Source organism: Palaemon carinicauda, chromosome 30 (assembly GCF_036898095.1).
Source record: "Palaemon carinicauda isolate YSFRI2023 chromosome 30, ASM3689809v2, whole genome shotgun sequence".
Lineage (NCBI taxonomy): Eukaryota > Metazoa > Arthropoda > Malacostraca > Decapoda > Palaemonidae > Palaemon > Palaemon carinicauda.
Window position 1 is genome coordinate 18,400,209 of NC_090754.1, and position 144,179 is coordinate 18,544,387.

The 144,179-nt window shown below is 43.4% G+C and overlaps 2 protein-coding genes across 4 annotated transcripts in view; one reads left to right on the top strand and one right to left on the bottom strand.

Annotated features, from left to right (window-relative positions):
• The window catches only part of cbc (crowded by cid), a 66,347-nt gene extending 56,514 nt beyond the window's left edge, over positions 1–9,833 (bottom strand). For 2 of the 3 annotated variants that reach the window (XM_068354506.1, XM_068354504.1), the window contains exon 1: positions 9,683–9,826. The gene's annotated coding sequence lies outside the window, so the exon portion shown is untranslated. Of the gene's footprint in view, positions 1–9,682 lie in introns of all 3 variants that reach the window. The other variant, XM_068354505.1, reaches the window with a different exon arrangement.
• A 9,543-nt stretch (positions 9,834–19,376) lies between these two features.
• Positions 19,377–102,406, top strand: LOC137623678 (mitochondrial inner membrane protease ATP23 homolog). The gene is made up of 7 exons (XM_068354507.1): positions 19,377–19,528; positions 30,516–30,620; positions 34,050–34,189; positions 56,508–56,553; positions 57,437–57,518; positions 57,956–58,180; positions 101,742–102,406. Exons 2-7 carry the CDS (start codon positions 30,526–30,528, stop codon positions 101,934–101,936), a joined length of 783 nt encoding a protein of 260 aa, XP_068210608.1. The 5' UTR covers positions 19,377–19,528; positions 30,516–30,525; the 3' UTR covers positions 101,937–102,406.
• The last annotated feature ends 41,773 nt before the right edge of the window (positions 102,407–144,179 follow it).

Sequence of the window (144,179 nt, forward strand, 5' to 3'; positions counted from 1 at the left end):
GCCTGGGAACAAGAATAAAACCCTAGAAACGTTTTACCTTCTTCCCCTACAGCGACTAGGGAGGAGAGTAAAACGAGAACAACGTTACCCGCTTGAACGAAACGTTTTTTCTCCTCTCTCTCCCTCCGTCTCTATCTCTCTAGATTTCGCACCTGAGAGAAGAGCCCAATTATATATCGTCAAAACATGATATATGCTAAAGGAAAAAACTGAAAGGTTTTCCAAATAAAAAGTTCCTTTAATTTAGAATTTAAACCATTAAAGCTAAGAAAGAATGAACGAAACGCTAGAATCGGTTTACTCTTACTGCAAAGTGAAACCGTGATACACTCTCTCTCTATCGTAACGATAGAGCGCATGTTGAACGTCCTGAACGTCAACAACTGCGTAGACTAAAAAACTAAACGTTAGTTCATCTTTGAAAACAGTACGAGACTATCAAAGAAATTCTTTCATAAAACATTAAATTTAAAAAGTTATAAATTCTTTAAAGGTTAAATACGATATAACGGGCTCAACGTTGATTAACTTCGGTTCCAAGTTAGGACCGCCTACTATCAGGAAAGGTCGCATATAAACAAAACATAAAAATTTATTTTTTATATGTTTATAATAAAAGGAAAGTTAATCGAAGAGGCCTAATAAAGGCGGAGAGATATAAAATATAGATCTATAACGTGTTAAGCAAAATTACTAAAAACCTAAACACACTTCCGTCTAAGGGAAGGGTCGGCCATTTAAAAGTGAAAGAGAGTCCATACTCTCTTTGTCACCCTAATTAAATCTATCCAAAACGAGTTCAAGTTTTGAAATGAAGATAAAACCCCTGCATAGCGAAAGCTCAAAACTAAAATAGTGTACTTCACCAAATAGTTGTGAAAACAAATCCAGTTAGTAACAGCGTATTTAGTAGGTCTTGCCAGTGGCACGACAGAGAGAAAATTGGTTCTGTGTTGACATCGAGTACTTGAGTACCTACTTGACAGATGGCGCTGTTGATGTACACTCCCACCTGTATAGCGATCGCTGGCGTATTCCGCCCGTAGGTTTTTCTGTCGGGCAGCAGAGCTGACAGCTATATGATCATCGGGTAAGTTTAATATTGAAAACTAACCTTTGGTTGTATATAAAACAAATTAGTATTCGGCATAATTTCAGGACGTGTCCCAACGAAATAACAATCTTAACAAGAGGTTAAAAATGAAGATTGTTGGACTAGCGAAAACATAAGTCCGAATATCGAGAACTGTTCAAGCTTGCGCCACCAGCTGATAGGCGAACCGAGCGCCGCCAAACGGGTGTTATTATAGTCAGGGAGGAAACAATGCTTGCAGGAAATTTTACGATCAAGTAAGTTGGCCGTGGCTTCAGCGGACGACGCATTGCAACGACCTTTCCCTAACCTAACATTTCATGATAATTATCCAAGCAGTATCAAATGTCACTATAAATGACGTGTCCCTAAAAACTACAAACTTAACAAAGGGGTAAATATGTAGATTGACGAGACAGTACAGTATTAAATTGTAAAACCGAACGTTTCTTAGACTGGGATGACACGGGCTCTATCTATCGGGAAAGTTGGAAACAAAGCAGGAGCTACCTGTGACTTGAGTTCGGACTGTGCTGAACTTAGAAAATATTGCCGTGGTAAATGTAAATTATGATATTATTCAAAATGATAAAATGATATTTTAATTATAAAATAAATTTTTGAATATACTTACCCGGTGAATATATAGCTGCAACTCTGTTGCTCGACAGACAAAAAACTGTACAAAAAAACTCGCCAGCGATCGCTATACAGGTTGCGGGTGTGCCCATCAGCGCCAGCTGTCGGCCAGATACCAAGCTCCATGTAAACAAAGACTCAATTTTCTCCTCGTCCCACTGCGTCTCTATTGGGGAGGAAGGGAGGGTCATTTAATTTATATATTCACCGGGTAAGTATATTCAAAAATTTATTTTATAATTAAAATACCATTTTTAAATATTTAACTTAGCCGGTGAATATATAGCTGATTCACACCCAGGATGGTTAGTAGAGACCAGTAAAATATGTTTACATTTTATGAGCTAAGAGTTTTTATTTCATTTTAGAAGTTATCAAAATAACAAAAACAAAATAAATAGGTACCTGGTAAGGAAGTCGACTTGTACGATTACTCTGCCTTATAAGTACGTCTTCCTTACGGAGCCTCGCGATCCTCTTAGGATGCTGATAGACCCCTGGGAGCTGAAGTATCAAGGGCTGCAACCCATACAACAGGACCTCATCAAACCCCTAATCTGGGCGCTCTCAAGAAATGACTTTGACCACCCGCCAAATCAACCAGGATGCGAAAGACTTCTTAGCCTTCCGGACAACCCATAAAAACAACATTAAAAACATTTCAAGAGACAGATTAAAAGGATATGGAATTAGGGAATTGTAGTGGTTGAGCCCTCACCCACTACTGCACTCGCTGCTACGAATGGTCCCAGTGTGTAGCAGTTCTCGTAGAGACTGGACATCCTTTAGATAAAAAGACGCGAACACTGACTTGCTTCTCCAATAGGTTGCGTCCATTATACTTCGCAGAGATCTATTTTGCTTAAAGGCCACGGAAGTTGCTACAGCTCTAACTTCGTGCGTCTTCACCTTAAGCAAAGCTTGGTTTTCCTCACTCAGATGTGAATGAGCTTCTCGTATTAACAATCTGATAAAGTATGATAAAGCATTCTTTGACATAGGCAAAGATGGTTTCTTAACTGAACACCATAAAGCTTCAGATTGGCCTCGTAAAGGTTTGGTACGCTTTAAATAGAACTTAAGAGCTCTAACAGGGCATAAGACTCTTTCTAGTTCATTGCCTACGATCTCCGATAAGCTGGGAATATCGAAAGATTTAGGCCAAGGCCGAGAAGGCAGCTCATTTTTGGCTAGAAAACCAAGTTGCAACGAACAGGTGGCTTTTTCTGACGAAAATCCGATGTTCTTGCTGAAGGCATGAATCTCACTGACTCTTTTAGCCGAGGCTAAGCATACCAGGAAAAGAGTCTTTAGAGTGAGATCTTTCAGGGAGGCTGATTGTAACGGCTCAAACCTGTCTGACATGAGGAATCTTAGCACCACGTCTAAATTCCAACCAGGGGTAGCCAAACGACGCTCCTTGGTGGTCTCAAAAGACTTAAGGAGGTCTTGAAGATCTTTACTGTTGGAAAGATCTAAGCCTCTATGCCGGAAGACTGATGCCAACATGCTTCTGTAGCCCTTGATAGTGGGAGCTGAAAGGGATCGTCCTTTTCTCAGGTATAAGAGAAAATCAGCTATTTGAGCTACTGAGGTACTGGTCGAGGATACAGAAACTGACTTGCACCAGTCTCGGAAGACTTCCCACTTCGACTGGTAGACTCTAATGGTGGACGCTCTCCTTGCTCTAGCAATCGCACTGGCTGCCTCCTTCGAAAAGCCTCTAGCTCTCGAGAGTCTTTCGATAGTCTGAAGGCAGTCAGACGAAGAGCGAGGAGGCTTTGGTGTACCTTCTTTACGTGAGGCTGACGTAGAAGGTCCACCCTTAGAGGAAGACTTCTGGGAACGTCTACTAGCCATCGAAGTACCTCGGTGAACCATTCTCTCGCGGGCCAGAGGGGAGCAACTAACGTCAACCTTGTCCCTTCGTGAGAGGCGAACTTCTGCAGTACCTTGTTGACAATCTTGAACGGTGGGAATGCGTAGAGATCCAGATGTGACCAATCTAGGAGGAAGGCATCTATATGTATTGCTGCTGGGTCCGGGACTGGGGAGCAATAGATTGGAAGCCTCTTGGTCAGCGAGGTTGCAAAGAGATCTATGGTTGGTTGGCCCCAAGTGGCCCAAAGTCTCTTGCACACATCCTTGTGGAGGGTCCATTCTGTTGGAATTACTTGCCCTTTCCGACTGAGACAATCTGCAATGACATTCAAGTTGCCTTGGATGAACCTCGTTACTAGGGAGATGTCTTGACCTTTTGACCAGATGAGCAGGTCCCTTGCGATCTCGTACAACGTCAGTGAGTGGGTACCTCCTTGTTAGGAGATGTACGCCAAGGCCGTGGTGTTGTCCGAGTTTACTTCCACCACTTTGCCTCGAAGGAGATACTCGAAGCTTTTCAAGGCCAGATGAACTGCAAACAGCTCCTTGCAGTTGATATGCATGCTCCTCTGACTCGAGTTCCACAGACCTGAGCATTCCCGACCGTCCAGTGTTGCGCCCCAGCCCAAGTCCGATGCGTCCGAGAAGAGAACGTGGTGGGGAGTCTGAACAGCCAGGGGAAGACCCTCTCTTAGGTTGATATTGTCCTTCCACCAAGACAGACAAGACTTTATCTTTCCGGAAATCGGGATCGAGACCGCTTCTAGCGTCTTGTCCTTTTTCCAGTGAAAAGCCAGATGGTATTGAAGAGGACGGAGGTGTAGTCTTCCTAGTGATACAAACTGTTCCAGGGATGACAGCGTCCTCACCAGACTCATCCACAGCCTGACTGAGCAGCGTTCCTTCTTCAGCATCTTCTGGATGGATAGCAGGGCTTGATCTATTCTGGGGGCTGATCGTCTTGTTGTTCAGCAACGTCCTCATCAGATAGTTCCTCATCCGAAAACTGATGAGGAAACGGCAACGGAGTGGGCAACGTCTGACTCGCTGAGTACGGTCGCACTGGTGCATGCATGACGGAGCCGGACGCAACGTCATGGAACTGCTGCACAGTCTGTGAACTGTCAACAACCATGGGTGCGCAAGGAAGCACAGCGTCCACCCGAGACTGTCTAGACCGTCTGGGTTGTGCAGTCAACACCATACCAGGTTGCTGAGGTTGACGCACCGCGTCACAACAAGTCACCTCTGCTGGTTGTTGAACGTCCTGAACGTCAACAACCACCTCCGAGCGTCGCTTAACGTCAACGTGCGGCTGGCAACCCACACTGGGTCGCATCGGTGGAGGAACCACCTCAACTGGTAGACGCGAGAAGGTTACCTCAGCGTCAACAGGACGCACAACCGACCGGTTGGAAGGTTGTTGGCCAGAAGGTTCGGCAGCAACCTTCTCCGCATTAAAGTCCTCTATCAAGGACGCAAGCTTGGACTGCATGTCTTGCAGCAAAGCCCATTTAGGGTCTACAGGAGCAGGTGCGGCAACAGACGGGGTTAGCGACTGAGGCGGTACCGCTTTCCATCCCTGAAAGCCTGGTTTATGCATGACATAATTGTACAGCAAAACTTCAAAGGCTCGAAAACAGCTGTGAAGTTGACCTGTAAACAACTTGGAGCGTCTCCTGGCCAGGCGCCAGGGAGAGTCTACGAGATTTGAGAAGTCTATCTGGGCAGAGGCATGAACTCCCAAGCTGAGAACTTCTCTCGTGTCATATCAGACTCTCGCTCTATAAGCCAGTTTAAAAGAAGGGAAAGCAAAGGCTGTATCCCCCAAACTCCTCCTGGTGATAAACCAGTCGCCTAGCAAACGTAAAGCTCTCTAGGAGAGCGAGAGAGCACTAGCTTATAAACAACGGCTTCGAAGTAGCTAGGCCTAGTGTAAGCTCTGACGTCTAGGCGAACGAGGAGCAGCAGTTACAAAAAGATCCGGACAAAGATCCTTAAAAAAATCATCATGATTTAATTAAAGTCCATAGAGGGCTAAGCAGCTTTAGGCTCCTCTCCGTCTGACAGAGTCCTCAAGGGAATATCAGTAGGAGGGGGAACAGCAACTTCCTCATCTACAGGAACCTTGTCCGATAAAAGCTGAGTCTCAAGCAAGGGAGAGACCTACCGTGGTGGCAATGCTTTACAAGCAGAGTCCACACGCACTGGTGCATTAGTAGCGGACCAGGACGCAACGTCATGTAACTGCTTGACAGTCTGTGAACTGTCAACAACTGAACTGTCAACAACAACAACAGGTGCGTGAGGACGCACAGCGTCCACTCGAGACTGCTTTGACTGCCTAGACTGAGCAGTTAAAACAACTCTAGAATGCGGAGGTTGACGCACAGCGTCAAAACAAGTCAACTCCGATTGTTAGCGAACGTCCTGAACGTAAACAGGAGCATCAGCAAGTGGCCTAACGTCCAAATGTGGCTGAAAATCCACACGAGACCGCATCGAGTGTGGTTCTAAACAACCTGACTGACGTGACTTAGCTACGCCAACGTCAACAGGAAGCACAAAGGAACGTTAGGTTGGCTGAAAGCCAGGATATCGATGAGATAAACGGCTAGACTCAACGGACTAATCGGCAGAATAGTCTTCCATAAGGGAGGCAAGCATATTCTGCATGTCTTGCCGTACAACCCATTAAGGATCAACGGAAATGGTTGTGGTAAGAGACGAGGGTAACGTCTGTGACCGCAACACTTTGCCAACAAAAAAGACTCTCGGAGTCTGTGTTACGCTTTTGTTAGGCGGCGAGCAGTTTTCCGAGACTGCATAGGGTCAGAGCTGTCCTAAAGGCTGCAAGCAGGACGCTGGACCTGTCCTGAAAGGACTGACTTTCGCTTAAGGGCTTCGAAACCTTATTACAGGTTTCTTATGCGAAAAGCCTTCGGATGACGAGGAGAAAAAACGTCTCTCTCGCCTTATGGTAGGGGAGATCTTGGTAAGATACACCCGATACCATAGAGGGAAACGTCTGTTCGTTGATCAAGGCCTCTCGAACCCATAAGTCGTTTGACATTACTTCTCCCCTGACTTGGGAGCTTGCAAGAGGTCCCGGACTAGGTGAACGACAGGCACGAACAGACGAACCCTCGGACGCAACACTGTAACACTTAGCGCAATATCACTTTATCACTTCGATTTTCTGTTTTGCACTTATTTCACTGAAATCGAAACTTTTACTGATTTCTACCTGAAGCACGCAATTCTACCCTCATCAAAAGGTAGTAATTGCGAAATCAGTCGTATAATGCAAGCTCATTAATACCAGCAAAAAACAGAAAACATATTTTAAGATAAAAAATTCAGTGACTGGGGAAGAGACTAAACACTAGTTCAAATAAACTACGTTTTCAATCTCTAACCGCACAAATCCTGGGGACGAGAATAAAAAACTAAAACGTTTTATCCTTTCTCCCCGTACCGAGACTAGGGACGAGAGCAACTCGAGAACAACGTTACCCGCTTGAACGGAACGTTTTCTCTCCTCTCTCTCTCTCTCTCTCTCTCTCTCTTTCTCTCTTGATTTCACACCTAAGAGAAGAGCCCAATTACATTTCGTCAAAAAAAAACATGTTATTTGACCAAAGGAAAAAACTGAAAGGTTTTTCAATTAAAAAGTTCCTTTAAAATAGAATTTAAAACATTTAAGCTTTGAAAGAAGAATGAACAAAACGTCAGAATCGATTTACTCTTTCTGCAAAGTGAAACCGTGATACTCTCTCTCTCTATCGTAACGATAGAGCGCAAACTGCGTAGTATAAATAAACTAAACGTTAGTTCATCTTTGAAAATAGTACGAAGACTATTCAAAGAAATTCTTTCATAAAATATTTATTAAAAATATTCATTTAAAAGGTTTTAAATCATTAGCTCTTTAAAAGCTATTTACGATTGCAAAGGGCTCAACGTTGTTTAACTTCGGTTTCCAAGATAGGACCGCCTACTCTCAGGAAAGGTCGCATATAAACAAAACATTAAAATTTATTTTTTATGTTTATTATAAATGGAAAGTTAACCGAAGAGGCCTAATAAAGGCGGAGAGATATAAAATATATAGAGGAAAATCTATAATTAATTTATAACGTGATAAGATAATTACTAAAAGCCTAAAACACACTTCCGTCTAAGGGAAGGGTCGGCCATTTAAGAGTCAAAGAAAGTCCATGCTCTCTTTGTCACCAAAAATTAAATCTATCCAAAACGAGTTCAAGATTTAAGATGAAGAAAAAACACCTGCACTGCGAAAGCTCAAACCAGAATATAGTACTTCACCAAAGATGATGGGAAAAACTCCAGGTTTCAACAGCGAGTAAAGTACGTCTTGTCGACACATCGACAGAGAGAAAATTGAGTCTTTGTTTACATGGAGCTTGGTATCTGGCCGACAGCTGGCGCTGATGGGCACACCCGCAACCTGTATAGCGATCGCTGGCGAGTTTTTTTGTACAGTTTTTTGTCTGTCGAGCAACAGAGTTGCAGCTATATATTCACCGGCTAAGTTAAATATCTAAAAATAACATCATATTGTATGTTGGATCATTGTAAAGAACATCTTCCCCATAATGAAAAACGATTTGGCTAGTAATAAGAAAGATATCGCCCTGTCCCCAAAAACTACAGACACCCCTAATTGGGTAATTTAGGTTAATTTGTACCTGTTTTTATCTCCCTGGTGAAATACGGTTTTCCAGGCACAACTTCTTGCAAATCAGTTAGCCTCATTATTTGAAAAATCAAAGTTTCCTACAGTGACTGACAACAAAGCATTCAAAAAGATATAAAAATACACCAGAAACACCTGGGTGTATGTAGTTGTTTGGGACAAAGGTAAACTTTCTTATCACTTGTCAAATTGATTTTCTTTATAGGGAATATTATATCTGAAATATATTATGAAGCCAGTTTTAAGATTAACGAAATATTATGATTTACTGTTACCATGCCAGGAGTGAAACCATTAAGTAGACAGGTAATGATATGGCTCCTAGGTTAGGTGGGAACTTTACGTTAGGTAGTATTGTGTTTACTTTCCTTTAAAAATTTGCTTGTTTCAGTCATAACTTTTGGAATCTCAAAATGTCTAAACTTGAAAAATATGAGTTTCCCCAATAATGTGTATCAGAACAATTCAAACCACCTATAAATACACCAGGAACAATTATTAATTTCTTCGCTATTTGTTTACAAGACCAAGCTCTCCATTTTCCCCCGAATTATGCAGTCATGCATCTCTCCTCTTCTTGTACAGCAATTAGGAGGTTCTTTAAATGCTGGGAAAGCAATTATGGCAAGATATGTTGAGCAAGGGGGGACGGGGTTATAAAAAAACTAGATTGGTTTTTTCACTAAACGACCTGGAACTGACATAGTCAAAATAGTCATTAGTCAACCTAACAGAAGTTTGTGATGTTAGTTCCAGGTCGTTTAGTGGGGAAACCAAGCTAGTTTTTTTTTTCATAACCTCTCAACCTTTGTTCAACATATCTTCCTATTTTTTTCTATCCCAGCATCTAAAGAACCTCTTAATTACTGTACAAGAAAGGAGTGCTGCAGGATTGCATAATTTTGGAGTAAACAAAGAGTGTGGCCTTGTAACCAAATATTTCTTTCTTCAGAATACTGTACAATAGTAAATATTTACCTAAATTTTAATTATTGACTGGGTCCGTTCTAACAAAGGCTCCAGTTACAGGGCTACACCATAACCCAATCTAGCCTAGGATATGGTATCTAACTTAATATCTACAATGCGATAGTGTAATGCAATAACCTGTTCTTGCCTACCGTATCCTTTTAGATGCGGAATAAAGAAAATGTGCTTAGATATGAAAACCATTAAGACAACTAATTACAATTAATAAAAGTGATGAAATATGAGCACTTACCCTATGTTAGGGAATTAAGTTTTACCTATTGGTACGGTCATTGGAGTCTCAAGATCAGTTGGTGTTCTAGCTAAAATTGATTAAAAATGAGTGTTTATCATATCAATAATATAAAAAAGGTACGTACTTACTGATTAGCAGTCTACAGTAGTTATCAAATGCCCGAAATAGACGACGCACATTGAAACAGCACACAACGAGTCAGAGAAGGATGTAAACAACCTCGTTCCACGTGTTCCTCGTTGCTCTCTCGACAACACGATGATATTCAATCATGGGCACACTACTAGAAGCGTACTTTGGTAGTAGTTTTAAAACTTTGCAATCTACAGAAGACTCATTGTTATTAGTTACCTCCTACACAGACGTACTTTTATTTCTAACTTCTAACAAGAATCAGGGTCTCTCTAATATAGCGCACAATAGCTTTAGTTAGCGTTTCTAAATTCCCTAATTCTATGCCACTTATTCTAAATTTTCTTAATTCATCACTGCAAAACATTTGCTCCGTTATATCATCTGACTCACCACACAGCACACAAAGGTTATCCTTATCATTCATGTTTTAACTTTTTTTCTTTATTATATCATATTCAACCTTGTTTTTATAATTATTACTGCTTCCTTAGTGTAAAGTCCTCCTGCGCCCTGTATAATCTCTTCTGCCATTAATATCCATAAACCTTATTTTGGTTATCTCTGCTCTCTTTTCTTCTATCTTTTAATTTAATTTCATTAGCCACTTCACTTTTTATTTCTTTTCTGTGTTCTTGCTTTTTATACTTTCTTACTTCTTCGAACTTGAGTTGGTCGAGTTTATGGTGTCAATAGTGACTTCTTTACAGCCTTTCCGATAGGCATATGGGCTATATATCGAGTTGTACTATTTTACCCTTTCTAATATAGAGAATATACACTTATAAACGACTCAATTGTTTTATTGTATTATAAGAACACCGCTCCCTTCGTCGTCCAGAAAATCAACAAACTGTTTATTTATTTGAATTCTCCTTTCGCCACACCGTGGTTTTCCATGTATATTTATTCCGCTCTATCAGAGCTACAGTTTGACATATATATTATTTCATTACATGTTTCTGTTAACTCATAATTCGTATATTTGTACACATATATTTTGGCGGGCAATTAAATCTGATTTGGCGCCAGCGCCATCCTACGGTACTTTCCGTCCGCACCTTGTAATATACTCCAAAGGGCAAAAGAAAACTGCACAATAGAAGAACTTAGAAACGCAGCAGAAGCAGCTATAACCTCTGTAGAAACAACAGGGGCACAGATCTACCATACTGATGGTACAGTAGATCCTGGAACCCAAACAGCAGGAGCGGCAGTTCACTCCTGCAAGTTCACAGCTTGCTGGAGAACATCCAATAATGTCTCCACCCTGCAGACAGAGCTTGTCGCAATACAGCAAGCATTAAAATACTCTATTGAAAATGAGGAAGGACCAGTAGTCATCCATACTGATTCACGATCCTCAGTGCAGGCCCTACAGCAGGACAAAAACAAAGAAAACAAATCCCTGATAGCGGACATTCAAATCCTCTTACATCAACATTATGAAAGAAACAGACTAGTAACTATAAACTGGATCCCCAGTCACATAGGGTTACCAGGGAATGAAAAGGCTGATGAGCTAGCCAAAAGCACCAAACACATTCACAATGTACAGGTGCACATACAGCCTGCACTGCAACAAATCAAAAGCAAAATAAAGACACAGCTCAAGGACAACCTAATCAAGGAACTACATATGAGGATAGAGAATGGCTCTCCCTCTGCAACATGGTACAAATGGGCATCAGAACTAGAACCCCCTCCCATAGACAGATACACCCCAAGAAAACTGGCAGTATGTATACACAGACTCCGGCTGGGTTACAAAGCAAACTGGGAACTCCTAGATGACATCCAGAGAAGGTGTGAACACTGTGATGTCATACCACAACAACCCCTCCTGTACTATCTACTAGAATGCAGAGAAACAGCACAGCTACGAGGTGATCTACTTGTAGACACCAACACACCACATGCCATGAAAGAGGCAGCCACACTGGCAAAAGCAATTGTCGAAAGCATAGACACACATGCACAGTTGCTTTCAACACTACCTCCACCAAGGTAAGACCTCCTCATTCCATGCACCATCTCATCCCATCATTGTAAGGCTCTATTCACATCACCCCCTTTCACTTCTCAACTAATCTACCACTAAAAATCTCTCTGCAGGGACCCTAGGGAGTAAAGGGTTGGACAACCCCACCTGCACAATTTTTCTCTAATCTTCAAAAGCCTTACACCCCCACTTTTCAAACTACCACTATCCGAGAAATGATGGCCCTCTACCACTACCACCATCATCCTTACCCTATCCACATCTTTTTCTACTACTAAAAACCTTTCAAATTTCCATTAATGCAACTACCTTAAAAATTTTACAGATCACCTACGGGCCAACCAAGGGAAAGGCCCGTGCCAACAACAAGTGTTGGCTTTAATACCCTAACAACAACATGAATAAAGTATCAGTTGATCTTGGTGACGCTTGTCTCACTGTCCTTACAGTATGTATGTATGCTTAAGTTACGACAGCTTCTTATTCCCAACTTTGGTAACTTGTAGGAAGTCCCGTAAAACCTCTCAAGCTCTATGGTCAGTCTTATGTATTCTTCAGCTTATTTGTTCTTATTTCGTTAGGTTTGTACACGTAAATAAATGTTCCATAATATTTTCTTGACAAATGTCTAAATTTTCCTCAATGCAGTAGCTTTTATGACTAAGATAGTATTGATACTATCCACTTCTTTTATATACAACTGTTAGGAATCATTTCATTCTATAAATGTTATTCTATTATTTAGTATATATTTTCTTCTATATTTGCATACTTAACTTCTTTATTTCTTTCTTAATTGTATATCCAAAATATCTTCTTTATATTTTAATCTACTATATTAAAAATTTATCACATATTTTCCTAGATATTACAGATTTAACTTCATAATTTCTCTGATGAAAGGTTAAAGTTTCCTGTTTATCATTATTAGCATTACCAGCTGGTTCCAGTTTCAGTGCCATCTGAAGAGACACGGTTAGCTTCTTTAATTCTTCGGGGTTTACAATGTTGCAAAGCAATATTATTTTCTAGTAATCTATTTCACAGGATACGTGTTTTGTTACTAGAGGAGCTGAAAGAGATAAACAGGGATAGAATAGGATTGAGTGAAATCAGAACTTGGGAATCTTTTATAGTTTTTAAAAAGATGGGACATATTTTGCTTTGGGAGAGATGGATAGAACAAAGGACATGGACTGGGTTTTCTTATTGATAAAAATCTTGCAGGTAACATAGAAAAATTTTGCAGTATTAGTGATAGAATTGCAGGAGTAATTATCAAATTAAACAAGAAGTATGAACTGAAGGTCATTCAGTCGTATGCACCAACAACATGCCATACCTAGGAAGAAATAGAAACTTTTCATGGTGATCTGGAGATAGGCTATCTATGAAAAAAACATAAGATTCAATTTACATTTTTATTGGGGAATTTTTATCCTAAAGTAGGTCAAAAGAAGAAAGGAGAATGAGAAGTTGGTAAATTTGTTGTAGGCACTAGGAATATCAGAGGAGACATGCTTGTAAAATTTGCTGAAAGAAAAAAAAATCTTAAAATCATGAACACATTGTTTTATAGAAAATGGACACGAAGAAGCCCAAATGGAAGAATAAAATTTGAAATAGATTTTATTCTTAGTAAAAATTCAATTTAGTTAAAGATTTAACAGTGAAAAACAAGCAAAAGTCAATCGGTCATAGAATGGTGAGAAGCGAAATTTTTAGATTTAAGGTAAGAGAAAGAAAATTAATTTTAAGAAAGAAAACAAACACTCTTGTAATAAAGGAAAAGTCTGATGAGTTTAGTTTAATAATACAAAATAGGTATTCTAAGCTACAGGATGAATTGGAAGCAAGTATAGAAGAAATGAACATTAGTTTAATAAAATTTGTATTAGAATCAGCACAAGAGATAGGTGGAAAAGTTCCTAAACAAGATCAAGGAAAATTATCAGAAAAAAACAATATAATAAAGAAAAGATTAAAAATGGCGGTAAAATCCAAGAGAGATGAAACAGAATTATCAGAGCCATCCAAAACAATAAACAATCTAAAACCCAAGATATTCGTCAACACAATTAAACCAAACTTGAGGAAACGCCAAAGAAAGGAATAAACTTCAAATTGACGAAAAGAAGACTTGGAACAGGGCACTAACAAATGTTTGTTTTAAAAGATGAAACTAGAAATAGTACCCACAATTGAAACGGAGTGCTAAAAACTGCAGATTTCTATACAATGCTATAAAATAGTGATAATAGAAATAACCTCCCCAATAAAACTAATGAAACACCTGAGCCGGTATAAATGTAAAAGTAGGAAAGTAAAGAAATCATTGAAGGGCATGAAAATAGGCAAAGCAGCATGATAGCCTAACAACTGATTTGATAATAGATGGAAGTGATTTCATAGTAGTAGAACTCGCTAAACTATACACCAAATGTTTGCAAGAATGCTCATTGCCTACAGCTTAGAAAAACTTTATCATTATACTAATTCACAAAAAGTGAGTCACAAAAGACATGAAAAATTACCGCCCAATAAGTTTACTCTCTGTGATATATAACATATTTACAATTATCAAATTATGCAGAATAGAAAAACAGCTAGACTTTAATCAACCAAGAGACCAGGCAGGCTTTAGACGTGGGCATTCAACTACTGACCATCTCCATGTATTTAACCAGTCAATGGAAAAATCAACAGTATGACAAACCACCATGTATGGCATTTATAGACTATAAGAAAGCTTTTGACTCTGTACAAACCTGAGCAGCAATGAAAACCCTTCAAAATCAAGGAATGGGAGAACACTTGAAGATATCTATACAGGAAGTTCAACAATCCTAAAACTACATAAAGATAGTGAGAAAATTCCGATTGAGAACCCATCTCTCCTATATTATTCACAGTATGACTAGAAGTTTTAAAGATTTTAGATTTGGAAAATGTAAGAATTAATATTAATGGGAAATTAAATTTATTAACAACTTGAGATTTGCAGATGGTATAGTTGGGTTTGGTTAATCATGGGAGGAATTACAGAATACGATAGAAGCTTTGAATAGAGAAAGCAATGTAGGACTAAAAAATCATTATGAGTAAAGCTAAGATAATAATCAATGAAAATGCAGCGTAACAACAAATATGAGCTATGGACGAACCTCTAGAGATTGTTAATTAATACACGTACTTAGGACACACAGTAAGTGTTTCCCCAGGACACGAGACCGAAATTAAAAGAAGAATAAGCGTGGGATGGAGAACGTTTGATAAACAATATAAGATTATGAAAATTAAAATGCCACTTTCTCTAAAAAGAAAAATATTCAATAACATGGTCTTACCAGTATATAGGCTACTTATGCATCAGGCACTTGGAGCCTTAGAACATAAGCTAGGTAGACCTACAACTCAAAGAGCTATGGAAAGAATAATGATGAGAATAAAAATTTATGAACTATTATTATTATTATTATTATTATTATTATTATTATTATTATTATTATTATTATTATTATTATTATTATTATTATTATTATTATTATTATTATTATTATTATTATTATTATTATTAATGGATTATGTGTTGATAACTAAAAGAATGTTTGGAAGATTGAAAGACGTGCACGTGTTTAGGGGTATGGCTAACGGCATGTCTGATCATTTTTTGGTGGAAGGAAAATTAGTTGTAGCAAAAGAGTGGGGTAATAGAGTAGGTGGATGTAAAAGGGAGCTAGTGAGGGTTGAAGAGCTAATAAAACCGGGGGTAAATAGTAAATATCAGGAAAGGTTGAAAATGGCATATGACGAGGTGAGAGTAAGAGAAACTGGTAATTTAGAGGAGGAGTGGAAGTTAGCAAAAGAAAATTTTGTTGGGATTGCAAGTGATGTATGTGGCAAGAAGGTTGTTGGAGGCAGCATGAGGAAGGGCAGTGAATGGTGGAATGAAGGAGTGAAGGTAAAAGTGGAAGAGAAAAAGAGGGCTTTTGAAGAATGGCTGCAGAGTAATAGTATAGAGAAGTATGAAAAATATAGAGAGCAAAAGGTGGAAGTAAAGCGCAAGGTACGTGACGCAAAGAGGGCAGCTGACCTGAGGTGGGGTCAGGGACTGGGTCAGTCATATGAAGAGAATAAGAAGAAGTTTTGGAAAGAAGTGAAGAGATTAAGGAAGGCCGGCGCAAGAATTGAAGAGACAGTGAAAGATGGAAATGGAAGGTTGTTAAAAGGAGAGGAGGCAAGGAAAATGTGGGCGGAATATTTGAAAGTTTGCTGAATGTTGAGGATGATAAGGAGGCAGATATAATTGCTGTTGCAGGTGTTGAGGTGCCAGTGATGGGAGATGAGAATGAGAGAGAGATTACAATAGAGGAAGTGAGGAGAGCACTAGATGAAACGAGAGTAGGAAAAGCATCTGGTATGGATGGTGTGAAAGCTGAGATGTTGAAGGAAGGGGGTGTGACTGTACTTGAATGGTTGGTGAGATTGTTTAATGTGTGTTTTGTGTTGTCAATGGTACCAGTAGATTGGGTCTGTGCATGTATTGTACCACTATATAAGGGTAAGGGAGATGTGCATGAGTGTTGTAATTCAAGAGGTATTAGTTTGTTGAGTGTAGTTGGAAAAGTGTATGGTAGAGTACTGATTAATAGGATTAAGGATAAAACAGAGAATGCAATATTGGAAGTACAGGGTGGTTTTAGAAGAGGTAGGGGTTGTATGAATCAGATTTTTACAGTTAGGCAGATATGCAAGAAATATTTAGCAAAAGGTAAGGAGGTGTATGTTGCGTTTATGGATCTGGAGAAAGCATATGATAGAGTTGATAGGGAAGCAATGTGGAATGTGATGAGGTTATATGGAGTTGGTGGAAGGTTGTTGCAAGCAGTGAAAAGTTTCTACAAAGGTAGTAAAGCATGTGTTAGAATAGGAAATGAAGTGAGCGATTGGTTTCCGGTGAGAGTGGGGCTGAGACAGGGATGTGTGATGTCGCCGTGGTTGTTTAACTTGTATGTTGATGGAGTGGTGAGAGAGGTGAATGCTCGAGTGCTTGGACGAGGATTAAAACTGGTAGGCGAGAATGATCATGAATGGGAGGTAAATCAGTTGTTGTTTGCGGATGATACTGTACTGGTAGCAGACACAGAAGAGAAGCTTGACCGACTAGTGACAGAATTTGGAAGGGTGTGTGAGAGAAGGAAGTTGAGAGTTAATGTGGGTAAGAGTAAGGTTATGAGATGTACGAGAAGGGAAGGTGGTGCAAGGTTGAATGTCATGCTGAATGGAGAGTTACTTGAGGAGGTGGATCAGTTTAAGTACTTGGGGTCTGTTGTTGCAGCAAATGGTGGAGTGGAAGCAGATGTACGTCAGAGAGTGAATGAAGGTTGCAAAGTGTTGGGGGCAGTTACGGGAGTAGTAAAAAATAGAGGGTTGGGCATGAATGTAAAGAGAGTTCTATATGAGAAAGTGATTGTACCAACTGTGATGTATGGATCTGAGTTGTGGGGAATGAAAGTGATGGAGAGACAGAAATTGAATGTGTTTGAGATGAAGTGTCTGAGGAGTATGGCTGGTGTATCTCGAGTAGATAGGGTTAGGAACGAAGTGGTGAGGGTGAGAACGGGTGTAAGAAATGAGTTAGCGGCTAGAGTGGATATGAATGTGTTGAGGTGGTTTGGCCATGTTGAGAGAATGGAAAATGGCTGTCTGCTAAAGAAGGTGATGAATGCAAGAGTTGATGGGAGAAGTACAAGAGGAAGGCCAAGGTTTGGGTGGATGGATGGTGTGAAGAAAGCTCTGGGTGATAGGAGGATAGATGTGAGAGAGGCAAGAGAGCGTGCTAGAAATAGGAATGAATGGCGAGCGATTGTGACACAGTTCTGGTAGGCCCTGCTGCTTCCTCCGGTGCCTTAGATGACCGCGGAGGTAGCAGCAGTAGGGGACTCAGCAGTATGAAGCTTCATCTGTGGTGGAAATGTGGGAGGTTGGGCTGTGGCACCCTAGCAGTACCAGCTGAACTCGGCTGAGTTCCTGGTTAGGCTGGAGGAACGTAGAGAGTAGAGGTCCCCTTTTTTGTTTTGTTTCTTGTTGTTGTCGGCTACCCCCCAAATTGGGGGAAGTGCCTTTGGTATATGTATGTATGTATGTATTATTATTATTATTATTATTATTGTTGTTGTTGTTAATAAAGCCTAAGGGCTCCAGCAGGGAAAATGGCCCAACGAGGAAAGGAAATAAGGAAATAAATGAACTATATGAGAAATAATGAACAATTAAAATAAAAAATTTTAAGAACTGTAACAAAATTATTTTTCTCAGTAGAAGATGATGCATGGAGAAGTATTGAATTAAAAGCTCAAAATAGAGACAACTGGCGAAATCTAACCGAGGCCCTTTGCGTCTATAGGCGTAGATGATGATGAACAACATTAAAACAATCTTTCATAAATAAACGATAAAAAAGACTTATGTCAGCCTGTTGAAATAAAAAGAAAACTGCTGCAAGTTTGAACTTTGGAAGTTCTATCTATTTAACAACTCGATTAGGAAGACCATTCCACAATTTCGTCACAGCTGGAATAAAACTTATAGAATACTGTGTAATATTGAGCCTCATGATGTAGAAGGGATGACTATTAGAATTAACTTCATACTTAATTTAACGAACAGGCTGGTACTGTCCGGGAAGACCTGAATATGAAGGCTAATCAAAATTATGATAAATCTGATGCAACATGCATAACGAACTATTTGAACGACAGTGCCAGTGATTAATATTCAAACAAGGAATAAGGAATTTAATAGACCTCAGGTTCCTGTCCAACAAATTAAGATGAGAATCAGCAGCTGATGACCAGACAGGAGAACACTACTCGAAACAAGGTAGAATGAAAGAATGAAAGCACCTATTCAGAATAGATTGGTCACCGAAAACCTTACCAGTCATACAGAGTTAAAGAAACATTATCAATGCTGAAATCTGAATGTCGAGGATCCACTGTCCTCGACCTCCTTACAATCATACTTTTGAGTTTTGTTAAGATTCAACTTCATGCTGTGGTTGTTGCCCAATCTATTATTTTTTTTGCTTATTTCCTCATCAAATTTTATTGCGTTAGATTATCTTTATTCCAAAAATAGCCCCATGAGAATTTCTCAAATTATCTTTTTTATGATCTGTAGCCTACATTTTCGATTAATCCCTTCATTCTTGACTGCATGCAGTTTTTGTTTCTTTTTGTCCATCCAGCTTTATCTTTAAATTTCAAAAGGCAGGTTAATTTACGCGTTTCTTTTATTGACCCCGTCTACTGCTTTTCCTACTTTATTCCCTTGTTTTATTGTATTTCTTTTATGATGTTCCGGTAACATTATCTCTTAAGCATTTCCCTATAGAAAATGGATAGAATTTAGTATATGGACATACAAAATGAATAAATATTAAAATAAAAATACTTTTAATTCTAATAAAAGGGTATACCATTCTTATTTTGATTATAGATAAAGACAGTGATTATAGATAGAAAATGCGATAGGTTAAGGCTATTAAATTTGCTGAAAACTATAACATATCGAATATAATACTAAACAGAGCCATGATTTTAAGACGAGTTGTTTCACATAACTTTAAAAAGAAGGTCTACGAAATATGTTAAAAGTATGTCCATCGACATTACACCATTTGACAAATGTAAACAGAGCAGAAGGTAAAACATTCTTCTTCTTCCAATCAGGAATTTGAGCCGGAACCTGAACCGTTTGTGTTATGTTACTTAAAGCATTATACTTTTAAAGATTACGAAAGAATAAGAAATTCCTGTGAACTGTTGAATCAAGGTTAGCGTGCTTTCCCATTTGTATTAAAGCTTCTATTTTAACTCATTACTAAGAGACTTTCCCATTTGTATTAAAAACAATTGTAACTTACCGGTAGGGTCCTGTCATTTGTCATTAGGCTACAAGGTAGATTAGATTATGTTAAGGTTAACCATTTCATAAAAAATATTATTATTTTGTGGTCTTGGTCAATATTAATAGTATTAAGTGTATGATGAAATAATAATTTTGAATGTTTTAGTAAACCTTAATAATGTACTCTATATTAGTTCTATTGCTTGAGGGTACACTCGGGCGCATTATTCTATCTTATTTCTCTTCCATTTGTTTTGTTAAAGTTTTGATAATTTTTTTGTAATAATCCCACCCAGGACTTTTATCATGGAAAAATATTTTCTTTTGTTAGTTTTCTTGTTGTTTTGTTGTTCTGATGTTATTCACTTCTGCAAATATATTGTTTTCCGAGTATCATCACCCAACGTTAATTTAGAGAACATCAGGTTGGATACTGGAAAATAAGGTAAAGTTTTAGATTCAACCAAATTGGGAAATGTATTATATTAATATATTTTCCTAGTAAAGCACGTGATAACAAAAAACTTTCTCTCAATACATTATTGACGCTGATGTCTACTTACAGAGATAATTATTTCAGTTAATGTAGGTCTGCATTTTATTTCTAAGTGTTTTGTATACCTTTACGCTGCCACGGGACCTAGCTCTTGTTCGTTTGTATGTCTGTTTTCATCTTACTTGGCTCCGCCCCATTGCGTAATGTGACAATATTTACTTGAATGCGCATTTGCTCCTCCCACTAATGTCGCTCCTCCAATCTAAATACTACTGGGTTCTTTTCAAGGGTTATTATTGGACGATTCATTGGTCTCTCAGTCTTGTTTCAAGGATCTGTTTTTCGTGCAATATAACATTGTAAACGATAGTATTTTGTTTTTTTCCCTATTTCATTATGGGAGAAACCCGTGATTGTCGTTTGTTTTCGGTTTTCAAAAGTTCCGGTTTCTATATTTTCATCACACGTCACTTAACTGTCTTGGATCCTCCGGTACGGTTGTGTGAAATATGTCGTTATTCCTATTTTGATGTGATCGGCCGATATCATGGGAATTATAATGGAACTCCTGAAGTAGTGGATCGTTTTCTAAGGGAGCATTCCGTATTACCTTTAAGTGTCCAGTGTGGTAAATGTGATTCGCCTTTACATTTTCGTGAGGATAGACATGTGTGGTATTGTACCAAATCTGAACGTATTCCAGTACTTGATGATTCAGAAGAGGGTCAACCACAACCTTCCACATCTTCATCGTCATCTTCCGTTTAAGGTAAGAAGTGATTTAACAAAATATATATATTCAAATTTACCCCTGGTTAAAGGGGGGGTCGCAGGGGGGGCGAAGCCCCCCCCGGTAGGGGTACAGGGCCCCTAGGTTAGGTTAGGTGGGTTTGTTAGGTTCTGTGGTGCCCTGAAAATTACTGTGGCCTTAAGGGGGGGTCGCAGGGGGGGGCGAAGCCCCCCCCGGTAGGGGTACAGGGCCCCTAGGTTAGGTTAGGTGGGTTTGTTAGGTTCTGTGGTGCCTTGAAAATTACTGTGGCCATAAGGGGGGGTCGCAGGGGGGGCGAAGCCCCCCCCCGGTAGGGGTACAGGGCCCCTAGGTTAGGTTAGGTGGGTTTGTTAGGTTCTGTGGTGCCCTGAAAATTACTGTGGCTTTAAGGGGGGGTCGCTGGGGGGCCCTACCCCCCTCCCCCCGGTAGGCCTAGTTAGGGGTATAGGGGAGGGGTGCTGGAACATTAATTATTCATTTATTGCAAATATCATTCAATGCCCCAACACCCTCCCCCCCCTTCCCCCACCCAAAACCCCGGTTCCCAAAGGGTGTCCCCCATAATTGGTGGGATGAACTAGGGTATACATAGTAAATCTCTAAATCGGTTGGTTTGCAGTCAAAATAAACGTTAAATTCATTGAAACCACACTATTTCTGATGCAACAAATATATTTTTATTGCATTTTTCCAAATTTGGCTGAAACTAAAAATTTACCGAAAATAATGAATTGCGGAAGAAAATAACGGTAAAAGACAACAAGACAACAAGAAAAATGATGAAAAAAATTTTTTTTCAGGAAAAAATATGAGGAACAACACAACGTAAACTACCATTGGCCCGTTTTCTTCTGAGTCCCGTTTTCTATTGAATGTAAAGTAATTTTTGCTTAGCCATATCCTTGATAAACTAATAATAATTATTCACTCACTGATCTTTGCTCAGCCGTGGCTTGCTTCGCTCGCAATTAAATATTACATCACCTCCATATGTTCTGGCAAGTGGTAATATTGCGCTATGCATGTTCGCTGCGTGAACAAGTATTTTGCCGTATCCTTTGTTCACACTGTGCCTTAAATCTATAGTGGCTTACCTTAATAGTCTGAGTCGGAGTCAGAATCCCCCAAATCAGGAGTGAAAACCAGCTCAATGGTTTGTGATGCCCCACTGGGTCCTGGTTGTGCAGTAAGGCCACTCGGTCCTTTCGGTTTTCTAAATTTAACGTGACACTGCCAATAATGACGATCAGGTCGCAAAGAACACGGTTTGTAACACTTCGGGCAAGTTATTTCTAAAGGAAGCACACCATGATTACGCAAAAATTTTAAAGTTTCTTCGTTATTTGTTAAAAATAGTCTAGTAGCCTCGTGCTGGGTAAATTCACAACTAGTACACAGAGTCGCCATCACTAAACTAATGAACTGTCAAGCGACCAAACGGTCACCAGAGGCCAAAGAATGCTTTGTAATTTGAAAATGAGCGGGCTTCACGGATATGCATGAATAACGTTTTTCATCAAGAACCAATGAAATGGTGAGATTATAATGTACCTAGATTCTGATAGGCCAATTCATATTACAGAGCCCGCAAAACGGGGAAAACAAAAAAAATTTTTTTTTTACACATGCACAGTAAGGTCAAGGATAACCACGACTTCGGCGCAATCAGGCGAAAATTATCACAGTGCGCAAAGGGATAGAGCTTAATAGAATAGGAACGAACATACAAAGTAGCAGGAGCTACTCTCCGTGTCACTGTGAAGATAAAAGAGGGACTTAGAAAAAATCTTTATTTACCGTAAGTTAATTTAATTTATTTCGCTCTTATTACGTATTTGCGAGGATAATGTATTGGCAAGAATTAATTTTTTTTCATGTGTTTTACCTGACAAAAATACATATAACAACCAAAGCGCTGGGTGGGATTATCACGAAAAATTACCAGTTTTTATAGTTTTTATAGGAAAAATTTATTTTAATGATTTTACTATTCTTAAAATATTTTATTTTTCCTTGTTTCCTTTAATCACTGGGCTATTTTCCCTTTTGGAGTCCCCGGGCTTATAGCATCCTGCTTTTCCTAGGGTTGTAGCTTAGCAGTTAATAATAATAATGATAATACAGTTTTGGTGGACTAGGCTAGGAGGAAAATCACTGGGCAAGAGGTCGTTCCTTAATGGGGGATGGCTAGTTTAGTGCCATCTCTATACCTCATGTAGTGCTCTGTAAGCATTACCTATTGGTCTTTGTAGCATTCCTTCTACCCCCAGCTGCACTTGTTTTATTCCCATGTACTGTACTTCTGTTTCCTGCTTCCTTCTTGAGTGAGTATATTTCCCTTTAATTTCTAGCCAAATACACGAACCATATAATTTTCATGCTCGGTATCTTGTGTTTTATGCATTTATAACCATGAATATTGGGGAAAACCACCCGTGTATGAGTTTTCTTATCCCTTTTATGAAAACAATTATGGGGGATCCCAGTGGAAACCAGGATTTTGGGTGGAGAAATGCTAAAAATGTGTGATTTGCATTAATAATAATGGTTAGTAATGTGTAATAAATGCAATATAACCAGCTGGAAAAATATGTGATTCATGTATCATGATTATCTATGGTATACTGTAATTCATATCACATCCCTCAGATGCTTTTTGTTCAGCCATAGGTTACTTCGCTCACAAAATAAACACAATTTGATGCTATTTTAGTAAGCAGTCTACCTGTGTTTCTACTTTAGCTGGCAGTCTGCCTATAATATTCTATTGTTCCGTAACTGGAATACAAACCACGCTATTTAATAGGGGTATTACTTTCGTGCGTTTATGCTCTTGGTGCTGAGCGGTCACACTTGCAGCTACGCTCAAGGGGCTGGGCAGCTGCAGGAGCTCCTCTTCGGAGGGTTTCTCCTTATGGTCAGCTTGTTGATCCAACGGCCCTAAGGGGCGCCTTCATCAGTTCTTCTGGTCTCTTCTACGAAGTGTTCTCCTCTCTCGTTCGCGAGTGTCTCTCGTTCGCGAGAGTGTCTCTCGTTCGCGAGAAGGACACTCATAGAGACTCCTCTTCGGAGGACTCCCCTGCTGTTGTTGCTGATGTTGCTGAAGGCTCAGTTCCCTCCTCCGAACATCCTTCAAGGGGGCAGCTGAGTCCAACGGTCTCTCCTTCGAGTGTCTCTCCCCCTCGGGGGAGTTCACTAACAGAGACTCCTCTTCGGAGGACTGATGATGGTGCTCCTGTTCGTGGTCGTCTTCATCTTCAGCCGCAGAGGATCCTCCTCGACGAGAAAACACCGTTACAGCTGCTTCGCTAGACCTTTCGGCAGATCGTTTGCGATCTCCGACACCTGCTAGACCTTCTTGTCTTCCATCTCTGTTCCTGGACGCAGATGCGCAGTGGGCGCCACTCCACCCCGTTTTCCGACAGGCACCGGTCCCTTCGGGGCTAAGGGCTTATCTCACAATGTGAGTAAGTCCCTTAGGGCCAGGTTTTTACATGTGCAACCTCGTTCTCCTGCGCGCTTGCGTGCAGTAGTTTGCAAATACTCTCCTGCTGTGGACCAGTCTTCTGCTGAATCAACACTCCAGCGATCTCCTGTAGCTGAGTCTCGCCGTAGATCTCCCGATTGCCAACGCTTCTGGTATCTTCTGTGCGGCTACGTGCCTTGTGCACCAATGGTCTCCTGAACGCCTAGGGTCGCCTGCTCGCCGGCGAACATCTGATCGCCCTTTTCTGATGTGCGCAATGCGCACCAACGTTCGCCCTCGCGCCCACGATCTCCGGATCTGGGCGCAGGCAAGGAGTTTATTCCTTCGCCTCCTCGCCGACAATCTCTCTAGTTCTGCACCCTCGCTGATATCTTCTGGCCACGCAACTACGCGCCTACGATCTACCGGTTCCTGCCTCGTCGCGCGCAGTTCAAGAAGTTCCTACTCTGGCGCACAGGCACTCACAGGTTCTTCTGGACTCGCAGCGCCCTTCTGGAGTTTCGTGCCAAGCGCGCCCACGTGCGGTTCCAGTTCCAGCGCGCCAACGCGCCAACGCGCCAGCACGCTTCCACTTCACACCGCTCCGCCCAGGAGACACCTAAGCTAGCGCACGGGTGCTCACAGGCATCCCTGGGCTCTCCTTGCGCGCCAGCGATCTCCTAAGCGCCTGCGCGCGAGCGTTTTCAACGCGCCAACGCTTCAATTGTCGTAGGTTTCCTACGCGCCCACGCGTTAACTCTCCTGTACGCGATCGGTCGCTACGCGCCACCGCTCGCCAAAGCGCCACCGCTCGCCAACGCGCCACCGCCCCATCGCTCGCTAACGCGCCTTCGCCCGCTTAAGAGCCATCGCTTCAATCGTCGTAGGTTTCCTACGCGCCCACGCGTTAACTCTCCTGTACGCGATCGGTCGCTACGCGCCACCGCTCGCCAACGCGCCACCGCCCCATCGCTCGCTAACGCGCCTTCGCCCGCTTAAGAGCCATCGCTCGCCAAGAAGCGCCATCGCTCATCAACGCGCCATCGGTCTCCCGGCCGCCTGCTCTCGCCCTTATGACTGCGCGCCCACGCACCCGCGCACATGCGCACCACTGTTCGCCCGCGCACCCGTGCACATGCGCACCCATGTTCGTCCGCGTGCCCGCGCACATGCGCACCCATGTTTGCCCGCACGCACCCATGTTCGCCAAGATGCGCTATCGCTCGTCAACGCGCCATCACTCGCTGACGCGCCATCACTCGCTGACGCGCCATCACTCGCTTACGCGCCATCGGTCTCCCGACCTCCAGCGCTTCCCCTTATGACCGCGCGCCATCACTCGCTTACGCGCCATCGGTCTCCCGACCTCCAGCGCTTCCCCTTATGACCGCGCGCCCACGCACCCGCTCGCGCCCGCGCACATGCGCACCCATGTTCGCCCACGCGTGAACCAACGGTTTTCCATCGCGCGAGCGCCAGCGCGATTTCGTCTGCGATTCCTGTCGGGTTTTGCAACACGGGCAACCTGGCGAGTCTTCTGGAGCGCGAACTTCCAGATCATTGTCGGCACGATCTCTCACCTGTAGACGCAAAGCAGCGCACATGCAGGAGCAGGAAGAAGCTTCAGAGAGGTCTGGGCAACATTCTTCTCCTTTTCACGCAGGCCCCATCATCTCTATTCCTCAGGATCGTCCGATCCCCTTCCCTCCAGCGGGAGTCACTGACACTGCGTCTGTCAGCCGTCAGCAGAGGAGGTACTGTACTTCGAGATCATGGGGGAACCTGGTTTAGCCCTTCCTCTCCACCATTTTGTGGAAGGGGCTTAGCAGGGAGTTTTTCTCTGGTGAAATTCTCCGCCCGGCAGGTGACATTCTCGACTTCGGAGATCTTAAGCCAGGAGAAAGCCGCAAAGTGTGCCATGCAGGCCACTTCGTGGCTGGTCGTCTGGCTTGGATCTCTGGGCATCCTGTTGCGATCTGAGAATTTGTCCAAGGAGAGCTCCAGGAAGGTCATGGAAACTTTCCTCCTCTCAGGCACGAGCACCATCGTTTCCCGGCTCACCAAGTTTCGAACTTGTGGGCAAACTCGATGTTGAAGCATTGAGATGCAGTGACCGAGAGGGTCCTCTCAGAAGTCCCAAGCATGGATGTCGGCAAGCTCAGACACTCTTCCATCCTTGGAAAGACCTTGTTTTGAGCCCAAGGACGGGGAACGGACAGCTGAGAGGTGGAGAAAGTCGAATCGCGATTCGCTCCTCCAAAGGCGCTTACATCCAGACCCTATAAGCCTCCAGCACCTCAACAACAACAGCCTCGTCAGCCTAGGACATCGGAACCGGCCCCGGCAACTAAGACAAGGTGTCTAAACAGCAGCCCCCTCCTGTCAGAGACAAGAAGGGCGAGAAGTCCTCCTGGGGAGGCAATAATCCTAGAGGGAGCGGCCGAGGCCGCAAACGCTAGGATTGTCAACCCCCCTGCAGGGTCCCCAGTGGGGGGATGCCTAAGGCTGCGCGTTCAGGTGGCAGCAACTCGGTGCCGATTCCTGCACGATCTCCGTGATCTGCCAAGGATATTGTGTCCCGTTCTTTACATCTCTACCTCCACTGACAGCGAATCCAGTGTCGCTGAGCTCCTATGCCATAGGATCGGCAAAGGGGCTAGCCCTTCGGGCAGAAGTCGAGACCATGCTCTAGAAGGATGCTCTCCAAAAGGTCATGTCTCCCCCCCCCCTGGCTTCTTCAGTCGACTCTTTCTTGTAAGAATGCGTCTGAAGGCTGGAGACCTGTCATCGACCTCTCAGCCCTGAACAAGTTTGTCGAACAAACTTCGTTCAGTGTTAAACAGCAGAGTCGATCAGGCTTGTAGTGAGACCACAAGAATTCATGTGCACACTGGATCTGAAGGACGGGTACTTCCAGATCCCAATCCATCCGTCTTCCAGGAACTACTTGAAATTCAGCTTAGACAATAAGATATACCAGTTCAAGGTGCTGTGTTTCGATCTCTCCACAGCACCGCAGGTGTTCACCAGAATGTTCACCCTGATATCTTCATGGCCACACAGGAGCGGCATCCGTCTCCTTCGCTTTCTGGATGACTGGCTAACCCAGGCAGTCCGGGATCGACCCTTCTTCGACACCGAGACAAGCTTCTGGGACTTTGCCAAGATCTAGGGATCATGGTAATTCTCGAGAAGTCTTCTCTGCTTCCATCTCAAGAACTGGGATATCTAGGCATGATATTAGACTCCAATCTCCAAGCCTTCCCATCAGATGACGGGATAGCAAGGCTGAGGAGAGTCGGAGAACCTTTCCTCAGACGAGGAGAGCTTCCAGCCCAATCTTGGTTACGCCTCCTAGGTCACCATTCCTCCTTGACCAGGCTAGTTCCAAACGGCCGCCTCAAGATGAGATCCCTGCATTGGCGGCCCAGGTCCCGGTGGAATCAAGACAGCGATTCTCCGGACATTCTGGTCCCTTTGTGACCTGCGGAACGAATGGACCTGCAGTGGTAGTTGACCTACGGAAACCTTTGCTAGGGAATGGATCTTCTCGTCCTTCCCCCGCATTTGATGCTGTTCTCAGACTCGTCAAAACAAGGAGGGGGGGGGGGGGCGCACGTTCTGAATCAGGACTATGGTCAGAACCAGAAGGGTACCTCCACATCAATCTGCTAGGAATGAAGCCCGTATTCTGGCCGTTCAACACTTCCAACAGACCCTGGCGAGTCACTCCGTGAACGACAACTCCACAGTAGTGGCTTTTTTCAACAAGCAGGGAGGTACCTTTATCATAACAGCTTTCTCATCTTGCAGTAGAGATACTGAGATGAACCAAAGTCCACTCAATACCCTATCGGCTTGCTTCATTCCGGGCAAAGGAATGTGCTCTCCGACAGTCTGAGCAGGGCCTCACAGATAGAGAGTACCGAGTGGTCTTCGGCCCCCCCTGTAGCCAACAAGTCCTGACCTTGTGGATCTGTTTGCGACAGCCTTGAATTTCAAGCTGTCGCTGTACTACTCCCCAGTCCCAGACCCCAAGGTACTCTGGCAAGATGCCTTCCTACAACGGTGGGACAACATCGACGTCTACGTCTTCCCACCGTTCTGTCTGTTGAAAAGGGGGCTCAACAAGACCAGACTATCTGTCAACCTGTTGATGACTCTGATAGCTCCGCTACGGCATCATGCAGAGTGGTTCCCGGAGCTTCTGCATCTCCTGACGGAACTCCTGAGAGAGCTTCCCCCATGACACGAGCTACTCAAACAACCACACTGCAACATTTACCACAAGCCGTAGCATCGCTTCGGTTTCACGCCTGGAGACCATCCAACATCTCCTCACAGAGAGAGGCGTTCCGCAACAAGTTGCGGACCGGATGTCTCGACACCTGCGAAAGTCATCCGCAGGGGTCTACCAGGCGAAGTTAAGAGTCTTCTGTGGTTGGTGTCGTGGGAGAGGTACCTCTCCCCTTGATGCCACTATTCCAGCAATAGCGTAGTTATTGTATATCGGCAGGAGGAAATGCGCCTTTCGCTCTCGGCGGTGGAAGCCTATCGCTCAGCCTTAAGCCTGGCCTTCAGGCTGAAAGGAGACATTTCCTCCTCGCTGGATCTTTCTTCGCTCATACGAAACTACGAACTTACCTGCCCCCAGTCGGAAGTGAGACCTCCTCCATGGAACATGGTTCGGGCTCTTAGGGCCTTTAAGAGATCTCCTTGCGAACCATTACGCCAGGCTTCTGATCGCCACCTGTCTTGGAAGACGGTGCTCCTGCTCGCTCTGGCCTCGGCCAAGCGTGTCAGCGAACTTCATGGTCTCTCGTACGACGTCGCCCATTCAAGAGGATAGGTGGAGTTAACGTTCAGGTTCGTCCCTGAGTTGGTTACTAGACTCAAAATCTTGGAGTCCCGGACCTTTGGTTCGACTCCTTCAGGATTTCGAGTCTCCGTTCTGTAACAGATGACCCAGACCTTCTCCTTCTATGCCCAGTAAGGAGTCAGAGGGGTTATCTTAAAGAACATCTGCAGTACGTCCTCACGTGCAAGCCCTGTTTGGGAGCACAGGGAGGACGGAGAGGAGGGTCATCAAGAATGCCTTTTCAGCCTGGATTCAAAGGGTCATCTATCACGCCCTGAATCCAGACCCTCCTCCGTCACGTCGCCTTAGAGCACACAATGTCAGAGGCATCGCAACGTCCCTGGCCTTCAAGAGGAACTACTCTGTGACGCAGGTGCTACAAGCTGGAGTCTGGAAGCGTCAAACGACCTTCACAGCCCACTACTTGCAGGACGTGACCCACAGGAGCCTCGATACGTTTTCTATCGGCCCTGTGCTGGCTACACAACAGCTGGTCTAACCTCAGGCTCCTTAATGGACAGGTAGCAGAAGGTTGAGGGCATTGTTACCCAGTTTTAGACTGCATGAATGAAAGAAGTATGTCTGGCCCTTACTTCTTTCTTCATCCTCCCCTCTCTTGGGGAAAGCAGCATCCTGGGTTCTCTGCATAGCTGACCTCAAACCTCTGCAGGTAAACCATGCTTCCTTGTGTTCCTAGTATTAAGTTAATACTGTCGCGTCCCCTATACCCTGACGAGGTGGTATTGGGAACGTCCTAGCCTAGAATTCCATCTAAAGGACTTCAGGTCGACTTCCTAGGACAAGTCACACTTCTTCCCTCCACACACAAGCTTATGTAGGCCACACGTTTCTTGCGTAGCAAGAAACTTGTGAGGTGCAGGGACTCTTTTTTTCGAGTGCTGCTCACTCGGATTCTGAGTCCCCGGGTAAGCCAAAGCCAGTAAGGCTGGGGACTTTCCACCCTACCTAAAGGTAAGTCACCCTATGTTAATAGTGTGGTTTGTATTTCCTTTTACTTTCAATTGTTTTTAGCATTTCGGTTCATAAAATATTCTGTTCATTGCCTGCCTTAGTTCAACCTTAAAGCTAGCTCTAGCATAGGTTAACATTCCAACATATTTTGTCTTTAAGTTAGGAATGACTTGAATATTGCAAGATATCTCAGCATTTTTTATACTGGTACTGTGTTCCTGGTAAGCTTTTGCTCTTAATTTTGATAAATACTGTATTGTCAAAGCACTAAAACCATTGAATTACATCATATACATAAAACTTATTACATGCAGTGGCTCTATTATTAGTTTCATTTTTGATTGTTTGCAGAAAAATAACGATGAATGCAAGTGCCGAAGAAAAACCAAGCGAGGAGCATGTTACAGAAAAAACCCCAATGAAAGCAGAAGCAGGAGAAACTTCACCAGAGGAGAAGTAATGTATATTCCTATTGTGTGATGATATTGACAAATTTCAGATTTTCATGTCATTTTAAAATGAGAATTTACTTTTTTAGCTTATTTTCTTGCTACTTCATGCTTTGCTAGGATATAGTGATGAGGATTTTACTTGGTTAATGCATTGCTTGAAGTTATTGAATGGCTTCTGAATCGAGATTTTGACTTCATTTATTAGAGTAACTGAAGAGTATCAGTGTTGAAGGTGGTGTGCTTTTTATTGACTTACTTTTCATTGAGCTGAATTTTGTTTTATGCAATTAGCAAAAGTTATTGTTAGACCAAATTTCAAATTAGGAAGCTAATGTGGAATGGGTCCTTTTGTTTCCTTCTTTAATGTTACTTGCATGATATTTTACATAATAGACTATAAGTAATCATTAAAGCTATATTACAATATTTATAATAGATGATGTACATTAAAAAAATAATATGACTACCTTTTTGCAATACACTGTAACAAAAATAAATTAAATGCTATAACACATAAAACCTGGCATGTACTTATGAAAGAACATTAAAGTCAATGTGCTCAACTTTCTTAGGCCCTATCATCACCCATTGGTAGGGCTATTTTAAGTATTCTATAACAATTGGTAGGGCTAGTTAAAGTACTCTATAACAATTGGTAGGGCTAGTTAAAGTACTCTATAACAATTGGTAGGGCTAGTTAAAGTACTCTATAACAATTGGTAGGGCTAGTTAAAGTACTCTATAACAATTGGTAGGGCTAGTTAAAGTATTCTATAATAATGGGTAGGGCTAGTTTAAGTATTCTATAATACTTGGCAGGGCTAGTTAAAGTATTCTATAACAATGGGTAGGGATAGTTAAAGTATTCTATAACAATTGTTAGGACTGTTTAAAGTATTCTATAAAAATTGTTAGGTTTAGTTAAAGTACTATATAACAATCACAATAGAAATGAAATTACAGTTTGATTTGTTCTGGCATGAATACAAACCTTCATCCTTTAATAAGAGTATGATTTTAGTGAAGCTGGAAACTTGGCTGTTAAGATTATAATGAGGTGTCTGTTGTTACTGGAAGACGGCAGCAAAGCCACTTCCCCCTTCACCTCACTGAATAGCAGCTTTGATTTCAGCTGCCAGTGCATATTGACATACTCTCAGCATCTCCTAAACTTGGCTAATTTAATTCTTTTTCCTTTTTCAGACATGTTAGTGAAGTGTATTAGCATGGAGAAACCAAAGGTAGACGTGGACTTGCCAATTATAGTTGCGAGACCTTCATAGGTAGAGGTTACTGTATAATTGTTTGCAAGCTTCTCCCTGTGTGAAATGTAGGTAGTGGTCGTCCTCCCAGTGGTAGGCGTATGGCAGTACAGTAGCTGCTTCTGGGGATTCCTCACCAGTGTGAGCCTACCATTACCCACGAGAGCTTACCTATAGCAAACAATCACAATACTTTGGTCCTTCCCCTTTTACCTCATGGCCAAGATTACGAGTATACTGTATCTCATCATAGTTCCCCTACGTGCAGTCACGCACCTGGGTTCAAAGACTCAATTGTTCCTAAGCTTCCACAAGATCTCGCTTTTAGCGAACAAGCATAAGACTTTGGTCTTTTTCATGCCAATATGTCTTTAGTACGTCAGTGAGCACAAGATTTTTACCATGCTGTGTCTCGCCAGCATGCTCAGTATGCCTAGTCCAAGCGTGCATCCAGCCTTGAATTGGCAGGTAACCATAGAGTGTTAGCTCACGATCGTGCCCATGATAAAGTCAATGCTGTGCCGAGCATGTGATCTTATAATCCTCTCTAAATTCCTCTTTGGTTCACCAAGGGTAGCGGATGCCTCGATATTGGAAGTTATTCCAGTATGCCCACTCGTCACTGAGGATGTTTGCATGTTATAGATAATAGTACACCCTTACTAGTTAATGCGTGTTAATATTGACGCAATACCTTCACAGTTAAAGACGAGACAATTGTGTCTCTTGGAAAGAAAGTTTCGTGAGGAATATCTCCTTTGGAATACTGCTGGTTTCAGGACAATCACTCCACTAATAAGAAGTGAAATATAGTTATATACAGTAGGTTCTTTCTTATTAGGCCCCGGTCCCTGGGAAGTCCTCCAGTCCACGCCCAGTATAAGTTAGCACATTCTCAAGAAGGGGAGTGGATTCAAGACACTTTTTGGGCTCAGGTCCAGGAACTCTCTCCTATATCATGCACCTTTGAAAGTTTGCATGTGTGAAGTTTCAGGCTATTGGTAACACCGGAACCACGATTCCAGGGGAGATCCTGTACTGAACAAAGTACAAATCCTCGACACTCCTTTCTCAGAAGGAGGACTGGATAGAGAGAGGAAGGATAGGAGAACACAATGAAAAAATAGGCATGAACGTTGTACAGTACTAAGGAGAGCCTTCCCTGTTACCCTTGAGTTAAGCCCTCTTATGCTCAAAAAGGCTAGAACTTAGGCTTCTTTAAGATAGTTGAAGGATGACCATGGCAGTCCTTCAGTGGCACAAGATTTGCTCCTATTGTCTAATGATAGCATGGCAACCAGGTTGGTATTCAAGATGAAGAATTATAACTCTAGGGAAGGGGAACGTTCCAAATACCAGCCAGGTTCAGTTTTTGGTCAGAAAAGAGGTTCTGCTAGACAGTAGCAGCCCTCTCCAGAGTACAGTGATTTGTCTTCAGCCACCAGACAAGAAGATTCGATTGACACTCTAGTCTCATCTACATCAGATTTAGGTCCCACATTGACCAAAGCATTTAAACAAAAAACCAAACACGGTTAAGAATAATAAGTGTCGCTACCTAGAAATCCCAAACAGACAAATATAATACTGAACTTGGGAGCAGGGATCTCTAAAATGTCGGACATCTTCCAAAAAACACAAAACAACACAGAGCAAAACAAAACACGTCTGACCAACACAAGTGCTGAGGAGAAATGAGGATAGGGGGTGGGGAGATCTAGGGGTGGAGAGGGTTAGTCGTAGTAGGAGGCACAGACGGGTGTAGGACGGCACCTCGTTGTTCCAGGGGATGTTGATGAAGGAGAAGTCCAATTAGAGAGGGACCTTTGATCATGGTTCTATCATGCCCCTGTTTTCTATACCGACACTCAAAAAGTAAGCGAGCTAGGTTTATTCCTGGAATTTCATGCATCTCTTTTTCTCTGGTATATTCAGCAGTAATTATGCCTTAGAAATGGTGCTAGAGGAGTATTTCACGGAGCGACACAGGTCGAGCCCAGAAATAGATTTTTCCTTCGTCAAGATCCCTTTTATAGTACTGTACATACCCATGTATCCTTTTTAAAATTTTAGTGGTTGAAGTCACATGGTTACAGAGTACAATAGATTGTTATGATTGTACAACTATGTAACAGTTTTTATAAATGACAAATTCACTTTTATTTCAACAGATGGGGATATGATTTATATCCTGAAAGGAGAGGAGAGAAGTACAAACCATCTTTGGCTAGAATAGCGTGGTTGGGAGAAGGAAGAGAAAATATTGACAAGATTAAATGTGAAAGAAATGTATGGAGTTGTGTCCAAAAAAGTAAGTTATTTCTTAGATATCTTTCCTCATTTTCATTTCTAAAGAAAATTTTAGATGAATATAAGGAAGAATCATTTTTTTTGTCCTGATTCTTTTGTCATAAATGATAAAGTAGGCTGGGGAATGATCAGTCTGGTAGAGATGGGGCAAGTATATTGAAGTGGCATGGTTATAACTAGTAGGAAGGCCTAGAATGTCATGGAAAAATTTTAATGATAGTGACTTGTCTCTGATAGAAGGGCATCCAGGGAAGAGTGCATGTACAGTAATAGCCCAGAGTGAAGAGACCTCCACCATGTAAAAGAAAACCTAGCTGTAAAGACTTTGAAAATGAGTAAAGAGGGTTAGCAACTCTTTTATATGGTTTTGTCTTTCATTGGACGAATTATATCTAATGACATGGTCCCTGTTTTGGGTGAGGTATACAGTAGGGTGTACTAATGGTTCCTTGCTATGTTCTTTTTGCTTCCCTTGAATTATTTGTATATATGTAAATTTATTCAGTTTTTAATGTCTTCACTCCCTTGGCTATCCAACTTTATCCTGCGCAAGTTTCCACCCATTTTCAAATAAATAGTTTAGTTTAGTCTTATGAATCTAGAGGTGTGATTTAAATATTTGATGAAACCATATAATTCTAGTAATACACTATTATTATTATTATTATTATTATTATTATTATTATTATTATTATTATTATTATTATTATTATTAATATTATTATTGTTTATTTATTTATTTAATTATTTATTTATTTATTTATTTATTTATTAATAATCATTATTTATTTATTATTATTAATTATTATATTCTATTATTATTATCATTATTATATTTTATTATTATTTTATTATCAATCTTATTATTTCATTATTTTTGTTATTATTTACTATAATTATTATTAATTTATTATTAGTATCATTATTTTTCAATATTAAACTTAGCCGGTGATCATATAGCTGCAACTCTGTTGCTCGACAGAAAAACCTACGGTCAAAATACGCCAGCGATCGCTATGCAGGTGGGGGTGTACATCAACAGCGCCATCTGTCGAGCAGGTACTTAGTACTCCAAGCAAACAAAGAACCAATTTTCTCTCTGTCGGGCTACCGGCAAGACCTACTAATACGCTGTTACTAACTGGATTTGTTTTCACAACTATTTGGTGAAGTACACTATTCTAGTTTTGAACTCGTTTTGGATAGATTTAATTATGGTGACAAAGAGAGTATGGACTCTCTTTCACTTTTCAATGGCCGACCCTTCCCTTAGACGGAAGTGTGTTTAGGTTTTTAGTAATTTTGCTTAACACGTTATAGATCTATATATTTTATATCTCTCCGCCTTTATTAGGCCTCTTCGATTAACTTTCCATTTATTATAAACATATTAAAATAAATTTTTATGCTTTGTTTATATGCGACCTTTCCTGATAGTAGGTGGTCCTAACTTGGAACCGAAGTTAATCAACGTTGAGCCCATTATATCGTACAGTGATACCTCGGTAGTCGAACGACTCTATACTCGAACAATTCGGAGTTCGACCAAAATTTTCGAGAAATTTTTGCTGCGGTGCTCGACCAAAAATTCGGTACTCGACCAGCCGAACACGTGACGACCGCATGGGCTTTGTGATGATCGCGCCATCTCGGCCACTCTCGCTTGTTCGGGAAGCATCAGTTCTCTCGAGAGCGTCACTCAGACAACGCGCGATCAGCATTCGTTGTGATTTAGTGATTTTCAGTGCTTTTAATTGCTTTTTTAGCTTTCATAATGAGTCCCAAGAAAGTAATGAGTGTTAAGGGGAAGGAGAAGAGGAAAACAGTGCGAACAACGATCGAGTTGAAGAAGGAAATTATAGCGAAATATGAGAATGGTGTACGAGTGTCCGATTTAGCGGTAGAATACGGAATGGCGAAGTCGACCATTTCTACGTTTTTAAAGCATAAAGAAATGATTAAGAAGGCGAATGTTGCAACGGGAGTTACGGCGGTAACTAAGCAAAGGCCACAAGTGATTGAGGAGATGGAAAAGTTGCTTTTAATATTTATTAAAGAAAAACAATTGGCCGGGGAAAGTGTTAGTGAAGCGTTCATTTGTGAAAAAGCGTTGCATATCTATGAAGAATTAGTGAAGAAAAGTCCGAGTACCAGTGAAAGTGATTCATTTACATTTAAAGCGAGCAGGGGTTGGTTTGAAAAGTTTCGTAATAGAACAGGTATTCATCGTGTTACTAGGCATGGGGAGGCAGCTAGTTCGGATCAAATTGCAGCCGATAAATACGTGGGGGAATTCGATCGGTACATAAATGAACAAAATTTGATCGCACAACAAGTCTTTAATTGTGATGAGACTGGGTTATTTTGGAAGAAAATGCCAGCCAATACGTACATTACCAAGGACGAGACGAAGATGCCAGGTCACAAGCCAATGAAAGATAGGCTAACATTGTTGCTGTGTGCAAATGCAAGTGGCGATTGCAAGATCAAACCCTTGTTAGTGTACCACTCGGACAACCCCCGGGTGTTCAAACGAAATAATATTTGTAAAAGTGCACTACCAGTTATGTGGCGCTCGAACACTAAATCTTGGGTCACAAGACAATTCTTTACTGAGTGGATAAACGAAGTGTTTGCCCCCCAGGTTAAGGCTTACCTCATTGAAAAGAGCTTGCCAATGAAATGTCTTCTGGTTATGGACAATGCTCCTGCACATCCTCCAGGTCTCGAGGATGACTTGAAAGAAGAATACAGCTTTATCAAAATCAAATTCTTGCCCCCCAATACTACTCCCATACTCCAGCCCATGGACCAACAGGTCATTTCAAACTTCAAAAAACTCTATACCAAGGCCCTTTTCAGAAAGTGTTTTGAAGTGACCAGTGACACGAAGTTGACCCTAAAGGAATTCTGGAAGGAACACTTCAGCATCCTCAACTCTGTTAACATGATTGACCAAGCTTGGCGAGGTGTGACCTATAGGACATTGAACTCTGCCTGGCGTAAGCTGTGGCCATCATGTGTCACAGAGAGGGAGTTTGAAGGTTTCCAACCAGAGGCGGGTCCAAGCACTGCTACCCCTGTAATTTCTGATGACACTGATGTCGTTGAGGAAATTGTTGTCATGGGCAGGAGTTTGGGGCTTGAGGTCGACAAGGATGATATTGATGAGCTTGTAGAAAGCCATTCTACCGAGTTGACTGTGGAGGAATTGTTGCACCTGCAACAACAACAGCAGCAGGATCTGATTGTGGAGCAGGAATCTTCAGAAGAGGATGAGGTAAGGGAGGATGTTCCAAGTTCTCTCATCAATGAAATTTGTTCCAAGTGGGCAGATGTGCAGGCTTTTGCTGAAAAATACCACCCAGAAATTGCAGTAGCAAACCGGGCAGTGCATATGTTTAATGATAGTGTCATGTATCATTTTCGAAAAATACTGCAGAGGAGGAAGAAACAATTAACAATAGACCAGTTTTTCACAAAAGAAAAGAAAGCTGCTACATCAAAGCCTGTTTCTCCTCCAAAGAAGAGACAAAGAAGAGAAGAAACCCCCTGAAATAGATCTGCCCACCCTTTCATTGGAGAGAGAAACAACTCCTGAAGGAGAACTACCCCGCCACATCATGGAAGGGGACTCTCCTTCCAAGCAGTAACCTCCCCCTTCCATCCTCTCCACATCCATCCCTGTATGCCATCGAACCGCTGCTCAAAGGTATGTTCACTACAGTACAGAAAATGGTTTAAAATTGTTTTATTTTAGTACAGTAAATGGTTTTAAAATTGTTTTATAGGATTTTCTGACCAATTTCATACACATTTAGATAATTATTGTTGTTTAGGTACACGTTTTATTAATATTTTGGGCCTGTTCGAGTGCTTGGGAACGGAATAGAATATATACCATTATTTCTTATGGGGAAAAAAAATTCGGTACTCGAACAAATCGGAGGTCGAACACGGATCTCGAACGGATTATGGTCGAGTACCGAGGTATCACTGTATTTAGCCTTTAAAGAATTTAAAACTTTTTAAATTTAATGTTTTATGAAAGAATTTCTTTGATAGTCTTTGTACTGTTTTCAAAGATGAACTAACGTTTAGTTTTTTAGACTACGCAGTTGTTGACGTTCAGGACGTTCAACATGCGCTCTATCGATACGATAGAGAGAGTGTATCACGATTTCACTTTGCAGTAAGAGTAAATCGATTCTGACGTTTCGTTCATTCTTTCTTAGCTTAAATGGTTTAAATTCTAAATTAAAGGAACTTTTTATTTGGAAAACCTTTCAGTTTTTTCCTTTAGCCAAGTAACATGTTTTTTTTTGACGATATATAATTGGGCTCTTCTCTCAGGTGCGAAATCAAGAGAGAAAGAGAGAGAGAGATAGAGACGGAGGGAGAGAGAGGAGAAAAAACGTTCCGTTCAAGCGGGTAACGTTGTTCTCGTGTTACTCTCCTCCCTAGTCGCTGTACGGGGAAGAAGGTAAAACGTTTCTAGGGTTTTATTCTTGTCCCCAGGCTATGTGCGGTGAGAGATTGTAAATGTAGTTTATTTGAACTAGTGTTTAGTCTCTTTCCCAGCCACTGAATTCTTTATCTTTATATATGTTTTCTGTTTTTGCTAGTATTAATGAGCTGCATTATACGACTGTTTTCGCAATTACTACCTTTTAATGAAGGGTAGAATTGCGTGTTTCAGGTAGAAATCAGTAAAAGTTTCGATTTCAGTGAAATAAGTGCAAAACAGAAAATCGAAGTGATAAAGTGATATGCGCAAAGTGTTACAGTGTTGCGTCCGAGGGTTCGTCTGTTCGTGCCTGTTGTTCACCTAGTCCGGGACCTCTTGCAAGCTCCCAAGCCCAGGGGAGAAGTAATGTCGAACGACTTATGGGTTCGTCAGGCCTTGATCAACGAACAGACGTTTCCCTCCGTGGTTTCGGGCGTATCTACCCAAGATCGCCCCACCCACACAAAGACGGGAGAGCCCATTTACTTCTCGTCTGCGGAAGAGGTTTCTCGTAAGAAACCATGGACCAAGGTCTCGCAGCTTATTAAGCGCAAGTCGGTCCCTTCCGCGCAAGTCCAACGGCCCAGTTGTAGCCACTGGGTCAGTTCGGACTCGCTGCAGTCTTCTGACGACTGCTCACCTCCTAAGAGAGGCAAAGCGGTACCGCAACAGGCAGTAACACCGTCTGTTGCCGCACCTGCTACTGTAGACCCTAAGTGGTCTTTGCTGCAGACCATGCAGACACAGTTAACATCTTTAATGCAGGACTATCGTGCGGAGAAGGTTGACGCTGCACCCGTTAGCCTACAACCAACCACGGTTGTGCGTTCAGTTGACGCTGAGGCTACCTTCTCCCGCACTCCAGCTGTGAGAGTCCCGCCACCCATGCGCAGTGTACCCTGCCAGCCGCATGTTGACGTTCAGCGACGCACGGAACCCTCCGTTGACGTTCGCGAGTTACAACAACAACCTAAGTTGTTTTGTTTTGACGTGGTGCGTCAACCTCCGCATTCTAGAGTTGTGTTGACTGCTCAGTATAGACAGTCAAAGCAGTCTCTAGTGAACACTGTATGTCCTCACGCACCTGTTGTGGTTGACAGTTCAGTTGTTGACAGTTCACAGACTGTCAAGCAGTTACATGACGTTGCCTTCTGGTCTGCTACTAATGCACCAGTGCTGTATGTCCTCACGCACCTGTTGTGGTTGACAGTTCAGTTGTTGACAGTTCACAGACTGTCAAGCAGTTACATGACATTGCCTTCTGGTCTGCTACTAATGCACCAGTGAGAGACTCACTGAGATAACCTAGCTTTTATCGGACAAGGTTCCTGTAGATGAGAAAGTGCTGTTCTGATATTCCTTTGAGGACTCTGTCATTTGGAGAGGAGCCTTAAGCTGCTTAGCCTCCTATGGACTTTAATTAAATCATGATGATTTTTTAAGGATCTTCGTCCGGATCTTGTAACTGCTGCTCCTCGTTCGCCTAAACGTCAGAACTTACACTAGGCCTAGCTACTTCGAAGCCGTTGTTGTTAAGCTAGTGCTCTCTCGCTCTCCTAGAGAGCGTTACGTTGGCTAGGCGACTGGTTTTTACACCAGGAGGAGTTTTAGGGATACAGCCTTTGATTTCCCTTCTTTTAAACTGGCTTATAGAGCGAGAGTCTGATAGGACACGAGAGAAGTTCTCGGGTTGGGAGTTCATGCCTCTGCCCAGATAGACTTCTCAATTCTGGTAGACTTGCCCTGGCGCCTAGCCAGGAGACGCTCCAAGTTGTTTACAGGTCAACTTCTCAACTTTTGTCGAGCCTTTGAAGTTTTGCTGTACTATTATGTCACACATAACAAGGCTTCCAGGGATGGTAAATGGTTCCGCCTCAGTCGCTAACCCCGTCTGTTGCCACACCTGCTCCCGTAGACCCTAAATGGGCTTTGCTGCAAGATATGCAGTCCAAGCTTGTGTCCTTGATAGAGGACTTAAATGCGGAGAAGAACCTTCTGGCCAACAACCTTCCAACTGGTTGGTTGTGCGCCCTGTTGACGCTGAGGTATCCTACTCGCGTCTGCCAGTGGAGGTGGTTCCTCCACCGATGCGACCCAGTGTGGGTTGCCAGTCGCACGTTGACGTTAAGCGACGCTCGGAGGTGGTTGTTGACGTTCAGTGTGTCACTAGGAAGACGTTCAACAACCAGCACAGGTGACTTGTTGTGACGCAGTGCGTCAACCTCAGCAACCCGGTAGGGTGTTGACTGCACAACCCAGACAGTCTAGACAGTTTCGGGTTGACGCTGTACTTCCTCGCACACCCATGGTTGTTGACAGTTCACAGACTGTGCAGCAGTGCCATGATATTGCGTCCGGCTCCGTCACGCATCCACCAGTGCGACCGGATTCAGCGAGTCAGACGTTGCCCACTCCGTTGCCGTTTCCTCATCAGTTTCGGATGAGGAACCCTCTGATGAGGACGTTGCTGAACAAGACGATCAACCCCCAGCCCTGCTATCCATCCAGAAGATGCTGAAGAAGGAACGCTGCCCAGTCAGGCTGTGGATGAGTCTGGTAGGGACACTGTCATCCGTGGATCAATTTGTGTCACTAGGAAGACTACACCTCCGTCCTCTTCTATACCATCTAGCTTTTCACTGGAAAAAGGACAAGACGCTAGAAGGGGTCTCGATCCCGGTTTCCGGAAAGATAAAGTCTTGTCTGACTTGGTGAAAGGACTATATCAACCTTAGAGAGGGTCTTCCCCTGACTGTTCAGACTCCCAACCACGTTCTCTTCTCGGACGCATCGGACGTAGGCTGGGGTGCGACATTAGATGGTAGGGAATGCTCGGGATTATGGAACTCGAGTCAAAGGACAATGCATTTCAACTGCAAGGAGCTACTGGCAGTACGTCTGACCTGGAAAAGCTTCAGGTCTCTCCTTCAAGGCAAAGTGGTGGAGGTGAACTCGGACAACACCACGGCTTTGGCGTACATCTCCAAGCAAGGAGGGACCTACTCTCTGACATTGTACGAGATCGCAGGGGACCTCCTCATCTGGTCAAAAGATCTAGACATTTCACTAGTAACGAGGTTCATCCAAGGCAACTTTAATGTCATGGCAGATTGTCTCAGTCGGAAGGGACAAATAATTCCAACAGAATGGACCCTCCACAAGGATGTATGCAAGAGATTTTGGGCCACCTGGGGCCAGCCAACCATAGATCTCTTCGCAACCTCGATGACCAAGAGGCTCCCAATAATTTGCTCACCAATCCCGGACCCAGCAGCAGTTCATATAGATGCCTTTCTACTAGATTGGTCACACCTAGATCTATATGCATTCCCTCCGTTCAAGATTGTCAACAAGGTACTGCAGAAGTTCGCCTCTCACGAAGGGACAAGGTTGACGCTAGTTGCTTCCCTCTGGCCCGCGAGAGAATGGCTCACCGAGGTACTTCGATGGCTAGTAGACGTTCCCAGAACACTTCCCCTAAGGGTGGACCTTCTACGTCAGCCACGCGTAAAGAAGGTACACCAAGGCCTCCACGCTCTTCGTCTGACTGCCTTCAGACTATCGAAAGACTCTCGAGAGCTAGAGGCTTTTCGAAGGAGGCAACCAGAGCGATTGCTAGAGCAAGGAGAACATCCACCCTTAGAGTCTACCAATCGAAGTGGGAAATCTTCCGAAACTGGTGCAAGTCAGTATCCGTATCCTCGACCAGTACCTCTGTAACTCAAATAGCTGACTTTCTCTTATATCTGAGGAAAGAACGATCTCTTTCAGCTCCCACTATCAAGGGTTACAGAAGCATGTTGGCATCAGTCTTCCGTCACAGAGGCTTAGATCTTTCTAACAATAAAGATCTACAGGACCTCCTTAAGTCTTTTGAGACCACGAAGGAGCGTCGTTTGGTTACACCTGGTTGGAATTTAGACGTGGTACTAAGATTCCTTATGTCAGACAGGTTCGAACCGCTACAATCAGCCTCCCTGAAAGATCTCACCTTTAAGACTCTTTTCCTGATATGCTTAGCCACAGCTAAAAGAGTCAGTGAGATTCATGCCTTCAGCAAGAACATCGGATTCTCATCCGAAACGGCTACATGTTCTACAACTTGGTTTTCTAGCCAAACACGAGCTGCCTTCTCGGCCTTGACCAATATCGTTCGATATTCCAAACTTATCGTATGGTTGGAAATGAACTAGAAAGAGTCTTATGTCCTGAAAGAGCTCTTAAGTTCTATTTAAAAACCTTTACGAGGCCCGTCTGAAGCTTTATGGTGTTCAGTTAAGAATCCATCTTTGCCTATGTCAAAGAATGCTTTATCCTATTTTATCAGACTGTTAATACGAGAAGCTCATTCCCATCTGAATGAGGAAGACCAAGCTTTGCTGAAGGTAAGGACACACGAAGTTAGAGCTGTCGCAACTTCCGTGGCCTTTAAACAAAATAGATCTCTGCAAAGTATAATCGACGCAACCTATTGGAAAAGCAAATCAGTGTTCGCGTCTTTTTATCTTAAGAATGTCCAGTCTCTTTACGAGAACTGCTACACTCTGGGACCATTCGTAGCAACGAGTGCAGTAGTGGGTGAGGGCTCAACCACTACAATTCCCTAATTCCATAACCTTTTTAATCTTTCTCTTGAAATGTTTTATTATTGTTTTTGGGTTGTCCTGAAGGCTAAGAAGCCTTTCGCATCCTACTTGATTTGGCGGGTGGTCAAAGTCATTTCTTGAGAAGCGCCTAGATTAGAGGTTTTGATGAGGTCCTGTTGTATGGGTTGCAACCCTTGATACTTCAGATCCTAGGGGTCGCTCAGCATCCTAAGAGGATCGCGAGGCTCCGTAAGGAAGACATACTTAAAAAGGCAGAGTAATTGTTCAAGTCGACTTCCTTACCAGGTACTTATTTATTTTATGTTTGTTATTTTGAATAACTGCTAAAATGAAATACAAAATACTTAGCTCATAATAATGTAAACATGTAATGCTGGTCTCTACCCACCCTCCTGGGTGTGAATCAGCTATATGATCACCGGCTAAGTTTAATATTGAAAAATGTTATTTTTATTAATAAAATAAATTTTTGAATATACTTACCCGGTGATCATATATTAAAGGACCCTCCCTTCCTCCCCAATAGAGACCCAGTGGACCGAGGAGAAAATTGGTTCTTTGTTTGCTTGGAGTACTAAGTACCTGCTCGACAGATGGTGCTGTTGATGTACACCCCCACCTGCATAGCGATCGCTGGCGTATTTTGACCGTAGATTTTTCTGTTGAGCAACAGAGTTGCAGCTATATGATCACCGGGTAAGTATATTAAAAAATTTATTTTATTAATAAAAATAACATTTTATTATCACTATTATTATTTTATTATTATTATTATTTCTGGGCTTGAACCTGTGCCGGCCAGTGAATAAGCTCCTATTAGCACTTATTCTTAGGTAATTTACTGCTAAATATACCAGAGAAAAAATGTAAAGGAGTGCTAGGTTAACTAGCTCGCTCACCTATTGGTGTCGGTATAGAATTGGGCGTATAATCCAGAGGTCCCGCACTATTTAGATTCATCCACGACAAAGACCCCAATAGAGGAGAGCCGTTCAACCTCACTCGGCACCACCAACTCTGCATCCGCTCAGAACCCAACTCCTTTTTAGCACGCCTGTGTTGTAACCCGCTTTTTTGTGCTCTCGTGTTTTGCCTTATTTTTCACTGGATTATGGCTTCTTCATCGGTTTCCCAGGAGACACCGTCTAAGTTAAGTACCAAGCTATGTTTTGCTGTGTTTTGAGCAATCTAGATCGTTTAATATTTAAATTATAGGAGTTTATTCTCTTCGATCATCTCGGTCTTGCTCGATTCCGCTTACAGTTGGTACTCCTGTTTTGAGAGCTTTTAGTTTCACTCGCGGTGTTACTAAGTGTATTATTTTTATTATTAGTTTAAATTTTATATGTTTTATTGTGGATATTCATTATTTAGCGTTTAGAACCCTTGTGGTTCATATTTAGGGCCGATATCAGTTACGTATCGTAGATGGCTTGCCGACCTTCGTTACTGGGCGGCAATTTTATTATATAAGCCATCAGGTTGTTGTCCTTTGGGATTTATTTATTATGTTGCATGCCTTGCCCTAATTTTTTATGTGTATATTTATATATTTTTCAACGCTATTACTTTTATAATGAATATTTGTGCTTATTACTCCGTATGATCTGTTTTGGTAGTGTTTGGGGATCGTCAGTTGGTAGCCCTGCTGCTCCGTATCACGTGATCCTCCCCCAAGCTCCCCCTCTCGCTAGGTGGGTGGCTAGGCTTCTCTCCCCCCTCCCCTAGGGGACCGTTGCCTTCCCTCCTTTTAGAGGGGGTAGTTCAGTGTTTATGGACTTTGTCCTCCGGGTGTCCCGGCGGTTTCGTCTCTGTCTAGACGGGTTGGCCACCGGTCAACAGAGTAGGATCCCGGTGCACCCTATTTTATATTCACCTATCACACTTTTATTATGTTATACGAAACCCTCCGGGTTCTGTTGGCGGTTCTTATCTACAGTTCCGCCCCCCTCTTAATTTATAACAGTTCCTATGATTATATATGATTATATATGACAGATCACTATCCCGGAGTTCCTATATGTATTGGTTTATGGATGTACTTTTATTTCCCGGCCCGGGGCTTAACCTCGCTCCGGGAAATCAGACACCATGTGTCTTAATTCTTTGTTGCATCCTTCTTTATGATCCCGGCCCGACCGGAATGGATAGCTATACTCTAGTCTTAAGTTAGACTTATGTTTAGGCCCGGGTCCTCCGGACCCGCCCCTACTTAAGAGTATTATAGTTAAGCTCTAGTCTTAAGTTAGACTTATGTTTAGTCCCGGGTCCTCCGGACCCGCCCCTACTTAAGAGAATTACAGTTTCTCATATACTATTCTTTTTATAGATGGTGCATTGTCAGACGACGGCCTGTGCGGCTGTTCTTCATCAGCCTTGTGGCCATACCGTATGTAGGTCTCACTCCCTCTGCGGAGTTCAGCTGGAGGACATTGTGGTCTGGCACCCTGATAACTGTATGGTCTGTTTTGACCTCATCACCACCCTCGGATCTGATTCGGTGAGTCCCGTTGGCTATGTTGTCTTTCTAATTATTTTACCTTTTTTGGTATACATACACTATTTAGTAAGATTTCTATGGTCTTGAAGGACCGCCGGGAATCTTCCTTTCTGTAATTCCCACTATTATTTCAGGCATCCCCGGAGCAGAAGACTGCGGCTCGGGCCACACTGAAAGTATGGGTTGGGGGATTTGCCCGAAACGTGAAATCTAAACAGCCTTACGTCCTATCTGAAGACTACTGTGCCATGATCTACCCTAATGCCAAGTCTTCAGCCGCTGTGGCTAGGCATGTTGCGGCACCCATCATTGCCGACATTGATGCCACTATAGCGGGATTCATCGACCAGGAACAAGATCCGTTGGATGCCCCCGGAGATCTGGAAGACAATGTTGCTTCCTTGAACCTGGATGTTGAACCTATGTTGTTGGATGATCCGGATGCAGGTAGGGTGGTAAGTGAGGCAGGTGTTACCGGCGCTGAGATTCCTATCCTCAGCCCCGCTCTTTCTTCTTCATCTGATCTCTCTTCTTTCCATGGTTTTTCTGGGGACCGTGATTCGTCTCATCGATCACACCCGGTTCCCCCCAAAGATAAGTCTATATCTAGAACTTTGCCAAAAGCTCGTAAGCCCCACAAGGCTTCCCATAGTTCCAAGTCAAATACAAACCCGTCATCTAAGGCTTCCGGCTCCTCCTCTAAGTCTCACGACCCGGGAGTACAATCCGCCACTTCTGCTCCTAGCCCGGGCCTTTCCGAATCAGCCATGCTTCGCATTGTGTCGGAGATGCAATCCAAGATTGTGTCGGAAATGCAGGCCAAGATGGACACGATGTTCTCTAACATTGGTCAGAGACTTGGGGCATTAGAGCAGGGTGCTCCAGAGCGAGTTCAAAACTCTCTCATCCCGGATGCCTCTAAGCTTCCGCCGTTTACCAAGAATAACCCTTGGCGCATGGCTCTTCATTCCCCATTCTCAGACGGGATGTTAACATTGGAAGGTCTTGGTACTCGTCCTCTAGAGGATTTTGAATTCTTTCCTCCTGGTCTCGCATTTCCATTTCATGGTTATGCCAGGCTTACCGAGGAAGCTCTGGTTCGGCTGGATAAGGTCCCCAAAGAGACTGTCATTTTCCCAAAAGAACAAGCCCAATCTGTTTGGGCTAGGTTTCTGAATGATATTGGTTGCACCAATACCATGTTGACGCCTCATAAAAGTTCTTTCACAATGTTCTTAATGGACAAGAACACCGTGACTCCATGCGTCAATAAGGTGGCAGAGCTTGCTTTCCAATATGCTCTGGAGGAGAAGCCCTTGCCTCCCATCCGAGAGGTGGATCCGATCTCCCTCCTTCTTCCTTCAGGTAATGAGTGTTGGGACAATGTCCATACCACCTTTACTTCTGGCAAGCTAACAGCGGACTGTGCTTCAGTTATGTTTAGTGAACGGCTTCCCCGTCTCCCGGAATCCCTTATTAAACAGGAGTATGATTCCCGCCTACGTGTTGGTCGAACTTTGAACTTGGCCACGTCTACGGAGTCGATAGCCTTAACTTATGATACTGAGAGTATCTTTAAGTCTCTCAATAAGGCTACTTTGCAGTCGTTATATTTCGATTTATATGACTTTGCTATTGCTAAACGTAGGTGCCGCAAACACGTCCTGGCCGAGGCGACTATTAGGCACGAGCCGAATAAACTTATCCGGTCCTCTTGCTGGGGTTCAAATCTTTTCCCTGAGGATCTTGTGGAGGAAGTCTTGGCAGAGGCTACTAGAGTTAATCAGAGCCTTAAAGCCCGTTGGGGTTTGACTCCTAAGCGGAAATATGATCCCGCAAATTACCAAGCCCGGGGTAGGAAGAAGCTCCGCCCGTATACCTCCACCCAGTTCCGGCAACAGCAGAGTAGTTCGTCCGTTTTCCGTCAGCCTCTTCCTCCATCTCCTGCTGCTCCTGCACAGCCTTCCACCTCTCAGGCTCCTTCATCGGACGACTATGTCACCGTTCTGCTCCCTAAGAGCCAGCTTCCCGGTGCCTCCATCACCTCTCCAGCCTTTAACCAGTCTTATGAGGCTCAAGGCTCTTCCCAGAGTTATAACAGAGGTAGAGGCTACCACCGTGGTTCAAACCAGAACAGAGGTAGAGGTAGATTCTTTCGCAAGGGAAAGAACTTCCGAGGTGGACGTGGAGGCAACTCCTCAAGCCAATACTGAGGTGCAGCGGGTAGGGGGGAGGCTTTATGCCTTCCGCAACAAATGGAGGTTCAGTCCCTGGGCTTTCAGTATCATCTCCAAGGGACTAGGGTGGAGTTGGATTCAAGGACCTCCTCCTCCGAACAGATTTCATCAACATTCCACTCCGGACCTAGTCGAATTTGTCCAGGACCTGTTACAAAAGAACGCCATACAAGAAACGAAACACCTGAAGTTTCAGGGTCGGCTGTTCAGTGTCCCGAAGAAGGATTCGGACAAGAGAAGAGTGATTCTAGACCTATCCCTTCTCAACTTGTCCATTCAATGCGACAAGTTTCGAATGCTTACCGTCTCGCAGGTGCGGACCTTACTTCCCCGTGGGGCCGTCACCACCTCTATCGATCTTACAGACGCCTATTATCACGTCCCGATAGCGAGACACTTCCGTCCGTATCTAGGCTTCCGCCTAGGAAACAAAAATTACTCCTTCAAGGTGATGCCTTTCGGGCTCAACATCGCCCCAAGGATCTTCACAAAGTTAGCAGAAGTTGCTGTTCAGGAACTCAGAAATCAAGGGATTCAAGTAGTAGCCTATCTGGACGACTGGCTCATTTGGTCAGACACCTCCCAAAATTGCCTAAAAGCCACTCACAGAGTCATCCAATACCTTCAATCTCTAGGCTTCCAGATCAACTTCAAGAAGTCCCGTCTTCTTCCGAAATCAAAGTTCCAATGGCTCGGCCTGCAATGGGATCTTATATCTCACACTCTGTGTCTTCCCAAACCCAAGAGGTTAGAGATTGCAATGAACACCAAACGCTTTCTCAAAGACAAAGTAAGTTCCAGACGACTCCAAGAGAGGATCTTAGGGTCCCTTCAATTTGCTTCAGTGACGGATCTACTTCTGAAAGCAAAATTGAAAGATATCAATCGTGTCTGGCGTTCGAGGGCGAACCGGAAGCTCCGGGACAGGAAAGTCCGCCTTCCTCCCATTCTCCGGGAAAGACTTCTACCTTGGACAAGGGCCATCAATCTGTCAAAGTCAGTTCCCCTTCGATTTCCGCCTCCGAAGTTAGTCATTCACACGGACGCATCCCTATCAGGTTGGGGAGGCTATTCTCAGCTCAGGAAAGTTCAAGGTCTTTGGTCTCCCTTATTCCGCCAATTCCACATCAATGTGCTGGAGGCCATGGCAGTTCTTCTAACCCTGAAACGTCTCGCTCCATCCAAGAGACAACACCTTCGTCTGGTTCTCGACAGCGAAGTGGTGGTCCGCTGCCTCAACAGAGGCGGATCAAAATCAGGGCCTCTGAACCATGTTCTAGTAGCCATATTCTCCCTAGCAGCCTCGAACCATTGGCATCTTTCAGCTGTCCACCTGGCGGGAGTCCGGAACGTAGTTGCAGACGCCTTGTCCCGGACCTCCCCTCTAGAATCGGAATGGTCACTCGATCTAAAGTCATTCCGGTGGATTCTCTCTCGGGTTCCGGGTCTCCAAGTGGACCTCTTCGCCACGGAGTCCAACCACAAATTGAGAGTATATGTGGCTCCCAATCTAGACCCTCAGGCCTACGCCACAGACGCCATGTCACAGAATTGGGACATCTGGGAAAGGATTTATCTCTTTTCCCCGGTGAATCTTTTACTGAAAGTCCTAGACAAACTGAGATCCTTCAAGGGACGAGTAGCCTTGGTCGCACCCAACTGGCCCAAGAGCAATTGGTACCCTCTCCTGCGAGAGTTGAGACTACATCCTCACCCGATACCCAATCCGGTTCTGTCTCAGATAGTACAAACACGCATTGTGTACGCTTTCTCAAACATTCAGAGCGCCCTAACTTTATGGACTTCATGAAGTTTGCGGCCATGCATGGTGCCAATATCGATCCTCAAAACACCCTGTTCCTAGAATCAGATAAACGGGATTCCACCATCCGCCAATATGATTCTGCGGTTAAAAAGTTGGCTAAATTTTTGATAGACTCAGACGTACACTGTATGAACTTGAACCTTACAGTCACTTTCTTTAGAACTTTATTAGAATCAGGTCTGGCAGCCAATACTATCACCACTATTAAATCTGCCTTGAAAAAGATCTTCCTAGTGGGTTTTAACATAGACTTAACCGACTCTTTGTTAGCTTCAATTCCGAAAGCCTGTGCCAGACTGAAACCGGTTACTCGTCCTACCCCGGTTACCTGGTTCCTTAATGATGTACTCAAATTGGCTTCTGATACCATTAACAGTTCTTGTGATTACATTCCCCTTCTCAGGAAAACACTTTTCCTGGTGAGTTTGGCTTCCGGGGCAAGAATTTCTGAACTGGCAGCTTTGTCAAGAGACCCGGGTCATATTGAGTTCCTTCCTTTGGGAGAGGTCCTTCTTTCACCTAACAAATTCTTTTTAGCTAAGAACGAAGACCCTCAGAACAGATGGTCCTCCTGGAAAATTGTTCCCCTCACGCAAGATCCGTCTCTGTGCCCTGTTACTACTCTTAGGTCTTATTTATCCCGGACCTCCTCTAACTCCTCGGGGCCTCTATTCGTTAGAGAACAAGGCGGTACCATTACCATTAAAGGGATCAGGCAACAAATCTTGTATTTTATTAAACAAGCTAGCCCTGACTCTTTTCCTCTTGCACATGATATCAGAGCGGTTGCTACTTCGGTGAACTTTTTCACCACATGAATTTTACGGATCTTTCCAGATATACAGGGTGGAAGTCACCCTCAGTGTTCAAGAAACACTACCTTAAACATTTGGAAGCCCTTAAATTTCCTACAGTAGCTGCAGGGAGCGTAGTTACCCCCAGGTAACTCACATGTTAATTCCTTGTCATTTTATCTCTCCCCCTTACCTGCCTCATTTATACCCTATTTGTATTCGTTGGTTTCGCACCTGATTACTATTATTATATTTGTAAATTTTTGACTCCTGAGTATCTGTATATATCATCACTCACGGCATTATTATACCTTACCTTTTTTTGTCAATTGTTCTACCAAGTGGATTTATGTTCTTTTTAAGATACCCTTATAGCTGTTTTTGGCACTCATCTCTGATTAAAGCAACTTGTATTTCCCTTATGCTTATGTTTTTTCCTTTATTTTGCAAGTTTGGTGACATTTCTCTTGTATATATTCACTGGCCGGCACAGGTTCAAGCCCAGAAAAGGGATTTTGACGTAGGAAAAATCTATTTCTGGGCGAGGGACCTGTGCCGCCCAGTGAACCCTCCCAGCTCCTCTCCCTTGGAGTCCCCAAACTTTGGGTGCTAAGGAGTTGGGTTCTGAGCGGATGCAGAGTTGGTGGTGCCGAGTGAGGTTGAACGGCTCTCCTCTATTGGGGTCTTTGTCGTGGATGAATCTAAATAGTGCGGGACCTCTGGATTATACGCCCAATTCTATACCGACACCAATAGGTGAGCGAGCTAGTTAACCTAGCACTCCTTTACATTTTTACTCTGGTATATTTAGCAGTAAATTACCTAAGAATAAGTGCTAATAGGAGCTTATTCACTGGGCGGCACAGGTCCCTCGCCCAGAAATAGATTTTTCCTACGTCAAAATCCCTTTATTATTATTAATTTTGTTTTTATTATTGATGTTGTTATTGTTGTTGTTACAAGCTATGCTATAACCCTAGTTGGAAACGCAAGATGCTCTAAAGCCCAAGGGCTCCAAGAGGGAAAAATAGCCCAATAAAGAAAGGAAACAAGGAAATAAACAAACTAAAAGACATGTAATAGACAATCAAAATAAAATATTTTAACAGTAATAACATTAGATTATATATTTCATATATACATACATACATATACCATGGCACTTCCCCCAATTTTGGGGGGTAGCCGACATCAACAAAGAAACAAAAACAAAAAGGGGACCTCTACTCTCTACGTTCCTCCCAGCCTAACAAGGGACTCAACCGAATTCAGCTGGTACTGCTAGGGTGTCACAGCCCACCCTCCCACATTATCCACCACAGATGAAGCTTCATAATGCTGAATCCCCTACTGCTGCTACCTCCGCGGTCATCTAAGGCATCGGAGGCAGCAGCAGGGCCTACCGGAACTGCGTCACAATCGCTCGCCATTCATTCCTATTTCTAGCACGCTCTCTTGCCTCTCTCACATCTATCCTCCTATCACCCAGAGCTTCCTTCACTCCATCCATCCACCCAAACCTTGGCCTTCCTCTTGTACTTCTCCCATCAACTCTTGCATTCATCACCTTCTTTAGTAGACATCCATTTTCCATTCTCTCAACATGGCCAAACCACCTCAACACATTCATATCCACTCTGGCTGCTAACTCATTTCTTACACCCGTTCTCACTCTCACCACTTCGTTCCTAACCCTATCTACTCGAGATACACCAGCCATACTCCTTAGACACTTCATCTCAAACACATTCAATTTCTGTCTCTCCATCACTTTCATTCCCCACAACTCCGATCCATACATCACAGTTGGTACAATCACTTTCTCATATAGAACTCTCTTTACATTCATGCCCAACCCTCTATTTTTTACTACTCCCTTAACTGCCCCCAACACTTTGCAACCTTCATTCACTCTCTGACGTACATCTGCTTCCACTCCACCATTTGCTGCAACAACAGACCCCAAGTACGTAACTGATCCACCTCCTCAAGTAACTCTCCATTCAACATGACATTCAACCTTGCACCACCTTCCTTCTCGTACATCTCATAACCTTACTCTTACCCCCATTAACTCTCAACTTCCTCCTCTCACACATTCTTCCAAATTCAATCACTAATCGTCCAAGCTTCTCTTCTGTGTCTGCAACCAGTACAGTATCATCCGCAAACAACAACTGATTTACCTCCCATTCATGGTCATTCTCGTCTACCAGTTTTAATCCTCGTCCAAGCACTCGAGCATTCACCTCTCTCACCACTCCATCAACATACAAGTTAAACAACCACGGCGACATTACACAGCCCTGTCTCAGCCCCACTCTCACCGGAAACCAATCACTCAATTCATTTCCTATCCTAACACATGCTTTACTACCTTTGTAGAAACTTTTCACTGCTTGCAACAACCTTCCACCAGCTCCATATAACCTCATCACATTCCACATTGCTTCCCTATCAACTCTATCATACGCTTTCTCCAGATCCATAAACGCAACATACACCTTACCTTTTGCTAAATATTTCTCGCATATCTGCCTAACTGTAAAAATCTGATTCATACAACCCTTACCTCTTCTAAAACCACCTGTATTTCCAAAATTGCATTCTCTGTTTTATCCTTGATCCTATTAATCAATACTCTACCATACACTTTTTCCAACTACGCTTAACAAACTAATACCTCTTGAATTACAACACTCATGCACATCTCCCTTACCCTTATATAGTGGTACAATACATGCACAAACCCAATCTACTGGTACCATTGACAACACAAAACACATATTAAACAATCTCACCAACCATTCAAGTACAGTCACACCCCCCTCCTTCAACATCTCAGCTCTCACACCATCATCCATACCAGACGCTTTTCCTACTCTCGTTTCATCTTGTGCTCTCCTCACTTCATCTATTGTAATCTCTCTCTCATTCTCATCTCCCATCACTGGCACCTCAACACCTGCAATAGCAATTATATCTGCCTCCCTATTATCCTCAACATTCAGTAAACTTTCAAAATATTCCGCCCATCTTTTCCTTGCCTCCTCTCCTCTTAACAACCTTCCATTTCCATCTTTTACTGTCTCTTCCATTCTTGAGCCAGCCTTCCTCACTCTCTTCACTTCTTTCCAAAACTTCTTCTTATTCTCTTCATATGAATGACCTAATCCCTGACCCCACCTCAGGTCAGCTGCCCTCTTTGCCTCACGTACCTTGCGCTTTTTTCCACATTTTTCTCTTTATATTTTTCATACTTCTCTATACTATTACTCTGCAGCCATTCTTCAAAAGCCCTCTTTTTCATTTCCACTTTTACCTTCACTCCTTCATTCCACCATTCACTGCCCTTCCTCATGCTGCCTCCAACAACCTTCTTTCCACACACATCACTTGCAATCCCAACAAAATTTTCTTTTACTAACTTCCACTCCTCCTCTAAATAGCCAGTTTCTCTTACTTTCACTTCGTCATATATCATTTTCAACCTTTCCTGATATTTACTTTTTACCCCCGGTTTTATTAGCTCTTCAACCCTCACTACCTCCCTTTTACATCCACCTACTCTATTCCCCCACTCTTTTGCTACAACCAATTTTCCTTCCACCAAAAAATGATCAGACATACCGTTAGCCATACCCCTAAACACGTGCACGTCTTTCAATCTTCCAAACATTCTTTTAGTTATCAACACATAATCCATTAATGCCCTTTCTACTACTCTTCCATTTGCCACTCTTACCCATGTACAGTATACTTATTTTTATCTTTCTTTTTGAAAAAGCTATTACTTATCACCATCTCTTGCTCAACACACACATCTACCAGTCTCTCACCACTCTCATTTTCTCCTGGTACGCCATACTTCCCAATGACACCTTCTACCTCTCCAGCGCCCACTCTAGCATTTAAGTCACTCATGACAACTACATAATTCCTTCTACCCACCTAGTTAATTCATTCCAGAACTCATTCCGCTCTTCTTCACTTTTCTCACTACCTGGCCCATATGCACTGACAAACGCCCAACATTCCCTACCCAACCTAACCCTTACCCACATTAACCTAGATGATATCTCCTTCCATTCCACTACTTTACCTGTCATCCATTCACTCAGCAATAAAGCCACACCCTCTCTCGCTCTTCCCCTTTCAATCCCAGACACTCTACCAAACATTTCACCAAACATCACTTCACCCTTTCCTTTTATCTTCGTCTCACACAAGGCTAATACATCCATCCTTCTATTCCTAAACATACTTCCAATTTCACATCTTTTACTCTCTATCGTACTACATCCACGCACATTCAAACACCCCAAAACTAGAGTGCGGGGAGCAGTCACTCTCCCCCCAGCTCCATCTCTTTGTCGATGTCTCACAGGATGTAGATACAGGAGAGGAGGTTCCCAGCCCCCTCGTCCCGTCCCTTTTAGTCGCCTCTTACGACACGCAGGGATAACGTTGGCACTATTCTTGTTTTTATGCCCCCATAAAAACAAGAGAAAGCGAAATAAGATAGAACAGCTTGCCTGAGTGTTTTATTAAGCAAGAGAACTCTAATCCAAGACAGTGGAAGGTCATAGTACAGAGGCTATGGCACTACCCAAGACTAAAGAACAATTGCTTGAAATTGATCCAATCCAATGCAGTACTGTCTTGGCCAGTCAAAGGACCCAATAATTCTCTAGCAGGAACCCTGGCCAACCTACTACAGTAATACCTTGACATACGAGCATAATGTATTCCAGGACTGAACTTGGATGTCAATTAACTCGTATCTCAAGTCAATTTTTCCCATATAAAATAACTGAAAAAAATTTAATTCATTCCCGCCCTCTTAAAACCACCCAAATCCATTATATTACAATGGAAAAACATGCTTTTAATTGCTGTAATACTTTACATGCACTCACAAAATGACATAAATGATTGGTGGACTGTGATCAATAAAATGTGGCTTTATTATGGAGTACTTACCTTCGAGACAGATAGTAGCGGCTAACAGTGGTGTGTGCGGAGATGGAGGAAAGGAGAGAGAGTTAAATGGTACCATATATACTGTTTCTTACACATAGCATAACAAACTTAAAATTAACTTAACTGAACTTTTAAAATCTTTTATTCTTATTTACTTTTTATACTGTTTTATTTGTATTTTTTCATTGTTTGAGGATTGCACATAACATCGAGGTACTAGGCTCGTAATGGCATGCTAACTCACTTACGTGGACACCACACTCATGTTTCTCGATAATTTCAAGCTTCAGCTCTATCGTCATCATGATTTTTTTCTTCTCACTGCTAACATTACCCCTCCCTTTCTTATGACCCATCACTTATTATGAAGAATGTTCACAAATAAACAGTTAAAATCACGTAAATAACACAAAGACAACATCAAAGTCGATGATTACGTGAAATGAACGAGTGATGCGGGCTTAGAGTACTCGCAGGCGCTCGGCCACCTAGCGTCAGCATCTATAAGCGAGCTCGTATCTCAAGTTTGTGCTCGTATCTCAATGCAAAAATTTGCTCGCCGGCTTGCTCGTATGGTGGGGGGGGGGCTTGTATGGTCATTGTATCACTATACCATATTTATTGTAGTTTTCTTAGATATTAACAACTGTTGGTATAAAAAAAATGAATGAAGAACATCCTGTGGCTTAAATGACAATTTCAAGTTTGCATTGATATACAATACAGTACTGATAGTTTAACTTCATAAGAAAATAATTTGGTTATTACTAGTATGTCAAGCCTTGCATTTTGCTTTTAAAGCGTATCACAAAAAAATAAGTTAAGCTTGATTTTTTTAAAATTATTATTTTGTACTGTATTTGCAGGTCCTGCTGTGAAACTCATGTTGTCAGCATTGAAATCATCTGGATGGTAAGTCAACTGCTTAGGTGGAACAGTTTTTGGCTGTGATCTTAATGAAAAAAAAGAGCTGTGATTAAATATAGTTCAGTAGGCCTACTTCCTGAGTTATTTAAGTTTGTAAAGTCACACAACATAAATTATACCATCACAAAACAGACTACATACTCTAATCAAAGGTTTATTTGGCATAAAACTGTAGTATGAATGGTTTTGAGTTTTATTTTTTTAGTTTTTTCTTCCTTATTGATCTTTAAATTAATTTTTTCTTTATCCTTTTGTTTTTACACTACAGTATTCTGAAGATTTTTTTTTTAGTATTATCAGGACACATTGTAGTTTGAATTTAGTGTACAGTATTGTATTTGTATATACTCAGTGAACTAGTGATACTCGGTGAAAAATTCATCTCTAATACAAATACTGTACTATGCTTTTATTTGCATTTTTATTTAGTTTGCCTATCCTTGTTTCATATCCTCGAGTATATAACTATTGTTTCTGCTTTTTATCTAAATTTTGAATGCTTATGCTGAGTTAGCTAACTCAGCAAAATATAGGGGCATTTCACTTCAACAATTAATAAGGAAGCACCTTTGTGCTTTTGTTTTTGTTCCATATTTTCCTCAATATTCTTCAGTCTCCTTTAGAAAATGCTGACAATATAATACTTAAAGAGATCACAATATCCAAAGATTATGAGGAAATTTGGTATATTTATAAGTGTACAGTAGAAGGTTTTTTTTTTATGTAGTCACATTCACAGTAATTTATGATTGGCATAGATAGTTATTTTTAATGTAAAAGTTTTTTGGGTTTTGCAAAATGCCTTTTAAATATGAAGGTTATCTCTTCCTGATAAATGAAAGAATAAATATGATTTTGTTATTTCTAGTGAAGTTGACCTTACCAGGCACATCTCATGTGAGGTTTGTGACGTTTCAGTGAGTGGGGGTTATGATCCAGAACTGAACCAGGTGAGGAGTTATTCTAGATCTGCAAAATGTCCAAAAGTATCAAGTTTGCCATTATATAATTATTTGTATTATGCTATTTTTGTGATGAAGAAGGGAGACAGTATGTCTTGTTGTCATGGAGCTTCTATGAAAAAATCTCGGTTCCAGTTACCGAGTTTTAAATCTTAAGAACAGTACAATACAGTATATTAGGTAATGCTGATTGGTGCTGTATGTGTACGGATGTTTTATTCAATAGTTTTATTTATGAACACATGGGTTCTGTTCTCCATCAAGTAGTTGGGAATAAATATGGCAATGACTTGTCTTTTTTGTATATAATGAAGCCATCCCTCCTCATTAGAAATTGTTTATTGGTAGAAATAAAGAATTGAAATAGTGTAATCTTTACGTTATCGCCTAATTTTGTTTAAACTGAAACAATTTCCCCATTGCAGGTGGTCATCTGTCAAAATGTGGCGAGGTCTGAAGGTCTTACCCAAGGAGTTCTTACTCATGAACTGATACACATGTTTGATTATTGTAAACATAAATTAGATTTCAAGAACTTAGACCATTTGGCGTGCACTGAAATCAGAGCGGCTAATCTAACACATTGTTCCTTCATGTCAGCAATGTTTCAGGGAGATGCCTCACCTTTCAGAATTGCTAAAACTCATCAGGTAAGATATTACTATCTAGTTCATGTTCATAGCTATTTTGGTTTTAACTCTTATCTCATGTTGCTTTATTATTATTAATATTGTTATTTTTATTGTTACAATACTGTGTAATTATTTTTACTATTAGCAGAATGTCACATAACAAAAGACCCCAATAGAGAAATCAGCCCAGTATGGAAAAAATATGGAATATATTTTCATTGAGAAAAACCAAAGCAAAATAATTAGGGTGAATAACAAGAAAAAGTAAACTTTATTAAACCAATAAACAGAAATGAGAAGTGAGTCCACTCAACAACATGATATTTTAATTATAAAATAAATTTTTGAATATACTTACCCGGTGAATATATAATAGCTGCTGCTCCAGCGGCTCGACAGAAAACACACACAAAAACTCGCGAGCGATCGCTATGAAGGTTGCGGGTGTGCCCACCAGCGCCAACTATCGGCCAGATACCGTATATACATGTAAACAGACCCAATTTTTTCTCATCCCGCTGGGTCTCTATCGGGGAGGAAGGGGGGGCCTTTAATTTATATATTCACCGGGTAAGTATATTCAAAAATTTATTTTATAATTAAAATATCATTTTTAAATATTTAACTTAGCCGGTGAATATATAATAGCTGATTCACACCCATGGTGGTGGGTAGAGACCAGAGTTAATTAAGTTTACAGCGTATATGCCTAATTAGAGTTTTTGACAGTTATATCATAACAAAACCCAAATATATAAAGGTACCTGGTAAGGAAGTTGACTTAGACGATTACTCTGCCTTATTAGTCTGTCTTCCTCACGAAGCCCAGCGATCCTCTTAGGATGCTGAAAGATTCCCAGGAGCTGAAGTATTAAGGGCTGCAACCCATAAAATAGGACCTCATCAAACCCCTAATCTGGGCGCTCTCAAGAAATGACATTTGACCACCTGCCAAATCAACCAGGATGCGAAAGGCTTCTTAGCCTTCCGTACAACCCAAAAACAAGATTAAAAACATTTCAAGAGACAGATTAAAAGGATATTGGAATTAAGGGAATGTAGTGGTAGAACCCTCACCCACTACTGCACTCGCTGCAACGAATGGACCCAGTGTGTAGCAGTCCTCGTAAAGAGTCTGGACATCTTTTAAGTAAAGTGACGCGAACACTGACTTGCTTCTCCAAAAAGTCGCGTCCATAATACTTTGCAGAGATTTATTTTGCTTGAAGGCCACGGAGGTTGCTATAGCTCTAACTTCGTGCGTCTTAACCTTAAGCAAACATTGGTCTTTCTCATTCAAGTGAGAATGAGCTTCTCGTATTAAAAATCTGATAAAATATGACAAAGCATTCTTTGACATAGGCAATGATGGTTTCTTAACTGAGCACCATAATGCCTCAGATTTACCTCGTAATGACTTAGTACGAGCTAAATAGAACTTAAGAGCTCTAACAGGACATAATACTCTTTCCAGTTCGTTGCCTACGATCTCTGATAAGCAAGGAATATCAAAAGATTTAGGCCAAGGACGAGAAGGCAGTTCATTTTTGGCCAGGAAACCAAGTTGAAGTGAACAAGTGGCTTTTTCTGTAGAAAAGCCGATGTTCTTACGAAAGGCATGAAGTTCACTGACCCTTTTAGCCGAAGCCAAGCACACTAGGAAAAGTGTCTTGAGGGTGAGATCCTTCAGGGAGGCTGAATGTAATGGCTCAAACCTGTCTGACATGAGGAACCTTAGGACCACGTCTAAGTTCCATCCAGGAGTTGACAAACGACGTTCCTTAGAGGTCTCAAAAGACTTAAGGAGATCTTGGAGATCTTTATTGTTGGAAAGATCTAAGCCTCTATGTCGAAAGACCGAAGCCAACATGCTCCTGTAGTCCTTAATCGTGGGAGCTGAAAGGGAGCGAACCTTTCTCAGATGTAAAAGAAAATCTGCGATTTGGGCTACAGAGGTACTGGACGAGGACACATATGCTGACTTGCACCAGTCTCGAAAGACTTCCCACTTCGACTGGTATACTCTAATGGTAGAAGCTCTCCTAGCTCTTGCAATCGCACTGGCTGCCTCCTTCGAAAAGCCTCGAGCTCTTGAGAGTCTTTCGATAGTCTGAAGGAAGTCAGACGAAGAGCGGGGAGGCTTTGATGGACATTCTTTACGTGGGGCTGACGTAACAGATCTACCCTTAGAGGAAGACTTCTTGGAAAGTCTACCAGCCATTGAAGTACCTCGGTGAACCACTCTCTCGCGGGCCAGAGGGTAGCAACCAACGTCAACCTTGTCCCTTCGTGAGAGGCGAACTTCTGCAGTACCTTGTTGACTATCTTGAATGGTGGGAATGCATATAAGTCCAGAAGAGACCAATCCAGTAGAAACGCGTCTATGTGGATTGCTTCTGTATCTAGGACTGGAGAGCAATAGATTGGTAACCTTTTGGTCAACGAGGAGGCAAAGAGGTCTATGGTGGGTTGACCCCAAGTAGCCCAAAGACTCTTGCCCACGTCCTTGTGGAGGGTCCATTCCGTGGGTATCACCTGACCCCTCTGACTGAGACAGTCTGCCAAGGCGTTCAAGTCCCCCTGGATGAATCTCGTCAACAGGGAGATGCCTCGATTTCTTGACCATAAGAGAAGGTCCCTTGCGATCTCGAGCAGCGTGAAGGAGAGTGTGCCTCCTTGCTTGGAGATGTACGCCAAAGCTGTGGTGTTGTCTGAGTTGACCTCTACCACTTAGTTTCGAAGAAGCTTTCGAATATCATCAAGGCCAAGTGGACTGCTAATAGCTCCTTGCCGTTGATGTGCATACTCTTCTGACTTGAGGTCCACAGACCCGAGCATTCCCGACCGTCCAGGGTCGCACCCCAACCCAAATCCGACGCGTTTGAGAACAACACGTGGTTTGGGTTCTTGACTGCTAGGGATAGTCCCTCTCGCAGACTGATATTGCTGTCCCACCATTTCAGGCATGCCTTTACTGGTTCGGAGACTGGGAATGATACCGTCTCTAACGTCTTTTCCTAGTTCCATTGAGAGGCTAGATGGAACCGGAGAGGCAGAAGGTGTAGTCTCCCTAGTGAGACAAACTGCTCCAGGGATGAGAGAGTCCCTACGAGACTGTTCCAACTCCTGACTGAACAAACGTTCTCTTTTCAGCATTAGTTGGACTTCGAGCAGGGCTTGTTCTATTCGGTGGCAGACGGAAAAGCCCGAAAAAACTGGACTGCGAATCTCCATCCCCAAATATAGAATAATCTGGGATGGTATCAGTTGGGACTTTTAGGTTGACCAAAAGTCCCAACTCCCTGGCCAGACTCAACGTCCAATGTAGATCCTGCAGACAGCGAAGACTGGACGATGCTCTGAGAGGCCAGTCGTCCAAGTACAGGGAGGCTCGGATCCCCGATAGATGGAGGGATTTTGCCACATTCCTCATGAGCCTCGTAAACACGAGAGGAGCAGGACTGAGGCCAAAGCACAGGGCTCGAAACTGGTACCCCACATTCCTGTAAACAAACCTCAGAAACGTTGGGAATCCGGGTGTATAGGAATGTGGAAGTATGCCTCCTGAAGGTCGAGAGAGACCATCCAGTCGCCTTCCATTAATGCTGTCAAGACAGCCTGGTAGACTTCATCGTGAAGTTTGTCTTGACAATGAACACATTGAGCGCACTTGCCTCTTACGTACTCCTGCAGTGAACGTGGCTGCCAGATCATTGGAGCCATCCCTGAGGGACTTGTTCCTGCATAGAACGTGGCTGTCAGATCATTGGAGCCATCCCTGAAAGCCTTGTTTATGCATGACATAATTGTACAGTAAAACTTCAAACGCTCGAAAAAACTCCTAACAGGAGATGGTCTAGCTCTGAAGTCGACCATAAAATCTTGGAGCGTCTCATGGCCAGACGCCAGGGAGAGTCTATGAGGTTTGAGAAGTCTATCTGGGCAGAGGCAGGAACTCCCAAGCCGAGAACTTCTCCCGAGTCATATCAGACTCTCGCTCTATAAGCCAGCTTAAAAGTAGGGAAAACAAAGGCTGTCTCCCCCAAACTCCTCCTGGTGATAAACCAGTCGCCTAGCAAACGTAAAGCTCTCTTAGAAGAGCGAGAGAGCACTAGCTTATAAAACAACGGCTTCGAAGTAGCTAGGCCTAGTGTAAACTCTGACGTTTAGGCGAACGAGGAGCAGCAGTTACAAAAAGATCCGGACAAAGATCCTTAAAAATCAGCATGATTTATTTAAAGTCCATAGAGGGCTGAGCAGCTTTAGGCTCCTCTCCGTCTGACAGAGTCCTCAAGGGAATATCAGTAGAAGGGGGAACAGCAACTTCCTCATCTGAAGGAACCTTGTCTGACAATAGCCGAGTCTCAAGCAAGGGAGAGACCTGCCGTGGTGGCAATGCTTGACAAGCAGAGTCCACACGCAAAGGAGCAACAGTAGCAGTCAAGGACGCTATGTCATGTAACTGCTTAAAGGACTGACCAGCAACAACCAACAGGTGCGGGAGGACGCTCGACGTCAACTCGAGACTGCCTTGACTGCCTAGACTGAGCAGTCAAAACAACTCTTGACTGCGGTGCTTGACGCTCAACGTCAAAACAAGTCAACTTCGCTGGTTGGCGAACGTCCTGAACGTCAACAAGAGCATGCGGCAGCGGCTGAACGTCCACAAGCGGCTGAAAGTCAACACTGGACTGCATCGAGTGAGGCTTTACAAAACGTGACTGACGTGACTTTGTAACGTCAACGTCAACAGGACGAGCAAAGGTTCGTTGGGGCGGCTGACGGCCAGGATCTCGATCAGCTAAGCGGCGAGGATCATCGTGAACCTGCTCAGCAGAATAGTCCTCCATAAGAGAGGCAAGCTTATTCTGCATGTCTTGCCGTACAACCCATTTAGAATCAACGGGAATGGTTGCGGTAAGAGACGAGGGTAACGTCTGTGACTGCAAAACCTTGCCTACAAAAAGACTCTCGGAGCCTGTGTTACGCTTTTGTTTAGGCGGCGAGCAGTCTTCCGTTGACTGCATAGGGTCAGAGCTGTCCTAAAGGCTGCAAGCAGGACGCTGGACCTGTCCTGAAAGGACTGACTTTCGCTTAAAGGGCCTCGAAACCTTGTTCCACGGTTTCTTATGCGAAAAGCCTTCGGATGACGAGGAGAAAATCGTCTTTCTCGTCTTATGGTAGGGGCGATCTTGGTGAGATACGCCTGATACCATAGAGGGAACGTCTGTTCGCTGATCAAGGCCTCTCAAACCCATAAGTCGTACGACATTACTTCTCCCCTGGGCTTGGGAGCTTGCAAGAGGTCTCGGACTAGGCGAACGACAGGCACGAACAGACGAACCCTCGGTCGCAACACTGATAACACTTTGTGCAATATCACTTTATCACTACGATTTTCTGTTTTGCACTTATTTCATTGAAATCGAATTTTTTAACAATTCACATTAGGTATGAATAAAACTGATTTCTACCTGAAGCACGCAATTCTACCCTCATCAAAAGGTTATACAGTGATACCTCGGTACTCGACCATAATCCGTTCGAGATCCGTGTTCGACCTCCGATTTGTTCGAGTACCGAATTTTTTTTCCCCATAAGAAATAATGGTATATATTCTATTCCGTTCCCAAGCACTCGAACAGGCCCAAAATATTAATAAAACGTGTACCTAAACAACAATAATTATCTAAATGTGTATGAAATTGGTCAGAAAATCCTATAAAACAATTTTAAACCATTTACTGTACTAAAATAAAACAATTTTAAACCATTTTCTGTACTGTAGTGAACATACCTTTGAGCAGCGGTTCGATGGCATACAGGGATGGATGTGGAGAGGATGGAAGGGGGAGGTTACTGCTTGGAAGGAGAGTCCCCTTCCATGATGTGGCGGGGTAGTTCTCCTTCAGGAGTTGTTTCTCTCTCCAATGAAAGGGTGGGCAGATCTATTTCAGGGGTTTCTTCTCTTCTTTGTCTCTTCTTTGGAGGAGAAACAGGCTTTGATGTAGCAGCTTTCTTTTCTTTTGTGAAAAACTGGTCTATTGTTAATTGTTTCTTCCTCCTCTGCAGTATTCTTCGAAAATGATACATGACACTATCATTAAACATATGCACTGCCCGGTTTGCTACTGCAATTTCTGGGTGGTATTTTTCAGCAAAAGCCTGCACATCTGCCCACTTGGAACAAATTTCATTGATGAGAGAACTTGGAACATCCTCCCTTACCTCATCCTCTTCTGAAGATTCCTGCTCCACAATCAGATCCTGCTGCTGTTGTTGTTGCAGGTGCAACAATTCCTCCACAGTCAACTCGGTAGAATGGCTTTCTACAAGCTCATCAATATCATCCTTGTCGACCTCAAGCCCCAAACTCCTGCCCATGACAACAATTTCCTCAACGACATCAGTGTCATCAGAAATTACAGGGGTAGCAGTGCTTGGACCCGCCTCTGGTTGGAAACCTTCAAACTCCCTCTCTGTGACACATGATGGCCACAGCTTACGCCAGGCAGAGTTCAATGTCCTATAGGTCACACCTCGCCAAGCTTGGTCAATCATGTTAACAGAGTTGAGGATGCTGAAGTGTTCCTTCCAGAATTCCTTTAGGGTCAACTTCGTGTCACTGGTCACTTCAAAACACTTTCTGAAAAGGGCCTTGGTATAGAGTTTTTTGAAGTTTGAAATGACCTGTTGGTCCATGGGCTGGAGTATGGGAGTAGTATTGGGGGGCAAGAATTTGATTTTGATAAAGCTGTATTCTTCTTTCAAGTCATCCTCGAGACCTGGAGGATGTGCAGGAGCATTGTCCATAACCAGAAGACATTTCATTGGCAAGCTCTTTTCAATGAGGTAAGCCTTAACCTGGGGGGCAAACACTTCGTTTATCCACTCAGTAAAGAATTGTCTTGTGACCCAAGATTTAGTGTTCGAGCGCCACATAACTGGTAGTGCACTTTTACAAATATTATTTCGTTTGAACACCCGGGGGTTGTCCGAGTGGTACACTAACAAGGGTTTGATCTTGCAATCGCCACTTGCATTTGCACACAGCAACAATGTTAGCCTATCTTTCATTGGCTTGTGACCTGGCATCTTCGTCTCGTCCTTGGTAATGTACGTATTGGCTGGCATTTTCTTCCAAAATAACCCAGTCTCATCACAATTAAAGACTTGTTGTGCGATCAAATTTTGTTCATTTATGTACCGATCGAATTCCCCCACGTATTTATCGGCTGCAATTTGATCCGAACTAGCTGCCTCCCCATGCCTAGTAACACGATGAATACCTGTTCTATTACGAAACTTTTCAAACCAACCCCTGCTCGCTTTAAATGTAAATGAATCACTTTCACTGGTACTCGGACTTTTCTTCACTAATTCTTCATAGATATGCAACGCTTTTTCACAAATGAACGCTTCACTAACACTTTCCCCGGCCAGCTGTTTTTCTTTAATAAATATTAAAAGCAACTTTTCCATCTCCTCAATCACTTGTGGCCTTTGCTTAGTTACCGCCGTAACTCCCGTTGCAACATTCGCCTTCTTAATCATTTCTTTATGCTTTAAAAACGTAGAAATGGTCGACTTCGCCATTCCGTATTCTACCGCTAAATCGGACACTCGTACACCATTCTCATATTTCGCTATAATTTCCTTCTTCAACTCGATCGTTGTTCGCACTGTTTTCCTCTTCTCCTTCCCCTTAACACTCATTACTTTCTTGGGACTCATTATGAAAGCTAAAAAAGCAATTAAAAGCACTGAAAATCACTAAATCACAACGAATGCTGATCGCGCGTTGTCTGAGTGACGCTCTCGAGAGAACTGATGCTTCCCGAACAAGCGAGAGTGGCCGAGATGGCGCGATCATCACAAAGCCCATGCGGTCGTCACGTGTTCGGCTGGTCGAGTACCGAATTTTTGGTCGAGCACCGCAGCAAAAATTTCTCGAAAATTTTGGTCGAACTCCGAATTATTCGAGTATAGAGTCGTTCGACTACCGAGGTATCACTGTAATTGCGAAATCAGTCGTATAATGTAAGCACATTAATACAAGCAAAAAACAGTAAACATATTTTAAGATAAAAAGATCAGTGGCTGGGAAGGAGACTAAACACTAGTTCATTCAAAACTACGTTTTCAATCTCTCACCGTACAGTGCCTTGGGACGAGAATAAAAACTAAAAACGTTTTATCCTTTCTCCCCGTACAGAGACTAGGGACGAGAGTAAAAAGCTGACTCGAGAACAACGTTACTCGCTTGAGACGAGAATAAAGATCGGAACGTTCTCTCTCCTCTCTCTCTCTCCGTCTCTATCTCTCTCTCTCTCTCTCTCTTGATTTCGCACCGAAGAGAAGAGCCCACTTACCTTTCGTCAATAAACAGGTTATTTGACCAAAGGAAAAAACTGAAAGGTTTTTCAATTAAAAAGTTCCTTTAAAATAGTATTTAAAACATTTAAGCTTTGAAAGAAGAATGAACAAAACGTCAGAATTGATTTACTCTTTCTGCAAAGTGAAACCGTGATACTCTCTCTCTCTATCGTAACGATAGAGCGCAAACTGCGTAGCATAAATAAACTAAACGTTAGTTCATCTTTGAAACAGTACGAAGACTATTCAAAGAAAATCTTTCATAAAATATCTACTAAAAAATATTCATTTAATAAGTTTTAAATCATTTGCTCTGTAAAAGTTATTTACGATTGAAAGGGCTCAACGTTGTTTAACTTCGGTTTCCAAGTTAGGACCGCCTACTCTCAGGAAAGGTCGCATATAAACAAATCATTAAAATTTATCTTGATGTTTATTATAAATGGAAAGCTAATCGAAGAGGCCTAATAAAGGCGGTTGAGATATAAAATATATAGAGGAAAATCTATAATTAATTTATAACGTGATAAGATAATTGCTAAAAGCCAAAAACACACTTCCGTACTAAGGGAAGGGTCGGCCATTTAAAAGTCAAAGAAAGTCCAAAAAAAAAACAATCCAAAGTCATCAAAAATTAAATCTATCCAAAAACGAGTTCAAGATTTAAGTTGAAGATAAAACACCTGCACTGCGAAAGCTCAAACCAAAAGGAAGTACTTCACCAAATATGTTGAGAAAACTCCAGGTTATACAGTGAGTATTGATACGTCTTGTCGTTAAGGCTGACAGAGAAAAAATTGGGTCTGTTTACATGTATATGCGGTATCTGGCCGATAGTTGGCGCTGGTGGGCACACCCGCAACCTTCATAGCGATCGCTCGCGAGTTTTTGTGTGTGTTTTCTGTCGAGCCGCTGGAGCAGCAGCTATTATATATTCACCGGCTAAGTTAAATATTTAAAAAAAACTTTTTGCACCATATTTATTCATACTAAGTATCCTAATGGAATTAAACTGCAAAGCAAGCCTCCAGCAAGTGGAATGCACATAATTAAAAAAGAAACTGGTAAAGTAACTACAAAGAACTTAAACTCTTTCTTACTCTTGAGATTTTTGTCATCCTTTGCTTTTGAATGAATCATGCAGGTTGGCTTACAGAACTATACATTTGACTGAGCTACGTGGTTAAACTACTGTATAATAATTTTAGTATCAAAGATCATTGATTAAACTAGTCTCTGTTGCATTTGGAGTCCATCCATCCATATAACAAGGCACTTCTCCCAATTTTGGGGGGTAGCCGACATCAACAAATGAAACAAAAACAAAAAGGGGACCTCTACTCTCTACGTTCCTCCAGCCTAACAAGGGACTCAACCAAGTTCAGATGGTACTGCTAGGGTGCCACAGCCCACCCTCCCACATTATCCACCACAGATGAAGCTTCATAATGCTGAATCCCCTACTGTTGCTACCTCCGCGGTCATCTAAGGCATCGGAGGCAGCAGCAGGGCCTACCGGAACTGCGTCACAATCGCTCGCCATTCATTCCTATTTCTAGCACGCTCTCTTGCCTCTCTCACATCTATCCTCCTATCACCCAGAGCTTCCTTCACTCCATCCATCCACCCAAACCTTGGCCTTCCTCTTGTACTTCTCCCATCAACTCTTGCATTCATCACCTTCTTTAGCAGACAGCCATTTTCCATTCTCTCCACATGGCCAAACCACCTCAACACATTCATATCCACTCTGGCTGCTAACTCATTTCTTACACCCGTTCTCACTCTCACCACTTCGTTCTTAACCCTATCTACTCGAGATACACCAGCCATACTCCTTAGACACTTCATCTCAAACACATTCAATTTCTGTCTCTCCATCACTTTCATTCCCCACAACTCCGATCCATACATCACAGTTGGTACAATCACTTTCTCATATAGAACTCTCTTTACATTCATGCCCAACCCTCTATTTTTTACTACTCCCTTAATTGCCCCCAACACTTTGCAACCTTCATTCACTCTCTGACGTACATCTGCTTCCACTCCACCATTTGCTGCAACAACAGACCCCAAGTACTTAAACTGATCCACCTCCTCAAGTAACTCTCCATTCAACATGACATTCAACCTCGCACTACCTTCCCTTCTCGTACATCTCATAACCTTACTCTTACCCACATTAACTCTCAACTTCCTTCTCTCACACACTTCCAAATTCAGTCACTAATCGTCCAAACTTCTCTTCTGTGTCTGCAGTACTATAATTTGGAGTACTATAATTAAAAGAAGCTTCTCTTCTCCATTGATCATGGGTTAAGATTTTTCCAGGCCCTTTCAGGCCTTTTACTGGTTATGGGGTCCTTTGACAGGCCTGACAGTATTACATTGGAACCTTCTCTTTGGCTACGCTTTATTTTCCCTTTGCCTACACATACATCAAATAGTCTGGTCTATTCTTTACATATTCTCCTCTGTCCTCATACAACTGACTACACTCGGATTACCAAACAATTCGTCTTCACCTAAGGGGATACTACACTGTCATTGTTCAGTGACCACTTTCCTCTATGGAAGGGTAGAAGAGACTTTAGCCATGGTAAGCAGTTCTTCTATGAGAATGACACTCCAAAATCAAACTATTGTTCTCTAGTCTTGGGTAGTGCCATAGCCTTTGTACCATGGTCTTTCACTGTGTTGGGTTAGATTTCTCTTGCTTGAGGGTACACTCGGGCACACTATTTTATCTTATTTCTTTTCCTTTTGTTTTGTTAATGTTTTTATAGTTTATATAGGAGATATTTATATTAATGTTGTTACTGTTCATAGAATATTTTATTTTTCCTTGTTTCCTTTCCTCACTTGGCTATTTTCCCTGTTGGAGCCCCTGGGCTTTTAGCATCCTGCTTTTCCAACTAGTGTTGGAGCTTAGCAAGTAATAATAATAATAATCATTCAGACAAAGAGGCAAGGTGAAAAGGAAAGGAGGCTACTGTTACAAGTTGGGCATGCCTGTAATGTCACTGGGCAATGTGGCAGTGATGGGGTAGGGGTGGTCTTTTGGGACTGTTATCGTCTTCCCTTCATAGACGGATGCCCTCTTCTTTCTCTCATACCAATCTACTGTACTATCTAATTTTTAGCTTACTCTCCCAGATCTTTAAAATTTCTTACATTGTTGATGGAGGTCTATAATTTTATGAAGAAAGGTATCCTGAAGATGACTTCTACAGTTTGCTCTTCTTGAAAGAGAAGGCTTCAGAAGACTAGAGACCAGTCATAGACCTTGCCTGTCTAAATTGGGTCCTTCACTCAGTCTTATTCAAAATGGAAACCACCCTACCTTGGCTTTTATCAGAGAAAGTGACTTCAAGCTGTTGATAGATCTGAAAGATGCGTATTTCTAGACACCTATCGCCCAGGACCCTTGGAAGTACCTGCATCTCTGCTTTTTCTGATGTGGAACAATATATCAATTTTAAGACTTGTTCTTCGGAGTTTTGAAAAATTCAGCAAGTGTTTACTGTAGTCTTCTTGGGTTGATTTGCTTGGTATCTGTCTCCTTCAGTATTTTGATGGTTGGTTTCTCTTGGCATCTTGCAAGGCACAGTTGCAGCATGACCTAGATCAATTTCTCATTTTATCATATAGGCTAACTAAGAATTGTGGTAAACTCGGAGAATTCAGAGTTCCTATCCAAGAAGCAGAAGTTCCAAGTAATGTTGAAATATGGCATGGCTTTAGTAGATTGTTCTAGGTTGCTTGACTTTCTTAGAAAAGCTACTTCCATTCAGGAAGCTCCATCACCAATTGCTTTTAGTGGCACTTGAAGAAACACTGGACACCATTAGTAGATTCCTTTCGCCAGCAAGTGAAGAAAGATCTGACTTGATGAAGGAAAGACAAGAGCCTCTTAGTTGGAGTTCTACTGAATTCTCATCCTCCAGAAATGGTCTTGTCCTCGGGTCCATCAAAGAATGGTTAGGGTGCATACCTGAATAATGTTTGTATCAGTAGTGTGGACTGAAAAGTAACTCTCATTGTGGATCAATAATTTTGAGGGGAAAGCATTGCTTCTTGTATTACATTTGCTTAAGGATTATTTACTGTCTCTTGTTAGCATAGATGAGCTACAAAGGTCCTACCAGTTATAACTTATGCATCAGAAACTTGGTGAGCCTTACTAAAGCCTTAGAACATAAACTAGTTACAACTCATAGAGCTATGGAAAGATATCAATAAGTAGAGAGGAATAATGTCTCTTTTGCAAGTTAGCAAAGCAGGTGCACAAGTGGGTGGTTTACTATGCCAGTAATCTGACAGCCAGGTTCATCTTAGGATGTCAGAATGTGCTAGGTCCATTGCAAGGGACAAGTCATAGGCTCAGAGTGGTCTCTACATCTGAAAATAGTGAGAAGCCTTTTCAAGGTTTGGGGAACTACAGTAATTGACCTGACCATCACAAAACTAAACATAAAATTTCCTGTATTATACTCTGCTGTGTCAGGTTCATGGGCTGTAATGAAAGAGTATTCCAAGAACCATGGGGGCAACCTCACTGTTTATGCCTTCTCATCATTCAGCCAGATTTATCAGAGTGATCAGTTGTGTATTATCCTCCCCATGTGTCAGGATGATCCTGTTGACCAGATACAGAGTGGTACATCCATATATTAAGCCTTCTCGTAGTTTTACCAAAAGTTATCCATGTGGCTCGCCCTTCTGCAACAATCACATCTGCTGAAGTACCACCAGTCTGAAAAGACCCTTACCCTTAATGTATTGTGACCATTGAAGGATATTGTGAGTGGTGTCAGGTACCATCAGACATTCTGCAGTAAATATATCCCCCAAAAAGTGGTAATTATGGTAATTGGTGTCATGAAAGGGGTTTTCTTTTGGTGCCACTGTTTGATTAATCATATCCATATCCATATACCAAAGGCACTTCCCCCAATTTTGGGGGGTAGCCGACATCAACAAGAACAAAACAAAAAAGGGGACCTCTACTCTCTATGTTCCTCCAGCCTAACCAGGGACTCAGCCGAGTTCAGCTGGTACTGCTAGGGTGCCACAGCCCAACCTCCCACATTTCCACCACAGATGAAGCTTCATACTGCTGAGTCCCCTACTGCTGCTACCTCCGCGGTCATCTAAGGCACCGGAGGAAGCAGCAGGGCCTACCGGAACTGCGTCACAATCGCTCGCCATTCATTCCTATTTCTAGCACGCTCTCTTGCCTCTCTCACATCTATCCTCCTATCACCCAGAGCTTTCTTCACACCATCCATCCACCCAAACCTTGGCCTTCCTCTTGTACTTCTCCCATCAACTCTTGCATTCATCACCTTCTTTAGCAGACAGCCATTCTCCATTCTCTCAACATGGCCAAACCACCTCAACACATTCATATCCACTCTAGCCGCTAACTCATTTCTTACACCCGTTCTCACCCTCACCACCTCGTTCCTGACCCTATCTACTCGAGATACACCAGCCATACTCCTCAGACACTTCATCTCAAACACATTCAATTTCTGTCTCTCCATCACTTTCATTCCCCACAACTCCGATCCATACATCACAGTTGGTACAATCACTTTCTCATATAGAACTCTCTTTACAGTCATGCCCAACCCTCTATTTTTTACTACTCCCTTAACTGCCCCCAACACTTTGCAACCTTCATTCACTCTCTGACGTACATCTGCTTCCACTCCACCATTTGCTGCAACAACAGACCCAAAGTACTTAAACTGATCCACCTCCTCAAGTAACTCTCCATTCAACATGACATTCAACCTTGCACCACCTTCCCTTCTCGTACATCTCATAACCTTACTCTTACCCACATTAACTCTCAACTTCCTCCTCTCACACACCCTTCCAAATTCTGTCACTAGTCGGTCAAGCTTCTCTTCTGTGTCTGCTACCAGTACAGTATCATCCGCAAACAACAACTGATTTACCTCCCATTCATGATCATTCTTGTCTACCAGTTTTAATCCTCGTCCAAGCACTCGAGCATTCACCTCTCTCACCACTCCATCAACATACAAGTTAAACAACCACGGCGACATCACACATCCCTGTCTCAGGCCCACTCTCACCGGAAACCAATCGCTCACTTCATTTCCTATTCTAACACATGCTTTACTACCTTTGTAGAAACTTTTCACTGCTTGCAACAACCTTCCACCAACTCCATATAACCTCATCACATTCCTCATTGCTTCCCTATCAACTCTATCATATGCTTTCTCCAGATCCATAAACGCAACATACACCTCCTTACCTTTTGCTAAATATTTCTCGCATATCTGCCTAACTGTAAAAATCTGATTCATACAACCCCTACCTCTTCTAAAACCACCCTGTACTTCCCAGATTGTATTCTCTGTTTTATCCCTAATCCTATTAATCAGTACTCTACCATACACTTTTCCAACTACACTCAACAAACTAATACCTCTTGAATTACAACACTCATGCACATCTCCCTTACCCTTATATAGTGGTACAATACATGCACAGACCCAATCTACTGGTACCATTGACAACACAAAACACACATTAAACAATCTCACCAACCATTCAATTACAGTCACACCCCCTTCCTTCAACATCTCAGCTTTAACACCATCCATACCAGATGCTTTTCCTACTCTCGTTTCATCTAGTGCTCTCCTCACTTCCTCTATTGTAATCTCTCTCTCATTCTCATCTCCCATCACTGGCACCTCAACACCTGGAACAGCAATTATCTCTGCCTCCCTATCATCCTCAACATTCAGCAAACTTTCAAAATATTCCGCCCACCTTTTCCTTGCCTCCTCTCCTTTTAACAACCTTCCATTTCCATCTTTCACTGTCTCTTCAATTCTTGTGCCGGCCTTTCTTACTCTCTTCACTTCTTTCCAAAACTTCTTATTCTCTTCATATGACTGACCCAGTCCCTGACCCCACCTCAGGTCAGCTGCCCTCTTTGCCTCATGTACCTTGCGCTTTACTTCCACCTTTTTCTCTATATTTTTCATACTTCTCTATACTATTACTCTGCAGCCATTCTTCAAAAGCCCTCTTTTTCTCTTCCACTTTTACCTTCACTCCTTCATTCCACCATTCACTGCCCTTCCGCATGCTGCCTCCAACAACCTTCTTGCCACATGCATCACTTGCAATCCCAACAAAATTTTCTTTTGCTAACTTCCACTCCTCCTCTAAATTACCAGTTTCTCTTACTCTCACCTCGTCATATGCCATTTTCAACCTTTCCTGATATTTACTTTTTACCCCAGGTTTTATTAGCTCTTCAACCCTCACTAGCTCCCTTTTACATCCACCTACTCTATTCCCCCACTCTTTTGCTACAACCAATTTTCCTTCCACCAAAAAATGATCAGACATACCGTTAGCCATACCCCTAAACACGTGCACATCTTTCAATCTTCCAAACATTCTTTTAGTTATCAACACATAATCCATTAATGCCCTTTCTACTACTCTTCCATTTGCCACTCTTACCCATGTATACTTATTTTTATCTTTCTTCTTAAAAAAGCTAGCACTTATTGCCATCTCTTGTTCAACACACATATCTACCAGTCTCTCACCATTTTCACCTGGTAATCATATACTAAACTTAATAGTTTACCTCTGATGAGACAATCTCCTTATAGTGTCTATGGTGAGAGGTTATCATGAAACCCTTTCCCAGATGTTCTAGTTGGAGGGTTTAGACCTCTCCTCATTAAAGGTCTCCATTCTCTTTAAAAGCTTTTTGTAGGTAGTAGATTGGCCAGGGCACCAGCCACCCATTGAGATACTTCCACTTAGAGAGTTATTGTGTCCTTTCACTGGCCAGACAGTACTACATTGGATCGCTCTCTCTGGATAAGACTCATTTTTCTTTTGTCTACACATACACTGAATAGTCTGGCCCATTCTTTCCACTTTCTCCTCTGTCCTCGTATACCTGACAACACAGATTGTCAAACAATTCTTCTTCGCTCAAGGGGTTAACTATTGCACTGTAATTGTTCAGTGGCTACTTTACTCTTGGTAAAGGTTGAGGAGACACTTTAGCTATGGTAAGTAGCTCTTCTAGAAGTACACTCCAAAATCAAACCATTGTTCTCTAGTCTTGGGTACTGATATGTACCATGCTCTTCCACTGTCTTGGGGTAGAGTTCTCTTGCTTGAGGGTACACTCGGGCACACTATTCTATCTTGTTTCTATTCCTTTTATTTTTTTTAAGTTATTGTAGTTTATTTATGAAAGATTTATTTCAATGTTACTGTTCTTAAAATATTTTAGTTGATCATTACTTCTCTTGTAGTTTATTTATTTCCATTTCCTTTCCTCACTGGGCTATTTTTCCCTGTTGGAGCTTTTATAGCATCCTGCTTTTCCAACTAGGGTTGTAAATTAGATGATGTTAATATTAATACTAATAATAATAATGATAATAATAATAATAATAATAATTATCAATAATTATTAATAATTAATAATTATTAATTATTGATGATTAATTAATAATAATTAATGATTAATAATTTATAATTTATAATTAATAATGAATAATGAATAATTTATATTTAATAATTAATAATTTATATTTGTTCCAACACGAATACTTACCTCGAACTACTTTCTTAGGAGTTACCTGTAATCTCCTCTCTAGCGACCAGAGTTTTGTGTAGGATACCCTAAAACCCGTTTTCTATGGAGGGCTATCTCGGGCGTAAGAGAACGTGCCCCGAGGGTAGCTTTTGCGCTAGGTCGAGGTCCGCCTGGGTCGTGATCGTCAGTAAGTTCTCTGGTCGCGACGTGTCACCACGTCGCTCTCGTTCTCTCTCGACCCTTTGTGTGCGCCGCGTGTGTCCCACGTGTTTACCGCGTGGTAACTTGTGCTTATCCCTTGTGTTCCTGTGTGTTCACTTCCCTTCCTTGTGCTCCCCAGTGTATTCCCTTAATTCCCTGCGTTCCTGTGTCTTGTGTTTGTGCGTTATGGAGCAGATCCGCCGTTGTCCTGGGCCTAGAGCCGGAAAATCGTGTGGAGCGTTCCTCTCTAAACCTGAAGTGGACCCTCACTCCCTTTGCTCTTCCTGTAGGGGCAAAGTTTGTTCGTCTTCGGATACGTGCCTCGAGTGTGTTGGTTGGAGTGATATTCAGTGGGTGCGTTACGGCACGAAGAAGAAGAAATCGTTGAAGCGTTCACCCAGGAAAGCTAGTGTTTCTTCGCCGCTACCGTCGCCCAGTGAACGGTCCGACGGGGCTTCTGTCTCGCCTTCCCCTACCCAGAGTAGGGGACGAGGTAAGTCCATCGTGGGGAAGGAACCGAGCGTTCTTCCCCAGGAGTCTGGTGAATGTGAAGTGGGGGTTGCGGGGCCTTCTCGGGCTAGTGAGGAGCCCGGTAGTGCTGTGTCAGGGAGCTCGGGAGACTCGGCCCTTGTGCTTGGGGGGCACGTTTCCTCCGATGACCCCTTGTGGTGTAGCAACGTTGTTTCTGTGTCTTCGCCCCCTTCGTGGGCCTGTGTTTCAGGTTCTTCGGCAGGCGGCGACAACCAGGGTAAGATAGGTTCCGCAGGGAGTGATGCCTTCGGTTGGAAGCTTCCTAAGACACCAAGTAGGTCCCCTATGCGGATGGAAGAGGGCCTGGATTCCTGGTTCCCTAGTGTTGGGCGCCAACCCTCGTTTCCAACCCCTCTCACGGAAGTTCCTGAAGAATTCCTGCAACCCTCTACCTCGGGTACACAACGAGTCGCGAAGACCCCCGCAGTCCCCGCTCCCGCCCGCCGTACGGTAGGTACAGTGACGTCGGACTCCTCAGAGGAGTCTTTTTCGTCGGGAGAAGAAGCCAGGAGGAAATATCGGCGTCGGAGGGAGCGGTCCAGGAGCAGGCGTTCCCGCTCAAGATCACGTTCCAGGTACAGCAGGAGGCGCTCCCGTTCTCCACGAAGGAAACACAGGAGGAGTAGGTCACCCGAGGGCGATTGGGTTTTCGTACCCCGTAAGTCGGAGATACAGTGTTCCCCGGACCGGCGGTCCAGGGATTTCTCGCCAAGGAGACCATCTTCCAAGCATGGTTATGACCCTTGCAGGGAGATACGCGAGAAGGCCTCTGCAGGCAGGCGTAAGACCGCGAAGCCTCCGGTTCACCCCGCCCAGCGGGGGGAACCGTGCTTCCTTACGGGCAGCCTGGCCGAACCAGCCCAGCTGGTGCGGCCCTCGGACCTTAAGGAACGGTTCCCGCTGTCGGGTCAGCCCACGGGATCCGCGTCCTCGTCCCCCAGGGAACATGATCGGACACTAGTCCTCGCCGGTTCGGCGATGCCTGTCCTAACCCCCGCCCCTGGTGCGGAGACCTCCGCCGGGGAGGACCAGTACCTCTGCAGGGGAGTGCCTGTTGTGCCAGGACCAAGGCGCCCGGTGGAAGTGCCCGGTGACCCGGCTCCCCGGGCTCAAGCCGAAGCTTCGGCCGACGGTAGAGAGAGTTCCCCTACGGAGGACTCGGCCTATAGAAGAGTGATTGGCCTAATCAGGAGGCATCACAAGATTGAAGAACCGGCAGCTACCGACGAGGACTATTGGAGGTCCAGCCTTATCCGGCTGATGCAGGCCCCTGCCCAGCCAAAAACCTCCCTGGCTCTTCCTGTAGCCCAGGATCTCGTCCTGGGACAGGAGCACGTGGATAGAGTGGTGGCAGGTAATGCCGAAGCCCCCAAGACTCAGAGCTCTTCTAAGTTGCTCCAGGGACTCAAGACGCAGAGCAAGGTCTATGTACCAGAAGGACGACGGCCGGGAGCCTGCAAAGTAGAACCTTCTCTTGACATTCTGGGGCAGGGAGTCTCGGAGGACAGAGCCTCTGCAGCCCCAGTCTGTTTTTCTCCATCGGAGGCTGCGATGATGGAGGAAATGTCTAGGGACCTGGTACACGTCTCCTCTTGGCTAGACTGGTGGGCTTCCACCTTAGTAGGGGTGCAAGCTACCTTTGACCCTACAGACCCGGAACAGCAAAGCCTCCTGAGGGAACTTATCACCTCCGGGGGCAAGACTCTTAAGTTCCTGACTTACCAGTCCCTCGCCCTGACAGCGAATTGGGTGCTTCGCAAGAGAGACACCATCCTGGCGAAGGTGTCCCGAAAGGTCCCAGACAGAGAGGCGCGGGCCATGAGGAGCCTTCCTTTGTGGGGTGACTCCTTGTTCCCCTTAAAGGACTTGGAAACGATCATGGAGAAAGTGTCTAAAAGGAAAGAATTAAACTCGCCCAGGCCTACGCCGGTAAGGAGACCGCCCTACAGGAGGTCAGTCTCAGACAGTGCCACGACGTCTCAGGCCTCTCCTAGCATGACGAAGCGAGAAGCTCCTTCTTCCTCCTGGGCCTCAGCACCTCAGCCCCCCCGTAGAGGAGCCCCAGCAGCTTCAGCCTCCTTTAGGACAGGTTATTCTGCCTCCAGGAGAGGCCGTTCAGGCCGCTCCTCCAGGAGGAGATAGAGTGGGAGGCCCCCTATCCCTGCCCAAGCCTCAGGTTGGGGGATGCCTCAGACTATATTGGCAAGCATGGAAAGCTCACGGAGCAGAGCCCTGGACAGTGTCCGTACTGAAGGAGGGCTACAGGTTACCGTTCTTAGCAGAACCCCCCCCCCTCTAATTCCGGCCATCCGGTCGGAGTGGCTGGTTCCCAAGGATCCGTTGAAGAGGGCCGCCCTTCAAGAGGAGGTGTCCTCCATGTTAGAGAAGGGCGCCATGGAGGAGATCCTACACCCAGGTCCAGGTTTCTACAGTCGTCTGTTCCTGGTGGAAAAAGCGACAGGGGGGTGGAGGCCGGTTATAGATCTGTCGGCTCTCAACAAATTCATAAGGAAGTCAGACTTGAAAATGGACACTCCGAAGTCAGTCCTGCTGTCCTTGAGGGAGAAAGATTACATGATGACCATAGACCTCAAGGACGCTTACTTCCAAATTCCGGTCCACCCCTCGAGTCGGAAGTTTCTCCGGGTGAAATGGGGTACCCAGATCCTGCAATTCAAGACCCTTTGCTTCGGATTGTCAACAGCGCCCCAGGTATTCACGAGAGTCTTCACGACAGTCTCGGTGTGGGCTCACAAACGAGGCATTCGCCTCATCCGGTACCTGGACGACTGGTTGCTTCTTTCCTCCTCGAAGGACCTCTTGAAGGAGCAAGGGATGAAACTTCTCCAGTTTTGCAAGGATCTGGGTATCGTGATCAACCCGGAAAAATCGAACCTATCCCCCTCCACCAGAATGACCTATTTAGGGATGACACTAGATACCCTTCTGGGAAAAGCATTTCCTTCGGAAGACAGAATAAGCAATCTGATGGAGATCCTTCGTCCGTTCCTTTCGGGGCAACCCAGGAGAGCGAAGGACTGGCAAAGACTAATAGGGCATCTGGTGTCGTTGGAAAAACTGGTTCCCCAGGGGAGATTCAGGCTCAAGAGCCGTCCAGTGGAACCTGAAGAACCTCTGGTGCCAACTGGACTCGCAACAAGAACTAATCCCAGTCCTACCAAACACAATGCCCTCCCTGGAATGGTGGCATTGCCGATCGAACTCGCTCAAGGGGATGCCCTTCGCGAACGACCCTCCCGAGTTACTTCTGTTCACAGACGCCTCCAACCAGGGATGGGGAGCCCATCTCCTCGACGAGACAGCGAGAGGAACCTGGATGGACGGGGAAAAGAACCTACACATCAATGTCCTAGAGTTGAAGGCAGTCCAGAAAGCTTGCCTACACTTCGTAGATCTACTAAGAGGAAACACTGTGGCGTTGATGTGCGACAACGCCACAGTGGTAGCGTACATAAAGAAACAAGGAGGTTTGAAGTCAAGGGAATTGTGTGATCTCGCCCTAGTGATTCTAGATTGGGCGGAAACGAACCAGGTTGTGTTATTAGCAAGGTTCATCCCCGGGAAAAAAGAACGTGCTGGCCGACGGTCTCAGCAGGATGGGTCAAATAGTAGGGACAGAATGGTCCCTCCTTCCAGAAGTAGCCAAGCTCATCATCCAACGTTGGGGTTCCCCGGTGATGGACCTCTTTGCAACCAAACTGAACGCGCAACTTCCCGTGTATTTTTCTCCTGTCCCAGACCCGAAGGCAGCCTTGGAGGATGCCTTTCAGCACAGGTGGGACAACCTAAACGTGTACGCTTTTCCCCCCTTCACGTTGATAAGGCAAGTACTAAACAGAGTAAGGACTGCCCGGAACTTAAGGATGACTTTGGTAGCGCCCTGGTGGCCGGAGAGAGAGTGGTTCGCAGACCTAAAAGACCTGGCGAGTCAACCTCCGTGGCCACTCTCCGACAGGTCAGATCTTCTACAACAACCGCATTTTCTCAGATTTCACGACAACCCACAGTCTCTACGTCTTCACGCCTGGAGACTATCGAGCGACTCCTGAAGAAGGAGGGGTATTCATCAGCTACTGCTAAGAGGATGTCGCTATACCTGAGAAGGTCGTCGGCAGCGGTCTACCAAGCTAAGTGGGCCTCCTTCACGAAGTGGTGCGCTTCGAGGCACATTAAACCCCTCAATGCCTCGGTACCAGACATAGCGGATTTTCTGGTATATCTCAGGGACAAAATAGGAATGTCAATCCCAGACATAAAAGGAGTACGGGCCGCCTTGGGTCAAGTCTTCCTCCTGAAGGGCATCGACCTGGGTTCCTCTAGGCACATCTCGATGCTTGTCAGGAGCTTCGAGCAGTCCTGCCCCCCCCACAAGCAGTTAGGGTACCTCAGTGGGACTTAGCTAGGGTCCTGAAGATGTTAAGTGGCCCCCCCTTCGAACCAATGAAAGATATCGTAGACAGGGATCTCACTCTCAAGACAGTCTTTTTGCTAGCCTTGGCTTCCGCTAAAAGAGTAGGGGAGATCCATGGGCTGTCTTATGACGTCTCTCATTCGAGGGGGTGGAAGGAAATATCTTTCAAGTTCGTTCCCTCTTTTGTGGCGAAGACCCAGAATCCAGCTGTCTGGGATCCTAAATTCGAAGGTTTCTCTCTGCCAGCCATCCCTAGGACGGGGAATGCTGAGGATTTGAAATTATGCCCGGTCCGTGCCATTAGAAAATACTGTACCTTGAAAGGACGGCTCATCTCCGGCCAGGCATCAAGAGCCTTTTCGTCTCCACGGGTGTTACTAAGAAACAGGTATCCAAGAACACCATTTCCTTCTGGTTGAGACAAGTTATTGCCAGGGCCTACAGGGAAGAAGCTCTGGCCTTGCCAGGCGTCTCCAAACCCCATGACATCAGGGGTCTGAGTACGTCCTTAGCCTTTGAGAAAAACATGGCAGTGGGTCAGATCCTTCAGGCAGGTACCTGGTCTAACCAGTCAACCTTTACTGCCCATTACCTCAAGGACTACTCGAGGAAGTCCTTAGACGGGTTCTCCATTGGAACAGTCATCTCCGCTCTCCAAGTGGTTTAACGGTAAAAGCCCCAGGCTCAATCGTGGATAGCAAACCGGGAGACACAGGTTCGTTCCCTTTCACCCTATTCCCCGTTTTTCCCTATCCTTATCGGAGATAACCCTCTTGTAACCATTGGATAACACGTTCTCCGCAACTACGTTACTGGATTCGACATCAGAAGAAGTTTTTCAAAGGGTGAGTACTTAGACACTAACGTGAGCTCTTTGTGTAGTTACCCTATCGTCTGTTTTCCTAGTATGTTTCGTTTATACCTAGGCCTCTTGGCTTCCGCTTACTGGGTCTGAAGGTCAGAAAGGCACTCCCGCCTCCTAAAGTGTAAGTCTCCTAAGAAAGTAGTTTGAGGTAAGTATTCGTGTTGGAACAAATCAAAAATTTTAAGTAATTTTTATTTTTCCTAACATACTTACCGAGAACTACTTTCGGGTAATGGAACTCCCTTCCTTCCCCGAGTGCCTCTCTGCCCTTGCGAGTATTGTGCAACATCCGAAGAACTTACTGACGATCACGACCCAGGCGGACCTCGACCTAGCGCAAAAGCTACCCTCGGGGCACGTTCTCTTACGCCCGATATAGCCCTCCATAGAAAACGGGTTTTAGGGTATCCTACACAAAACTCTGGTCGGTAGAGAGGAGATTACAGGTAACTCCTAAGAAAGTAGTTCTCGGTAAGTATGTTAGGGAAAATAAAAATTACTTAAAATTTTTTATATTATAATTTATAATAATAATAATAATAATAATAATAATAATAATAATAATAATAATAATAATAATAATAATAATAATAATAATAATACATATACCAAGGCACTTCCCCCAATTTTGGGGGGTAGCCGACATCAAACAAATGAAACAAAAAAAGGGGACCTCTCCTCTCTACGTTCCTCCCAGCCTGACAAGGCACTCAACCGAGTTTGGCTGGTACTGCTAGGGTGCCACAGCCCACCCTCCCCCGTTATCCACCACAGATGAAGCTTCATAACGCTAAATCCCCTACTGCTGCTACCTCTGCAGCAGGGCCTACGGGAACTGCGTCACAATCGCTCGCCATTCATTCCTATTTCTAGCATGCTTTCTTGCCTCTCTCACATCTATCCTCCTATCACCCAAAGCTTCCTTCACTCCATCCATCCACCCAAACCTTGGCCTTCCTCTTGTACTTCTCCCATCAACTCTTGCATTCATCACCTTCTTTAGCAGACAGCCATTTTCCATCTCTAAACATGGCCAAACCACCTCAACACATTCATATCCACTCTAGCTGCTAACTCATCTCTTACACCCGTTCTCACCCTCACTACTTCGTTCCTAACCCTATCTACTCGAGATACACCAGCCATACTCCTTAGACACTTCATCTCAAACACATTCAATTTCTGTCTCTCCGTCACTTTCATTCCCCACAATCCGATCCATACATCACAGTTTGTACAATCACTTTCTCATACAGAACTCTCTTTACATTCATGCCCAACCCTCTATTTTTTACTACTCCCTTAATTGCCCCCAACACTTTGCATCCTTCATTCACTCACTGACGTACATCTGCTTCCACTCCACCATTTGCTGCAACAACAGACCCCAAGTACTTAAACTGATCCACCTCCTCAAGTAACTCTCCATTCAACATGACATTCAACCTCGCACCACCTTCCCTTCTTGTACATCTCATAACCTTACTCTTACCCACATTAACTCTCAACTTCTTTCTTTCACAAACCCTTCCAAATTCAGTCACTAATCGGCCAAGCTTCTCTTCCACGTCCGTAACCAGTACAGTATTATCCGCAAACAACAACTGATTTACCTCCCATTCATGGTCATTCTCGTCTACCAGTTTCAATCCTCGTCCCAGCACTCGAGCATTCACCTCTCTCACCACTCCATCAACATACAAGTTAAACAACCACGGCGACATCACACATCCCTGTCTCAGCCCCACTCTCACCGGAAACCAATCGCTCACTTCATTTCCTATCCTAACACATGCTTTACTACCTTTGTAGAAACTTTTCACTGTTTGCAACAACCATCCACCCACTTTATATAACCTCATCACATTCCACATTGCTTCCCTATCAACTCTATCATACGCTTTCTCCAGATCCATAAACGCAACATACACCTCCTTACCTTTTGCTAAATATTTCTCGCATATCTGCCTAACTGTAAAAATCTGATTCTCTCGCATATCTGCCTAACTGTAAAAATCTGATTCATACAACCCCTACCTCTTCTAAAACCACCCTGTACTTCTAAGATTGCATTCTCTGTTTTATCCTAAATCCTATTAATCAGTACTCTACCATACACTTTTACAATTCTTCCTCAACAAACTAATATCCCTTGAATTACAACACTCATGCACATCTCCCTTACCCTTATATTGTGGTACAATATACACACAAACCCAATCTACTGGTACCATTGACAACACAAAACACATTTTTATGAATAGAACTTACCTGGCAGTTATATATACATAGCTGATGATCTCTATTTCGGCAGAATTTCTCTAAACGTGGCAACCGCCTTGTGGTAGTTGGGTGGTAACACCCGTTAAAGGGTGGTAGGAGGAATCATTCCCGTTTTCTGTTCTTCAGTTCATCTCTGCCGGCCGGATCGACAACACTTTGGTCCGTCATTAAGAGTTTTTCTTCGCTTTCCCTGCTCGGTGTACCAGTCTGCTTTTTGGTGAAGTACTCTGATTTGGGGTTTTGGCAATCGTGTTTTTTTTGTTATCTCTTAGCTTTTTTGCTGTTTTCATTATGAGTGAAAAAAGTCATTGCCGTGTCTGTGCGAATGAGGAATGTAAGGTGAGACTACCGAAAATGGCGGTGGACCCTCACACAGTTTGTTTGAATTGTAGGGGTTTTGTTTGTGCCCTTAATAATAGGTGCGGGGAATGTAAAGTTTTGGATGAGAAGGATTGGTTGATTATGAAGCGCTATGTGCGTAAACTAGAGCTCGATAGAGTTCGGAGAGCTTCTAGGTCTAAGTCTAAGTCTGTTAGTGGTAAGGAAGACGAACTTAGTGTAGATTTATCTTTTGAGCTTATAATTGATTCCTCTTTGGAAGTTGATCCTTCCCTTGAATTAGTAACTCCTGCACCTCCTACAGGATCCGTATCTGCGGATGACCCTCGGTACGCTAGCCTGGCTGCCGAGTTGAAGGCCATTAAAGAACAACTGGAGGCCTTTAAAGGTAAGGATAGTGAAAGTGCTTGTGTTAGTGCAGTGGAGGTGGCAACTGACCGAACCTGTCATTACCCTAGGCCTAGACCTCTACCAAGCTCCCAGGACCAAGGGAGAAGGTATGTCGATGACCGAAAGGGGGTGAGAGGTACGTACCCTCGGTCAGCCGTCGCCTCAGACAGTCCTGTTATCGATTCCCAGTCTGCTCTTGACCGTCATGGAAAAGACGTGTCGGATGTGTTGATTTCTTCTCCGAATTCGTCCAGACGTAAATGGAAGTTTGAAGCGTCAAGACCTACTAAGAGGAGATGGAACCGCGACGAACTGTCTCGTTCTTTCTCTCCCGGTTCTAGCAGTTATGAAACTTGTCCGTCGGAGGATGATTTCGACTCCGTGCCTGTGAAAAGGGTGAAGCCTAAGCCTACTGCCGAAGATCCTCCCCCTTCTACGAGTGTTATTCGTCAGCCCTCCCCTTCGGGGCCGCAAGACCCAGCTGATGTTGCTAAATCCTTTATGTCTGTCATGCAGGAACAACTTTTTATGCTAGTGCAAGCATTTAGCCGCCCTCACGCCCAGTCTGATAGACGTAAAGACGACTCGTTACCTATTAAGAAGTCTGCTTCTAAGAGAGAACGGAGTTCTTCTCTAAAGAAAACTTCTCCCTCAGGCGATACTTCTTCTCGATACCAGGACGATACCGTTTCTTGTTCTCGATACCGAGACGATTCTTTATCGAACGATGCTGCTTCTCGTTCTCGATGCCAGGACGATACCGCCTCCCGTTCACGATACCAGCACGATACCTCCTCTCGTTCTCTTCGCCACGACGATACCGCCTCTCGTTCACTACGCCAGGACGATACCTCCTCTCGTTCACGACGCCACGACGATTCCGACCCTAGTTCTCGACGCCACGACGATACCGTCTCTCGTTCACGACGCCATGACGATACTGCCTCTCGTTCTCGACGCCAGGACGATACCGCCTCTCGCTCTCGACACCAGAACGATTCTGCCTCTCGTTCTCGGTGCCAGGGCGATACCAGCTTGCCTCTTCGGGACGATACTGCCTCTCGTTCCAAGGATTCTTCTAGCGCTGTACTCCAGGATGCAACCCGTCTTTTACAGGACGATTCCTTTGATTTGCCCTTGTCGGGTTTTAAGGAACCTTCTTCTCGTTTGAAGGATATTGCAGATGTGGATCAGGACCTCGAGGAGATTTCTGATGACGATGATAATCCTGCCGACGCTGCGGGAGATTACAAAGTTCTCTCTCGCTCCCTTCTTGAACTTTATGGAGAGGAATTCCAACCTGCTGCCCCTCAATCTCCTCAATCCCAATTTAACAGAAAGAAGGCCAAGAAACAGTCGGCCAAATGCTAGACAAGGGAGCGATAGAACCGGTTCGGGATCTATCCTCCCCAGGCTTTTACAATCGCCTGTTTCTGGTCCCCAAGAACTCGGGCGGATGGAGACCTGTCCTGGATGTCAGCTCTCTCAACGTCTTTGTGGAGAAGACAAAGTTCTCCATGGAGACGACTCAGTCGGTGCTGGCATCAGTACGTCCAGGGGACTGGATGGTGTCCCTCGACTTGCAGGACGCGTATTTCCATGTCCCCATCCATCCGACTTCAAGGAAGTACCTGAGATTTGTAATGCAGGGCAAGTGCTTCCAATTCAGAGCTCTTTGCTTCGGTCTCAGCACGGCTCCTCAAGTCTTCACCAGGATAATGGCGAATGTGTCAGGCTGGCTGCATCAGGAGGGGATAAGGATATCCCTCTATCTGGACGATTGGCTGATTCGTTCACGATCGAGGGAGAAATGTCTGGAGAATTTACGGAAGACTTTTATGATGGCTCAAGATCTAGGCCTGGTCATCAACAGGGAGAAGTCTCAGATCAGGCCGAATCAGACTATTCTCTATTTGGGGATAGTTCTGAATTCAGTTCTTTTTCGGGCTTCTCCCTCTCAGGAAAGACAGACCAAGTGTCTCGTAAAAGTCAGAACTTTCATGGACAAGAAGAGGTGCTCAGCGAAGGAGTGGATGAGTTTGCTGGGGACTCTATCCTCCCTCGAACAGTTTGTCTCTCTGGGGAGACTCCACCTAAGGCCTCTTCAGCACTTTCTTTCGAAGACGTGGAACAGAAAGACGCAGGAAGACTCCTTTTCCTTCCCCATTCCAACAGAAGTCAAGAATCTTCTGAAGTGGTGGCTGGACCCAACCTTGTTAGGGGAAGGGATCTCCTTACACAAGAAGAACCCAGACCTAGTGTTGTTTTCAGATGCATCAGAGTCAGGTTGGGGGGCAACACTAGGAAGCAAGGAGGTCTCAGGCTATTGGGAAGGAATTCAGCTGGGATGGCACATCAACAACAAGGAGCTGATGGCCATTTTTCTGGGGCTAAAGGCCTTCAAAGACTTGGTGTCTGGGAAGATTGTGGAGGTCAACTCAGACAACACCACAGCTCTTGCTTACATCAGGAAGCAAGGAGGGACTCACTCTCTGTCTCTGTTCGAGACAGCAAGAGAGCTCCTTCTTTGGGCGAAGGAGAACAGGATAAGCCTGCTGACGAGGTTTGTTCAGGGACAGAAGAATTTGAGGGCGCACATGCTCAGCAGGAAAGGGCAGGTCCTTCCCACAGAATGGACCCTCAACCAACAGGTCTGTCAGAGTCTCTGGAGGCTGTGGGGCAGACCCCTCATCGATCTTTTCGCCTCCAACTTATTCAAGAGGATCCCCATCTATTGCTCCCTAGTTCCGGACAAGGAGGCAATAGCAGTAGACGCCTTTTTGATGGATTGGACAGGGATGGACACTTATGCTTTTCCCCCGTTCAAGATCATCAATCTGGTAGTCAGGAAGTTCGCTCTCCTCGATTCGGGACGAATGATCCTGATAGCTCCGTTCTGGCCGATGAGGGAATGGTTCACGGAGGTGGTGGACTTGTTGATGGACTTTCCAAGAAGCCTCCCTGCAAGTCCAAATCTGCTCAGACAACCCCACTTCGAGAGATATCATCAAAACCCCCTCGCTCTCAATCTGACTGCCTTCAGACTATCGAGAAGCTCGTCAGATCGAGAGGATTTTCAGCGCAAGCTGCGAAAGCTATCGCCAGAGCGAGGAGGGTCTCTTCTCAGAGGGTCTACCAGTCCAAGTGGGAGACTTTTAGAGCTTGGTGTAGGAAGCACAAGATTTCCTCATCCACTACCTCTGTGAGCCAGATTGCGGATTTCTTGTTGTACCTCAGGCAGGACGCTAAGCTGGCTGTGTCCACTATCAAGAGGTACAAAAGTATGCTCTCTTCTGTCTGTCGGCATAGAGGCTTGGACTTGTCTCGCGATAAGGACTTACATGACCTCTTGAAGTCCTTTGAGAGAACCAAGCAGGCCCAGTTAAAGCCCCCTTCTTGGAACCTTGATGTGGTTCTTAAATTTCTGTGCACCAAGAGATTTGAACCCCCTTAGGGAGGTTACCAAGAAAACCCTCTTTCTTTTGGCCTTAGCAACAGCTAAAAGAGTCAGTGAAGTCCATGCAATTGAAAAACAGGTAGGCTTCAATCTGAATGGGGCAGTTTGTGCCTTAAGATTAGACTTTCTCGCTAAAAACGAGAACCCTTCTAAGCCCTGGCCAAGGACCTTTGAGGTTCCTAACTTGACCAACCTAGTGGGTCAAGAGCAAGAGAGGCTCCTCTGTCCAGTACGAGCCCTCAAGACCTACTTGTCTCGCACGAAAAATGTGAGCGGCTCTTCTAGCTCCCTGTGGTGTTCTGTGAAAGATCCTCAGAAGCCCCTTTCCAAGAACGCTTTGTCTTTTTTCCTGAGGGAAGTTATAAGAGAAGCGCATCTCTTGTGTGAGGAGGAACACTTCGGACTTTTAAAAGTGCAAGCTCACGAAGTGAGAGCCATTGCGACCTCGCTTGCTTACCGCAAGAACATGTCGCTCCGTCAAATTATGGATGCGACATTCTGGAGGAGCAACTCTGTGTTCGCCTCTCATTACCTCAGAGAGGTGAGAGTGGATTATGAGAAATGCTATACCTTGGGCCCATACGTAGCTACGGCTTCTGTATTAGGCAAAGGAGTTACTACCTCCCCTCAACCTTAGTTTTGTATACTTGTGTGTAGGTTGGTGTTTTTTTATTGGTTGTCTGAGGACTTCGACTTGTGTACAGTCACCTCAGTCTAGTTAGATAATTTTTATCTACTTTGCAAAAGTTAGGTGGTTGGTTTGGTAAGGTTGCAGTTTTTATTTTTGGGCAATAGGTAGTCCTGAAGTCTAGTCAGATTGTTGGTCTCACCCCGTTGACAGACTCGATTGAGTGTTTTCAGCACTGCAGGTCACATCCTGGCTGACACTCCTAAGGGAAAGCGACTCAAGAGGCAGGAACCTTTGAAGTCAGCTACCTTAGCAGGTAAGGAATCAAGGTGTTTATTTATCCTACAACTTTTTTGGTTGTTTCCCCAACGATGTTACTGTCTATCACCCTCCTCCAAGTGTGTTAATCAGCTATGTATATGTAACTGCCAGGTAAGTTCTATTCATAAAAATGGAGTTTTTATGATAAAACAAAGTTTTATGAATACTTACCTGGCAGTTATATATACATTCAAAGGGCCACCCACCTCCCCTCAGGAGACAGGTCGGGCATAGATGAACTGAGGAACAGAAAACGGGAATGATTCCTCCTACCACCCTTTAACGGGTGTTACCACCCAACCACCACAAGGCGGTTGCCACGTTTAGAAAAATTCTGCCGAAATAGAGATTATTAGCTATGTATATATAACTGCCAGGTAAGTATTCATAAAACTTTGTTTTATCATAAAAACTCCATATTAAACAATCTCACCAACCATTCAAGTACAGTCATACCACCTTTCTTCAACATCTCAGCTCTCACACCATCCATACTAGATGCTTTTCCTACTCTCGTTTCATCTAGTGCTCTCCTCACTTCCTCTCTTGTAATCTCTCTCTCATTCTCATCTCCAATCACCGGCACCTCAACACCTGCAACAGCAATTATATCTGCCTCCCTATTATCCTCAACATTCAGTAAACTTTCAAAATATTTGCCCACCTTTTCCTTGCCTCCTCTCCTTTTAACAACCTTCTATTTTCATCTTTCACTGTCTCTTCAATTCTTGAACCAGCCTTCCTTACTCTCTTCACTTCTTTCCAAAACTTCTTCTTATTCTCTTCATATGAATGACCCAATCCCTGACCCCACCTCAGGTCAGCTGCCCTCTTTGCCTCACTTACCTTGCACTTTACTTCCACCTTTTTCTCTCTATATCTTTCATACTTCTCTACACTATTACTCTGCAGGCATTCTTCAATAGCCCTCTTTTTCTCTTCCACTTTTACCTTCACTCCTTCATTCCACCATTCACTGCCCTTCCTCATGCTGCCTCTAACAAACTTCTTGCCACACACATCACTTGCAATCCCAACAAAATTTTATTTTACTAACTTCCACTCCTCCTCTAAATTACCAGTTTGTTCCTACACTTGATACAAACCCTCATTCTTTACTATAGGAGATATTCTAGTGCGAGCTGGAAAATACGGCAGAAAAAGCTCAACAATGTCGTTAACGACCGAGCAGGTAATTACCCACCTGTTAGTGGTGGGGGACCGCCGGTCGGTAGCTACTGTTTACCTTCAATCGAATTCTAGCCGTCGCAGTGGTAACAACACTGCTCCTGCTTTATTTGCCTGGCAGACTAGCCTTTCTTTTTTGAGTTTTCTTTAATCCATTTTCTTTTTCCTTGTTAGATAATGTCCTCTATTTTGAGGAAGTGTTCATGGCGCCTTTATGTCACTGCTGGATGTGGATCCTTTTCCCCTATGCCCTGTTACAGAGGTCATGGGTGTTCTGAGGGTTCCCCTGCCAAGTGGGTAGAAGTGGTCTTCGCAGAACCTCCTCCTCCTCCTCCTCCACTTCATTGTCCTCCCCTCTTCGGAGGCTAGGAGGGAGAGAGAGAAGAGGAAAAGGAGAGCTCGCACTCCTTTGCCTAGTCGTTCTCTCCGGAGACACAGGCGACATAGGAAGAGACATAATCGTTCTTGTTCTTCCTCGCCTTCTGTCTCTTCACGAGATGTCTCGCCGCAAGACCAAGCGCTCTCGTCACAAACTTAAGAGCGCTTCCTCCTTACCCTAACATAGGGTATCAAGAGCGTATGCGCCAACATGCGCATACACTCCAACAAGAGCATAGCTCCATCACGTGCCATGCTCTCACCTGCGCGCCTGCGCTCCCCTGCGCATAAACTCCTGCGCGCCACCAATCTTCTGCGCAATGGCGCTCTCCTGCGCACCAGTGCTCTCCTATGTGCTCCCGCGCGCCAACATTCTCCTGCACGTGCGCATACGCGCCCAACACCTCTCTCCTGCCCGCCATACTGCGCACCATCCTACGCGCCAGGTAAAACCTGCGCGTCAACTTTCTACTGTTAGAAGAACTTCTGACAAGGCAGCTATGCTGCCTTCTCCCGCGCGCCAACCCTTACCAACGTGCCAGCGCTTATCATCGTGCCAGCGCTTGCCAACACGCCAGCGCTTACCAACGCGCCAGCGCTTACCAACGCGCCAGCCTTCTCCCGCATCCGCAAGGATATGCGTACACACCCGCGCGCCCCATATGATTCCACTGTGCGCGCACTAGGGAATTTTCTCCTGCGTGCGCGCCCTACGGCTGGCACAGACGTGCAAGAACACTCTTCCGCACGCCCGTTTACGCCTTCACCTAGATGTTCTCGCCGAAGAGACAGGCAAAATAGGAAGAGACGTTATCATTCTTGCTCTTTCTCGCCTTCTGTCACTCCCCGAGACTTCTTGCCTCGAGATTATATACGCTCGTGCCTCAAACCTGAGAAGAACGCTCCCTCTTGTCATCGTTTTGCCTCGCTGTCGTCGTCGTGCGAGGGATCGTCTAAGAAACAGGAGCGCGGCCAAGGGCAAAGCACGTCCTAACCTCGAACCCTCTTCTTTGCCTAATACTGTAGTTTGAGGGTCTCCGTCCGCTCTAGAAAAAGTCAGATAGAGCGCTTCTCCTTGCTTCACTCTCTATCTTCAGAGAGATCGTTCTTGCCTTTGAATTCTCGATCTCTGACCCTTTGGGGTCTCGTGACAAGGAAACTTTGGTTTCCCGGTGCGCTATCCCTTCGTTTTCTCACAGCAAGTTGCTGAAACCTCGGGCTCTCGTGCATATAGTCTCGCTGACACTTCGGTGTCTCGTGAAAAGGGAGACTTCCGTTTTCCCGTTGTTCTAACCCTTCGGGTTCTCACAACACAACCTCTAGGGGCACGCACGATCACGCTGAACCTTTGGGTTCTCGTGACACAAGTCATCAAGAGTGTTACTCTTAGGTCAGAGAGTCTTCGGACTCTTGTCGCACGGAGTGTTTGCGTACGCCCATTCAACACTGCGCCCATGACAATCAAGAGTTTAACTCTTATTGCAGAGTCTTCAGACCTCAGTCACGCAGGTGTTCGCACACAATTAGCGCTACACACGCAAATCTCTGGTCATACACTAGCAGGGTCAATCCCTCGCTCCCATGTTTCAGACAGGACAACCTCCCTAATTCCTTTGCTCCCTAATGAGTTAAGGATTTCGAGTCTCTCAGAAACCTCGAAAGAAGATGCAGGGGTTCGGCCCTTCTTCTCTTCGGTTGAGAGCAGAAGGGAAAGGGGAAATTTGTTAGAGAGGCTAAAAGAAAACACCCGGATAGCAGCGACGTAGAACTCAATGCCGAGGGCTTCGGCCACTCTGTTTGTTATCCTGCGCTTCATGTGGCAGCTCATGAGCTGCCCATGTTACGAGGTAACACTCGTTGTCAACCTGCAACTTGATTAACTGGGAAACTTAGATTGCTGACAGGAGGTTCGCCTCCAGGGATTAGAGATCCTTCCCTTACGAGGGAGTGATAACCTTCCTCGGAATTGGACTGTGTGAGAGATCCATTCCCCTTCCGAGGGAAAGCTTCCCCACTTCAGCCAGTCAGCAAATTTCCCTCTTTCGTAAGGAGTTGCAAACAGCTCAATGAGTTTTACCTCTTGCTATCTTGTCCCCGAAGACTGTGCTTTCTTCCCTGGAGCTGGGGAAAAGCAAGTCTATAGCTTGTTCCTCCCTCGGGGGGAACTTCTCCCTGGGAGTATGCTCGGCTCAGGTGATATCCTTCATCGGGAGGACTTTTCTCTCGTTCACGAGAGGAGATTTTTATGCCTACGTTTTTTCCGTAAAACTGGGAGAAAATTTGCCTTAGGCGATGCCCTCCTAAAGAAGATCTCTCTCATTCGCGAGAGAGAGATTATTACGCCTACGCTTTTTTCCCATAGAACTGGGGGAAAGCTTGTCTTAGGCAATGTTCTCCTTCGGGAGAACTTCTCTCTTGTTCGCGAGAGAGATTATTAAGCCTATGCCTTTTCTCCCATAGAACTGGGAGAAAGCTTGTCTTAGGCCAGGTCCCCCTTCGGGAGGACGCCTTTCTCGTTCACGAGAGGGAGATTTTTACGCCTACGTTTTTTCCCTAGAACTAGGAGAAAACTTGTCTTAGGCGATGTCCTCCTTTGGGAGAACTTCTCCCTCATTCGCGAGAGAGAAATTATTACACCTATGCTTTTTCCCATAGAGAGGGGAGAAATCTTGCCTTTGACAATATCCTTCTTCGGGAGAACTTCTCCCTCGTTTGAGAGAGAGAAGTTACTACGCCTACGCTTTTCCCCATAGAGCAGGGAGAAAGCTTGTTTTGGGCGATCTCCTTCAGGAGAACCTTCCTACCACTCACGAGAAGAAAACTTGTGGGAGTTTGCTGATCCACGCTCCTCCCTCTTACGCTTTTGGTTCTCCTCCAGGGGCGGAGCGAGAGCCTTGTATTAAGCGACATTCTCCTTGGGGAGAACAAATCTTCCCTTCGAAGGAGTTATTTTCATCCCTGACGTTCTCCCCCTTCGTGCTGTAAGGAGACGTCTTTTTTAACCTACTGGTTCCCCTCACATTGCCCCTTGGGGTCTCGTGACGATCACCCTTTCGGCGGGCATGATCGGGAGCCTTTAAACTTTCGTCATGTTTATCCTACGGGTTCTCATGACCTTAGGAGTCCTTCGAGCCTCTGTCACGTTGGACTTTCGAGTTCACACGACTTAACCTTCGAGTTTCAATTATGCTGAGTAGTCGGGCCCTTGTAACAATTAGCACAGAGTGTCCGCACACGCACGCAATTAGCGCTATGCACGTGACCATCGTCATTAAGAGTTTTACTCTTATGACAGAGTCTTCCGACTCTCGTCAAGGGTCTTCGCCATTACCTCCAGACACTCCGACTTCTACTATTCTTCCCCCTTTTGATAAGAAAGATACGAAGGGTAAGATATAAGGTTTGTCTGCTACTCGCGTCTCCACTTTTACCTATAATAACACGTGAGGAATTATCGCAGCCTGAGGATTCCTCGGGAGAGCTGCTGTCGAGGGACTTAGAATCCTCCTATTTTAGGAATCTAAAAACTATGTGTTATACCTCATGCCTCGGCGATTTGCATCTGTCTCCTCGACCCTTTGACTCTCCAGCCTTAGACAGGCTATATAGTGACAGTCTGGGGTTCGAGTCCTGCCGAGACTCGTTAGTGCCATCAGTGCCTACAGCCTTACCATCCTTGTAAGCTAAGGTTGGGGGGTTTTGGGGGAGCCTATAGATCTATCTGCTGAGTCTTCAGCAGCCACTGCCTGGCCTTCCCTTTTCCTAGCTGGGATGGAGAGGAGGCTTGGTCATTGACCATATATGGTCAGTCTCTAGGACATTATCCTAATGGCTAGTGCGATGTCACTGTCCCTCGCCTCTGCCTTGCTTGAGCGACCTTTAAACCTGGTCTGTTCTCCAAGATCAGAGATGTCAACCTTCTCCTCTGATCTTGGATCCCCTCACGGCGAGGCTCACACCAGGCTAATCCTCGAAGAGACACTCTACTCTTCCAAGCTCTTCTCAGTCACAGAAGCCTCGGCAAGGGAAACGACTTCAATGTCCCTTCTGGCTTGACATGTGGTGATACAGTCGGCTACCTTGCGAGCCACGAGGACTTGCCAAACCAAAACTCTAGGCAGTCCCTACAAGAAGTCCTAACTGCTGGGGCTAAGACAATGGACTTCTTAACTGCTACAACAGCGACAATGTGAAGCAATTGGGTTCTCAAAAGGAAGGATCAGTAGTTCCCAGACTTCCTTTTGTACCTCAGTGAGAAAAGCTTCCCTCAGTCTCGGCGATTAAGGGCTATCGCGCAGCCTTGAGCCTCATCTGTAGACGGAGAAAGGGTTGACCTCTCCGCCTCAGAAGACATCACCTTGGTTGTTTCGGGGTTTGGAGTGATCTTGCCCCCCAGTTGAGTTTAGACCATCTCCTTGAGACATGTCTTACGTTCGCTGAAGGGTCTGCCCTATGAGCCCTTAAGGGCCTCAGGCTACTCTCTGAACCTTAAGACCATCTTCTTCGTACCTCTGTCCTCCACTAAAGGGGTCAGTGAGCTACATAGTCTGTCTTACGTCACCCATTCTAAGAGATGGGGGGGGAGTGTCTCACAACTTCGTACCGGGCTTGGTGGCTAGACTCATAATCCTTCATCTGCCGATGAGAGATTTTGAGAATTTCCACACTCAATAAGGTAACACAGGATGCAGTCCAGTCGTTACTATACCCAGTCAAGGCGTCAAAGAAATATCTGAAGCGCACCAGACCTTTCAGACCACGTCTCCGTCATCTCTTCCTTGTACCAACAGGGTAAAGAAGAGAATCTCTCGCAACACCATCTCTTTCTGGCTCAAGAAAGTTATTGCGAGGCCTTTTCACGGAGACCCAGAGGCAGCCCAACCCAGAGCCCATCAGGTAGGGGAGTGGCTGCCTCACTGGCGTTTAAGAGAATTTTCTCAGTCTCCCAAGTCTTAAGTGTTGGGGTCTGGAAACGCCAATCTACATTCACTGCTCATTATTTGAGCGACGTGACACATAGGTCTCTAGACACCCTTTCTATAGGGCCTATTGTGACAGGTCAACAGGTGCTGTAGTTACCTTACGCCTTTTCAGGGGACAGTAACCATTGGTTGAGGAATCTGGGTTACACTAGGTTTGAAGAAGGACATCCATCTATCTTCTTCATCTCCTTCTCACCCCATCTGGGGATCCTAGCCTGTATCCAGTTTTGGCTGGACTCGCCAATGGAAATAAGGTATGATACTCATCTGATTCCTCTCACAGGGTATAAGTTATACTCGTGGTCACGAGGTTTCCCCTTTGCAAGGTCGGGGGAAGGCTAAGTTTGAAGGGGTCTGAGTCGAAGGTTCCTGATCCACTTCATCTTGAAACATTTGTTTCCTCGAGGCTGCAAACCTTCAGTCGTGCTGAAGATTATGGGGATCTACAAAGAAAGAAGATTAACGGAAGGTTGTTGCTTCAAAAGAGTCTAGTCTGAGGATTATGTTCCCTAGGAATAGGGAACTCCTTGGCCACCCTGGCCTCAAGACTAAGTCTCCTATAGTTAAGAATGAGGGTTTGTATCAAGTGTAGGAACAAATGACAAACTTATAACAGAGTTTGTATTTTTCCTAACATACAAACCCGAATTCTTTACTCAAATCTTCCCTCCATCACCGCCCGCCTAGGATAGTCCTAGCTAGAATCCGATTGAAGGTAAACAGCAGCTACCGACCGGCGGTCCCCCACCACTAACAGGTGGGTAATTACCTGCCCGGTCGTTAACGACCGTTGTTAAGGTTTTTCTGCCGTATTTTCCAGCTCGTGCTAGAATATCTCCCATAGTAAAGAATTCGGGTTTGTATGTTAGGAAAAATACAAACTCTGTTATAAGTTTGTCATTTCTCTTACTTTCACTGCATCATATGCCATTTTCAACCTTTCTTGATAAATACTTTTTACCCCCGGTTTTATTAGCTCTTCAACCTTCACTAGCTCCCTTTTACATCCACCTACTCTATTCCCCCACTCTTTTGCTACAACTAATTTTCCTTCCACCAAAAAATGATCAGACATACTGTTAGCCATACCCCTAAACACGTGCACGGCTTTCAATCTTCCACACATTCTTTTAGTTATCAACACGTAATCCATTAATGCCCTTTCTACCACTCTTCCATTTGCCACTCTTACCCATGTATACTTGTTTTTATCTTTCTTTTTGAAAAAGCTAGAACTTATCACCATCTCTTGCTCAACACACATATCTACCAGTCTCTCCCCACTCTCATTTTCACTTGGTATGCCATATTTCCCAATGACACCTTCTACCTCTCCAGTGCCCACTCTAGCATTTAAGTCACCCATGACAACTACATAATTCCTTCTACCCAGTCCTTCTACACACCTAGTTAATTCATTCCAGAACTCCTTCCGCTCTTCTTCACTTTTCTTACAACTTGGCCCATACGCACTGATAAAAGCCCAACAATTAGTTCATTATGCATGTTGCATAAGATTTTTCATAACTCTGACCATCCTTTACATTCAGATCTCCCTGGACAATTCTATCCTGTTCGTAATACTAGGCAGGTAGTTAATTCTAATAGCCAGGCCTTCTCCATCATAAGACTCAATACTACGCAGTACTCTAGAAGTTTTATTCCAGCTGTTACCAAGTTGTGGAATGATCTTCCTAATTGGGTTGTTGAATCAGTAGAATTTCAAAAGTTCAAAGTTTGAGCAAATGCTTTTATGTTGACCAGGTGGACATGAGTCTTTTTATAGTTTATATATGACCTATCTGTTTTTTACGTTGTTAATAGTTTATATATGACATATCTATTTTGACATTACTTTTTTTAGAATGATTTATTGTTAATTTGTTCTCATCAGTTATTTATTTCCTTATTTCTTTTCCTCACTGGGCTATTTTTCCCTATTGGAGCCCCTGGGCTTATAGCATCTTGCTTTTCCAATTAGGGTTGTAGCTTGGATAGTAATAATAATAATAATTCCCTACCCAACCTAACCCTTACCACACTAGAGTGTGGGGAGCAGTCACTCTCCCCCCAGCTCCACCTCTTTGATGTCTCATAGGATGATGATAATAATAATAATAATAATAATAATAATAATAATAATAATAATAATAATAATAATAATAATAATAATAAAAAACAGTTTTGCCTACTTTGCAAACTTGTGCTGCTGTTATGGGATGTCTCTCATTCTAAGCAGTCTCACCTGGATGTCATTTGAACCCTTGACTGAGGTTACAGACAGAGATTTAATCTCAAAAGTGTATTTTTGCTTGCTTGAACATCAGCAAAGAAAGTGGGTGAATTGCATAGTTTATTGTTCCTTTTGCATCACTGAAGGATGGAGATTATCATTATTCTCATTGGTTTTGGAGATTGTAGTAAAACCCAGAATCCATCAGCCTCTGGTGAGAAATTTTTTGCCTTTTTTGTTACCTTCCCTTAGAAATTTTGTTGGTGATGATCCTAGGAGATGCTGTTTTACCGGGTTAGGATCATGCATTGCTGCTTGCCCACAAATTCAACATATAGAACTGAATATTGACAACACTGTACACTATCTCACGGATGGTGCCCACAAGTGTTGGGATATATTCTCCTTAAAACCTGTGGTGGCAGCCAAACATGTGCATCAGCCTTAGCTTCTGGGTAGGCTAGCATCGCATCTAAGTGTACGGTAGTGAATGATAGGTGTGTTTGCTCCAAAGTTGCCAGGTTCACTATAGCTCTCCTGGCCAAAATTGTAGCATTTCCGGCCAAATTAGGGCAGTTCATTTAGAGAATTCAGCCAAACTCTACTTACAATATATTTCAGCAAAAAATATACTTACAATGAATATTTACCTGATAATAACTGGATATTGAGCCTCTGGTATTCATTATGCTGGTAGCAATAATAGGTATAGGTTGCTTATTTTCTTTTCATTTTATTAACATATTTGCCTTATACAGTATTCCAGGCTACATATTTCATAATTATAGTTCCAATACACGAGAGATATTTTTTTTCTTGTTCCATATCATTTTTGTAAGTTTTTCATTCGTATTTTTGCATTATTTATTGATTTGTTTACATTCTACTATTATGTTACTTCAGTACTTATACTGTAACTACATTTTAATTGTTTATTTCAATCTTTAAACCTCATGAATTAGACCTCTTTTTCTAATTTATTTAAACTAGAATCTACATCCTCATGAACTCTGGTCATCTCTTTCAGTCTTGTACCATGTTTTCTAAGTTGAATAGCTCCATTATGCACTCTGTTACTTGAAAGTCTTTACAAAACTTTCCTTTGAACTGGAGATGTGCACATATTCTTACATTGGCATCTAACATTGTGCAACCAAGCTGATTTCATGCTTATCTCTTGACATTATTTTATTGTGGAGAATATTCTCGCAAGAACAGCACTGCTTATTAGTGTTGTCAGGTAAGCTGTATCATATTTCTCTAGATATTCAAAGGGACAATTGCCAGATGAATTCTTGTATTTTAATACCCCTGACCAGAAAGAAACAGCATCATTGGGAATTCTTCCATCAAATACAGATGCTTCTGCCCAAGGAACATGCAGAATTTCCCTGTATTGCTGTTTAATACTGTTCTCAGTCTCCATGCAAAGATGAGGTAATGACAGGTTAATGAATAGCTCACAGTCAGTTTGATTTATCATCTTTTTGGGGAAAGTGTGCACAGACCTTTGAATATTGTTCTATTTATTTAAAGTTTCTTCTCCACTCATTATAAGGCTTCATTTAGAAGACTATAACATCGTTTCTAATCCTCAGCCTTGGCCGGTATTTACACAGAACATTGTTGGTTGTCTATTTGAGTGCATATCTTGTCCATGAATTTTGCACCAAAGACAACTTTGTTTAGTGGCAATGGGTCACCCTTCTTATCAAAGATTCTATCTAGCAAACTTTTGTGGTGCAGAATCAGTTCTCTAGTTAAGTCTTCGCGGGCTGCATCTGTGTTCTAGAACAGGGGGTTTACTCTTTCAAACTCTGTAACTATAGGGGAAACAAAGTGAAAGTGCAGCAAAATGCTTGTATCATTCAACATACTAAGCATTTCTCTTGTTTTGTAGCATCAGGAGGCATCTACCTTTGGGACTGTTACAGCAAAGTAAGTCTTTAGTAATTTCCACTTTACAAGAGTATTGCAAATATTTTTTCCTTGAACTAGCTATATTGTATTTGAAATCTTCTGAAATGGTAGTGGCATACACTTTCTTTCACTTCTACCATCCATCACTCCAAACAGTTCCTTAAATGCATCTCTCCGGAGTACACTTTTACTGAACCATTTAGGAATTTCATGTCACAGATAACCAAGATTCGATGGCAAGATTTCAAAAGTATTTCCAATGCAAAGGGCCAGTGAATGGCAAATGCATACGTTAAATTGACACTTTGGTGATTGTTCTCTAATTCTTGACCATACTGAATTATGTTCACTTATCTTTGCAGGTGTACTGTCACTACCAAACCCCACACAGTCTGTCCACTTTATTCTAACATTTTCCAAGATGCTGCTCAGTGCTAGAAATATATCATAACCTATGACTCCAATAATTGGTATAAGACCCACGAGTTCCAGTACAATTGTGTTCTGTGATTTACTTAAATACCTCACAATAATGGAGATACGTTTATCTGAGGCAACATTTGTGGCTTCATCAATTAGTAAAGAATATTTCTGTCCTTGTATGTCCTTTCAAAGTTCTTCAAAGGGTGCTGGTGAGATAACTTTAGAAATTAAGTTACTGCATTTTGTTGTATGTAGCTGTACAAGTAGATTTTTTACTTCACTGTCTTTGCCATTCTTTTTCGTTAATTCGCTAAGATGATCTACACTTGCAGTTGAACTGTAGCAAGATATAGCAACAGTAAACTCTAATTCCACATGCTTTTTCACATAGTAACTTCTCTTTGGAAAAGCAAAAAAATGCAGCGGCCTACACATGAAAGCCGCATTGACCCTGCTTGTGTGTCTCTTTGATTTGTCATGGTCCGTCGGACGAAATGCTTTGGGAGGCATCTGAGTTTTACAAAGTTTGGAAAAGGTATTTTCACTGCTCTTACTGGCTTTTGTAAGCCACATAAATTTCTCATCCCAAGAGTTTTTATATTTCCTCCCACTATCAGAGCTCCCTTTCCACTTCTTATAGGACATTTAGACAGTGGTAAAATTACTGGAAAACAAATTAAGGCAATTATTAATCAATAGGCACTGTTACAAATCGATTAAAGAAACAAAATTCACACCAAATAACGCACAGCCAATTAAGTGGCACGGAGAGAACTCTCTTTACCCCCAAGTCCATTTGCACTAATTTTAAGGTTTGGTTAGTTCAGAATAGTAAATTCGTAGAATTAGGAAGTAATAAATGTACAGTCTTCCAGGAATAGGAAATGACGGAATTTATTATAAATTCACAATTTACATAAGAACAATTACCAATAGCTATACGTTTTAAGACTAGCTATGAAGTTTGAACAGGTCACAGTGCTGTGAGGACAACATTGTTGTACAATTGGAGAATTACAAACAGTACAGTATTTGATTCATGGAAATCATCCAAATTTTGGCCAAAAAGGGTTTTTTTCTGACCAGATAATTTAACATTGGCCACTAGGCAACCCTAGACTGATCTTTCTATATTATGGTTTCCTTCCAATTTAAAGATATAGGCTGTATATTGTTAAGATGGATTAGGTGGAGATGAGTTACTGAACAGGTCATACTGTACTGTTCTTAGCCATTTATTTGATGAAGGAATTTAACTTCTTTGTTCCTCCTCTAACAAGGAACTGGTGGGGTGGCAGAGGGTATGGCATGGCTTGTGATTTCTGACAAATACCTTCTGTGATGATGTTTTCATATGAAATTTCCAGATTCTATGGAAATCTATAGTTTTGCCTAACATACCAAAACCCCTGACACTACAGTAATGAATATCCAACCTCACATCATAAATGTAAAGTCAGCCAGTGATTTACTAGAGTCATAATCCTCTTGCTCACATTTGTGACTGGGATGTTGACATTTACAGGTAGGGGAGAACAACTTGGTCTTAGTCGCAATAAATTCCAGATCTTTCAAGTTATTTAAATTTTATTGTATAACAATCCCATAATCTATTATAATACAGCCGGCCTCAGACCAATTCCACTTTCTTGTTCCTAGCACTGTAGGAGTACTAAGTTTAGAGTACAGTGGTTGGGTGTAAACCCCCTCACACCCCATGGGCATACCTATCCTAAACCATTTGAGCTTTCGGTGGCAAGATATTGAAAGAAAAGTCTATGGATTTGAAATCTAAAAGATCTCCAAATTTCTTACATTTGCAGATTTTTTATATAGACATTGTACTTAATATCTATATTAAAATTACTAACTACAATTTTCTGATTTGATAAATTTTTTTCTCTTGTATTTTTTATTTGCTGAGAACACTTGAGCTAATTAATAAACTTCTATTTCTGGAATGAATAACAATGTTGGTATTGTACAGTACTGTATTATTTCAGGATTGTGTGAGACGAAAAGCCGCCATGTCTGTTATGGCAGTGAGACGAGTCACTGAAGCAGAAGCTCTGAATGTTGTTGACAAAGTTTTTGATAGATGTTATAATGACTTGGAGCCCATTGGTAGAAGGATACGTAGAAATTCCCATGACATGCATAAAGCTTACATGGAACGATTTTCCTACGGGTATGATTGACATGGAAGCTTTAACATTTTGTTTTAGCATATTGTACAGTATGATGTATATCTTATAGCAATTCCAGTTGGGTGATGATGTTAATTTTTATGCAATAATTCTAAATATTGTTATCAGGAGTATAGATGCAAATATCATGCTGTTAAAAAAGTGATGTACTGTACAGATCTGGTATGATATAAGGTAAGAACTTCCTTAAAAATGTTTCAAACTTGTTTTCAGTCAGTCATAATAAATACAGAGGTAAATTATTTTACAGAGACCTTTCCCTACATATATTCAGCTTTGCTGAAGCCTTTATTTTCAAGTTCTAATTCCGGATATTTGTACAGTACAGGTGTATTTTCAGTTGCTTCACAATAGTCGATTATAAAAGTATTGAAAATGTACTTTGTAAATATTGCAACTTCTATGACTTACTTCTGAAGCAGATTGTAGTATTTTTTGTAATAGATTGCTATCAAATTATAGTATATGTAATTTTCTACCCTTGAGCTAGATTTTTTTCACATTATTAAGTGATGATTGCTGTTAGTTGCTACGTTAATGCAGAAACTAGAATAATTCCTACTGGATAGTTTCCCATATTGAATGAGTGTTTGCATAATTTTAACATATTTTCCCTTTGGAATAAACAATATTTGTCACAACTATATTATTATTACAGTAAAGTATTATTGTTACCAGCCAAGCTGCAGTGCTAGTTTGAAAAGTAAAATTCTACAGGGTCAGGGTTCTCAGCAGGAAAAGCAGCTTAGAGAAGAAATGAAAGAGATAATAAATTACAGTATAAAATAGATATAGATAAGAGAAAAAAGTAAAATACTACTGTAAGTAGTATTAAGACAAATTGCCTGTATGTTCAGAAAATCTCAAGGTACAATACCTAAGATGACCTTGGCTGGACATCGTTGGTATGCTCACCTTTAATTTACTTGAAAGGAAACACGATCAAGTTGTCTCTCTAATCGTAACCTTAAGTCTGTTCAGAGGTTCCTACTTTGATGCTACTTGAGGCAAAATATAAAGGATTAAACTTCTACTCTAACTTATGCCTAAAGGCTTAGTGTAATTGGGCAAATTGAAGGTGTTTATGGAGTTGATACTTATAAAGGATAGCTTAAACAGACCAATACTGAATAAAAATCTTGACCCTCACATGGCAGACTAGGCCAACTTGAAAGGTATCAGATATGATTCTGCTTTATCCAGATTTAAGTTTCAATTGATGTACAGCTGGTTTAGTGCTCCAAAGCTTGGGAGATCCTTATCAACCAGAAAGCTGACATTAATCCATAACATGGAGTTATATAGGTCTAGATGTAAATACTCAGAGAATTAATAAGACAACTGGGACCAAGGATAGAAAATTTCTATAGTATGACCAGATCAATGGCTGCCTCGGATTATTATTTTGTCCCAACGCAAGATACAAACCTTCCGCTCTTTAATATAACTTTGTTATTTCGGCAGAGCTGAAAACTAGTCGAAACTTTAGGTTAAACAGGGTTTAACTACCCACTGCTAGTTAGCGGGGGTGTATTTACCCACCGCTCCCACTGTCACTTTTTATTTCGGCTTGGTAGAGTGTAGACGTATCTCCCTCTCCCGTTAACCTAAACTGGCTGAAACTAATTTCTTTTGCTTTTTCTTTTCAAGTGTGCTTGCCCGTGAGGTCCAACCATGCGAGTTTGTCTGGGTCGTGAAGGGTGCCGTTGTGGCACTTCATGGCTTCGGAAGAGACGGATCCTCATGGTCTCTGTCCTACGTGTCGAGGTTACTCATGCACTAAGGAGTCTCCTTGTAGCGTGTGCCGGGAGTGATCGCCCTCCCAGTGGGTGAGGCTTGGTAGGCGGAAGAAAAAGAAGTCTAAGAGGGATTCGTCCCCTTTGAGGTCATCCTTGAAAGGGAAGAAGATCGGACTTCTTTCTCCTCCGGCTCGATCTCTCCATCATGACTCTACCCAACTGGCTTCTTCCGAGGAACAGTCAAGTACAAGTGGCGCCCTGGTAGCTCCAGGACAACCTTGAGCTGGGTCTCCACCCGTTGCCTACCCTAGAAGGGCAGTGAGAGAATCCTCCGCTGGGGAGTCTCTCTCAGACGATGCGGTTAGTCTGCTGTGGCCCTCCTTGGGGTTGACGGATCCTCCATCAAAGGGGAAGATACAGGAGGTCTATCATTTGGGTGTGCATGCGCACTCAAGTGCTGAGTCCTCTTCTTTTGCTCTCCCCGACGATCCCCCTGCTTCGGCAGGAGGACAAGAGCAGTTGAGGACAAGCACTCCTCGGAGTGACTTGTCCAGAGACCCTCAGGTCTCAGGAACAAGCTTGGGCTTTGTTCCAGAGGTTGTTCAGGGAGTTGATCCTCTTTCCAGACTTGTCCGATGGGAGGAGAAGCAACTCGGACAACTGAAAGGTTCTCCTTCCAGTGTTGCGCGGTCTGACCTTCCGAGGAAAGACGAAGCGACACAACCTTCAGAGCGGCAGCTTCCTCGTTCGAGGGGCCATGCGCCATCAGAAGGAGGAGTTGATCAATCTTCTCGTTTGCGAGAGGAGAGATCTTCTTTGACCCTCTCTTCTGAGTGGCACCTCCCTCGTCTGCGAGGCAATGCACCATCAGGAGAGAGAGGTGAGGATTGTTCCTTATGCTTGCGAGAGCAAAGATCTTACCCTGAGTGGTCTCCTCTGCGAGGTTACCACCGAACGGTATTAGGCTCGTCCATACCCCGCTCCAGTCCATTGGAGCACAGCTTTTCGGAGCTGGATGACGAAGGAGGGAGGAGGTTTCCATCTGGGCCCCCACCTTTTCATCGTGCCCGCAGGGCATAGCGAAACACTCAGTGTTTCTCGAGACCAATCTCTTATGAGATCGGTCAGACAGGTAACTTCAGGGTTTTTACCAGTCTCGCTGCAGCGCCAGCGCTCAGCCCCCTGTCATTCCTTACCCCTTAGAGTAAGGAAAGCACTGCACCTTTCTTTTTTGGAAGAACAGGTGAACAAGAGAGCTCCTCTTCTTGATGCTCTCGTACAAGATCTTGTATCGTTGCCAAAGGCAGAGAAGCTCCACCCATCGTCATTTTCCTTTCCTTCTAGCAAGAAGCAGGGGAGAGCTTATTCGCTGGAAGCGATGAAACATGATTCTCGTCAAGTGAATGAGGTTCCTATGCACTCTAGCGATCACTATCGTAGAGTTGAGGAGAGGGTGGAGGTGAGCGAGCATACTGGGTCGCCTTGCCAACCAACCTCTCTTCAAGGTCATTCACCTCCTGTTTGTTCACCCCGAGAGCGCTTAATGGGGAGAGGGTTAAGGCATTCTCCCCATCCCTCCCACCCACTTCAGCCAGTGCAATCAGAATCATCCAAACACAGGGATACTGAACCATCAGGTAATTTGTTAGCCAAGGATGGACCTTGGTTTCAAGAACTAGTGAAACCGCTTAAGCAAGCGATGGGAATTTGCAACGATCCTCCAGGTGCAGCGGCGAAGGTTCCTGTTATTTCACTGGGTTCTCCTAAGGGATTTAGTGATCTTTCTGACCTTAAGCGATCTAGTCTAGTTAGGGTGCCACTACCGCCTCTTGTCTCCTGTCACCCAGGGAGTCTCAGGGTATGAGGATTACCTTAACACTAAGGATTTTAAGTTCATGGATCCGAACTGAGAGAGGGCGGCAGTGACTCAGGTCACGGACATGAGGTCGGTTAGGGAAAGAGAGTTTGCTTCTCTCCGAAGGTCGGAATCCTCTAACCTTCGGCCGGTCTCTCGCTCGGAGAGCTTGAAGCCTGTTAGGATCGACGATCGGGAAGATCCTTCATCTCGACCAAAGGGTACCCCTCTCTGAGTTGGTTCTGGAGGTGCTAAACCAACGGAATTAATAAGGGGAGAGGAATCCTCTTTTTTGGATGAATTTGAGATTCAACCAAGGGAGAGGAAAGACATGAAGATTCTACCCAAGAACTGGCGTTCTATGGATGAACGTCAGACCCGAGGGGAGCAGCCTTCAGTCTCAGCCGCTATCATAAGACCTGAGCCTAGCAGCCATTCCCCCGAGCACCCTCGACTTCCAAAAAGACATCTGTTGATGACCCTCACCCTCCCCGGGTTACTATGGGTGTTAGCTCGGGAGAGGGAAAACCTTTTGATGACGGTTCCGAACACTACTTGCTTCCGCCAGCCCGAATGTCACACCTTCGGAGCAGAAAGATTCGGATCAAATTTTTTTAAAGTTTCTGGCTTGCATCAGGAAGGTTAACAACCTGGAAGAACCTGATGACATCCCAACTGAGGGCAAGAATACAGTCCTGGACCAGTTGTCTAGGGCTCCTAAACCCTCCAGACCCAAGGTAGCCTTACCTTGGGGAAGGGGAGTTAAGGCAGCAAAGAAGAGAGCTTTCGCCTAAGTGGCTGGCACCTCCCGCTCTCTTCATTCGGACTCCTCTAGGTTACTTCCTCCTCCTTACTTAAGGCATAGGAAGTACTATGAGGTAGTGGGAGATAATCCTTCCCCCTTACCGCTGGATCTAACGATTGTATCGTTGACCCAGACGCATTTGGAGAAACTGACAACTCTCCCTGTTCAGTTTTCTGCTGCAGACGTTGCTAACATGGAGCGGGTTGCAAAGTGTGCCTTGCAATCAGCTTCATAGCTGGACTATTGGTTGGGCACGATCGGCTATCTTGTCAAGAACAAGGACTTCTCTACTCCTAAGAGGAGGGAGACACTGTTCTTTTTCCTTCTCGGGTGCGAGAACACTCAAATTCTTGACGGAGAATGTGGTGAACCAATGGGTTAACTGGATCTTGAGATGACGCGATGCGGTTGTCTCAAGATTCCAGAGGCAGGTGCCGAAGAGGGAGGCAATGAGGCTGCACAACGACACAATGGACGGACCCGCCTTGTTTGACGGGAAAGCCACTGAGAACATAGCAGACCGATGAAGAATTGTGAGCCAAGACACTCTCCTCCAGTGGGTTGTCTCCTCTCGCTCCTTCCAGCAGGCTCCTCCAAGGCAGAGACAACAGTCTCCCAGACCTTAGACTGGCCAGAAGCATAACGTCTAAAAGAAGAAGGATGCTAATCCTTCCTTTCAACCCAAAAAACGCAAAGGTAAAGGCAAGAAATCCCGGCGAGGACAACCATGCTAGGGAGGGCAATCCCCCCGACCAGTCCACTGGTGGGGGGATGCCTTATGAGCAAATGGCAGAGGCGTATGAATTACGGAGCTGACTCTTGGTCGACTTCTGTATTAAGAAAGGGATATATCATCCCTTTCATCAACTCTAACCCTCCCCTGCCTCAAAAGTCCAACTGGGACAAGGCCCTATGCCAAGGGATCGGCAAAGGACCAGGACCTACGGGCCGATGTGAGGACCATGCTAGAGAAGGGTGCTCTCCAGGAGGTCACGGGAGGGTCTCCAGGCTTTTACAGTCACTTATTTCTTGTAGAAAAGGCACCTGGAGGCTGGAGATCCATGATAGACCTCTCAGCCCTGAACGTGTTTGTCCTATAGACTCCGTTCAAAATGGAGACGGCACAAATGGTCAGACCGAACAACTTCATGATCTCGTTGGACCTGAAAGACGCGTCCTTCTAGATCCCAATACATCCGTCTTCAAGGAAGCACCTGCGCTTTACTATGGATGATCAGATATACCAATTTAAAGTGCTGTGTTTTGACTGACCTGTCCTCAGCATTTCAGGTGTTCACAAGTTTTTACTCTAGTGTCCACTTGGGCAAATAAGAATGGCATTCGTCTTCTTCAATACCTAGACGATTGGCTAGTTCTAGCAGACTCAAAGGAGACCCTTCTCCTCCATCGAGAAAAACTTCTGGCCTGTCAGGATCTGGAGATCCTAATAAATCGTGAGAAGTCTCATCTGCAACTGGTCCAAGATATGGTATACGGTATCTAGGGATAAAAATCGAGACCACACTAGGCAAGGTCTTCCTGTCCGAGGACAGAGCGAAGAGACTGAAAGAGGTAGCTCAAGACTTCCTCACGAGAGACAAACTGCCAGCACATGGAAGGATGGAATTTGGGAGTTAGGCCTAATATTAAAAGTTTCAAAATTTAAAAAAAAAATTTACTGGTGGAGGTTATCAGATTTTCCTCAATTTTGAATATTTGGCAATCCGACAGGCCTAGTGCGAGTCAGCTCTTCGTAGAGGTGAAGATGGAATTTGGGAGTTAGGCCTAATATTAAAAGTTTCAAAATTTTTACAAAACAATTACTGGTGGAGGTCATCAGATTTTCCTCAATTTTGAATATTTGGCAATCCGACAGGCCTAGTGCGAGTCAGCTCTTCGTAGAGGTGAAGATGGAATTTGGGAGTTAGGCCTAATATTAAAAGTTTCAAAATTTTTACAAAACAATTACTGGTGGAGGTCATCAGATTTTCCTCAATTTTGAATATTTGGCAATCAGACAGGCCAAGTGCGAGTCAGCTCTTCGTAGAGGTGAAGATGGAATTTCGGAGTTATGCCTAGTATTGAAAATTTCAATGTTTTGTTTTTTTTTTTTATTTTTACTGATGGAGGTTATCTGATTTTCCTCAATTTTGAATATTTGTCAATCAGACAGGACTAGTGCAAGTCAGTTCTCTTTCTTTGCCCTGAGAAACTCTGACGTTGTGGCACGATGGCCAGCCTAACTGCCAATATTATGCTAGACTAGCCGAAACTGATACGAACTCACAAAAGACTAAAATAATAAATTGTAATGAAAGTATATAAAATTTAGTCCTTAGCATCGTAATGCTAATGGTAATGAAAATATATATAAAATTGAGTCCTTAGCATTGTAATGCTAAACAAAAACTAGCTAACGTGAAACTTACCCATTGTGGAGAATTATTTTTTATTTAAATGTTTGAGTGGGACTTAGTCCAGGAAAGTCTCCCTACGTCAGTTACCTAAGGATCAACGGGAGGATAATGAGCACTTACACTCGGGACACAAACACCCTGCTAATAAATTTACTGATGCAGTTCCCTAACCGTCACTCATAAATACTAAAGGGGGAAATTTTACTCTGTCCAGAGGCCGGAAACTCCACACGTGAAAATAAAAGTAATGTAATGGCCTACTCTAGCTTTGTCGGGTCTATGTAGTCATCTTCACTATTAGGCTCTGTTTCGACTCCGTCCTAGTGACCCCAGCGAGATGCTGGACAGGAATCTTACGTTAATGTAATTAGAGACAATAAAAAAAATGGGAGCAGTGATGTAAAGTAAAGTTTAAAAGTTTAAAGATATGGATCTTTACCTTCGAAGCAGATATTCAATAATAAGTCGCTCGCTAACACACCCTTTTTCAAGTTACTTACTCCTTTTAAAATATCGGGTATTCTGTCCCGTGATCAAATATTCATAATAGGCGCATTGAAATAAATGAGGGAGTAAAAATCCCACAAGGTTTAATTAACCTAATCTTGATTTATTGTACAAATTTACATTAAATGAAAAGGACATCTGAACAAACAAAAATGGTATCAAAATAAAATGTGATGCAATAAAAAGCAATTCAAAGGTTGTTTAGACACGTGGTCTTTTGCAATGGTCAATAATTTAAATTGGGTCAGCCAAGAAATATACACAATCCCACCGCACACAGTCCGAAATATGTAATAGCCAGTTAACCTAATCAAGTTAAAAGTTAATCTAAGCTAAGAAATGGGGGAATAACTAAGTGGCCACATTTTTGTACCTGCACTCCTTGGAAGACCGTCCTTTGCCCTTAAATGCCTGTTGACCGGAACGTTGCACAGTTGCACTCTTGACTGGCTCACCCCTAAATTCTGACTTTGGAAGATAGGGTTTAACAGGCTCTTCTTCTTCTCTATCTCTCCGACCGGCAGGACTCCTCTGAGTCGAGTTTTGGGAAGGGGGTGGGGGTGGGGGTGGTGAGCCAGAGGTGCACAGATTAACTGACAAGCAGGTCAATCGGTCACGGTGGCTTCCGAACGAATCGGCTGAGGTTAAGGTTGAGGGGGCTCACCTGGCTTCACCTTTCAAGACAAGTGACGAACGTTGAGTGCAGGGAACCCATTGGAGGTGCCATATCGGGACTTTAGGACAGGGCAATATATTGTTGCAAGGAGTGCATAGGAGGTAGGATTTTGTACAAATACTCAGAGAAATCTTGCTGCTCTAAGGGAATTTATATATACAAGAATCCTACCTATTCTGGCTTGCTAAAAATTGATAGTTAAAATGAGAAATAAGCAATGGGCTGGTGCAATGGGCATACATCTTAAAATTAACAGACCTTAATTGGTACTGAGAAATAAAAGCTGCATTAAAGTCAGCTGTATTGAGATTACAGTGGTACCTCTACATATGAATTTAATCCGTTCCAGAACCAACTTCGGATGTAGAAAATGTTCGGATGTAGAAACGAATTTTCCCATATGAATACATTGAAATAGGATTAATCCGTGGTTGAGCACAAACACCTATGATAACTTCTTAATAAACTACTACACATAATTTCCCATGAGAATAATGCACACTAAATTAGATAATAGACATGTAAATAAGAAGAATTAGCATAATTTGATAAATAAGAAACGGGTTTTTAGCGTCACTTTACCTTAGAAACTCCAGCGCAGGTGTTGTTGGTCTTGCCACGCAGAGAGGAGATGGACGGGCGGCGAGGAGGTAGAGAGGTTAACTACGATAAATGTACACTACCGTAACTTATTCTAACTTACACTAAGTGAACTTTAACATAACTTAGCTTATTTTTTTTTTTATTTTTATATTTTATATTTTTTTCTACATTTTCTTTTTTCTTTTTGATGATTAATTTTAATCACTTTCACTCTCTACGCTTAAAATTGACTGAATTTCTTTCGCTTCACTCTTTGCCGTTTTCTTTGTTTCACTTTCTTTCGCTTCACTCTTTGCCGTTTTCTTCGAATCACTTACATCCTCTTCATCACGAGTTCGCTTCGTAGTTTTTTAAAGAAATTATCGATAGATAATTGCTTGGTACGGCTTTTAAGAATGTTTCGAAAGTGAGTTAGGCAAACATCATCGAACTGCGAAGCTACACGACAAACCTGCAATTTTTTTGGGTGGTATTTGTCGATGAAGTCGACCACGTCTTGATATTTTCCTAACACCTCTCTTATATGCGCTGAACCTAACACATTTTCTACCTCCAAGCTCCCTCCCTCGTCATCACTCATGTGCTCAGACATAGCATGGAGTTCCTTGAGCTCATCCGTGGTAAGTTCATTGTGATGTTCGGCGACGAGTTCCGTAACGTCATCTGCGTCGACCTCCAGACCCATGGACTTGCCAAGGGAGACGATTTCCTCTACGGCTTCCGCTGCACCCACCACGGGATCAGGTTCGGGGTCAAAACCTTCGAAATCTCGGGGAGAAACTGCATCAGGCCACAGCTTCTTCCAGGCAGAATTGAGGGTCCGTCGAGTTAATCCCACCCAAGCCTGATCTATGATCTTCAAGCAGTGCACGATGTTGAAGTGGCTCCTCCAAAATTCACGCAAAGTTAAGTTGGTGCTTTGCGTGACATCAAAGCACTGCTTAAATAAGTGCTTGGTGTACAGCTTCTTAAAATTAGAGATGACTTGCTGGTCCATGGGCTGGAGGATAGAGGTGGTATTCGGTGGAAGATACAGCACCGTTAAGAACTTGAATTCATCGAAGATATCATCTTCAAGTCCGGGGGGCTGAGCGGGTGCATTGTCAAGGCATAGCAGGCACTTTAAAGGCAATTTCTGTTCATGAAGATACTTCTTCACAGAAGGGCCGAAAACTTGGTTAACACATTGCACAAAGAACTGCCTAGTGACCCAGGCCTTCGAGTTGGATCGCCAGAAAACATGAAGCTGGTCCTTATCGACGTTGTGTGCCTTAAAGGCCCTAGGGTTCTCTGAATGGTAAACCAATAAGGGCTTGACTTTAAAGTCCCCGCTAGCGTTGGCACATAGGGCAAGAGTCAACCGATCCTTCATTGGCTTATGCCCAGGCAATTTCTTCTCTTCGGCGGTGATGTAGGTTCGACTGGGTATCTTCTTCCAAAACAGCCCGGTTTCATCACAATTAAACACTTGCTGCTCTACGTAGCCTTCTTCCAGCACGATCCTTTCGAAGTTCTTGACAAAGTCAGCTGCAGCCTTTGTGTCCGCACTAGCAGCCTCTCCGTGGCGAACAACTGAATGAATCCCGGACCGTTTCTTAAATTTCTCGAACCAGCCACGAGATGCCTTGAAATCATCTGAGGAAGGCTCGGTTGAACTCTCCCAGCATCACCCCCAGAGCTCTCCTCCTTCAAGTCCGTAAAGATGGCGTGCGCCTTCTCGCAGATGACGGTCTCGGTGATGGTGTCGCCAACGATCTCTCTGTCCTTGATCCACACTAGCAGAAGTCGTTCCATCTCTTCTATGATAGGGCTACGGCGTTTTGAAATTATGGTGATCCCCTTAGAAGGTTTCACTGCTTTAATAGCTTCCTTCTGTTTAAGGATTGTCGAGATCTTCAACATTTTACGGCCATACTGTTTAGCAAGTTCACTCATGTTTTTCAATAATTTCCTGCTTAACGTCTAAAGAAAGCATTTCCTTCTTCCTTTTCTCACCACTACCACTACCACAACTAAGCCTTTTAGGACCCATACTTTACGTAAATTACCGTTAAAGGATGCACGTAAAAAATCACGATTAAAACACAGTTGATAGCAGAACGCACAGGGCACAACCGCAAGAAGCCCGACGAGAACAGAGGACTGACCCGAGCCGCGCTAATTGAGGGTCCCTCCGAGGTCGAAGTGCTGCCTTCTATTGGCGGAAATAAAAAACACTCCAGGCGCTATGAGCACCGACTACGCGTACGAGTATTGTTTACTTTGGGTGTCGAAAAAAACATTCTGGTGTAGAGTAGGAACGTGTTCGAATAGTACTTCGCGTGTAGAAAAATTTGGATACAACCGGTACGACGAAAATTGCTTACTTCGTGTGTCGAAATAAAATTCGGGTGTACTGTAGAGTCAAAAATTTGCTCGAATTTTACTTCAGATGTTGGAAAATTCGGATGTAGATACGTTCGTGTGTAGAGGTTCCACTGTACTGTATATTCAAACCAGTTTAATATTTTATCTCGACATGTAGTTTGAGGAAAGAACTAACATACGCCGGGATAAAGCCTTTGCTGTGCGTATCTACGCTGTGACGTCACGAGTATGGCGTACGCTATTGTCAACAGATTTAGTAGATTTATAATAGTCCTCCCGGTGTTTCGGTAAAGAAAACTTAATTTAGGAGAGAACGTTTAAGGGGTAGCTACAGTATTATTAGGAGAGCCAAAAATACTAATGAAAGAAGTAGAGTGGAGAAAAATTCTTTACACCCATAAAAATAAAGTAAACACGATAAATAAGAGGCCATTGGGGACTAAGCCCGACGCCATGCTAGCAGGAGTCGAAGCGCTCTGGCTTCCTCTAACCATAAGCTAAAATATAAGTCCCCGAAGGGAGCTAAACCAAGATTAGCATAAATAAAGGCAAAGAGAGGTAAATACTCAACTTTTACGAAGAAGAGGAAGCCATTTCACACGATAATTCTTCAAAAACTGCGAAAAAAGCGTCCACAAAAATCAACCTCATCAGCTGCGTTCGAAGGAATTGGAAGCAGGAACGTATAGGGGCACTCGAAGGTAATAGGATGTGTAACGGCTCCTTATTTATCCTTCCCCTTAGTGGATTAGACTGGGTAAGGTCTGTTTGGGGTGCAGATATCTATGGTTATTTTAGGATACGTCCCTGATTATACACGATATCTTTGGATAGTCGTTTCCAGGGGTTGGAAGCCCGTGATACCTGACGGTAATTCTCTTGTAATATCAATGCCAGAAATATTATACTGTTGAAGTTGCTAGAAGGAACTTCCATCAGGACGACATGGCTATCTCACCCAAAAATAGATTTTTCCTATGTCAAAATCCCGTTTTTGAATTTTTACTGATGGAGGTTATCTGATTTTCCTAAATTTTGAATATTTGGCAATCAGACAGGCCTAGTGCGAGTCAGTTCTTATAGAGGTGGATGGGATTTGGGAGTCAGGCCTAGTATTGAAAGTTTCATATAAATAAAAATACTGGTGGAGGTTATCAGATTTTCCCAATTTTGAATATTTGGCAATCTGACAATCCTAAAACGAGCCAGTTCTTTGTAGAGGTAAAAATGGAATATGGGGATTATTATTATTATTATTATTACTAGCCAAGCTACAACCCTAGTTGGAATAGCAAGATGCTGTAAGCCCAAGGGCTCCAACAGGGAAAAACAGCCCAGTGAGGAAAGGAAATAAGGAAATAAATAAATGAGAATAAATTAACAATATATCATTCTAAAAACAGTAACAGCGTCAAAACAGATATGTCCTATATAAACTATTAACAGCGTTAAAAACAGATATGTCATATATAAACAATAAAAAGACTCGTGTCAGCCTGGTCAACATAAAAATATTTGCTCCAACTTTGAACTTTTGAAGTTCTACTGATTCAACTACCTGATTAGGAAGATCATTCCACAACTTGTAACAGCTGGAATAAAACTTCTAGAATACTGTGTAGTATTGAGCCTCATGATGGAGAAATCCTGGCTATTAGAATTAACTGCCTGCCTAGTATTACGAACAGGATAGAATTGTCCAGGGAGATCTGAATGTAAAGGATGGTCAGAGTTATGAAAAATCGTATGCAACATGCATAATGAACTAATTGAATGATGTTGCCAAAGATTAATATCTAGATCAGGAATAAGAAATTTAATAGACTGTAAGTTTCTGTCCAACAAATTAAGATGAGAATCAGCAGCTGAACACCAGACAGGAAAATTTGTGATATTAAAACACTTAAGAATAGATTGATCACCGAAAATCTTGTAAGACTTTCTCAATAAGCCATTTTTTTGGGCTCAGGCCATGTCGTCCTGATGGAAGGTTCCTTCAGTAGCTTCCTTAGGGTATATATGACTACAGTAGATATTCCCAGAGAATTAAACTAAAGGTTTCACAGAATTCTAACTTCTGGCATGAGTACCCCTAAGGTTTCCCTTTAGGATATCGTATAATAACAGGGGACGTATGCTTGACACGCCACATAGCTATCTGCACCCCACATTTTACGCTTCGAGGGGGAAGTGTTGCAAGTTATGGGAGGAGCTGTTACTAAGTTCTCCTCCTTCGTTACTGTTACGGTACTCTGTGACGTCATAACCGCCGCCATTGTTGGCCGCCATCTTGGTTGACGTCACTGTTGCGCGCCTTCCTCATTCCTTCTTACGTAGCGTTTATGACCAGGTGTTTTTTCCCAGTTGTTCGCTAGTAATTTCATCATGTCGCAATCTTCAGCCTCGCCTTCTTCTGGAAAGTTGAGTACCATATTCTTGTATTGTATAAATCAGCTCTGGCCGTAAAGTAACGCCTTATTATCTTAAAATACCGTGTTTTGTGGCGGAGCTGTTGCCTTGACCGGAGGCGTCATGACGCTGACGCTGTTGTTCGCTTCGCATGCTTTATTTAGTTAGCCAGAACAACCTTCCCGGTCTTATAACTAATTATCAGCATTAGTTATTTAGTCTTTATTGCTAGGAATTAGTTATGTTATGCCGATAGTATTCTTTTTCGGCGAGTGTAGGTAGCTGAATTCGTAGGCTAGATTGCTAGCCTAGCCCCTAGGCTCGATAGCTTAGGCGTTCTTGTTTACTTTCATGCATGATATAATAAGTGTTCCTAGTGTTAATTTACGAAGTGAAGATGTTAGGCATTTATACATATAAGATTCAGTGATTGCACATGTTTTTCCTCCTTCTAGGAAGTATACAAGGGGTTTCGATGATCTTGGTAGTCGACTCCCTTGCCCCTAACCTAACGCTAAGGGCTTTTGTATACTTTCTCACCTCCCCGGTTACCTTGTTCCAAGGTAATCTTCTCCCTCTGAGGTAGCCTAGGCTACATCCTAGCCCTCCTTACCTTGATCGTATTCAAGTGAGGTTAGGCTAGGATTTTCTTTCCCCACTTATAGCCATAGTACATGAGCTTTGAGTTTGGGACAGAACCTCAGAGTACCAGTCGTTTGCCCCCAGCTACCCCATTAGGCGAATGAATTCAACTTTTGGTTCCTGCTGGTTGGCAAAAGGGGGGGAGGGGCTCTGCCCTTCCCCCTAGACCACACCTGGTAGGGTTACGACCCTTCCTCCCTGTGGCCTAGCGACTTGTCCTACACCTGCCTTCCCCGGACTAGGGGACATGTTCCCCTAGTCTAGGTTAGGCAGGCCCTGGGATTCTGCTTCTTTATAGTTTAGGACGGCACATCAGTGCTGCTCTTTCACTGTACTAACCTACCCTAGGCTGGAGAAAGAATTCTTCCTACACCTAGGATAGTGCCGGTACTGTAACAGAACCCCCCCTGGAGTGTCGGCGAAGGCTCACACCTTCCCCTACACTCCTTCTCAGGACCCTCTCCCCTCCCTCTCTGTCCTTTGGTGATGGCCTAGCCATCACACCTCTGTCCACCGTCCTACAACTCGACCGAGTGCCGGCGGGTTGTGGCTTCGGCCCGGTCCTTTCATTGGTTAGTCCAAACTGCTAGGCTTCCCGCATTAGTTGAACTATGGGATAGCATACGATAGGTCGGTCTGCCGGCGGAAGACCTCACTATCTTAGAGTGTTCTTCGGTCCTCCCTTGGGCCGCCACCCGCAACTCTAGCCGACTGCCGGCTCTGTTGCAGCTGGATGGAAGGTTGCCATTCTCTCCCTTCCATTTGAACACTCCTTCCGGAAGAAGACGAGGTTAGGTTAGTGAGCTACCGCCCTTCCCTCCTCCTTCTTCTATACTTTCTCTCTATCTCATCAGTGCCGGTCCACTGCCACACTACTCTGCCGGCAGCAGCCGTCAGCTTAGACCCGGTATCCTCTCTGTCTCATAGATTGAAGTCAGGGTTGGAGTACCTAAAGCCGGTTGCTTGCCGACTGCCGGGGGCCGCCGACATGCCGGGGATCTGCCATCATCTTGAGGTTTCGCCCTTTCTCTGCCACATAGACTGATGGCTGGGAGGGGTTCCCCCTCAACGGAGATTTGCCGGAGATTTGGTGTATAGTTATGCAGTAAATACTTTCTAGCATACTCTGTGCATCCATGCGCAGTCCCTTGCCGGGACCTACTTGAATTGAGGAGAATCATTCCCCCTTTTCTCTCTATGCTGAATGAACTCAGCTCTCCCTCTCACCATTACTAATACCCCGGAGGAAGTACAAGGTGTGCTTTATCCCTTGTGAATATCCCTTCCCCCTCTTTAGGGCGCTCTTAAGAAGCCCGTAGAATTAGTTATGGTGTGAGGTCATGGCAATTGGCTGGGTGGGATGCACAAGTATGTATCTTTTCTGCTTCATTTCAAGCTTACCTATCCTAAGCTTACACTTGGAAAGGAATCTTCTATTGTAAGTAAAATTACTTTAAGACTAATCTAAGATTACTAATGATATAGACTTCTGTAGACTCATGTACCCCTTTCTTCTTTACAGGAGGAGTACATCCGGTGTGAGAGCGCCTTCTGTAGCGTTCGGCGCCTGGACTTCTATGGACATCTGGCGTGCCGAACCCACGCCAGCTGTTCCGTTTCTCAAGGGACTCTGTTATTGGGACCCGCAGGTCTGCACTGTCTGCAAAGACCTGCTCCATGAGGCGTTCGAGGCCCCCCCGTCTGCGGAGGCCAGGGACATCGCTCGCGAGAAACTACGCAAATGGGTGCGTGGTTTCCAGAAGAACGCCACGGGGCCCTATCTCCCTAGTGAGAAGATGAGAGCTCTGCTCTTTCCCAAGGCATCTGTGGATGCCGTCATTCCCAAAGAGGAGATCCCCTGCGTCCAGCTGACGGTCAAAACGGACGTATCGGACGAACTTCAAGACTTCCATCTTGACGAGGTGGTACGGATGTCGGAAGTGTCGGACACCACCGAGAGGACCCTGATGGCCGAGGGTCCAGAGGAGGAGCCTAGGGAGGCTCCTGACTTCGAGGGTGATGGTGCCCGTGCCCCCTCTGTCACTTCCGTTGCTATCTCGGAATCCGTCCCCTCCACCTCTTCCACTCCTACGCCTGTGAGAGTGGACACCCCCGTGGATAACCTCCAAGCTTTGGTGGCGCTCCTGGACGAGAGGATTCGCCATAGGGACGAGGATTTCAACAAAGAAATTCTACTTCTGTCGAAACAGACCCCGAGGAAGATCACCGTGAAGGATCTTCCCCTTTGCTCAATGACCAACCCATGGAGGCATGCAGAACACATGCCGATCACGAGCGGACGTATCTTCGTCAACGACAAGATAGGCGCCATCCCCCTTGAAGAGGTGGAGTTTTCGCCTAGCTTCGAAGCCTATCTGGACGGTTACATCCGTCTCAAGTCCGAGCCAGTTTCCAAGGAGGAAACCGAGCCTAAGGAGGTCATCGTCTTCGACCACTCAAAGGCTCAATCTCTTCTGGCCGGTTGTCTGAAGAGTAAGGGCTACACCAACTCCAAGGTGCCGGCCCTAAGCAAGAAACACCCGCCTTTTCCTGCTCCTGCCACCATGGTCTTCCCCTTCGCTGAGAAATACCTGATGGCAGTGTTGAAGGCGGTGGAGGAAGGGAAACCCTGCCCTACATTGGAGGAATGTAGGCCCCTCTTCCTCGCCCTCCCTCCCGATGACAAGAACTGGAAAGACATCCAGTTAACTTTCTCTGTGGGAAAGTTGAAGGCGGACATCGCTGGACGGCAGTTCAACGAGAACCTCCCCAAGCTCTCCGAATACCTTCTACGTCGGGAGCTGGACACGAAAGAGAGGCTGGCTGCCTCCCTCTCCCTTTAAGTCCAATTGGAGACGATGGCTGGGTACACACAGACCCCAGGCTTCTACATGGTCTTGGCTAAGACCCATCTTGCCACCCTGACAAAGGACTTTTATAGCTTCATCAGGGCCCGGAGAGCCTGCAGAGAGTTTGTGTTTGCGGATGCCACCGTTAAACACGAACCCCGGAAACTGATTTCCTCCAACATCTGGGGGAAAGATCTCTTCCCCAACGACCTCGTGAAAGAGATCGTTGAATGAGCCACCACAGAGAACCGGAACCTTCTCCAGAAGTGGGGCATGTCGAAGAAGAGGAAATCTCAGGATGAGGGCCCCCAACCTAAGAAGAAAACAAACAAGCCCAGACCCCAGCAGCGTCAGGCTAAGCGCCAGTTTCCGGCACCCGCCGCTCCCCAGTTGGTGGCTTAGCTCCAACAAACCTTTCAGTTGGTACCCTAGCCAGTGCAGTGGTGGCTCAGTCACCAGTCTTCACGCCAGCCTACGAAAGGCAGTCGACTACCTTTCGTCCCAAAGGTAGAGGCACTGGCAGAGACTCCTCTCGACGTCCATCCAGAGGGAGAGGAGGAAGGGGAGCAAGCGGCCGAGGTGGTAAACCCTCGGGAAGCCAGAAGCAATGAGATGCTTCAGGTGGGAGGAAGACTCCGTCTCTTCCAGGATCGTTGGACCTTCGATCCTTGGGCTCACAGCATCATCAAGAACGGACTAGGGTGGAGCTGGGTAACACCACCACCAGCCTTCCACCAATTCTTCCAACACTCCACCCCCGTCCTGGAAGAATACGTCCAAGAACTCTTGAACAAGAAGGTGATCAAGAGGGTGTGGGCGTGGCTGGATGCGTAGCAGGTGTGGCCCGCCCAGGCTGGGGCCCCGATGATGTGAGACGCAGGTGCTTCCTGTTACGGAGGGAGAGGCGCCCGCTGCCATCCAGTTTGACTAGGTATTGTCGGTATGGGAGCGTTTCCACCACGGTACCGGTACGGTCCCACAGCTTAGTGGGCTGATTTTGCACTCGCACTTGGGATCCCGGGTTGATAACTGGAAGCTTTCTGGATGGTCCGTTCCCGGCGAGGGCGGCACCACTGTCAGCCATCTGACGTTCTCTTTGCTGTAAGGTTGCCCCACAGTGTTTGTCTACCGTGAGGTGCCAGCGGGCCGTAGGTACGCCGTCTCGGAGCTGCCTGCCTGCTGCCATCTGGGCGGGTGACTTATTTATTCCGCGGAGGGGAGTGTTGGGGTACTCCGATATAGCCATAGAGGACTTGTCCGTGTCGAGGGTGCCGCCGCTGCCCGTGTTCGCCATTATTATCCGCTTCCCGATCTTGACTGCGGCCTCTGCCCTGCCATTGGAATGCGGGTACTGGGCGGATGATAGACGCACGGACACGCCTCATAACTTGAAAAATTCCCCCATTTCCTCGCTTGCCAGATTGGTGCCACCGTCCGTGGAGATTTGCTCCGGGGCCCCCCACCTGGCGAAGTAGCGACGTAGCTGGGTCTTGATGTGGGAGGAGGATGTTCCGTGGGGGAAGTGGGCCAGCTCCAGCCACCCTGTGAGCCTGTCTGCGTAGGCCATGTACGAGTGTCCGTCGTGCTGGAACATATCTGCTACCGTCATCTGGAAGGGGTACTCTGGGGGCGGCGTGATGATGCGTTCCTCCGCGGCCTGGGATGGTGCGTGTACGTCGCATTCTTCACACGAGGATCGGTGATACTGCAGGTCCCTCTCGAGTCCAGGCCAGTACACCGTCTGGCGCGCTCGTCGTTGCATCGAGTCCAGGCCTTGGTGCCCCGCGTGTAGGTTGGCAGCCACCTGCTGACGGAGAGGCTCCGGGATAACTAGGCAGACGTTGCCCTGTTCGAACGTGTATGTCACCAAGTCTTGGATAACGGCCAGCCTCTCCCTGACACCGTAGAAGGGCCGAAGGCACGCAACTTCCTGGGACTTCCTGTCGGCCCAGTCCCCGGCCAGGACCCTGGCCACGAGTAGCTGGTACATGGGGTCGCTGACAGCGGCGTGCCTAACTCTCGCCTCATCTACGACACAGCTGTCGTGCTCTACTGCTGCCAAGACGGCGGCCGCCATGGTGTCGGTGAGGTCTTCGTCGAGGTCCATGTCGTGGGCGCTGGGATCGGCTTTCAAGGCGTGGTATCGGGACAGGAAGTCCGCCGCGCTGTTACGCTTCCCCGGCAGATACTTGACCCTGAATCGGTACTACAGAGTTTTCTCCTTCAGCCTGAAGAGGCGGGGGTTGAAGATTTCCGTGAGGGCCCGATCCCCCAGTAACTTGGTTAACGGGCGGTGGTCCGTCAGAACGGAGAGGTTGGGGCACCCCAGCAAGAACAGCCTCGCCTTCTGGAGACATCAGGCTACCGCGAGGGCCTCCCCCTCCACGGCAGCGTAGCCAGCTTCGGCGACGGTGAGATGGCGGCTGCCGCATAGTGCCAGGCTCCACCCACCCGTGCAACAAAAGGGTGTATTGGCGGAGCTGCATGAGCAATACTGTTGAAGGATTACAAACCCTATGCCTTCTTTGCTCCAGTCGGTGATCGCTGCTGTGGAATGGCTCCTGTCATAGTAGGCCAGTCCGTCCTTTGCCAATTGGCAGATCATGTCTTGGGCGTGATGAAATTTGGTGCGGAGTGCCTCGTCCCAGTACACTGCCTTCCCGGTTGGTTTTTTGAGGAGCTCCCTGAATGGGTTCATGATGGGGGCTGTCGCGAGGAAGGGCGCCAGCTGGTTGACGAATCCGTACCAAGCCCTTATGTCGGTGATAGAGGTCTGACGTGGTATCGGGAAGTTCTTGATGGCCGCCAAACGTTCCTCTGTTGGCTTGTAGGCCTCCCAGCCCAGGTTGAAGCCCACGAAGTCTACTTCCCTTCTTGCGAATTGGAATTTCTCCGGCTTAAGGGTAACACCCTTGGCTGCGCCTGTTTTGAGGAAGTCGTAGGCATGCCAGAAGGCCCCTTCGATGCTGTCGTCGTAGAGTAGGGTGTCATCTACGCACTTATATTTCCTCTGGATGTCCTGGATGGCGTCGTCGAATCGTCGAGTATACGCATCGCCGGCAGAGCAGTGCCCCATGGGTGTACGACGGTAACGAAATCTCCCCCAGGGGGTAATGAATGTGGTTAGATCGCGACTTTCTTCGTCTAACTCCACTTGGTGGTATCCCCAGTACGCGTCTGCCACGGTCTTGAATGTGTGCTTAGGTACCCCGGACACCATATCGAATGGGGCGGGGGTGTGGTGTGTCTCCCGTAGGCAAGATGCGTTGAGGCGCTGGTAGTCGACTGTACGGCGTGGCTGTCCTGACTTCTTGGCGACAACCACCATACGGGCGCACCATTCGGTTGGCTGCCCGGCAGGTACCGGTTCTATGACGCCACGGGCGACATCTTCTTCGAGCTGGGCCTTCACTTCCTCTTCCCAGTGTTTTGGCACTGATGCTGGGGTATGGCATGCGTAAGGCGTAGTTCCTGGAAGCAGGTGGATATGGTGCGGTTTCCCCTGCATCACTGGCAGTGGCTTCCTGGCTGTGTTGAATGTCGTTGTAGCGAAATGTTGCAGGAGCCAGGCTTCCAACCTGGCCGCATGTTCCTCCTGGGGCGGCAGGGGCACTTCAGCGGGTCGGGGTGGTACCTGGGCGGCCCGTCTGGCCGTGCCATCGAACAGGCTCACGCGTGCCACCGCGAGGGAGGGATGGGGGAACTCCTTGGGTACCAGCGTTAAGTCCCTGCAAGCGTCCAGCGGCAGGAAGAGGTGCTTTGCCGACTGCATGAAGTACACGTCCTGCTCCGTGGTGCGACCTTGTAGGGTGACGTGGCACACGGCAGATCCAAGGCACTTCAGGGGAAGGTTTGCCACATCCCGCAAGCCAGCCCGGGGTGTAAGGGCTGCTGGGCAGACTTGGAGGTGCGATAGCAAGGAGGGCCTCGCCACTCATACCTGTGCCCCAGTGTCCACCACGGCGGTGACCGGCACTCGTACTCCTGTGTCGTTGTGAACGACTGTCACCTCCACTACTGGGTGGTGGGCGAGGTTAGCGCCCACAACAAGCACAGCTCTAGACGTAGCACTAGACACGTCTGTCGGGGATCCTGTCGATTTTGCCTGTGACTTTCTGCAGCATCTGTAGTAGTGGCCCTGCTTGTGGCACCCGTTGCATACGGCGGATTTAGCGGGGCATGAGGCTCTACCAGAGGGGTGACGCCCACCGCAGTTCCCGCAGGGAGGGGGTGGGGGACCCCTACCTGTGCCAGCGACGGTTGCACTCGGATGATCTGCCTCGGGTGTCTCGCTGCCAGCCGCACAAGCAGATTCCCTCCAGTTGCATTGGCGCAGCGGCGTCGACGCGGGCCGCCTTGTAGGCACAGCACCTGGCCCTAAGGGCACTAACACTATTGATGTCATTACTACACTGGTATACATGGCGACGCATAGCCTCATCACTTAGGCCCACCATTAACTTAGGTAATAACATATATTCAGCCAGATTACACTGACACTGAGGGCACTGGAAATTGCAATCGGTGGCCTTTTGAGAACACTTTAAAAAATAATCACTGACACTTTCTCCTGGGCCTTGTACCCCATTAAAAAACTCCGACCATAACACAGCATGGTTTATAGATCGCAACACAATATCGCGAATAAAATTCATGGCTTCCGTAGCGGTGAGGTTATTCTATTCCTGTGAGGTGAATCTGGCGTCCAGCGCCCGTTGTAGAGGGGGTGTGCAGTATAGCCTGATGTGGTGGACGACCTCGTGGGGCGGTAGTCTGCACAGTTCGATCCAGCATTCCATCGACCTCCTCCAGGACCTGAATGCGGCGGGCTTCAGCTCAATTTCGCACTTCTCCGGGGCTGCAGACGAGGGGACACGAGGTGCAGGGGTAGCATGTGTCGTAAGCCGGTCACGGAGAACGTTGATCATTTGCTGCTGTGCCGCCATGGCTTGCCTGGCTTCTTGCAGGGCAGGGACGAGCCCACGGGGAACGACAGGGCGTGCGGCCCTTGTGGTGGACTGCACTGAACGGCGCTGGAAGGGCATGGTGAGGGTCACGTTGGTCCTTGAGAATCACTGCGCCATATTAGATGTCAAGGTAGGATAAGAGACATGCGATGGTGGGGACATGTGGTTTAATGCGTCCTCAGATACAGACTGACTCGGTTGCTCTCTGCAACCGGCACACTCACTTGGGGCCTGCCCGCCATGGGAAAACATATCATACTTGCAGGTACTCCATCACTGTCCAACAAATTAAGATGAAAATCAGCAGCTGAAGACCAGACTGGAGAACAATACTCGAATCAAGGTAGAATGAAAGAATTGAAACACCTCTTCAGAATAGATTGATTAACAAAAATCTTAAAAGACTTTCCTGGTGAGCCTAATTTTGTGCAAATGAGGAAGATGTGAAGAATTTTTCTTCACTCTTCTTCTTTCAATCGTATTTTTAGCTCTCTCAATAATACTATAGCTACCCCTTAAACGTTCTCTCCTACATTCAATTTTCTTTACCGAAACATTGGGAGGACCATTCTAAACTACTATGAGATTCAGAGCCTCTGTAACACGGTTTTTTGGACTTTGCTCCTTATCAAGGCATCCGATGTAGCTGAAAGTTGACATATGTATATTTTACAACCACACACAAATTTTGTCAGCATTTTCAATAACCTAAACCCGATAGTTTTAATTTTTATAGAGTAAAAATGATCTAGCCGACGCCATGGCCAGTGATAACGAGCCAAGAGTCGAAAACATTCATTACGTAAGCAATGTAAACACCTTTTGACAAAATTTTGCCCCGCCCATCCACCGGACACCCATTCACCTTCTTCCATCGGCTCTGGAACCCAAAAGAGTCAAGAATGGCTAGCAGGATTTGGAATTGCCCCTGTGGTTGCAAAACTGCATTTATCTTACGACTTGCAACTTTATACAGTCAAGAGAAATCCCATGGCCATATTTACTATAGCCTGAATAGGTAATTATTCAGTGTTTAATTTAAATCCAGTATTTAAGGTCTGATTTGTATATAGCGTAACATGATTATAATACTTGTAATGTCATTCAGGCTTTTGAAAATGTCCTTTAACTATTCACTATGCCACCAAGAGAGAGAGAGAGAGAGAGAGAGAGAGAGAGAGAGAGAGAGAGAGAGAGAGAGAGAGAGAGAGAGAGAGAGAGATTGTATGTAAACAGTCTTTATATAACTATTTTTGTTAAAATAAGAATTTTGTGCTAAACTCTCCAGCAGACCAACGGATCATCCAATATCATTTTTTTTTTCTTCTTAGGCCGTATATGTTTTGGGCATGACTGCATTTTGTAAATAAATCAGGAATAGTTTTAGGAGTTTTATTTGTACATCTAATGTGAATTTATAGGAGTAAAGTGAACATAATTAATTTATCCTTTAAAATAATTACTACATGTAGCCAAACAAATAGTAGTAAAGATGATAATGCAATAAAGGAATGATACCATACTTTATCTTTAGCTTCAACATCGGCAATAACATACCCAGTTGCCATAATTTGTCAGCTTAATGAAATAACCTATCATCTAATGTTAAACTTAATTTCTGAGGAAGCCATGGCTTATTGCACAGTGAAAAAAACCTTACAAAGACTTTATGAATGGCGGAACGATACATAAATGTGGGCGGGGTATCTGTGCTAGCGTAGTAATCCTACTGTAGCAGAAGCGCCGCAACAGTAGTATAAATGAATTAAACGTTTAGGCCAACTGCTGGGATCCTTGAAGATCATTTAGCACTTCTTACAACTACTCGAGAAATAAGTTTTTATAGCCAGAATTTTAATTTTCTGATCCAACAATGCCCATGATAGGCTTCAGTGTTATCCAGAATTATAACGAGGCTAAAGTGGGTGGAGCCTCATGAAGTCATCATTCTGACGATAATCATTGGTGAAAGTTTAAAACAAAATACAGTACCGACATTTTTTTTTTTTTACAGTAAATAGATCGGTAGATAAACAATAAATAAAAATTGCTTGACATTGGATGTAGCAGTTATCAAATCAAGCTTGTCTACTACGTTTTTGAAAATTACCAACTATTCCCTACACCTTGTCAGTCTGATTGTGAGCTATAAAGTAGACTGTAATTTCTTAGGAAACTTATTTTGGGAGTTAGACAAATAATCAAAGTGTTTTTGTATTTATTAACATATTTTGTTCGTTTGTTCATTATGACAATTCTCAGTGGAGAGGTTTCAGAGTTCATAAAGGTGTACTGCTTTGCTTTTATTTACACTTTTGTGTTATTGTTGGCTGAGGTATAGCCTTCGTTACGTATAACCAATCATCGATCGAGAAAGAGAGAAGAAATGCCGTCATAAGTTATGTAACGAGTGGGTTCGAAACCTTTTCTCTGAGTAAGTTGGCCCGTCTTCAAAAATCGTCACTTTTACTTAATAAAGTACCAAATTTATTCAACCTACGTAATGCAGAATGTAGTCAAAATTTATGTGTAGATATAATGTGCATTCTGAATAAGCGTTATATTTATGAAATTCATAGAAAAAAAGTTATTGCGAAAAAACCGTGTTACAGAGGCCCTGAATCTCATAGTAAATCAAATAAACGTGTTGACAGTAGCGCACGCAATACTCGTAACGTCATAGCGTAGATATGCACAGCGCAAAGGCGTTATCCCGGCGTATGTTGGTTCTTTCCTAAAACTACGTGGGTCGAGATTAAAAACCTTAACTGAATTTTAATATTTTCAATATTGCTGAATTAATGCATCTTTTATTTCACAATACCAATTAAGGTTTGTTAATTTTAAGATGTTTGCCCATCGCACCAGCCCATTGCTAATTGATAATTAAACTATTAATTTTTAGCAAGCCAGAATAGGTAGGATTGTTGTATATATAAACTCCCTTAGAGCAGCAAGATTTCTCTAAAGTATTTAGTACAAAATCCTGCCTCCTCTGTACTCCTTGCAATAATATATTTCCCTGTCCTAAAGTCCCGATATGCCACCTCAACTGGATTACCTTGCGCATCATGTCCCTCACCTGTCTGGAAACGTGAAGCTAGGTGATCTCTCTTGACCTTATGGCCAGCCCATTCGTTCGGAAGTCGCCATGACTGACTGACCTGCCTGTCAGTGAACCCGTGCACCTCTGGCTCACCCCCAACCCCCTCTCCCAAACTTGAGTCACAGAGGAGTGCTGCCGGTCGGAGAGATAGAGAAGAAGAGGAACCCGGTATACCTTAATTACCACAAACGAGGATTCTTGGGGTGAGCCAGTCAAGAGTGCAAAGTGCAACCAGGTCAACAGCCATCACGGGCATAGGACAATCTCAAAGGAGTGCAGGTACTACAACATTGGCCGTAGTTATTCCCCCCTTTTTTAGCTTAGACTAATTTTAACTTGCTTAGAATAACTGGCTTTTACATATTCGGACTGTGTGCAGTGGGATTGTGTGTAAATATTTTTTCGATAATATTTTTTGTTTAAGAGACTAGCACAGTCTCTGGGTCACATGGGCCACGTGTCCGACCCAATTTTGATTATTAATTATTGCAGACCACGTGTCAAACTAATAATTTTTATTGTTTTGGATTGCTTTTATTGCTTTCCTTTTTTATACCATTTTGCGTTGTTAAGATGTCTGTTTCTTTTGATGTAAATTTGTGAAATAAATCAATATTAGGTTAATTAAACCTCTTTCGTATTTTTGCTCCCTCATTTATTTTAATGTGTAAATTATGAATATTTAATCACGGGATAGAATACCCAACATTTGAAAGGAGTAAGCCTAAGTAAGTCTATAAGTGGTTTCAGTGAGGAACTTTGTATTAATATATCTGCTTCACAGGTAAAGATCCATATCTTTAAACTTTTAAACTTTACTTTACATCGCTGCTCCCATTTTTGGTTTTGTCTCTAATTACATTAACGTAAGATACCTGTCCAGCATCTCACTAGGGTAACTAAGCCGGAGTCGGAACAGAGCCTAAGAGTGAGATGACTATAGACCTGACAAAGCTAGAGTAGGCCATAAATTACTTTTATTTTCACGTGTGGAGTTCTCCGGCCTCTGGGCAGTAAAATTTCCCCCTTTTGTATTTAAGAGTGAAGGTTAGTAAACTGTGGCACTAAAGCTATTAACGAGGTCTTTGTGCCACGAGTGTAAGTGCTCCTTATCCTCCCCTGTTGAACTTTGTGTAACTGCCATAGGGAGACTTTCCCGGACTAAGTTCCCACTCAAACATTTAGATAAACATTCACCACAGAAGAGACAGACCGAATGTATTTCTCAAAAGTAAATTTTCTATCAAGAATCACTCCTGAAATCCAAAATTCCTACAAAGTTAAAAAAGAAAAACATTATCAACGCTGAGATCCAGATGTGGAAGAACCACTGTCCTCGACCTACTTACAATCATTATATATTATTATTAAATCGACCTTCAATAGAGATGGAACTGCATGCAAGATTGTAATTCGTATTTTGTTACATTTAAAGTATGATTTAATTACTCAAAGGATTTATGGAACGTTTTGGCCCGGGTGGCCAGATTTTGAAAATTGAAATTAGGGAACCTAAATTGAAAAGGTAGTTGAACAATTTTGATTCAGACAAATTACGCGAAGTGACGCAAACAGTTGACGCAGTGCGAAGTCCTTCTCAGCTGGGTCCTGAGTGTTCAGGATCTACTTCATGGAGGTTGCTTTTGTTTTAAAAGTGCATTCATTTCAGATTTTGTTACAAACACCTGATCTTTACATGAGTCAAAACATTACAATATTGCAATCAAGAATGTTTTGCGGTTTTAAAGGATATTACAGTATAACTAAAGTGACGACAAAATACATAATATGAAAATCTTTCTTTTATCCTGGTCGAATTATTTTCCTCATTGTTGTTGGTATGTTATTTTTTTTCTCGAATTTTGAGAATACAAAACAAAAAGTGTCCTTAGGAGGGTCAACACGGGACACGGGACAAATATCATTAATATGGGATAATCCCGTTAAATACGGGACGTCTAGTCACCCTGGACTGCTACCCTTCCCTCTGCCCCTCAACATGTTGGGATATATATATATATATATATATATATATATATATATATATATATATATATATATATATATATATATATATGTACTTGGGCATGTTACTCTACGTTTACATTGAATAGACAATGTCTTAGTGACGTCCAAAAATCGAAGATAGTTTCTCTTCGCACAGAATGTCCTGCAGATAGTTTTCAGGATAACAGCAGCAATACAACTTCTATCCATTTATTGTTTGGTGTCGACACGTTCTTCAGGACTACAGTTAGTTATGGCATCACATTTTAATATATAGGTTATGGTGGTGAAAAGTTGACAAAATGATTTGGATATTCGGATAAATATTCCGTCTGAAGAGAAACTAAGTTCGATTTTTGGACGCCACTATGACATATATATATATATATATATATATATATATATATATATATATATATATATATATATATATATATATATATATATATATATATGTATGTATATATATATATATATATATATATATATATATATATATATATATATATATATATATGTATATATAGAGTCAGTGCTCTTTATTATATAGGGATTATGTATTACTATCATGGAGTTATAATGCCTCCATGATTATTATTTTCATACATCAATTATTTTGATGGAGCAAGCCAAACAATACTTAATAAGATTAGCCATTTATTCAGTACAAAAACACTTTGTACAAGAAAAAATAGAAGTAAAATGAAACTACGGCAATAACCAGTAAATAAAAATTATATGCTAGAACAGTAAATGCCCAAATTAACTATAGGGTTTTAATTAACTGTTATACTTTTTATCATGAGAGATTCAGGACCACGTTTTATTCTTACAATGAATAAATCGTGAAACGATATTCTTATAATGTAGTTGAATCGATGAAAATTCCTGAGCTAAAAATTAGTGCAATTTTTTTTGGCCGTGTTTGTTCATATTTATCGTATATTATTTATTTCTGTTTTAATTGCCATTTCTCTCAAACAGCTTAGGTTTTACTTTTCAATTTCTTTATCCATACTGGGGAACTTTCCTTATTGGTTAACAAGGTTTACTATCAATGACATTTGATTTGGAATAATAATAATAATAATAATAATAATAATAATAATAATAATAATAATAATAATAATAATAATAATAATAATAATAATAAGAAGAAGAAGAAGAAGAACATCGCTAATAATAATAATAATAATAATAATAATAATAATAATAATAATAATAATAATAATAATAATAATAATAAGAAGAAGAAGAATATCGCTAATAATAATAATGATAATAATAATAATAATAAGAAGAAGAAGAAGAGGAAGAAGAATATCGCTAATAATAATAATAATAATAATAATAATAATAATAATAATAATAATAATAATAATAATAAGAAGAAGAAGAAGAAGAAGAATATCGCTAATAATAATAATAATAATAATAATAATAATAAGAAGAAGAAGAAGAAGAAGAAGTAGAAGAATATCGCTAAGAATAATTATAATAATAACAATAATATTAATATTAATAATAAGAACATCGCTAATAATAATAATAATAATAATAATAATAATAATAATAATAATAATAATAATAATAATAATAATAATAAAAAAGAAGAGAAGAAGAAGAACACTGCTAATAATAATAATAATAATAATAATAATAATAATAATAATAATAATAATAATAATAATAATACTAAGAAGAAGAAGAAGAAGAAGAAGATCGCCTTACACTATAGGTAATAATAGTCTAGCACGAAGAAGAAAATTAGATTAATTTTTCGTTAACTATCAAGCAGGAAATGTTCTTACTTGGTCTGGATTAAGAAAATTATCGGTGCCGAGTTAAGAGAGTCCAATGATCTAGTAAATATTCGATTAAAAGTTTTAAAACACAGAAGTATAAGTTCATGAAGATTTTCTTAATTTGTAGAACAAATTTTGACAATAAAGAAAAAGAGGAAAATACTGTAACCTACGATGGCCTATTGGAAACGTCCCTGCATCGTGATCTGTTGGATGGGAGTTCGAGCCGTTCTATAGTTTCTAGTAGTACTTGAAACTTTACCATCCTCTTAAGATAAGAATGGGGGTTTGGGGCAGCCTATAGGTCTTGGAGGAAAATATAACCCTATAAGTCTACCTGCTGAGTCATCAGCAACCATTGCCTGACTCTCCCTGGTTCTAGCTTGGGTGGAGAGGAGGCTTTGGTGCTGATCATATGTACATATGGTCAGTCTCTAGGGCATTTTCACTGTCTCTTGCCTCTGCTATTCATGAATGACCTTCAAAACTGAGAGAGAGAGAGAGAGAGAGAGAGAGAGAGAGAGAGAGAGAGAGAGAGAGAGAGATTCCTGGTGTGACATAGGGAGGCAGGTCAGTTTATTAGTGTCGTTTAGCTCATTTCATTTATGCCGTCGGAACTCTGCTAATACTGTAATTCTAATTTGAATTTCATAGGCATTGCAAGCGCGCCTTACATTGGCATAACTTAAAACCTTATTTTTTTTGGTTTGTTTCTAAGGCTGCGTAGAATGTGTAGGTGAATCTGGTTGTAAGTCTTATAAGTAGAACTTCGCAGTTGGAACTTGGTTGTGGGATTTTAAGGTAAAACTTCGAAGGACTTTGTAATAAGAGTTGGTTTCGATTAACACATCAATGTAGAAGTAGTCCTCTGGACTTGATAATTAAAGATACTTACAGATTTTGAATAATATTAATGATATTCTCCCTTACATAATAAAGAGCAAGTTTCTGGATATATATACTGTACATTCATACCCGTTCCTTGGGGTAGGGGAGAGGGAGTAGTCATACACTGGTGAGAGGCGGGAGGTGTGCGTGTGTGTAAAATCTATCTAAATATTTAGTCGTGTACACTAGTAATGAAACTAATCTGCTAGATGGCTAGCAATCATCCTGTCAAATCACTAAAGTTCCCATGAAAATATTACTTTATAGCAATCAGACATTAGACGCTCTCTCTGTCTCTCTCTGTCTGTCTCTCTCTCTCTCTCTCTCTCTCTCTCTCTCTCTCTCTCTCTCTGCGGCCCGTCGTACGCTTGCAAGTCCCAAAAGAAAGGTCCGGTGGCGTCATCTAATCTAAATTTAGGATGAAATTACGTTCTTCCTGAGTTGGCGAGAGAGGAGAGCAAGCATAGATTAATTGTATATGTCAAGAAGCTCATTGCATATGCATGCTCCTTGGCCATTGCGGAACAAACGACAAAGCGCTTCTGAGGGGGGGGGGGGGGCGTCGTTAAGGGGAGGGGAAGGGGTCAGTAAAGGTAGGAGACCGCCGGCGTTAAAATTTTGGCTTTGTAATGATTACATAATTTATCTGAATTATTTCGAAACACCTGTTTTTTTATGTTTTAGTTATAAATTTGATGTTGCAATGTCATATGGCGCCTCTCTCTCTCTCTCTCTCTCTCTCTCTCTCTCTCTCTCTCTCTCTCTCTCTCTCTCCGTCATCAGCTTGCCTACCATCAAGCCCCGAGGTATTCCTCCTCCCTCGGGGGTGAAACCATTTCAAAGATATTCAAAAGACATTCTCTCTCCCAGGACAATTTGCTTTTAGGAAAATGGTAATCGTCGTTTACTGGTTTGGTAAGAACATGAATAAAATCTTCAAGAGATCTGTTGTTAAAGCGTTGCTAAGGATTCATGAAGGGTTTTTATACTGTTTAGCAAATTGTTCATATCATTAGCATTTTACGTTTTTACAAGATACTTTTTTTTACAACTGTTTTATATTGATAGGTAAAGTAAGTAATTTTCATTAACCAAACTCTGAAGCTTAATATTTACAAAGTTGCAAAGTACTTCTTAGAGACATTGAATAGTAATTTAATAGTTCCACGGGAAAATTTTTCTTTTGTCTCACGACCGAAAAAAAATTATTTTCTTAACTACGGTTCGGGTATGAATCGAATCTTTTAACTCGACCAGTTCTTTTTCCATAGGATTAAAAGACGTCTGAGACATTTTCACGAGACGGAGTCTACCTTTTCCCCTTTCCTTTTTAAGAACACCACTGATCCTTCTAGAAGACTGTGGAATTCCAATTCAATAAAAACTAAACTCAGAGATGAAACATCTTCAAAAGGCCGGGATTTCTTATTCAACTCGAAAGAGGTAAATAGATTAAACTCGAAAATCAAAGGTCAAATCATCGGGAGTCCCTTTAACTTCGAGTGACTGAGGGTCGTCTGTCTCGGAAGGTTGAGATTGCGGAGATTGAGGGGAGCTTGGGAAGGTTGAGGTGTCTCTGGTTGCGGAGATTGAAGGACCTTGAATTGGGAAAGTTTGGGTCATTTGTCCAAAGGTTTTAAAGGATTTACGAGGAGGTGTTCTAACCTCCTTGATGGTATGGGCGAGATGCAGACAGGGTCCCCTCTCTATATCCTGGGTATAGGGTGATATTTGGCTTTATTTGGTTTATTGGAAACGTCCCTGCCTCGCGTTCTGTCGGACTGGGGTTTGAGTTCCGCTTAAGCTGGTTAGTTTTTTGTAATGTATGTAACCTCAGCATCCTTGTTAGCTAAGGATGAGGAGCGGTTTGGGGGAGTCTATAGGTCTACCTGCTAAGTCATCAGCAGCTATTGTCTGGCCGTCCACGATCCTAGAGGGGACTTGGGCGCTGATCATATGTATATATGGTCAGCCTCTAGAGCACTGTCACGGTCCCTTGCCTCTGACATCCGTGATCGCTTTTAAACCTTTAAACACTAAAAAAGGAGATTACCCGTTTGACGTTAAAGAAGTTTAAAGTTCTCAGGACTGTAAAGATTGATTAATATTTTTATATCTATTATTTCGTATCAGCTGAAAACATTTAGGATAATTTTGATGGAAATCATAATAAATGGTTAACTGGAAAAACTTGATAGAAATTATAATAACATAAAATAACAAGTCTTTTTCTATCACGAAACGTTGAGCATTAAAGGTTGATAATTATTAATTTCATGAATCAATTTTGGCAATATAGGATCTCATACGACCAAACATGAAAACATTTTCCCATAGTAATCTGCAAGACGGAGCCTAAGTAAGATTAACATTATAACTAACATACAAGAAACGAATAAAGAAAGAAAGGAATATCAATAAACATATGACAAATTGACGAACATGAGAAACGTACCCCGTGGCGAAGTGAATCATCGTCGACAAATCCTATCAGAATCGGATCACAGGGTGAAGTATTGGCTGTCAAACCTGGAGGTATTAAGCCCCAGTTCTCTAATGACAATCATGAGCTCAGCCACGTTGCTGTCACGTCAACTCAGTTGAGGCGTCTGTATTCCATTGAAGTACAACCTAAGGGAGAAGTCAAAGGCCTTCAGACGCCCAACAACAACCCAAGGTAGTAGGTTGGCCAGGGCACCAGCCACCCGTTGAGATACTACCGTTAGAGAGTTATGGGGTCCTTTGACTGATCAGACAGTATTAAATTTATCCTTTTCTCTGGTTACGGTTCATTTTTCCTTTTGCCTACACATACACCAAATAGTCTTACTTATTCTTTACAGATTCTCCTCTGTCCTCATACACCTGACAACACTGACATTCCCAAACAATTCTTCTTCACCCAAGCGGTTAAACACTGTAATGTAATTGTTAAGTGGCTACTTTCCTCTGGGTAAGGGTAGAAGAGACTCTTTATCTATGATAAGCAGCTCTTCTAGGAGAAAGACACTCCAAAATCAAACCATTATTCTCTAGTCTTGGGTAGTGCCATAACCTCTGTACCATGGTCTTCCACTGTCTTGGGTTAGAGTTCTCTTGGTTAAGGGTACACTCGGACACTACTCTATCTTATTTCTCCTCCCCCTGTTTTGTTAATTTTTGTATAGTTTATATAGGAAATATTTATTTTAATGTTACTGTTCTTAAAACATTTTATTTTTCCTTGTTTCCTTTCCTCACTGGGCTACTTTCCCTGTTGGATCCCCTGGGCTTATAGCATCCTGCTTTTCCAACTAGGGTTGTGGCCTAGCATTTTAATAATAATAAAGAGAACAAATGCCTTCAGACGCCCAACAACAATAACTCAAGAACCCAAATACCTTCAGATGTTCAGCAACAATAAGTCAAAAGAACCCAAATGGCTTGAGACGCACAACAACAACCCCAAGGGAAACCAAATGTCTTTAGACGCCCAACAACAACTCAAAAGAACCCAAATGGCTTGAGACGCACAACAACAACCCCAAGGGAAACCAAATGCCTTTAGACGCCCAACAACAACTCAAAAGAACCCAAATGGCTTGAGACGCACAACAACAACCCCAAGGGAAACCAAATGCCTTTAGACGCCCAACAACAACTCAAAAGAACCCAAATGGCTTGAGACGCACAACAACAACCCCAAGGGAAACCAAATGCCTTTAGACGCCCAACAACAACTCAAAAGAACCCAAATGGCTTGAGACGCACAACAACAACCCAAGAGAACCCAAATGCCTTCAGACACCCAACAAAAATAAGTCAAAAGAACTCAAATGGCTTAAGACACACAACAACAAACCAAGAGAACCCAAATGCCTTCAGACACACAACAACAACCGAAGAATTCCTAAATGCCTTCAGACGCACAACAATAACCCAAGAAAACCCAAAACGCCTTCAGACGCTCAACAACAACCCAAGAAAACATTAATGCCTTCAGACGCACGACAACAACCGAAGAAAACCTAAATATCTTCAGACCCCCAAAACAACCCAAATGACTTCAGACGCACAACAACAACCCAAGAAAACATTAATGCCTTCAGAAGCACAACAACAACCCAAGAAAACCTAAATGTCTTCAGACCCCCAAAACAACCCAAGAGAACCCAAATGCCTTCAGACGCCCAACAACAACCCAAGAAAACATTAATGCCTTCAGACGCACAACAACAACCCAAGAAAACCTAAATGTCTTCAGACCCCCAAAACAACCCAAGAGAACCCAAATGCCTTCAGACGCACAACAACAACCCATGAAAACCTAAATGTCTTCAGACCCCCAAAACAACCCAAGAGAACCCAAATGCCTTCAGACGCCCAACAACAACCCAAGAAAACATTAATGCCTTCAGACGCACAACAACAACCCAAGAAAACCTAAATGTCTTCAGACCCCCAAAACAACCCAAGAGAACCCAAATGCCTTCAGACGCACAACAACAACCCAAGAAAACCTAAATGTCTTCAGACCCCCAAAACAACCCAAGAAAACCCAAATGCCTTCAGACGCACAACAACAACCCAAGAAAACCTAAATGCCTTCAAAAGCACAACAACAACCCAAGAAAACCCAAATGCCTTCAGATGCACAACAACAACCCAAGAAAACCTAAATGCCTTCAGACGCACAACAACAACCCAAGAAAACCTAAATGCCTTCAAACGCACAAACAACCCAAGATAACCCAAATGCCTTCAGACACACAACAACAACCCAAGAAAACATAAATGCCTTCAGACGCACAACAACAACCCAAGAGAACCCAAATGCCTTCAGACGCACAACAACAACCCAAGAAAACCTAAATGTCTTCAGACCCCCAAAACAACCCAAGAAAACCCAAATGCCTTCAGACGCACAACAACAACCCAAGAAAGGCTAAATGCCTACAGACGCGCAACAACAACCCAAGAAAACCTAAATGTCTTCAGACCCCCAAAACAACCCAAGAGAACCCAAATGCCTTCAGACGCACAACAACAACCCATGAAAACCTAAATGTCTTCAGACCCCCAAAACAACCCAAGAGAACCCAAATGCCTTCAGACGCCCAACAACAACCCAAGAAAACATTAATGCCTTCAGACGCACAACAACAACCCAAGAAAACCTAAATGTCTTCAGACCCCCAAAACAACCCAAGAGAACCCAAATGCCTTCAGACGCACAACAACAACCCAAGAAAACCTAAATGTCTTCAGACCCCCAAAACAACCCAAGAAAACCCAAATGCCTTCAGACGCACAACAACAATCCAAGAAAGGCTAAATGCCTACAGACGCGCAACAACAACCCAAGAAAACCTAAATGCCTTCAAAAGCACAACAACAACCCAAGAAAACCCAAATGCCTTCAGATGCACAACAACAACCCAAGAAAACCTAAATGCCTTCAGACGCACAACAACAACCCAAGAAAACCTAAATGCCTTCAAACGCACAAACAACCCAAGATAACCCAAATGCCTTCAGACACACAACAACAACCCAAGAAAACATAAATGCCTTCAGACGTACAACAACAACCCAAGAGAACCCAAATGCCTTCAGACGCACAACAACAACCCAAGAAAACCTAAATGTCTTCAGACCCCCAAAACAACCCAAGAAAACCCAAATGCCTTCAGACGCACAACAACAACCCAAGAAAGGCTAAATGCCTACAGACGCGCAACAACAACCCAAGAAAACCTAAATGCCTTCAAAAGCACAACAACAACCCAAGAAAACCCAAATGCCTTCAGACGCACCTAAAGGCCTTCAGACGCACAACAACAACCCAAGAAAACCCAAATGCCTTCAGACGCACAACAACAACCCAAGAAAATAAAATGCCTTCAGATGCACAACAACAACCCAAGAAAACCTAAATGCCTTCAAACGCACAACAACAACCCAAGATAACCCAAATGCCTTCAGACACACAACAACAACCCAAGAAAACATAAATGCCTTCAGATGCACAACAACAACCCAAGAAAACCTGAATGCCTTCAGACGCACAACCACAACCAAAGAAAACCTAAATGCCTTCAGGCGCACAACAACAACCCAAGAAAACCTAAATGCCTTCAAACGCACAACAACAACCCAAGAAAACCCAAATGCCTTCAGACACACAACAACAACCCAAGAAAACATAAATGCCTTCAGACGCACAACAACAACCCAAGAAAACATAAATGCCTTCAGATGCGCAACAACAACCCAAAAAACTCAAATGCCTTCAGACGCACAACAACAACCCAAGAAAACCTAAATGCCTTCATATGTCCAACAACAACCCAAGAAAACATAAATGCCTTCAGACGCACAACAACAACCCAAGAAAACCCTAATGCCTTCAGACGCCCAACAACAACCAAAGAAAACATAAATGCCTTCAGACGCACAACAACAACCCAAGAAAACCTAAATGCTTTCAGACGCACAACAACAACCCAAGAAAACTTAAATGCCTTCAGACGCAAAACAACAACCCAAGAAAACATAAATGCCTACAGACGCACAACAACAACCCAAGAAAACATAAATGCCTTCAGACGCACAACAACAACCCAAGAAAACATAAATGCCTTCAGACGCACAACAACAAACCAAGAAAACCTTAATGCCTTCAGACGCACAACAACAACCCAAGAAAACCCAAATGCCTTCAGACACACAACAACAACCAAAGAAAACATAAATGCCTTCAGACGCACAACAACAACCCAAGAAAACCGAAATGTTTTCAGACCCCCAAAACAACCCAAGAAAACCCAAATGCCTTCAGACGCACAACAACAACCAAAGAAAACCTAAATGCCTTCAAACGCACAACAACAACCCAAGAAAACTCAAATGCCTTCAGACACACAACAACAACCCAAGAAAACCCAAATGCCTTCTGATGCACATCAACAACCCAAGGAAACCCAAATGCCTTCTGATGCACATCAACAACCCAAGAAAACCCAAATGCCTTCAGACGCACAACAACAACCCAAGAAAGGCTAAATGCCTACAGACGCGCAACAACAACCCAAGAAAACCTAAATGCCTTCAAACGCACAACATCAACCCAAGAAAACCCAAATGCCTTCCGACGCACAACAACAACCCAAGAAAACCTAAATGCCTTCAGACGCACAACAACAACCCAAGAAAACCTAAATGCCTTCAAACGCACAACAACAACCCAAGATAACCCAAATGCCTTCAAACACACCAACAACAACCCAAGAAAACATAAATGCCTTCAGACGCACAACAACAACCCAAGAAAACATAAATGCCTTCAGACGCACAACCACAACCAAAGAAAACATAAATGCCTTCAGACGCACAAGAACAACCCAAAAAACCCAAATGCCTTCAGACCACCAACAACAACCCAAGAAAACCTAAATGCCTTCATATGTCCAACAACAACCCAAGAAAACATAAATGCCTTCAGACACACAACAACAACCCAAGAAAACCCTAATGCCTTCAGACGCCCAACAACAATCAAAGAAAACATAAATGCCTTCAGACGCACAACAACAACCCAAGAAAACCTAAATGCCTTCAGACGCACAACAACAACCCATGAAAACATGAATGCCTTCAGACGCACAACAACAACCCAAGAAAACATAAATGCCTTCAGACGCACAACAACAACCCAAGAAAATATAAATGCCTTCAGATGCACAACAACAACCCAAGAAAACATAAATGCCTTCAGACGCAAAACAACAACCCAAGAAAACATAAATGCCTTCAAACGCACAACAACAACCCAAGAAAACATAAATGCCTTCAGATGCACAACAACAACCCAAAAAACCCAAATGCCTTCAGACGCACAACAACAACCCAAGAAAACATAAATGCCTTCAGATGCACAACAACAAACCAAGAAAACCTAAATGCCTTCAGACGCACAACAACAACCCAAGAAAACTCAAATGCCTTCAGACACACAACAACAACCCAAGAAAACCCAAATGCCTTCTGATGCACATCAACAACCCAAGAAAACCCAAATGCCTTCAGACGCAGAACAACAACCCAAGAAAGGCTAAATGCCTACAGACGCGCAACAACAACCCAAGAAAACCTAAATGCCTTCAAACGCACAACAACAACCCAAGAAAACCCAAATCCCTTCAGATGCACAACAACAACCCAAGAAAACCTAAATGCCTTCAGACGCACAACAACAACCCAAGAAAACCTAAATGCCTTCAAACGCACAACAACAACCCAAGATAACCCAAATGCCTTCAGTCACAACAACAACCCAAGAAAACATAAATGCCTTCAGACGCACAACAACAACCCAAGAAAACATAAATGCCTTCAGACGCACAACCACAACCAAAGAAAACCTAAATGCCTTCAGACGCACAACAACAACCCAAAAAAACATAAATGCCTTCAAACGCACAACAACAACCCAAGAAAACCCAAATGCCTTCAGACACACAACAACAACCCAAGAAAACATAAATGCCTTCAGACGCACAACAACAACCCAAGAAAACTCAAATATCTTCAGACACACAACAACAACCCAAGAAAACCCAAATGCCTTCTGATGCACATCAACAACCCAGGAAAACCCAAATGCCTTCTGACGCACAACAACAACTCAAGTATTCACAAATGCCTTTGAACGCTCAACAACCCTTGTTAGTAAACCAGGTTATGCCGAGTCTACAGGTCCATGCCAGGCCCTTAACGCCTTCAATATCTCACATCATGAGATGACCCTAATCTAAGTTATTCTCAAACAGAAACTTCTTCTTCCTTTGGAGTTGGAGGTCGAGGCCAGGTGGACTGCCAATATCCAATCAGAGTTACTTAAACAGAGGTCTGTATTTTTTTTCTTTTTTTTTTATATTGTGCGAAGTGGTTGTTAAGACAGAGGGGAGAAAAATGCAAGTAGCCTTTATTCAACAGCAAACGAGTTCGTAAACAAGCAGTTCCGAGCAAGAATGTCACAAAAATACAAAACCAACTAATACATGATAAGGCAAGCTTAAACAGGTTCTGCTATCAGTGTGGGGAAGAGCGGGAGATAAAAAAGGTAATAACGTTACAGTGTACAAGCTTGTATGAAACAGGTGCAATACAATATCTTTTATTTTATAAGGCCAATATATCCATTTAGAAGCATAGCGATGACACGAATCTGGGAATATAGAGGAAACTAGCGAATCCCGGATTACATAGTACATGGTCTAACTCTACATGATGGTTAACACTCGATTTTGCAATATCCTCGCCAACTTTTAGAGAGAGAGAGAGAGAGAGAGAGAGAGAGAGAGAGAGAGAGAGAGATGGATGAATTTCAGATTCGAATCCGTGTGTCATGTCAATAAAGGATTGTTTAAACAACCCAATTGTTCATCAGAACTTGATAACAATGATTCTAAAAACGATAACAAAGCTAGATTCTTACAGTAGCCTTTATGTAATACTTCATCCATTTTGCAATATATCCTTTTAAATCTTAAGCAAAGACCACACACACACATGGACATACACACACTTGTATATATATATATATATATATATATATATATATATATATATATATATATATATATATATATATATATATATATATATGTTTGTGTGTATATATATTATATATATACATATATATATATATATATATATATATATATATATATATATATATATATATATATATATATATATATATATATATATATATATATAAATATATATATATGTATGTATGTATGAGTGTGTATGTGTATGTGTGTGTGGGTGTATGTTTTGCTATCTAAATAAGTATTCCGTGTAGTGTCGCCATTTTAAAACGAAAACAACAATACTTCTATTGTGGGGCAAATGAGATTTCCTATAATCTTTTGCAGATGATGCGACCTGACCCCAGTCCATTCTTTTTCCGAAATAGTTTTTCCCCCAAAAAAAGGGATCGGTGTTTTAGCGGTAGAGTTACAAAAATTGCAGAATATAGAATATAAAAATTCAGGACACAATGACAAATATGAATTGCGGATGAAATTATCTAGCGAAATTATTTTGGTAAAAGAATTCTTCTCATGACAATAAATAACAGATTAATTAGCCATTTGATATGTTGTTGAGAAGGTAAAAGGAAATCCAATTGTATCATGTGATTTTAAGTACAATTCTATTGACATGAAAAGACCAACTATTATTTCTCCAGGTTTCGAACATCCAAAGTCACTATGACTCGTAGTGAATTGCAACCTGCATCTTTTATATATAAAAAAAGTTGAAATTCGTGTATTTCTCTTACTACCTGGAAAGCAATTAAGCCTTGGCCTCTCTTCCCCCTAAACCCAAAACCTGGTTGATTTCATGCCAGCGGGCGTAAAATTATGAACCGGTTCGCTCGGGTCGTTGTGCATAACCGAACGCAATATTCCGGACGCGAATTTAAAAGCAAAAGCTGGACGGAGTTGTGGAGTTGACGTTCATTTCCGACACTGAAATCCAGAGGGTGGGATTTAGCCTTCTTTCCTCTACCATCCCAGACCCTAATCCTATCCTGATAGAAAGGGTACCGCTTACAGTGGTCCATGTGTGGCAGTCGCATTTTTTTTCGTGATGTTCGCAAGTCTACAAGAGGATAGATCTATGTCTTCCAAATTATATCCGTTCCTTGGCGGTACTCAGGTCTCCTTTAAGGATGGTCCCCTTGGGAGAAGCCCTATAAGAACACGGAGAAGCAACACGCCAGTCTCGTTAAACTAATTCATGTCCGAGAGACACGCGAAGGATGTCTTTCTGAGATCATTACTGAAGGGTAATATTTTGTTCTCGCCTTTGGTGTTTGAGAAAGCACGTGCAGGATCATTTCCATGAATAGGTTGATGTTCAATTTGATCAGGAGAGAGAGAGAGAGAGAGAGAGAGAGAGAGAGAGAGAGAGAGAGAGAGAGAGAGAGAGAGAGAGAGAGAGAGAGAATATTGAATTCATGATGTGATTATGAGCTTTTAAGTACCGATGGGATCCTTGAACAGAGGATTGTGCAGTGGATGAAGTTTTTTCCTTTTTAAATAAATCCTGTATATGTTGCTACATTGCCTTTTGTCTTTAAAGTTCTAGCCAAATTTCATGAGTGTCTCGAACTGAGGTACCCAACTTCCTAAATACTGTTTTAGAATCAGTTTTCCCCTTTCATTTAAGAACGTTCATTTGGTCAGACCTCGGAAACACAAATGCACAAATGTGAATTAATGGTTAAATTGCTTTGAAGATAGGATATGGGATTCAGTTACAATAATAGATATTATGATCAATAACAGAAAAAGTCCATATCAGAAGCATTCTTGAATATAATAGTAGTTATTCATATCACTAGTGTACACAACCCGTCAAAAATATTTTGATAGACATGCACATACTTCTCACCAGGGTATAACTACTCCTTCTTCCCCCTACTCAAGGGACGATGAGAGCTTAGTGGGACCGAATTATATATATATATATATATATATATATATATATATATATATATATATATATATATATATATATATATATATATATATATAACCTGACACTTGTTACTCATTTTGTAAGGGACATTAACAGAAAAAGTTGTCCATTTCCTAAATAATATTTTTTTCTTTTTATCAAATATAAAATGGGCTTTATAAGTTTATAACTTTGTAAATATAGATGCTTTCAGAATCGTGCAGACCAATGCGTGCTTCTTCATATCTACCTTCGTTATGAAGTCTCATATATGTGATTTAATTACATAAAATGTGTTCTAACAAAGCTCCTATACATGATGTTCCGGTAATTACATGCAATTCTCGTTTTCCTCCATCGTTGAGGGCGGATCCCTCAAGGCTTCGTTTCTCGTTTCTCGTGGAATAAGTCAACACGGGTGAATGGCCGCTTTCTGTCACTAGCTCTGAAAGTGGGTCAGTGGAGTCGACGTCTCAGGCTAAGAGGAGAAGAAGAAGTTTGCGTTTACAAAGAGAATATTTGAACATCGCCTCTGCTTTCCATCTCAGACGTTCTTGGTGCGGTCTGGGTGAACAGCAGAGAATTGGAAATACTGTTGTGGTCTTGCGAATGTTGGCCTTTCAGCATATTCCATTTATTCTGGTGATTTTCTCAAAGTGTGTATACAGAACACGTCTTTGCGGCCGAGACACTAAAGGGTGGTTTCTCCATAATCACAGTATTATGGCTATTGGACAGACAGTGAAAGGGAGTTGTTTCACAGTATTGGGTTTTTGTTTAAATCGAATGTGGATTACCTAAAACGTACTTGATATATTTTGAATATTTGTAGACATTATTTTAATATTTTGAAGGAAAATCTTCAACAGTTTTGGTTCTGCCCAAATTTCTTAATGGAAGTTTTCTTTGAAGGTTGGTCTTTTCAATTGTGGTTCTTTCTCTCAAAAATCTCTGAGATGAACTCATAGCTTTTAGACAAAAGTAATAATTTTTAAGCAGATCCTGGAAAGCGAAGAAAGATATTTCACTGACTGTTCGTAATATTTGCATAGGATTTTTCATAAATAGAATTCAG

What these genes read in the sequence shown, in the direction of transcription:
- LOC137623678 (XM_068354507.1), top strand. Translation starts at nt 30,526, where the DNA reads ATGAATGCAAGTGCCGAAGAAAAACCAAGCGAGGAGCATGTTACAGAA. An exon ending in ATGGAGTTGTGTCCAAAAAA is followed by an intron (nt 34,190 to 56,507) that starts GTAAGTTATTTC and finishes CTGTATTTGCAG; the next exon opens with GTCCTGCTGTGAAACTCATG. An exon ending in GCATTGAAATCATCTGGATG is followed by an intron (nt 56,554 to 57,436) that starts GTAAGTCAACTG and finishes TGTTATTTCTAG; the next exon opens with TGAAGTTGACCTTACCAGGC.